This window comes from Canis lupus, chromosome 11 (assembly GCF_011100685.1).
Source record: "Canis lupus familiaris isolate Mischka breed German Shepherd chromosome 11, alternate assembly UU_Cfam_GSD_1.0, whole genome shotgun sequence".
NCBI classification, from domain to species: Eukaryota; Metazoa; Chordata; class Mammalia; order Carnivora; family Canidae; genus Canis; species Canis lupus.
The window spans coordinates 43,509,465-43,653,643 of NC_049232.1; the positions used below are offsets into that span (position 1 = coordinate 43,509,465).

Genomic DNA, 144,179 nt, shown 5'->3' on the forward strand with positions numbered 1-144,179 from the left:
TATACTTGTTCGTAAACAGAGGGGAGAAGGCGAAATAACCATCTTCCGGAGCTATTTTTAAAGAGCACCTTTACTCTGGCCACATGGACTAAAATGTCACCTAATTTCATTCCGTTTGAGGTAGTTTTTATAATGACACACAAAAAGTTTACAAATTCTAAGTCCCACAATATGAGTACAGGGTGATATTATATGAAGAATAATATAAAGGAGCTTTCTTTTTTCTTTTTTTTCTTCTTTCTTTCTTTTCTCCTTCCTTCCCTCTTATCCTCTCTTCCCTCCCCTCCTTTCTTTCTTCTTTATCTTTCCTTTTTCTTCTATTATCTATACATACAACTAACTAGTTTGATATATTTTTTATATATTTATTTAGGCATTTGTTACTTTTCAATTAGATATGGCCCTGAGAACATAGAAATATTGATTTTCTTAACCTGGTCCCTCAAAACTTCTTTGTATTCAAAAACACAAAACACAACTTATTTCTATTCAAACCTTGGTTATGCTGCTATATATATATTTTAATTTGAGCCAGTATAGAATTAAAATATTGGTTGGAGTGGGGCAGCTGGCTGGCTCAGTCAGAAGAGCATGCAACTCTTGATCTTGGGGTTATAAATTCGAGCCCCATGTTGGGTGCAGAGATTACTTAAAAATAAATTCTTAAAAAAATACTGGTTGGGGTGAATAAAATGATATCAACAAAAGCCTGATAGTAGAGTAGAAATAAATTACTCTTTATAATAGTGCTCCCATTTATTACATATTACAAATAATTTAGATCTTTATTTGAACAATTTAATTTTCTACTTTTTCCAAATAACTGAATGAATAGAAATCACCCTCTTTTTTCACTTTTACCATAAGATCTTTGAAGGTGGATCAAATGCCTCTTTTGAAAATATATACTCAAGGAGTCAAATACTATGGAAAGAATATTCAGTGTCCTTAGTATCTTACCTACTAATTGTTGACCAATTAACAAGGCACAGAAGAAAACTTTTAGAAAGTATTTTTATAAATATTACTGTGCATTCACTTATATTTGTTTCTTAACACAGATATTGTAGGCATTAAAAATAGGCTTAGAGCAATGAGAAGAAGTAGGGATATTATTAAAATTTATTGAGCACCAGGCATATTTTTAGAAGCTTTACCTATACAAATTTTCACAAACACTTTGGGGATTAATATTCCTATGCTATGGTTAAAGAAGGCTTTTACAGATGAAGAAATTCACCCCTTACTTAAAAAAAATGGTTAAGTCTTAAATATGAACCTAGATCTCCTTTGCTCCTAACATTGCTTTCTTTCTACACAGATGTAGTGGCTTTTGTGTATACATACACACACACACATTTTTTTTTTATTGGTGTTCAATTTACTAACATACAGAATAACCCCCAGTGCCCGTCACCCATTCACTCCCACCCCCCGCCCTCCTCCCCTTCCAACACCCCTAGTTCGTTTCCCAGAGTTAGCAGTCTTTACGTTCTGTCTCCCTTTCTGATATTTCCCACACATTTCTTCCCCCTTCCCTTATATTCCCTTTCACTATTATTTATATTCCCCAAATGAATGAGAACATATAATGTTTGTCCTTCTCCGACTGGCTTACTTCACTCAGCATAATACCCTCCAGTTCCATCCACGTTGAAGCAAATGGTGGGTATTTGTCATTTCTAATAGCTGAGTAATATTCCATTGTATACATAAACCACATCTTCTTTATCCATTCGTCTTTCGTTGGACACCGAGGCTCCTTCCACAGTTTGGCTATCGTGGCCTTTGCTGCTATAAACATCGGGGTGCAGGTGTCCCGGCGTTTCATTGCATTTGTCTCTTTGGGGTAAATCCCCAACAGTGCAATTGCTGGGTCGTAGGGCAGGTCTATTTTTAACTGTTTGAGGAACCTCCACACAGTTTTCCAGAGTGGCTGCACCAGTTCACATTCCCACCAACAGTGTAAGAGGGTTCCCTTTTCTCCGCATCCTCTCCAACATTGGTTGTTTCCTGCCTTGTTAATTTTCCCCATTCTCACTGGTGTGAGGTGGTATCTCATTGTGGTTTTGATTTGTATTTCCCTGATGGCAAGTGATGCAGAGCATTTTCTCATGTGCATGTTGGCCATGTCTATGTCTTCCTCTGTGAGATTTCTGTTCATGTCTTTTGCCCATTTCATGATTGGATTGTTTGTTTCTTTGGTGTTGAGTTTGATAAGTTCTTTCTAGATCTTGGAAACTAGCCCTTTATCTGATATGTCATTTGCAAATATCTTCTCCCATTCTGTAGGTTGTCTTTGAGTTTTGTTGACTGTATCCTTTGCTGTGCAAAAGCTTCTTATCTTGATGAAGTCCCAATAGTTCATTTTTGCTTTTGTTTCTTTTGCCTTCGTGGATGTATCTTGCAAGAAGTTACTATGGCCGAGTTCAAAAAGGGTGTTGCCTGTGTTCTTCTCTAGGATTTTGATGGAATCTTGTCTCACATTTAGATCTTTCATCCATTTTGAGTTTATCTTTGTGTATGGTGAAAGAGAGTGGTCTAGTTTCATTCTTCTGCATGTGGATGTCCAATTTTCCCAGCACCATTTATTGAAGAGACTGTCTTTCTTCCAATGGATAGTCTTTCCTCCTTTATCGAACACACATTTTTTTTAATGACTAACTTGTACTCTTCAGAAGAAAGGATAATTTAGTTATTTTTATAATTTCCTTTGCATATTTGAGGACGTACCTAGTGAAATCTAGAATATATATATATATATATATATATATATACACACACACACACATATATATATTTCCATCCATATAGTGATCATCTTCTACCAAGTATTATACCTTGTATGTTCTCAAATTCATCTATCAATTTTCCACTTGAAATTTACTTACCATATTTGAGAGAGAGCTGCACAAGCATGGTAGAGAACAGAGGGAGAAGTAGACTCCATTCTGAACTGGGAACCTAATGTGGGGCTCGATCCCAGGACCCCGAGATCGAGACCTGAACTGAAGGCAGATGTTTAACCATCTGAGCCACCCAGGCACCCTTTAAATAAAATTCTTTAAGAATTAAGTCATCTGATTTTCATATTCCAAATAATAAGCACATAAATGTTTTCTTTTAGTCTGGTGAGCCCAAATGTAATATATTAAGAAGAAAAAACATAAGTAACTTCTGAAAACATATGTACTTAAGTACATTTACGGATGTAATAAAGTAAATGAATACATCATAAACTCTTATTGTTTGGCTTTAATTTTTATCTATCCTGGCATGATTTTAGAAGGTTCTAGATAGGGGAAAAACACAAAAAATTGATACAAGTTGTAAGGCAAGTAGGAAAAGTAGCTTTATTTTTTTTTAAGATTTTATTTATTTATTTGAGAGTGAGTGAGAGAAGAGAGAGGAAGGGCAGAGGGAGAGGGTAAAGCAGACCCCCCACTGAGCAGGGAGCCCCATGTGGGACTTGACCCCAGGACTCCAAAGGCAGAAGATTAACTGCTAAATGGACTGAGCCATCCAGATGCCCTAGAAAAGTAGCTTTAATACATGAATTTCAAATCCAAATTTAGTTACAAAATTAATCTGAGTTTCTTTAGACTAAACTATCACTTTGTGACTAATTTTTTGGACTGGGTTGTTTTCTTATTGAGTTTTGAATAGTCTTTAGATACTCTACATATAAGCCTTTTATCAAATATGTAATGCAATTATTTTTACTGTGTTTGTGCCTTGTCTTTTCCTTCTTTTAATAGTGTCCTTGCCTGAGGTCTAGTTTATCATGTTTTAATGGAACATGGTTCAAGAGTCCTATTTTTTTAAAGATTTTATTTATTTTTTCACGAGAGACACAGAGAGAGAGAGAGAGAAAAAGAAAGAGAGAGAGAGAGGAGGCAGAGACATAGGCAGAGGGCAAAACAGGTTCCCTGTAAGAGCCCACCGTGGGACTTGATCCCAGACCCTGGGATCACGCCCTGAGTCAAAGGCAGATGCTCAACCGCTGAACCACCCAGGTGTCCCAGGAGTCCTATTTAAGAAGTCTTTGACAAGGGTCCCAAAGATTTTCTCCTATGTCCTCTTAAGAATAGTTTCAAAATTTCAGCTTTAAACTTTGGACTATAATCTAATTTGAGGTATTTTTTTTTCTGTATTTTGTGAGTTACAGATAAAAACTATTATTTTACAAAGTAGGCATCTGACTGTTTCAGTGGCATTTGCTGAAAAGATAAACATTTGAACCATTTGCACTTTACACTTTGGCAAAAATCAATTGACCATATACATACAAGTCTATTTCTAGACTCTATTATGTTCCATTGATTTGTTTGTCTGTCTTGATGCCAACCATGTTATTTTGACCTTTGTAGCTTGTCAGTTTAAGTCTTCTAACTTAGTTCTCTTTTCAAAGTTGTTTTGGCTCTTTTAGACCTTTTGCATTTCCATATACATTTTATGATAACCTTGTCAATTTCAACAAAAATTACTGGTATTTTGATATTGTGTTGAAGCTGTAGATCAATTTGGGGAAAATTGACAGGTAAACAATACTGCCTTCTGATTCAGGAATACATGATGTTATGTACATTTATTTGGATCTTTTAAAGATTTCTAAGTGATATTTAAAATTTTCAGATCTGGCAGATTTATTCCTGAATATTTTATATTTGCATATTATTGTAAATTGTATTTAAAAATAGCAGTTCTCACTGTTCATTGCTAGTAACAGAAGTATAATTAACATTTATCAATGTTTTTGTTTGTTTGTAGAGTCCATTAGAATTTCCATATAGACAATCATATTGTTTGTAAATAAAGACAGTTCTAATTCAATCTGAATGATTTTTATTTCTTTTTTCTTGCCTTGTTGCACTAGCTAGGATGTTCACTATGATGTTGCATAAGAGTGAGGACAGTGGGCATTCTTGCTTTTTTTTCCTGACCTTTAAGGGAAAACAATTCAATTTTCTCAAGTAAGTACATTGTGAGATCTTTTTATTTTCATAGTTTTCCCTTATCAGGTGGATTTATTTGCTTTCTCCTCTGTTTCCTGATTTTTTAAATCAGTTATGGATGTTGGAAAATATCAATTTTTTTCCTCCATCTATTGGAAAGATTATATGATTTTTCTCTTTTAGTTTAATGTGATGAATTAAAAGTTACATATTTTTTGGTGGTTTCTGTTTGCTAATTTTTATTTGGACTGTTTGCATTTTTATTCATAGATATTGATCTCTGATTTTCTTTCTTGTAATATCTTTGTGTGACTTTGTTATAGGATAAGTTTTATCTCATTGAGTGACTTGGGAATTTTTCATTCCCTTAAGTTTGCAGAAACAGTGTGAATGTAATTGATGTTATTTTTCCCTTAAAAGCTTGTTGGAATTCACTAGTGAAGCTGTATAGGCCTGAAATATTTTTTGTGTGTGAGGTTTTTAAGAACAAATTCAAAATTTTCAAATAGACATGGGATTATTCAATTGATCTATTTCTTCTTGAGTGAGCTCTGGTAGTTTTAGTAATTCAGTGCATTTCTTCATTTCCTCTATTCATGTTGAAATTATTAGTATCAAATTGTTGGTACTATTCTTTTAATATTACTTCCATATCTATAGCATCTCCAGTGATATTATCTCATTCATTACTGGTTTTTATATTTTATGTCTTTTTAATTTTCTAATTATTCCAGCTAAAGGTTTATTGATTTTTTGAAATTCTAAACAACCAGTTTTTGATATAATTTCTTTATTATTTTCCTATTTTATTGATTTTTCATTCTGATCTTTATCTTTTTTTCTTCTGGTTACTTTGGATTTAATTTGCTCTTTTTATGGTATATCTACATCTTGATCAACACTTGTTATTATCAGTTATTATGATTTGTTATCTTTTTGAGGATAGCAGCCATTGTGGATGTGAAGTGGTATCTTGAAGTTTTGATGTGCATTTCACTTAAGGCAAAAGATAGACTTTTATTATGCTTCTAATCTTTTCTCACAATATCTGTTAGTATGTTTGTCAGGATTCAAACCCTTCAAATGGCAATAAATACATTATTTTTTCTAACTGCCTCTATCACTTATAAGCATGATAATGCTTATGATAAAGCATTGCCATCAATGCTAATGATAAATTTGCCATGATAAAAAATTAAAATTGCCATCGATAATAGTCAACACTTCTTAAACACTTATTGAGGTATAGGCTTTTTAGAGATCTCACTCAGTGCTCACATAATCTCATGGATGAAGAAAACTATGTTAAATGAGCTTTAACAATGTGGAACAGAAGTTGTCAAACTACTGCTTATAGGCCAAATCCATCCCACTCTGCTTCTCAGTGTCTTCATGCTAAGAACATTTATTATATTTTAAAGTGTTACTTAAAGGAAACAAGAATATGAGACAGAGACTGATGGCTTAGAAGCTTAAAATATTTAATATATGGCCCTTTACAGAAAAAGTTTGCTAACTTATAATAACACACGTATGGTTCAAAATAAAGTTCACCAATACTGGAATATGAAGTTTACCACTCTCAGTGTATGCTTTACCCTTGAATCACACAAGGGTGGGAACACTGGTCCTCTTCACAGTGAAAAATCTCTGTGTAACTTGACTCCCCCCCAAATTAACTACTAATAACCTACTGTTACCAGAAGTCTTATCAATAACATAGTCAATTAACACATGTTTATATGTATTAGATACTGTATTATTATAATAAAGTAAGGTAGAGAAAAGAAAATGTTACTAAGAAAATAAGAGAAAATACTTAACAGTGCTATACTGTATTTATTAAAAAATTCAGTATTAGTGGACCCTCTCAGTTTAAACTTCTGTTGTTCAAGAGTCAATTTATAGACTAATGGTCTCCAGTTTATCTCACTTAGTAAAAGAGCAGGGGAAAAAAAAACAAACACAATAGTCTCTCTCTATATTTTTTAAAGTTAAATTGTGCTGGATAATATGTGCTTAATATAAATCCTATGACTCAATGTACAAGATAGAAGGAAATTTGAAGGGACACCGGGGTGGCTCAGCAGTTCAGCATTAACCTTTGGCTCAGGGCATGATCCCGGAGTCCCAGGATGAAGCACTGCAAGGGGCTCTCTGCATGGAGCCTGCTTCTCTTCCCTCTTCCTATGTCCCTGCCTCTCTCTCTGTCTCTCATGAATAAATACATAAAATCCTAAAAAAAAAAGAAAAAAGAAAAAAAGGAAATTTGAACACAATTCCTTGAACATACATGAGGAAAAAGAAAACTATAGTTGTATAAGATATGGATAGAATGTGAATATATTCTGGGGACTGGTGCATGCTTTTACTTCTCCATAGTACCTAAGGAGGCTGCATTTCTATAGATTAGATACACTCACCCAGAAAGATAAAGAAAAGTTACTAGGTAGTACATGATACAGGAAGACAGACTAGCGTACGATAAGATTTTATAGTAGAAAATAAAATCACCAATCTGAGGGTATGGATTATTTGAGTGCAATAGGAGAGTTGGATAAACTGTATAAACCCAGTCTGACATTATAAACCAAGGACCAACTCTAAATATTGACAAAGCAAGACTCACAAATCAAGGTACCCATTTTTTTTTGTTGTTGTAAGAGCCATTTTATATATCCTCTATGCCATCTAGAAATCTGAGTTAATTATCATGGTAGACATTCTCCTGTGATGATCAGGACTGGTACATATTTTATATTTATCCTTTTATCTATCCTTCCTATTTCCTCTGCCTTTCTTTAAAGAATCAACAGTTCTATCAAGTCCTCATTGATAAACACATAGTATCTTCATCTTTTTTTCTTTTTATTTGATGCTATTTTTTCTAAATAATGCTTACCAATTGGAACTCATATCCAAAAATATGAATTTTGAATTCTTAGTAACGTTATTTACTTTTTATGGAACAGCCATATTTTATGGAAATTACATGTGAAACTGAAATTATAGCCCATTTTAAAGAAGGCTTTAGTTGGTGCTATACCCTTTATCATGTGGCTTGAAATTTTATCATTTTAATTTCTTAAAACAAATTAAATCTATTACATTTTCATCAGAATGAAACAACCTTAAATATAAACAATTTAAAAAATCACAGTGTCTCTGATCAGGCTGAAACATGAATGCTTGCAAGAATCTCAGTATTCTACACTGTCTTTCACTGATGGCTATGCTAACACAATTATAATATTTTATATTTCAGAGTGGCAATGTAACCGATCCCAAAGGACACATTAAACCTTTTTATTCATATCCCTCTGTGCACTGCTAGGTCATATCAGTTCCTTTCTAGAATATCCTCTAATTTAATTTTTCTTTGAATAATTGTTTACTAGATCAAATCTATCTTTCTCCCCCCGCCCCCCCCAAATCCTTTTGACCTTTACAGAAGACTGGACTTAAAACTGAACATTATGCCAATGGAAATGATAAGATTTGTCCTAAGACTTCAGAAATTTGCTTTGAGATAGTGGTATATTAGCGGATATTCACAAGTTCTTTTCTTATACAAGTAATATTTTTAGTAAAATAATGTAATGTTCTTTAAGTATTATTTGTGAGATTTCTTTAAAAAGTACATTATTTTTGTTAATTCTGAGTACAGTTGTACAGTTTTTCTCTCTAGCTAGGAATTATATATTAACTTATTTTATCTTCTTTTGTTACCTTAGGCATTCTATAATTCCTGGGTTTAAATTTGAGATAAAATAGTGTGTAATGAAATAGACTAGTGTTCCTTTTTAAAGTATAGGGACAAAATTATATAGATAGTTGAATCAGGTACATTGTCATGTCTTCAATCACCCATTTCATCTTTGCATACTAAAATCATAAACACCCTTTGGTCATGTTGAAACTATAATATTACCAAAAAAATTGACTTTGGCTATCCAGTATTTTCTTTACTCTGTTATTTAAATTTCCTTTATAATTTGCTGCTTTCTTATGTCTTCAAATTTACTTCATTTACTTTTTAATAAGCTTTATATTTCTTCAAAAATGGTCTACATATTTTCTCTGAAACTGATTAACTCACTGATATTTATGTATTTGGTGTTTTTTAAAGATTTTATTTATTTATTCATGAGAAACACAGAGAGAGAGAGAGGCAGAGACACAGAGAAGCAGGCTCCATGCAGGGAGCCTGATGTAGGACTTGATCCCAGGACTCCAGGACCATGCCCTGGGCTGAAGGCAGGCACTAAACTGCTAAGCCATTCAGGGATCTCCCTTGTTTTGTTATTAAAATGCCTTCCCGACTCCTTGCTCATTAAAGTCTTATCTTCCCCCTAAAACCCACATTGTATCTGTTCTATGAAGTCAACAGTAATAATCTGACTTACCTATTTCCTAAACAAATTCTAACACATGTATTCTTAAAAGCCATTGATTTCAAGTTTTCATAAAACAAAACAAAATCTTCTGGCACTTACACTATTGTGTGCAACTCACTGTATTTGTCTTGGGGCTCTTCCACCTAGATGGAAGGTTCAAGGATGAGGAAAAAGATTTGTATCTGTTTATATCTCTATTGCCTGTCACATTGTGGATTCTGAATATACATTGTTGTATTTTAACATTGATCACTTATTTTTAGTTATAATTAATATTTGTGTAAGAATTAAATTACAGGGAAGTGAACATACGAAAAAACAGAAATGAAAGCATCCGAATTAATGATTGGGGCCAAAGGGAGAGTAGAGATTAAGCTGGCAGAAACAATGTGGGTACTAAGACCAGATATGTGAGTCACTTTACTTCTGTTTTGATTAAAGACTTTTTTGTACCACCCCACCTCAACAATCACATTTTCTTTCTTTTTTTTTTTTAATTTTTATTTATTTATGATAGTTACACAGAGAGAGAGAGAGAGAGAGGCGCAGAGACATAGGCAGAGGGAGAAGCAGGCTCCATGCACCGGGAGCCCGACGTGGGATTCGATCCTGGGTCTCCAGGATCGCGCCCTGAGCCAAAGGCAGGCGCCAAACCGCTGCGCCACCCAGGGATCCCAACAATCACATTTTCAATAGTATCTTTTGCTCAAGAGTTTCTACTGGTGCCCAGGGCTTTTGTCCTATTCTCAACAAAGTAGAGTGATCTCGTCTAACACAAGTCAGATCATTTCACCTCTGTCTTAAACTGGTTTTCCATTTTACTCAGAATAAAAGCAGAAGTACTTAGTATGAAGTATGTATGAGTCAGAGTATTTTAATTTTTTTTTTTTTTTTTTTTTTTTGATAGTCGCAGAGAGAGAGAGAGAGGCAGAGACACAGGCAGAGGGAGAAGCAGGCTCCATGCACTGGGAGCCCGATGTGGGATTCGATCCCGGGTCTCCAGGATCACGCCCTGGGCCAAAGGCAGGCGCCAAACCGCTGTGCCACCCAGGGATCCCTGAGTCAGAGTATTTTATAAGCAGTAACAAATAATTCAGAATATTAATGATTTGAACAACCAAAGTTCGTTTCTACTTTCTGCTGTGTTTTTCTTTTGGAGGTCTTGAGTTCTGCCTTTCACAAGCATCCAGAGACAAAGACTGTGGAACAGTCATCATCTCAAATATGCTTGTCACTGTGCTGAGTCACACATCATATTTTGATCGCAACTCTTTGACCATGACTTTTCTTAATCGTTGCCCTGAAGTATGGGGAACAAGACATAGAAATTTATTTGAAAGAGTACATGAGAAGGGCAAAATCACGATCCATTAAGGCCTTATATGGTAACCTCACTCTTATATTTGCATTACTATTCTAATCTGTCATTTTCCCTTTACTTGATTTTAATCCTGCCACAATAGCCTTCTTGCTGTTACCTGAACACCCCAGGCATGTTCTTATTGTTACCTTATCCTGAAATGCCTTCTCCCAAATATCTTCATGGTCAGCTCCCTCACTTTCCTCAGGTCTTCATTCAAATGCAGCTGTCTTAATGAGTACTTACCTTACCATGTCATCTAACAAAAATGCTTCCCCACCAAGCCATCAAGTTTTTCCCCTCCCTTTTTGGCCCTTATCCTTATATAATATATTGTCAATATCTCCATGAAAGTTAAATTTAATTAAGAACATGGATTTTAGTTTGTTTTGCTCTATATTTGTCTATAGGACATTGCCTAGCCATGATAAATACTTAATAAATATTTGTTGCATGCATTTTAAGTAAAAACTTATGAACAATTAAGCCTCTTACTGCAATTATAACTACAATAACATATTCAGGATTAGAATTATTTGTTAATAGCTACTACATAATGTCTATTATATACAAACATTTAACTAGGTGCTTTCTGATGTATTAGCCCATTTTGCTTCATAATAATCCTAGAAAGCAAACACAATTATCCCCCCTCTCCTTACAAATGTGTAAACAAGTGATAAGAATTAGTGTGCTTAAGGTCACACAGGAATAGAAATCTAAGATATCTCAACCCAGTAGTTTTCACTTAATCTTTGTTTTAATTAAAGAATTCTCACCAAATACCTAGGAGTCTAAGAAGGGCATTGCACTAGTAATGACAGAAGATAGGAAACTTAGTAACCAGGTGATTTTCAAGTCATGAAACTCATGCAAATAAATTAATGTTCATATTTCAATATCTTTGTATAAGATAGCAGTAGTCCTCAATCCTAAATGAACATTAGAATCCTAATGGAGAATGATGAAAGTCCATTCCCACTCCCAGAAATTTTGATTCAAACTCCCCGAGGTAATTCCAATTTGCAGCCAGTGTTGAGAACCATTGAGTTAAAGGATTAATTACTGAGCCACTGCTGCTGCTCCTGCTGGTGGTAGTGGTGGTGGTGCTGCTGTTGCTGAGGATTTATGGATACCAGTTGTCAAAATGAGGAGTGTCTACCCATGGATGAAACTAGGTTAGATTACATACACTTGCCCATTTGTTCCACTGACCAAAGAATACAATGATGTAAGCAATAGTGTATTAAAGTATTACACTTATTTTCTGACATCTTTCTCATCAATCTTCTGTGGCTGTCTTATGTTTTGATTTTGGTAAAAACTGACAAAGTTGTTGAAGAGAGAAGAATTATGTCAGCTACTCTTTAATTTCCTTTTTGTGTTGTCAGATTGTTATGGTTGACAGAAGCCCAAAAATTTGAATAAATCATTGTTTTATCTGAGATTATTTATATGTCTCTTTGCATACCTAGTTCTAATCCTTTAAGGAAGCCTAGTTTGAGGAATTGTTGTAAACATATTTTTGTTATTGAATTGGTGGAATTCTGTCCTCATTGGTGTAGATGCTAATTTTCAACTAATAATGAAATGATATCCCTCTTACTAAGGTACTAGAAAGGTTTTGTGTCTCCTTAGGATGGCCAAAATCATGAGAGGATAGTCATTCTCCAATTTTTCCCTTAATTAACAATTACAGGTTTTCAAATGAGTGTTTGGTTCCACCTGCGACAATCAGTTTAATCTTTGGTTATTATCTCAATTATGCTAAAATGAATTAGAATGTCCACTATAGCATCTAATTCTTGATTTTTCTCCTGGGGCATCTCCACAAAGTTGAGTTGCCTTAACTTTATTCAGACATTAAAATATTCATGATCCTGGTGGTGAAGAATGGCCCATTTTTTCAGTCCAGCTCATGAATTAATTCAATAGCTAGGCTTAGTAACCTAGAAGGTGTTGGCTTCTATTCCAGATAAATTATTGTGAGGAAAGAATACAAAAGATTTATTACAAATCATATGAATGATACAGCATCTTTATGGCATGCAGCTTGTAGTGTTAAAAAGCAGCAATTCTCTACCTCAGTTAATGCAATGTATATGCTACTCAGTGTTTCTAAGGTTTCAAAATGCCTGCAGAACTGTCCCCAAAGAGATTTACTCTAGGATTCACTTCTAGAATATATGAGAAGGGGGGTAATTTTCATTTCCCATTATTTATGAACTAGCCTTGGTTTATCATTCAAGTTCTCTAACTTTGTTGATGTGTCTCAAACTCCTCACACTTTGTGCCTCAAATGCATACCTCAAAACACTATCCATCACACACACCATGCTCCAGCAAAACAAAGAACTTTTTTGAAGAGCTTGCTTTATTTGAACTGTGTTCTCTTTCTGGTATTATCATTTCTTCCTCCAAATGTGCTCTAAAGATCTAGATAGCACAGGCTAGTTTAACAGTCTATAGGACATGTTAATTTTGGATTCACATCGATCTGTTAATTTTACTTTTTTTCTTTAGGTAGTGTGGCATGACTTCTTTTGCACCAAGGAGCTGTAAGCCTTATAAGGGCACAAGATTCTAGAAGAGGATAGCCAGTATTCTCACTCTAGATCAAAAGAGGGCTCGTTTTCTGGGTTTGAGATAGCCTGTAAATTTCTTCAGTCGGTTGTTATTAACAGAGTAAAATGTTGGTTTGGCCATGTCAGGGCAGCTCCAGTTATTTCTTTGTGGGAAGGTTTTAGGGTCTTAGATTGTTTTTTGTATTCCTTACCATGTGCTCCGACATGTACTTACTAATTGATCTCTTAAAAGATTGATGCAGAGCTCCCGACATCTATATGATTCTTCTAGGCCATGGGAAAAATGGACACATGACTAGTGAAGGTTTGCTTGAAGCCCATATCTCCATGATATACTTCATTTCTACATGAATATTTTCAAACCTCAGCATGGAAGAAGAGAAAGAGTTCCAAAGCATCTCTTGAAGTCATTTAGATTTTCCTACATCCAGATTTCCAAAATAGCATGAAAAATATTGGGGATGGAATGAGAAGACAGTTTAATTACTGGCTCTATTACACATTAAATGGGCAGTGTTGAGAAACTAAAAATCTTGAACTTCAAATTTCTTTATCTCTCTTTCTCTTTCAAGGCTGAGTTAAATAGATTTTTGTGAATGGTTGTTGGAAATCTAAAAAACCCAGTATAAATTTATGTTGAGCATTCGTCCCTTTGCCCCTGCAGGTTCATAATCTGCCTTTCTTCACTCTGCTTGGTGCCTGAGGAGCTGAGCCCCATGGACCTTGCTTCAGCAAGATTCCATTACCTTCTGTCTTTCAGCTGGCCATTGGGAAACTTGTCAGAGGTAGGAGAGAGGGAGGATGAAGAAGTCACGGTGTGTTTTCCCCTGACTCCCTCCTCATCCAGGCTGCAGTTTCTTATTGATTCAGTGTCTGCTGTTTTTCTTTACCAATATCTACAACTTTTTTGGAGTATTCGCTCTCCTGTACTCATAGGTACTGAGGGGCCCTAGTATCTCTTCCTTCTTGGCCCCTTCAGGCCCGGGAGTGGCATGGCTTTCTGCTATTGCTAGCCACAAGGCAATTCATAGTACTTTACTTAGCTTCCCCCTCCCTCGTATTTTCCAAAAGAGTCCCTTCAGTATACGCCCTTCCATTGTCTATTTTGAATGTGTCATGTTTCTTGCAATAATCTTAACTAGTAAAAATAACTGCATTTATTTTTGTTAATGTATGAATAATCAGATACTCTACACTCCAATATAAATCCACATATAGAAATTTATATTTTTCCTAAATTTTCTAAATAAACATACACACATAAAATCATTGCTAAATATATGGTTTTCCCTTTCCCAGAGCATATTTCCACTGTGAGTTTGAGGCCTACGTTAAATTTTAAGGCTACCTTATGAATTTATATTGAATTTTATTTAAACTTGTGATCTTATTTCTGCTAGTCTTGATTTTGAATTTTAACTACTGTTAGGTTAGCTTCAATGGTATCAAAAAATATGTAACTATTTGTATCAATAATATATTTGATCTACAGTTTTAATAAGTTTCTATATATATATAAATATATATATTTATGGAGAAATATCATATATATTTTGGATCATGAATATATCATGATCCAAAAAAGGTCTTTGGAAGTGATACTTCACTGTTTTCAAGAAATGCTTTTTCCATGAGAATGTGAGAAAGTTTAGGTCATTCTTCCTGAGAAAGTCTTGGCTATAAACGTTTGAGGATAGGATGCCTGGGTGGCTCAGTGATTGAGTGTCTGCCTCTGATGCAGGACATATCCCGGGTTCCTGGGATTGAGTCCTGCATCAGGCTGGCTCCCTGTGGGGAGCCTGCTTCTCCCTATGTCTCTGCCTTTCTCTCTGTGTCTCTCATGAATACATAAATGAAATCTTAAAAAAAAAGTTTGAAGACGTTTGTCCTTGAGGTTCACATGCAGTAAATTCTGTAATGGGTCCATCATGCCCATATACACCTCAGCTTACCAGCTCTGAATCCACTCTTGCCAGTCAAGTGTGGTGTTTGCAGACTTGCATTATTCAAGTAACACAGACCTTATATCGTTTTTTAATACTGAGGTATTTGCAAACATTACTGTAACCAGTGACTAGAGTTACATATTGTAGAAACAATGTTGTCACTCAGCTGAATACCACTGCTCTTAAAGCTCAGCCAATGGTCATTCAGGCACAGTGCAAGTAGAAGTCACTGTTTCAGGAAAATTTATGAGAGCATCAGAGTTTACTGGGTTCTATGAGCAAATTAAGTCTTTACTTCATCAGTCACATGTCAACTTCCTTAGCTCCATTCTGAGACAGTATAAAGACTAGCTTCTTCATTGCAATTTACCTCAATCCACAGTTATCTTATTGTTACCTTATTGTTCAAGGTGGAGACCTTGGAAAACAATAAAAGATAGAGGTCACGAGGTCACTCCAATACTTCTCTATGGCCAGGTTTTGACTCAGCTATACAGGGGACATGGCAATAAGATATGTATATATAATAGACATATATAACAATGTGTGTATATATATATGTAATTCCTCCCTGATATTTTCTCCCTATTTTTTTTTAATTTTTTTTTTTATTTATTTATGATAGTCACAGAGAGACAGAGAGAGGCAGAGATGCAGGCAGAGGGAGAAGCAGGCTCCATGCACCGGGAGCCCGACGTGGGATTTGATCCCGGGTCTCCAGGATCACGCCCTGGGCCAAAGGCAGGCGCCAAACCGCTGCGCCACCCAGGGATCCCATTTTCTCCCTATTTTATACCATATCACTCTGCATTTACTCACAATATTAAATGCACTTATATTACCCATGGGTCCTTGGGCTCTCTAAACAACAGAAAATGTTTAGAGGTCAAATGGGAGTATCAGGCAAGGCTTTTATTTATCCAGCAGAAGGGAGACAGTACAAAAGAAAGGGTCCTTCAGTCTTGCTTACCAAACAAAGGCCAGGGAAAGTTTTAAAGAGGCAAAGGTGGGAAAGGAGTCCTGTCTAAGCATATAGAGGTGGGGGAAGACTCAGAAAATTGGGTGCACAGGCACAGTGGACAGAATGTGCTTCGGGCATTGCAGGTCAATTAGCATGTTAAATCTCCACCCCTTGAGCTTGATTTTTAGTATTATAATGAGGGAAAGTGTAGGTGAAAGATTAGCACTGGGATCCTCCTTGGTGCAGACTTGCTTGGTTAGGTCTTTGTCAATCTTCCTAATAGAATCCTTCCTTTAGTAAGCATCCTGCTTCCACATTCTTGCAAAACCTGCTACTCAAGAGGTCAAGGGTTTCCATGGTCAGGGAACTCTGGGTTTCTAGGTCAGGGGAGTGGGGACCCAAGCCTGGTCCCTGCTCTGTCCAGCTTAATTGAGATAAAACCAGTCTTCTTGGAGAAGACTAATCTTTGGTTTTAAACTTATTATCTCAGTTATTGTCAAACACTAAAGTGAAGGTTCAAATGTGTGATGATATGTTTCTTACCTCTTGGTGTGGGATATATTTTTATTAAGATTAGCTGCATTAAATTACTTACCTGGAGAATAAAGAGAGGCAGCTCATATGTCTAAACTCTTGATAGATTTTAACTTCATGAGATTTATAATTAATGTCAGTGACATCAATGGTATTTGAAGTTCATTGAATCCTCAACTAGGTGATACTCATTATTTTCTTTTTGAGCACCTACTCAATATAAGCCTTTGTTGGTTTGATAGAGTTGCATTTGGTGTGATATTTTGAAAAGTGTAAGAGAAAGGTTGAATCCTTCCAAAATTGTGTTTGCATAACAATTCTCACACTTCCTGGTTAGCATTAGATTGAATAAATGTTATATTGACTTTAAATTTGTATTTAAAAATGAGAAGCTAGTAATATTTAAAATAGATAGCTGTGAACAGTTAGTCAACAAAAGTTTTAGTTTCCCCACTTCTATCCTCCTCTTTCACTTTTCCTTTATAGTGAGTTGGAAAGAGATTTTAGTTCCTACTAGCAGTATAGGGAAAAGGTAACTTCTTTCCTTTTTTTTTTCTCCTTTAAAAAAATGGTGGTCAAATGATGTATATATAACATAAAACTTACCATCTTAACCATTTTAAGCACACAATTGAGTAGTGTTAACTACATTCACATTGCTGTGCAACTCTTTTCATCTTGCAAAACTTAAAATCTATAATCATTAAATAACGCCACCCCGTCTGCCTCCTGCCGCCCCACCCCAAGATTTCCTTTTGTAGTGTTGATTTTAATGATTGCAGCAAATTTAGTAAAAATCAAAGGTTTATTCCAAATTACTGTGTTTCATTCACATGATTTATAATCACATTGACAGTGCACCTCCACTTTCCAGAACAATTTAAGAGATTTTACTTAAAGTTTATTTTTTTAACTGAACAATTTGATTATATATGTTATTGTATACCTATTATTATATATCTATTATACATTGAATATAAGGAAACTGACAAGTCAGAAAAGGAAATTATTTTTCTTAGGAGTTTCCTCAACCTTTGGTTTTAGAAAACATAGTGATTATGTCTGTAAACCATAGTAGCTAAGTACATAGGATCAGTGTTTAGGGTCTTTGCTACAGACAAGGCCATGTTTGATAATTGGAGACTTTGGGGCACTAAATCTTGCATTTTTGCCAGCTTTGTCCTGACTCCAGTCTTTGCTGAAAATATGAATTTTTTTACTTACATTTAAGGTAAACTTAAAGTAGTTTAATGCTTATTTCTAAAGTTCTAAATATATACCTAAATTTATTTCATGACTACCTTTGAATTCATTCCTAGCTTTTAATATATATGTGTTATAGGTTGAAAAAATAAGTAAATAAGTGACTTAGGAATATAGAGATAGCAATTCTTAAATATTATTTAAGTGCATTTTTAAATTTCAGAAACATTTGATTTGAGTAAGAAAGAACGTGCTTTATTTATTAGTCTATAATTTAGCTGTAAGGATTAAGCATGCTAATAAATGTAAAGCACTGAATGGGGCTTCTGGGTGGCTTAGTTGATTGAGCATTGGACTCTTGGTTTTGGCTCAGGTCGTGATCTCTGGATCATGAGACTGGGCGCTCTGCTCTCAGCAGGGAATCTGCTTGAGATCTTTCCCTCTGCCTCTCCTTCCCACTCACACACACTCTCTCTAAAATAAATAAATAAATCTTTTAAAAAATATGTAAATCAATGAAAGCAATGCCTGACACATAGAACATGCTAAAAATTGTTATATTGCCATTTTTGCTATTATTATCAATATTAACTGAGGGATTAAATTGAATGGACAAGTCTGATACTTACCAAAGTTTTAGCATTGGTACTCAAAGCTTAGAAGTACTTTTCTCCCCAGATACCTATTCTATAAAAATATGTGCCTAAAATCTATCTTACAGAAAGAAATGCTATGGACGACTAAGGTTCTTTAATTCTGCACATGCAAGGTATTTTCAAATCTAAAGCATTTTCTTTGCATAATCCTGAATTGTTGGACTTTCTTTTAGAATGCAGAAGCTGATCTATGAGCTTTTCAAATTTGAAAGATTTTAAAAAAAAAATATTCCTCCTAAAATAAAATTACTATCTATGTAGCTAAAATAGTAAATCTTCTTTGCTTTCTGTAGATGGTATTTTCTATATTCATAACTCAACTAGGAGTGCTAGCTAATTTTTTTAAGAAAGGAGGAAGCATTATGTTCCTTCTTATTACTGCAAAAGTGTATTTGAGTGTAAAAGGAAAGTTACAGAGAATATTTAAAATCATCCTATTCAGTTTGGTCTGCTATAACATAATTCTGTGGACTGGGTGGCTTTAAAAAACAATTTATTCGTCAGAGTTTTAAAGGCTGGGAAGTTCAAGATCAGCGCTTTAGCAGATGTGTCTGCTGGGAGTACTGCTCCTGGTTTGCAGTAGGGTATGTTCTTAGATCCTCAAAGAGAGATGATGAGCTCTACTCTCTTCCTCCTCTTATGAGGGCATTGATACTCTCATAGCATAGCACATAACATATAGTAACATCCATTGTAGGTTAAAGTTTCAACATAAGAATTTTGGGGAGGCACAAACATGCTGTTCATGTGTTCTTATGTATTGAGCTTTTGCATCTCTCAGGGCACTTTTTAGAATTTATTTTACAGTAAATGTAAACTTTTTTCACACTGTGTTAGTTTATTTAGCTAATTCCAGTTGAATCCTACCACCCCTTTTAGTGTCATTGCATTTCACTCCCTAGGAATCTCCCTGGCTCCCTATATTATGATCTTTTACATTTGGAGGGATCACTAGGATGATGGCTATTACCGGCCAGGCCTATGTGGGTGTAAAGTCTAGTGGCTCTTCCACTTCTCTGATACTTTTGTAGCCTGGGAAGGAAAGTTTAATTATTACAGTGAACATGCACCAAAAAGGGATTCTCCTCTTCTCTGTGGAGCAAAGAGTCTTGGGTTTCCGTAGCTAGCAGAATTTTAGACCGTCATGCATTTCCTAGTGTTGAGCATATTTCTATTTTAGCAAAGAGCCCAGATTTCTGGCAATCAGAAATCAGGAAGGCAGTTTCTTTAGAAGTAATTTCTCTTTGATCCAGCATGCAATGAACCTTCCCCTATAAGCTTTTGAGTGTAGCAGAATCACTTGAGCATTTGATAAAACACAGATTGCTGGACTTTACCAGCAGAGTTCTTGATTTAGGTAGGGATTGGGAATTTGTATTGCTAGCAAGGTCTCAAATGAAGCTAATGCAGCTGGTTCAGTGTTCTCACTTAAGAAATGCAATCCTAAGGCAAGAAGAAGAAAATAATTTGACTATAAAAAGACTGTGTGGTGAGACATATGCCATATAAGAAGAAAAAAAAAGAAAAATGAATATCTCAATACATTATCATACCAAATTGTTTTGTAGGAATATAGGGAACATATTCACAGGATTTAAAGCCAGACAAAGAATAATTTAAATTATGGCATTGACGTGCACTTGGACAGTTAGCTCACAGAATCTTGATTTTTTAAATCTATTTAATATGACTAATACCAGCTTCTTCGTATATTGGTTGGAAGCATGCAGTAAGATTAGTGAAGCACCTGGCATATTTAACAAATGCCAATTACCCTTCTCACTTATATAGGTCTTTCTGAGATATCAGGGTGGAAAATGGAAACAGCAGTTTTTTTTGTTTTGTTTTGTTTTTGTGTATTTTTATCATTTATTTATTTATTATTTATTTATTTATTTATTTATTTATTTATTTATTTATTTATTTTGAGTAAGACAAGCTTGAGTTCAAATTTATGCTCTATTACTGACTGGCAAATTGATATTGAGTGAATTACTTAACCTCGGAGCCTTAGGTTCCTCATCTCTAAAATGGTATTATGAGGATTAAATAAGAGACAGGTTTGGTAAAGGAGTCAGATTTATCTTGCCCAAGCAAGATACTCATCAACACTGTACTCTTCTCCTACCCCTAGCAGAGACAATGAATTTGTCAAAAACGTGTATTTCTTGCATAGAAGGAAACAAATCTGCTCTGGACTTATAGCTGTGATACTTGTCAACCAATTTGATGTTGGGGGATTTTCCTCAATCTGTAGTAGTTTTATGTAAAGTTTAGGTAAAAAGTCATATTCATTTAAAAGAATATTTTTCCCATGAATTTCCGATATTAATGACATTGACTGAAATTAAAGTCTACCTCTAGAAAAGGCAAGTAAATCAAATCTCACCCACCTCAGAAATTGGTGTTGATTTTCTTTGTTACTTGTTTGGAAAATTTGATTTAGAGTTTTTGAAAAAGAATGAAGAATTTTAGGTCTCCTCAAGCACTGGATAAATTTCTTTTATATAATTTATTATGTATTATTGTAGTAATATTTACATAATATAAAATTTAACCATCTTTAAAGGTACTATCAGTGTTATTAATTACATTTACCATGTTGTGCGAACATAACCACCTAAAACTTAATGTGATGGGAAAAGAAAGAATCTAAAACTTTATTTTTTAAGTTTTTAAAGAGATTTTATTTATTTATTTATTCATGAGAGACACAGGGGAGAGAAACAGAGACACGAAGTCTCGATCCCGGGACTCCAGGATCACGCCCTAGGCTGAAGGCAGACACTGAACTGCTGAGGCACCCAGGGATCCTGAATCTAAAACTTTTAGAATTTGATATTGGAGTAGGGTGCCTGGATAGCTGTCATTGAAACATTTGACTCTTGCTTTTGGCTCAGATCATGATCTCAGGGTCCCATGATTGAGCCCTGCATGGGGCTCCACTCTGGTGTGGAGCCTACTTACAATTCTCTCTCTCCTTCTCCCTCTTTTGGTCCCCACCTCTACATACTCTCTCTTGTGCTCCCCCCACCTCCCCGCCCTCCCCGAAAAGTTAATGTTGGAGAATATATTATTTTTGTCTCATGGCATCAGTGTTTTTTTTTTAATTTCTTTTAAAACAAAATGACTAGATATGAACTGTATAGGAAACATTGATAAGATTGATGATGTCTGCGCATACAAAAAAATCAGAAAAAAATTAAAAAGTAAGTTACAATCTCAAGAAAGTTATGGCAACTTACAGCTGATCAAGTTTTAGTATCCAGAGTATATGAAGACTTGTTTAAAACTGTTAGTAAAGGGGAAACATCACACCAAAATATTAGAAAAGTTATGAACAACAAGTCTATAGAATAGCAAATATAAATATTGAGTAAGCTTAGGAAGAAATGTTCAAACTTGTTAATCAGGCAAGTATAAATGAAAACCACAGCAGGGAATAGTTCATTGACAAAAATTAGAAAATAGAATGATACCAAATTTTGTCAAGGATGTAGAGAAGGGGAACTATTGTACAATGGTATAGAATCCAAAATCAGTAAAAATGTCTGAAAAAACTATTTTATTATGTAATAAATTTGGACATATATATACTTTAGATCCCTGTGATAGGAGGTGTCCTTGTTGGTAATAAAAACAATGCAAGCAACCCAACCACCTTTCAACAATCAACTGAATGGATAAATTATGATATATCATTACAAAAGACTATATACAATAAATACAGATCTCAAGACCATGAAGTTGAATGAAAATAGCAATAAGAAAATGGACAGTTCGATTCCATTTATAATAATATTCGAAAGAGAACCCATTGATATGTTGTGTATATGGTTAAAATTGACAGTCATAAAGAAAATCAAATGCATAATTACAACTGGAAATCAAGAGAGTAGTTATCTTCTGCTGGGATAAAGGGGGGAAACATCATTGAGGAGAAAAATCCACAGAGCTTGAAAGATATTGATAAAGTTCTAATTAGGGTATATGAGAATTCATTTGATTATCTAAACTTTGCAGGTATACATTTATTGTGTCTTTAAAATTTTTGGAGAATCTCATTTATGAAGTATAAAAGTGAAAACAGAAAAGATTTGAAAATATATACATGCCAGTGGGCTTTATTGTAGTAAAGAAATTAATTTTAAATTGTGTTTCTGGCATCTAACTAATATTTCTGTCTTGGGGCTGGAATATGAAAGATAGACTATCACATCTCGGCTTCCTCCCTCACCTTCCAACATCCTGCTCATCCTGATGGATTACCTGTAGCACCTCCCTTCTTGTGGAAACTGGAATAATCAGTTTATTTCCTTTGAATAGCAGTTCATCATTTTCATTGATTTTCTTTCAGCGGGTAAAATATTCTTTGATTTCTTATGTCGCTTCACTTTTCTCTTTAAACTATCCATCTCTTCTCCAGCCTCATAACCTCTGGGGGCTCCTGTTCTCCTTCTGCTTGTCTGACTGAGGTGGATTTCCTTCTGAAACTGCTGAGGCATTTTTTTTCTTCATCACCCCAACTACACGTGTGTATTCTACTTTATCAATATCTGCTGTAATTTTGATGTAGTTGAACCTCCCTTTCTTCCTTGTTCCAGTCTGTCATGGCAAGCAACATACACAAAAGATATATACAATAGGCAATTTTCTTGCTGGACTACTATGGGCAGGGACTTGGGCTTTGATAGTAAGTACTTATGCTGTTAGTGCCAGGAAGATTTAAGAGAGCATTATTCTGAGAACATCAAGCCCTGTATTGCACTTCTATTTCAGAGAGAATTGTTGGACAGAAACATGGAAACTTTACTGGCAAAAAATATCCTATTTCCCACCAACGAGGTTAAACGATCCCTGTGATTGCTAATAATCCACATGAGTAATATATATTATGACTTTCTTTTATGCCAGCCACTGTGCTGTGCTAATTATCCCATTTCATCAATGTAAGAGTTTTGATCTGATGATCGTAGGCAAAAGTCCAAATTGAAATTGAAGAAAAAAACAGAAAGGAAGAAAATTAAAGGGAGAAGAAAAGAGTAGAACAAGGGAAAGATTGTGAAAAGAGAGAAATGAGTCCCTTTCGGTATTTCTTATGTTATATGTAATTTATACAATCCAGTCTGGAAGTATAATTCTGAATTAGATAGAGTGGGAGGAACATTTGAATTCATTGTTCTCTCTAAGGATAATGTACTTCCACATGCCATGATTTTCTCATCTGCTCCAAGAAAGCTAAGAAATCAACATCACATAAAAAGGGTTACTGATGAATTTTTTATTTATTTTAATTACTTGTGTATTTTTACAGGTGAATTTTTAAATTGGATACTCAGATCAAAAAGCCTAGAACAAATACCCCAAATTTGTAATTTTCTTTTTTTAATAAAATAAATTTCTTCTTAATTGTCATTAAAAAAGTCAAGAAATGCATAAAAATATGAACCTGTAATTATACTATAAGTGATAATATAATATGCATAAAATATTGGTTTCTGCATTACACTGGGGTTCATAGTAATATGTCTAAATATTTTTATTTTACCAAATACTTAATATTTTACTAATTACTTAAGATGCTTATGTTATTTATTTATTATTGTTTTTTAAAGATTTTTATTTATTTATTCTTGAGAGACAGAGAGGCAGAGACAAAGACAGAGGGAGAAGCAGGCTCCATGAAGGACCCCGATGTGGGATTTGATCCTGTGTCTTTAGCATCGCACTCTGGGCCAAAGGCAGGCGCCAAACCAATGAGCCACCCAGGCATCCCTGCTTATGCTTTTTAAAGTAACGTAAATATTTATAGATACACATATATTATGTAGCTGTGTAATTTTTGCTGCATAATATAAACGTGGATATAACAAAACTTTAATTTTTTTCCTGAAGAATTCTAATCTATTGTCATGAACAATGCTGAAGTAAAATCTTGCATATATGGGATCCCTGGGTGGCGCAGCAGTTTGGCGCCTGCCTTTGGCCCAGGGCGCGATCCTGGAGACCCGGGATCGAATCCCACATCGGGCTCCCGGTGCATGGAGCCTGCTTCTCCCTCTGCCTGTGTCTCTGCCTCTCTCTCTCTCTCTCTCTCTGTGACTATCATAAATAAATAAAAATTAAAAAAATTAAAAAAAAATCTTGCATATATGATATCTGCACTCTTTTTCATAATTTTCTACATATATTTCTAAAAGAAGAATTGCTAGAATCAATGCTTATATACTTTCAATATATTTTTCTAAATGGCCTCCTAGAAATTTAGCATCAATTTAAGTGCTCCTTGACAGTTTCTGAATGGTTGTTTTCACATCCTTAACAATAGTGGATCATTTTAATCTTTTAACCTTGGTGATCTGATAAATACAATAGTAGCTATTTTGTATTTTAGCTAACTTACTCAAATGATATCAAAGTTTAACATTTGTCTCAAGTGGGATTCCTTGGAAATAGACTTGCATGCAGGAATCCTACTGGGGAGTGCCCACAGAAATAACTCTAAGATATTGGGTAGATCTAGATGGAGAGAGTTGAATTTCAAAGTGCTTGAAAGATGCAATTATGACTCCCCAGTCTGAAGAGGAACCAAGATTGCCTTTTTGAGTTTTCCTGAATGAGATATGCACTCATTCAAAATGTCTGTATATTCCCCCTTACTGAATGTGTATGAAACAAGTCAATGACTGTTGGTCCTTTTGGGAAAAGAATGTGGAGTCTCTATTATATACACTTGTTGAAGTGGTGGGGTTATTTTTTTCTGTGGACTGTCCTCTACTTCAATCAATGGGGTTCTGGCCCAGTTTCAAAATCTGTTCAAGGATTGTATTTGTTTTGGGATGACTGCCTTACTCTCCCAACTGCCTGTCCTAGGTTTCTTTTGATTTGAGTAGTACCTTACTTGATGCCCAACAGTCTTGCCCCTAAGAGCACTAAGTTCTCAAAGTTATCTTCATAGGTTTCTGAAGAGCAGGCTTATGGATATCGTTCAAAACTTGCTATTCATTTATGATATCTGGGCTCACCTTTCTTCTAAGAGCTCAGCAATACTACCCGTCCTATATTTCCTAGGTTTTATCATCCCCACTGTCACTGAGCCAAAATTTTCATATTCAAGTTCTTTCATGAATTTTCCTTAACTAAGTCCCTTAACCTCTTTAAATTATAGATTTCTCTTTTGCAAAATAAGAAAAAAATGAATTGTTTTCTTCCAACCTCACGCTCTTGTTTCCAAGGTAAAATGAATAAAAATGTGTGAATATATTTCATGAAACTGTAGTCCTAAGCAAGTGTAACATAGTATTTTTATTTCTCATTACAAAATCATGCAGTGCCTCAAAATACCCTGTTTTAAAACATTGGAAAATCACTGCATCTTCTACCATAGTTGAAACATTGCAAGGGTTAACTGTTAAAAACTCACATCCATAACAAGATTTTTCTTTTAGCCACAGTTATAGAATATAAACCTAAAAACACTACAGGCTGAAATACCTAAAATATGAGGTGGAATCAAAGAACAAGTTAGGACACAATTGGGTAAAAGAGATCGTTTGACTGAAAGAGCATTTCTGGGATACTAGAGATGGCTACTTACGGAATCATTCTGAGAGATAAGCATACTCCATATGTTATGTCCAGAGTGAAGTGTCCTCTTCTGTTTTGTGATTCAGAGGTCTAATGGAAGAAGCACCACACTCTTCCTCTGGCTCAACTATTGCATACATTCTCTGGAGTAGAATTTAACTTGGCAATTATGTTACTGCTGTTGAACTTTTGATTATTTTTAATGAGTATTTTCAGTATCGTAAGACTCAAATGATTAATATTCCATATATAACAACAAAAGTGTTTCACTGAAGCAAAGTTAAATTTTTGAAAATAAAACCTTCAATCTCAAGGTGCCTGGGTGGCTCAGTTGGTTATACATCCAACTCCTGATTTAGGCTTAGATCATGATTCTGGGTTTGTGAGATGGAACCCAACACTCAGCATAGAACCTGCTTGAGAGTCTCTCTCACTCTACCCTTACCCCTGTTTGCTTCTAGTTCTTTTTTTCAATAAGTAAAATCTTTCAAACAAACAACAAAACCCCTTCAATCTCATCATGATAAGCCTAAAAGAGCAGAGAGCTTTACAATAAGAATATTTTTTTAGGATGCTCAACAATATTTTTCTATCACAAATGTTTTTCTGCTTTTTATATTACTTCAAACAGGAAAATTAAAAAAAATACTGTATTATGGATCTATAAATATTCACATACATAAAGTGGATATATAAATACACACATACATAAAATTCTTTGGCAAATGTGGAGAAAATGGATTCACATACACTGTTGGTGGGAATGCAAATAGGTGCAGCCACTGTGGAAAACAGTATGGAGAGATTCATCAAAAAATTAAAGGTAGAATTACTGTATGTTTCAGTAATTCTGCTACTGAGTACTTTTTTTTTTTTTTTTTGCTACTGAGTACTTAACTGGAGAATATCTGAACACTAATTCAGGTGTTCATATGAACCTCTATATTTATTGCAGCATTACTTGTAATAGTCAACAAACTATGGAAGCGACCCAAGTGATGGATGAAAGGATAAAAAAATTATACACACACACACACACACACACACACACACACAAACACACTTGGGTTTATCCTGAGTGGTAACTCAGTCATGAAGAATGAAATCTTGCCATTTGCAACAACATGGATAGATCTAGAGAGTATGATGCTGAGGGAAACAAGTCAGAGAAAGACAAATACCATATGATTTCATTCATATGTGGAATTTAAGAAACAAAATAAACAAAGGGAACAAACAGATAAACCAAGCAACAAACTCTTAACTGTAGAGAAAAAGCTGATGGTTATCAGAGGGGAGATGTGTGGGAGGATGGGTGAAATGGTTGAGGAGAATTAAAGAGTATGCTTATCATGATGAGCACTGAGTTAAGTATAGAATTGTTGAATCACTATATTTTATACCTGAAACATATAAAACTATATGCTAACTCTTACTGAAATTGAAATTAAAAAATATATTTTTGAATATACAAATCAAAATTTTGCCACTTTTGTTGGTAATACTTTATTTTGGGGTTTTGTTATTATCTTTTTCCTTATTTTAGAAAATATTATGCTATATTAATAAACAAGTTTTATAGTTCACAGTTTTAACATTTTCTGCTAGAGACCTGGCTTCCAACTATAGAGAATAATTTGACCATTTTAATTTACTGAGATCGTTAAATTAATCTTTATATTGTCCAAGAGACAATGAAATATGAAGCTTTTTTGATTTCCTCAAAGCTATAACTATAGTTTCACTTGAGATGTCACTTTCTTGAGTTGAAATTTGTATTGTAGCCATTTAAAAATGAAATGTGTATTTGGAGTGGTGACAACAAATCTTTGTCACAGGTTTTTGAAAATAAGTGGTTTATCCCATATTATGTTCTTGATCTGGCTGTGTTAATGATTTATTTCAGAGTTATTGAGAATCTGGCAGGAAACATCAAAATAAATGAATGGAAAAGCTGTATTAACTAACCCATTCACACAATTAAAATTAGAGCATAATCACACAATTAAAATTAGAGCATATGGATGAATTCTTTTTCCAGTTTGCATACTTGTCAACTTTAGAAAAACTATGGAGAAAATTAAATATTAAAACTGGAGGTGTGACCCTTTTAACAGCTTGAAAATAAAATTAAAAAATTGGGGTCAAGCTATTGAAAATTTGAGACAAATGGAAATAGGAATTTTTATTAAAATATTAATATGTAGAAAATTCTAATTTCAGGAAGCAAAACATTAAGAACCTTATTTTACTAATTAGAAGGTATCTGAGTTTTTAAAATATACATACTTTTTGGCCATTCAAACATGTCATGCTTACAGGTCGCTAGGCTTATTTTTCCCCCTATTGTTTTGTATTGCAAATCTGCAATAAAATCAAAATTTTTTCTTATTTAAATCTCTGTAAGGGATACTTATTTAAACATAAAATATTAACAACATATTGTGGATTTATTACATAAGTATATCATATAATGAATGACAAGTTGAGCGTAAAATTTGGGAGAAGAGAAATATATATGTAGCTTAAAGATGGACAGTGTTTAGTAAAAAAACTACACCATAAAAATTAATAACAAAACAACTAGCAAGCAGTAAAAAAGAACTAATTACCTAACAAAACAGATACTATGTAATTATAAAAGAATCCAAACAAGAGAGAAAAGGGACTAATAAACAAATAGGACAAATAAAAAACATGAAGTAAGATAATAGAAACAAGCTAAAATATATCCATAATCACAGTAAATACAAAGTAAATTAAATTGAAATACAGATTTTTGTAATAGTGGATAAAAACCAAGACAATTTTATACTGACTATAAGAAATTAAATGAAGACTTGAATAGATTAATATTATATATGTATATAATTCTAAAACTCAGAACGTTTTGGAGCATAATGTAAAGTACATTTTGCAACAAAGAATATTAGTAAGGATAAAAAATCCATTCAAAAGTGACAGAAAGGGTTAACTCATCAATAGGACATAATAATAAGCATTTATTGACAATAATGGAGCTTTAAGTATATTAATCAAAAACAGATAAAATTTATTTTAATTTAAATTCAATTAATTAACATATAATATATTATTGGTTTCAGAGGTAGACATCAGTGATTCATCACTTATATAATACCCAGTGCCCATTACATCATGTGCTTCCTTAATGTCCATCACCCAGTTACCCCCTCCCCTACCTCCTTCCTACCAGCAACTCTCTCAGTTTTTTTCCTATGCTTAAGAGTCTCTTATGGAGGGTTCCTGGTTGGCTCAGTTCATTAGTGTCTTCTTTTAGCTAAGGTCATGATCCCAGAGTCCTGGGATTGAGTTCTGCATCAGACTCCCTGCTGAGCAGGACTCCTCTCCCTCTCCATGTGCTTCTCCCCCTGCTCATGCTCTCTCTCTCTCCCTTTCTCAAATAAATAAAAATCTTAAAAAAAAAATCTCTTATGGTTTGTCTCCCTCTCTGATTTTGTCTTGTTTTATTTTTTCCTCTCTTTCCCTATGATCCTTGTTTCTTAAATTCCACATATGAGTGAGGTCATATGATAATTGTCTTTCTCTTATTGACTTATTTTGCTTGGTATAACGTCTTCTAGTTCCATCTACATCATTACAAATGGCAAGATTTCATTTTTTTGATGGGTGAGTAGGATTCCATCATATATATACCACATCTTTATGCATTCATCTGTCAATGGACATTTGTGCTCTTTCCATAGGTTGGGCATTATGGACAATGCTGCTATAAACATTGGGGTGCAGGTGCCCCTCTGGATCACTACATTTGTCTCTTTGTGGTAAATACCCAGTAGTGCAATTGCTGGGTTGTAGGGTAGCTTTATTTTCAACTTTTTCAGGAACCTCCATACTTTTTCCTAGAGTGGCTGCACCAGCTTGCATTTTCAGCAATAGTGTATAAGGATTCCCTTTTCTCCACATCCTCACTGACATCCATTGTTTCTTAAATTGTTATTTTTAGCCATTCTGACTGGTGTGAAGTAGTATCTCATTGTGGTTTTGATTTGTATTTCCCTGATGCCAAGTGACATGGAGCATTTCTTCATGTGTCTGCTGGTCATGTGTATGGAGAAATGTCTGTTCATGTTTTCTGCCTGTTTTTTGATTGGATTATTTGTTCTTTGGGTGTTGAGTTTGATAAGTTCTTTATGGATTTTGGATACTAGCCCTTTATCTGATATGTCATTTGCAAATACCTTCTCGCATCCTGTCAGTTGTCTTTTGGTTTTCTTGACCATGCAAAAGCTTTTTATCTTAATGAAGTCCCAATAGTTCACTTTTTCCTTTGTTTCCTTTGTCCTTGGAGACATATCTATCAAGAAGTTGCTGTGACAGAGAACACCTGTGTTCTCTAGGATTTTGATGGATTCTTGTCTCCCATTTAGGTCTCTCATCTATTTGAGTCTATTCTTATGTATGGTGTGAGGAAATGGACCAGTTTCATTCTTCTGCATGTGGCTGTCCAATTTTCCCAACAACATTTGTTGAAGAGGCTGTCCTTTCTCCATTGGATATTCTTTCCTCATTTTTCGAAGATTAGTTGACCATAGAGTTGAGGGTCCATTTCTGGGTTCTCTGTTCTGTTTCATTGATCTATGTGGCTGTTTTTGTGCCAGTACCACACTGTCTTGATAATCAAGCTCTGTAATAGAAGTTGAAGTCCAGAATTGTGATGCCACCAGTTTGATTTTCTTTTCTAATCTTCTTGGGCTATTTGGGGTCTTTTCTGGTTCCATATAAATTTTAGGGTTATTTGATCTAACTCTGTGAAATAAGTTGATGGTATTTTGGTAGGGATTGAATTGAATGTATAGATTACTCTAGGTAGCATAGACATTTTAATGATATTTGTTCTTCCAAACCATGAGCATGGGACATTTTTCCATTTCTTTCTATCTTCCTCAGTTTCTTTCATGACTGTTATATAGTTTTCCACATATAGATCATTTTTCTCTTTGGTTAGGTTTATTTCTAGGTATCTAATCGTTTTGGGTGCGATTGTAAATGGGATTGACTCCTTAATTTCTCTTTCTTCTATCTAGTTGTTAGTGTATAGAAATAGAACTGATTTCTGTGCACTGATTTTATATCCTGCCACTTTGCTGAATTCCTGTATGAGTTCTAGCAATTTTCTGGCAGAGTCTTTTGGGTTTTCCATATAGAGTATCATGTCATCTGTGAAGAATGAGAGTTTGACTTTTACCAAAGAATGAATGGGTCATCCAGGAAATTAAAGAAGAATTTAAAAAATTAATGGAAACAAATGACAATGAAAACACAACTGTTCAAAACCTTTGGGATGCCCCAAAGGCAATCCTAAGAGGGAAGTGTATAACAATATAAGCCTTTCTCAAGAAACAAGAAAGGTCTCAAATATACAACCTACCCTATACCTAAAGGAGCTAAAGAAAGAACAACAAATAGGAGTAAACCCATCAGGAAAAGAGGAGCAATAAAGATTTAGAGCAGAAATCAGTAAAATAGAAACCAAAAGAACAGTAGAAATGACCAATAAAACTAAGAGCTGGTTCTTTGAAAGGATTAATATGATTGATAAACCCTTGGCCAGACTTATCAAAAAGAAAAGAGAAAGGACCCAAATAAATAAAGTCATGAGTGAAAGAGATCACAACCAACACCAAAGAAATACAAACAATTATAAGAACAATTATGAGCAACTATATGCCAACAAATCAGGCAATCTGGAAGAAATGCAGGCATTCCTAGAAATGTAATAACTACCAAAACTAAAGAAATAGAAAACCTGAATAGATCCATAGCCAGCAAGAAAATTGAAACAATAATAAAAAAATCTCCCAAAAAACAAGAGTCCAGGGCCAAATGGCTTCCCAGGATAATTCTACCTAGCATTTAAAGAAGAATTAACCTATTCTTCTGAAGGTGTTTCAGAACATAGAAATGGAAGGAAAACTTCCAAACACTTTCTATGAGGCTAACATTACCTTGATCCCAAAATCAAAGACCCCACAAAAAAGGAGGCTTATAGACGAATATACCTGATGAACATGAATACAAAAATTCTCACCAAAATACTAGCCATTAGGATCCAACAGTTCATTATTAGGATATTCACCTTGAACAAGTGGGATTTATTCCTGGGCTGCAATAGTGATTCAACATTTACAAATCAATCATTGTGACACTTTACATTAATAAAAGGAAGGACAAGAACCATATGATTCTCTCAGTAGATACAGTAAAAGAATTTCCAAAGTATAGCATCCTTTCTTCATGTAAACTCTTCACAGTATAGGAAAGAGGGAGCATACTGCAATATTATAAAAGCCAAATGCAGAAAGCCCACAGTGACTATCATTCTCAACAGGGAAAAGCAGAGCTTTTCCCCTAAGGTCAGGAACATGGCAGGGATGTCCACTATCACCACTGTTGTTCAACATAGTGCTAGAAGTCTTAGCCTCAGCAATTTTAATTATTTCCAAAAATAAATAAATGGCACTCAAATTGGTAAAGATAAACAGGTCAAGTTTCAAGGAAAAGTAGACAAATCTATGGTTTCAGCAGCACCTGGGAGATACAAGTGGGTTAAGCATCTGCTTTCAGTTCAGGTCATGATCCCAGAGTCCTGAGATCAAGCCCCACATTGGGCTCCTTGCTCAATGGGGAGCCTGCTTCTCCCACTCCCTCTTCCTGCTCTTCCCCCGGCTTATGCTCTCTCTCTTTCACTGTCAAATAAATAAATATTTTAAAAAATCAACAGTTTCAGCTGAAAAGTTTAACACTCTGCTCTCAATAATTGAGAAAATAATTAGAAAATCAGTAAGAGAATGGAAAATTTGAAATATACTACCAACTAACTTGATCTAATTGACATTTATAGAACATTCAACCAAATGTGACAGAACACATGTTCTTTTCAAGATCACGTGGAACAGTTGCCAAGATAGAATATATTCTGGAGTATTAAACAAGAATCAATAATCCCAAGAATTCAAGTTGTATGAAGTATTTTCTTTGACCACAATGGAATTAACATAGAAGTCAGTAAGAGAAAGATCACTAGGAAATTTTCCAAATATTTGGGAACACAACTTTAAATAATATATGGGTTAATGAAGCAAGTACTAGGGTGACATCAGGAATACAAAAGAAAGTTATTAAATAACTCCATCACTAAGGATCCACCACTGGGAATGAAAGAACTCTACCCCATTACCTACATTTTCTACTATTGCAGATTGTAATACTCAGGTATCAACAGAGTGCTGGTCTGCCTCCTTTTTCTGTGTCATCAGAACAAAAATCATTTGTGTTAAAATACCATGTAGTTTTGTAATTTATACTTCTGTAGTTTATGTTGGAGAAGAATACTTCAAAGTGTCCCTTCCTTAAGATTTCTGTATGAAGAATCACTTTCCAGTATTCCTGGGTATCCATTTTCCTGTTTTTATTTTTCCTGTATTTTTGTTTATTCATGATTCTGGAGTTACTTATGAATCAGCACAAAATTTGCAGTAGTTATTTTTGAGGGCTAAAGAACATTTTGCAATATTAAAAAGTCAATGTTACTTATTAATTTGGGTTATTATAGGGATGGAGGTGATGTGAAGGATATAATGCTAATTCTTCAGTTGCACAGAATAAAGGACTCATGCAATTACGAGATCTGAAAAAAACGCTGAATAAATAGCAAGCAATATGCAATGAATAAAGACAAGTGAATAATGGTATGGGATTTTAGCATGACTTTCTTACAGAAATAATATCATGTACTCAATATTCATCAAACATGTTTTTACATTCATGGTGCCACAGTAAAACATTTCAAATTTATAGATAGAATAGATATGATTTAATAATTTGACACATAAAAAATGGAAAGATTACTATCAAGTGGGACAATTCAAAAGAAATTTTCTAACATAATAGGGAACAAAGTATGAAAGAAATTATAAGTAAAATAGAAAGTAAATAATTCTTACTTTAACTGGATTGTACTAAAGACAAAAGTTTTTCAGCTACAGTGTGCCAGGGATTATAAACATGTTAAAAATTTTTTTACTACCCTTCTAATTAAATAACAAGAAGCAAGTCAAAATTAATGAATACTTAATTGTTTTATACTTATTTTTTGAAGTATAGTCTTAGACTAACATGAACACTAAAAAAAATTCAGTTTGAAGTATTAATTTGAAGCATTGTCAAGGACAAGTCTATGGAGATAACAAGGTTGGTAAAGAAAAAAGTGTGTAAGACACTTAGGCCACATGTAGAGCATTAATTGTTTACTAAGAGACATGGTGGTTTCAACTATGCTGGTTGCAATGACATCTTTTGGACAAGTGAAAAATAATACATATTTAGTGATCCCTAGGTCTTCTCAAATATGAACTCTTTTGATGAAGCACATAAAATTTGACCTTACAACTATTCTTGGGCACACTATGGGAATTCCAAATGAATACTGTCAAAACAATTAGATTTATATTAGACTTTATGAAATATACTAGAAGAAGTAAGAAAACAATGGTAAATTCTTTTAAAAAGGTAAATCATGTTTTTTGATAGAAAAACAGAATTTTTAATTTACATACTTAGTTGATATGAATTTTTGCTTATAACTAATGCTATTTGTAAAAACTTTCAATAGTAGTAAAAAAAATTGTTTCATTGTTTTACTTTTTAAAAGATTAAATGCTTACATTCCCGTAAGTTTTAAGGAAACATGTTAAATCAAAACTTTAATGAAATATAAAATAGGATATTTAATTTATGAGGAAATAATAAGAAGGAACAAAAAGCTTTGCATAATTAAGGAGTGAATATCCAGGAAAAAATACTAAAAATCTGTAATACTATTTCTATCCATTGTAGATTGCAGGTATAGTTTAAATTGAGAAGACCTTTTAAACAAATTGAGTGATATGTTATTTTCAGTTTTCTTTATATTCCAGCATTGAAAAATGGTGAAGAAAATTTAAGACATACTATTTGTACTAGATATTTCTTCAAGAGTTAGTAAAAACCATAATATCAGTGACTTTTTATTGATAACATTAAAATATTTTTAATATTTTCTGGAAATAATTTATATATGATTCTTCTATAATGTTTGGACTTTCTATGTAAAATCCTTGATTTATTTTGAAATTGCTTTAAATTGTTAATGTTTCAAATTGCCACTGACTCAGCATGGTAAATTTTCCTTAAATTGAAATTAAGAAATAATTTAATATTGACAATTATGCAAAAATTTTACCTAATTAGGCAAAAATAAATTATGTGAAAATCTTCATTATAATGTCAATATTAGTGATTTTACAAAAACGCAGGCACTTTATTAATAAATATACAAGACCTTATTATATTTCTCATACAAATATTACTGGCTCATCAGCAGATCTCCCAGATAAGAACAATGATAAATTTACTCTTGGATGTTTGGCCCACTTTGTCAAATAAGACTACACATTTACCCATAGTTTTTAGTTTTATAATTATGAAGGTTTATTTGTCAAGATAGGAGGAAAACATAGTCAACTGTTTTATCTTAAGTTATCCTAATTTATATTTATTTAGATCTGTTTTACATTATCCTAATTAATATCTTTGAATATTTATGTATAAAGTATGTAAGCTCCATTTATACTCTTGCCCTCTTGGGTCTTGCAAATAACAGGAACCAACTGCTCCCGGTGACCAAAGTTGGACTTTCACTATGCCTAAGAAAATAACAAAACAAATAATAAGCCTCAGATTTCAGGGCTGTTTTTACTGCCTATTCTAAGTAAAACAGGGACCAATAGTTGTTTTCTATTTTAACTAATTTCATTATTATCTTTATGAAATGAGTATGATTGTGAGACACATGATATATACCCTCAGAACTTCCTGGAAGCCCTGCTTCCACTTTAGAGTTTTTGGACACCTGTAAATCCCACACTGGCACCTGGCAACAACCAGACCCAGTCTGCAGTCTACCTTGTTTCTTTTTGCTGTGCATTGGGTCTCTGACATGATGAAGGATACCTAGGGATACCTATTCCAGCTTTGCATTTCTCTATGGAAAGGAAGACCTGGGAAAGAGCTCACTTAGGCTTCAGTTGGAGTTCTGGGCCATTGCCATGGGAGTTGGGGGCCCGGCAAATCCCAAGCAATAGCTGGAGAATATGGGCTCAAAGGAATAAACACTTTTCATACTGAGGACTCTGAGCTGTGGATAGAAGGAAGCACAGCTGGGGTGGTGAGGATCAGAGTTCCTCCAAAGCCCCACACTCAGATCCAAGTCCCCTTCTGCCTAGGTTTCATTGGTTCTGGTGCCAGGTACTGGGCTGGAAAAGGAAATGCGGAACTAAAATAGACATTTTCAGATGTCAAAGAACTTAGATTGTATTTTAATAGATGACAGTTACATAAGTACACATTATTTTTTGTTTTTCTTAGGTTATTGATTTGTGTCATTAATATTTTCTTTGAAATCATTCTCTGAATTAGAATTTTAGAAAAAATGTGGTTAAAAGAGTACCAGGTATGGTATACTCTTAGCTGCTCAAAGAGACTTAGTGCATAGAATTTCTTAGATCACAATAGGCTTTGAATGAAGATAGGTCTTGGAGTAATTAGTAATTATCAATTCTTGCATAAAAATATAAATTCAAATGGAAGAAAATCTGTTTTCTGTTTAATGAAAGACCTCAATGTTTTCCAGAAATATCCTGTCTTTTCCCTGGTTTGTTGCTTATCCCCCTCCATTCTTTTTGACGCATTTTTCCACCATCTCACACACATCACTTTTTGATTTTCCAGATCCAGCTACTTATTTACTTTCATAATTCTGCTAACTTGTGTTAAGATGTTCCTTTAGAGTTGTACATTTGCTTGGATATGCATTTATTCTTGTATTTAAAATTTTGAGGTAATAAGTTTTAGGGAAACCCAGCTGAGATATCCAGCCCACTCTGTGTGATATTTGCATTTTATTCCAGGCATATCTATAATAATCTCTTCAGAAAGTAGAATCTATACTCCCACATGAGCAGAGAGTGCTAAATTTTTAATAACTTCCTTAGGGTTTTCATTTTTACTATGATACTTTCAAAAGATTACAGTATAATTTAGGAATGAGAAAATGTTAGTGTTTTTACCAGGAAGTATTAAACTATCATTACATTCATTTGTCAGTCTTCCCTGACTTGATTTCCATATTTAAACATAGGTAAGCTTCTAAAACTACATGGTAGGCAAGATATCTAAAACTTGGTTACTTCATTTGTGTAATAAAGGATAATGATAGTATTGCTTATAATTTTGGGGTGAGGATTAAATGGAATTTTAGCTTCTGTCAGGTAGTTGAGTTCCTGGCTCAGATCAAGTATTCAGTATATTTTAGTTACTATTATTAGACAGTTGCTCTAAACATAGACAATGACCTTTATTGTACATTAGATTGTCTATTTGGAGGTTGATCACCAATTAGTATGCCAGATCCCCTTACAAATTGGTTGTTACCCAGAATTATGCCAATAAAGCAGTTAGTTAAGAGTGAAATTGACAAATAGTTCCACTGATAGATTGTTCAGTAATTAGCTATTTTTATGAATGAAAAATAAAGCCTAGTCATTTTAGGTCAATAACTTGGGCCCTACTATTCAATATATGAAGCAATTTTATGTGGGAAGTGAATGCTATAGAAAAATAAAGTATCTGACTTTAAAATATTACAACTCAAATATTGTTCACATTTTAAAAATATTTTTTGGTTCATTATTCTCATTCCTTTTTTTTTTTTTAATACCAATCTTATTTTTACACTATCTTATTCTTCTGGTGAATGATATTCCATCTGTTCCATTTTTAAGCCAGATCTTTCAGGCTCCATATGAGTTTCTTAATTTCAGTTTTGGTTTCTATGTGGCCTTAATTATTTCTTAGGTCATATTTTATTATTTCACTTATACAAGTATCTTAGAATTTTTAAAAATCTCATTTTTAGAAAGATTTTCTAAGGATTAGGAGATTCACAAAAATAATTTTTATTGTGAAAATTATCAATTATACACAAAAGTAAAGAGAATTGGATGATAACAATTGTCTTTTTGTCATTTTTTTCAAGAAATACATATTTTAAATGGTATACTGGTAATATAAATATAAATATATGATCAGATACATGAAATATAAACATAATAGTGCATCTATGGCTCAGAGGAAATATATTTTTTAAAATTCTCAGCGTATCTTTCTTATTTCTTTTAAGACCTCTGTAAAAATTAATGGACCAGTAATGAGCTGACGACTGAAGAAAAATAAAAAAAAATTAGTAATTGTCCTATGGTCTGTCTAGCTATGAATTATATAGTCATCTTTGCAAACTATTGAGCATATGATTTGTAGGAGTCTTGACTTAATGTCTAATTTTCAACCCACTTCCTTGAGCTTGTAAGGAAAAAAAAAGTTCAAGTGAAAAGGAAAAATAATCTCTCCATCTGTGTGTAGAAGCTATAAGAGTATAAAGAGTCATCAGTGGAGAAAATCTATTTTACTTTTACTGGATCATTAATGGTGTGTACCCACACTTAATATTTATACAAAATAGCATAGTTCTCACTCTTTTAATTATAAATGAGGTATAATTAATATACAATGTTATATTAATTTCTGTGTGCAATATTTTGTTCAGCATTTGTATACATTTTTGAGTGTTCCTCAATCTACATATACTCTTAATCCCCTTTATCTATTTCACTAATGCCCTCACCCATACTTCCTCTCTGGTAACCACCAGTTTGTTCTCTATATTTGAGTCTGTTTTGTTTTGTTTTCTTTGGTCCTTTTTTTGGCCTTTTTTTCCCCATTGTTTCTTAAATTCCACATAAGTAAAACCATTACTTTCTTTCAATTTCTAAATTGGCTCAGAAATAAAATATCTCTCGGATATAATTTTTACATATATTCTTATATAGTTATATTAAGTACAGGTCAAATCTGGCATAGTTCTTTCTGGTATCTTTCCAGTGACTATTTTGTTTTCAATACTGGGATCAAAGTTGATGTTTTTATTTGTTAATTTAGATCATTGGGGCTGACTTTTGCTAATTTTGGTCTGTCATAGCAGTAAATGACAGTATAATCTCCACAAGAAACCACATCTTTTCCCTCCTAGCATTTGTCTGGGACTAAAAGCTTTTAAGATGGGTCACATGATCTCTGGCAGTAATCTTGTTCTCTAGTGATAATAAACAGATAAATTCATTCACTTTCCTAAAGGAAGGGTGTTCATGTGAAAAGTCAGTGATCATCATCCCATAAATACCTTAAAGGAAATAGAACTTCAAACACTGAGTGACGTATATGGAATTCAAGAAATGAAACATGAACATAGAGGAACAAAAAAAGAGAGAGGGAGGCAAAAAGAGAGAGAGGGAAGCAAACCATAAAATTGATTCTTAACTATAGAGGACATCTGAGGGTTGCTGGAGGGGAGGTGGGCAGTGTTGGGGATTAAGGAGGGTACTTGTAATGAACACTGGGTGTTATATGTTAAGTGGTAAATCACTTAATTCTCCTGAAACAATTATACACTATATATTAACCAATTAGAATTTAAATAAACAATCTGAAATGAACTGACTAAATACCTTAAACAAAGAAATAAACAAAAAAAAAAACAGTGAGTGAAATGAAAATTCTTAAATATATATATATGGAGGCACTTGGGTGGCTTAGTATGTTGAACATCCTACTCAGTTTGGGCTCAGGTTGTGATCTCAGGGTCCTGGGCTCCAGCCCCCAGTCATGGCTCCATGCTGAGTGAGGATTCTGCTTAGAATCCTCTCTTCTCCTTCTTTCTCTGCCCCTCCCCCACTTCACTTATTCAAGTGTACTCTCTTTCTCTCCAAAATAAATAAATATATAATCTATCTTTATGTATATATAAAGCTTATATATAGTGATATATAAATAATTTTTATAAATTATAAAGTTTTCTCCCCCATAATTGGAAATATGACATGAATATCCATTCTCACCTCTCCTTTATTGGAAGTTTTAGGGCAATTAGGTAAGAAAATGTTTTTATTTAAAGACATATGTAATAGAAAGGGAAGAAATAAAACTATACCTGTTCACAGACAACAGTATCTATGTAGAAAAGCCTAACGCATCTAAAAAACAAAAAATGACCAAAAGTACCAAAGCTCTTAGAGCTAAGTAATGAATTTAACAAATTTAGAGGATACAAGTGAACACACAATCAAATTTCTATATCATAGCAACAAACAACTGAAAGAAACAATTAAATACAATACCATTTAGAATAGTGCCAACAAAAATGAAATATTTGAGTACAAATTTAATGAAATTTCAGGATCTCTCTGCTAAAGACTATAAAATGCTGATAAAATATGGAAGACCTTGGGATGCCTGTGTAACTCAGAGATTAAGTGTCTGCCTTGGGCTCAGGTCATAATCCTAGAGTCCCGGGATCAAGTCCCACATCAGGTTCCCTGCATGGAGCCTGCTTCTCCCTCTGCTTATGTCTCTGCCTCTCTCTCTGTGTCTCTCATGAATAAATAAAATCTTTAAAAAATATATGGAAGACTTAAAGAAATGGAAAGATGTATTTTCTCAGATTAGAAGACTCAACATAAAAATATTAATTCTTCCTAAATTGATGTAAAATTTAATTCAGCTTCAATAAAAACCCAACAGAGATTTTGTAAATATAGACAAATGGATTCTAAACGTTATACGGAAGTACAAATAAGTGAGTATAAATAAAACGATAAAGTTGGAGGGCTCATACTCTACAGTTTTAGAAGTTAATAGAAAGTAATGATAGAGTTTTGGTAAGGGTGCAGATATATAGATCAGTAGAAAAGAATAGAGTCCAGAACTACATTCATATTCAAATATGTCCATATGATCTTTGACAGAGTTGCAGAAGAAATCCCATTGGAAACAATGGGAGATAATGTTGAAATAATTGGTCATCCATATGTAATATAAAAAGGAAAGGGAAAGAAAAAGAAAAAAGGAAAAACAGAATCTGAACTTAAACATTGTATTTTATACAAAATTCTATTCAAGGGCACCGGGGTGGCTCAGTAGTTGAGCGTCTGCCTTTAGCTAGGGTTGTGATCTCAGGGTCCTGGGATCAAATCTCACATCAGGCTCCCTGCAGAGGAGCCTCTACCCTCTGCAGAGGGAGGGGCAGGCTCCCCGCAGGGAGCCTGATGCAGGACTCTGTGTCTCTTATGAATAAATAGATTTTAAAAATCTTAAAAAAATCTATTTAAAATGGATCACAGTTATAAAAGTAAAACATAAAACTATAAAACATTTAAAAGCACATAGAGGAGAAAATCTGGTGTTAGAGCTTTTAGGTATGACCTCAAAAGTATAATCCATAAAAGGAAAAAACATTGGATATCATCAAAATTAAAAGATTTTGCTCCATTAAAGATACTATTAAGGGAATGAAAAGACAAGTTACAGACTGGGGAACATATATGCAAATAAAAAATTTAGCAAAAGCCTTTAATTTCAGAATACTGAAACCTCTATGTCTCAACAATAAGAAAACATAAAAATGGGTAAAAACTTGGACACTTCACAAGAGAGTATATAAGGATGTCAAATAAGTACATGAAAAGGTAGCATCATTAACCATTAGAAAAAAAGCAAATTAAAACCAAATTAGATGCCACTATAAACCTTCTAGAATAACTAAAATTAAAAAATGCAGTACTAACGGTTAGATGAGAATATGGAACAAGATGTAACTCTTCTCTTTGCTGGTGTGAAAGCAACATGCTTTCAGTTACACAGCAGTTTCTACCCCAGCCAAGTGACCCAGCAATCCCATTCCTGTGTACCCAAGCGAAATTAAAACTGTTGATCACACTAAAACTTAGATATGATATAGGTAGTAGTATTTGGTCTTACAGGAAGATTTGCTCGACAGCTCTATATAAAATTGCCTAATAGGAACTTTCCAAAAATGGAATTCACCTTCAGCAGGTGAATGGATAAACTTTTACATCCATACAATAGATAGAAAGAAAAAAACTATTGTTGCACATGCAACAATATAAATGGATCTCAAGGTCTTTTCTCAGAGTGACAAATGCCAATCTCAAAAGTTTGCATATTTAATGCTTCCATTCTAGAAAAGACAAAATTATAGTGATCATAAACAATTGAATGATGCTGAGAATAGTGATTGGAGGAGGGTGTGACTATAAAAGAATAACAGGAGGAAGTTTTCTGGGGTGATGGAACAGTTTTGGATCTTGACATCAGTGATAGAAAGATGAGTATCTCCATATATTAAAATGCATATATAATTATACAAAAAAGGAAGAGTCTATTTTATTGAATGATTTTAAAGAAGTACACATAGGATGCCTGTGTGGCTCTGTGGTTGAGTGTCTGCCTTCAGCTCAGAGCATGATCCCAGAATCCCAGTGTCTCTGCCTCTCTCTCTGTTTCTCATCAATCAATAAATAAAACCTTAAAAAATAAAAATAAAAAAAGAAGTACACACATACTTTCTTGTACACATATATAATTATGGTTTACACAAGATCTAAAATGATGCTGAGTCTAAGTAAAGGAGACATCATAAAACTTGCAAAGGTTATCTTCAGTTAAAACAGAGGGTTGTTAAATTTTTTTAAACGAAGTGCTTAACAATCATTAAGATATTATAGGATACTAAATAATTGATTTAAAGGAAAACATTTGCTCCAGAAATTCTCTCCGATTTCAAAAAAAGATTATGAAGAGATGACCACGATAAGTAAAAAGATAAAATGGTGGAGACAACTGTATGTAAACTGACAACAGTGCAGATGGAAGTGAAATATTAAATGAAATAATAAACTACAATTTTCTAAACTGAGAAAGATTAAACTTATCAGATCAAAATGACAAAAAAGAAGATGCATATCTAATCTTAGACCTGTGACACTTCTGAATTTCAAGAACAATAAATTTTACAGTATATTCGGTGTTGGAGGAGTGAGTAGCTAATGTAGAAGAAAAAAAATCTGTTGTTACTTTTTACTTGTGATTTTGTTATGTAACAATAAAATGTATTCCATTATTTTGCTTAGTCTGAATGTCTAATTGTATCATGTAAGTATAGTCCATCTTTCTGCTCCCTGTGATTGGTTCTGGAAGGAGGACCTAACCTGGGCCAGAATCCTTCAGAGCACAGTCCCTGGGAACAAAAACTGATTTAGACTTGTTAAACTCAGAACAGAATAAGCTCAAAAAAAAAAAAAAAAAAAAAAAACAAAAAAAAAGAATAAGCTCAATACTTTTGATTTGAAAATACCTGGTGCTGTGGTGATATGAAACTCAAAATTTCTATTGCCTTCTTGCCATTGTGGTGTTAATAAGCTTGAGGCTGGGGCAGCCCCGGTGGCGCAGCGGTTTAGCGCCGCCTGCAGCCCAGGGCGTGATCCTGGAGACCCTGGATCGAGTCACACGTCGGGCTCCCTGCATGGAGCCTGCTTCTCCCTCTGCCTGTGTCTCTGCCTCTCCCTCCCTCCCTCCCTCTCTCTCACTCTCTCTCTCTCTCTCTCTGTGTCTCTATGAAGAAATAAATAAAATCTTAAAAAAAAAAAAAGCTTGAGGCTGAAGGTGACACAGATGAAACAAAATCATGAAAGAGATACTTTGACATATCTAACCCAGAATTCACCTCTGAAGCAAGACTGCTCTTTGACTCTTCAGTTCCATAAGTCAATGAATTTCTTCTTGTGTTTAAGGCAATCCAGGCTGGATTTTCTCTTAAGTGGAATAAAATGCATCTTGCAGGATCAAACATCTTAATTTTCATATTTGTGTTTCCTTTATTCCTTACAGTTAAAAAGAAGTCAATAATTCAAATAATTTTTACCTGTTTAATAATTTTCATATCCATAATTAAGATTGCATTTGTTCAAGTAAACATGATTCTATATTCTGTAACAAAAGTTAATATTATTTCTTTATATTCAACTTTAATATGTCATAATCATTTCTACTACTTTACTCTGTGTAGCAAATATATGCTCTAAACCTACATTAGACCATTTTTTATTCCTTTATGATATTTTGAAAATGAATTGGGGAACCTTGGCTGAAAATATTCATGCAAATGTTGGTCTTACATATACATGGATTCAATTTCCAGATGATTTATTGACTATGTATATTGTATGTCATAAGAAAATGAACCACTAAATCTTTTGATATTTCCTCACCATACTGGAGGTCTAATGTGAATCCTTCAAAAGATTTATTTAATGTCTAAAAGTTTTCCTCATTTTAACTTTTTCCTTACTTTATGAACCTATGGTTAAAAATCTATATACCTTCTTATGAGAATTTGCAATAAACTACTCAGTAAGTTAAAAATTATACATGAGAAGACAACTTTATATTATTTATAACAAAGTATTGCTTAAGACCAGTTCATAAATCCATTGCAAATTGGTGTGTTCATTAGTGAACAGATAAGCAACACTTTTAAACATTAATAGTGATTTTTAAAATAAGAGTAATACAATAGAGAGTAGATAGAAAATAGAAAGCAAATGTAGATTATTAGTTGAGTGTCTTCACTGACTAAAGCATTCTGATCAGTTATATGATAATCAATTAAGAATAATTGTTCAGAAAACTGTCAGGATGCTGAAATCAAGAGTAATTTACATGATCAGATTACCTTAATAGGTATAAAAGTGAATGTGTATATGATGTTTTTTTCTAATAATTAAATTAAATTTTAACAAGCCATCTGGGTCTGTTATTTGACATCATAAACTACATGCATACTTCACTGTCTTCACACAATAGACCACAATCAGTCAGAAGTCAAATACCATGCAGGATAAAAACAGTAGATTCACCATAAATGGTTGGTATAATATTGTAAAAATCCTGGTTGCTTATAGACAAATGATAAAATCATATATTCTAGAGTTAGAAAAAAATATGTTTTTGTTTTAATCCAGTTCTCTTCTTTTGGTTGAAGATTTGTCATCTGTAAGTAAGTCATAAAAATATTATAAAAATGATTAGAAGAATTGACTTTGCTAATTTAATCTTTAGATTCATGTTCATAACTTATTCTCATTAATCACTGTTTATTAAATTGAAATAAATGAAATGCCCATATAGATATTAATGACATTTATTGTAGAATTAATTTAAATACATTATTTCTATAAATGTTCAGAGCCTTAAATAAAGGGGCATGTTTGAGGGTGCCTGGTAGCCAGTAGAGCATGTGACTCTTGATCTTGGGGTTGTAAGTTCAAGTCTCATGTTGGGTGTAGAGATTACCTAAAAATAAAATCTTTTTTTTTTTAAGATTTTATTTATTTATTCATGAGAAACAGAGAGACAGAGAGACAGAGAGACAGAGAGAGAGAGAGAAAGAGAGGCAGTGACACAGGCAGAGGGAGAAGCAAGCTCCAGGCAGGGAGCCTGATGTGGGAGTCGATCCTGTCCCCAGGATCAGGCCCTGGGCTGAAGGCAGCACTAAACCACTGAGCCAGTGGGCTGCCCAAAAATAAAATCTTTAAAAATAAATAAATGAAGGGACATGTTTGTATTTCTAGAAAGAAGATTCAATAAAAATCTAAATTAAAATTTTATATTTTATAAATATAAATACATATAAAATATAAATATATGGTGATATATATTTTCTATAAATGATATTTGTAATTAAGCATAAAAATAATTTTATTGCCAGTATTCCTACCAATATAATTTATATTTTAGAGAATAAAGTTATTTTCTTTAGAGAATAACATATTTTTCTGATTAAAAATACATAGTATTGTGGATAATTTGGAAAACAAAGTGTAATAAAGAAAAATTAAAAATAAAGCCCATTTGTCCATTGACTGATGAATGGGTAAATAAATAAGATGAATGGCTAATAATATCAAAAATATAATGGAATATTGCTCAGCCATAAAAAATTAAATCCTGCCATTTGTAACAACCAGGATAGAGCAAGAGTATTATACTAAGGAAAATAAGTCAGAGAAAGACACAGAGTGTATGATTTCACTCACATGTGGAATATAAGAAACAAAACAAATGAGCAAAGGGAACAAAAAGAGGTAAACGAAGAAACAGACTCAACTATAAAGAACAAACTGATGGTTATGGGTGGGGGGAATGGGGGAAATAGGTGATGGGGGTTAAGGAATGCCCTTGTCCTGATGAGTACTTTGTGGTGTATAGAAGTGCTGAATCACTATACCATACACTTGAAACTAATATTACACTGCATGTTAGCAACTGGAATTTAAATAAAAACTTTTAAAAAATCACTGCTTCAACTAGCTACAGAAAATATCAGTTCAGATTTTAGTTGGTATTCTTAGAGTTTTTAAAAGTAGATTAATTTCTGAATTGATAGTACACCTTGTATGCTTAAAAATATAACCATCTGCCAAAAGAGTGGGTCCATTTCAAAACTATTTGACTTACATTAGAGTGGTTGAAATGACATTGGTGCAAACTTAGGGAAAACAGGAGCCATTTCTTTTAAAACTTTGAGTTAGAAGAATGATTATTTAAGAGGATATTTTATGTGTACATGTATGTTTCTGTATGTGTACATAACTTGGGGGATATACATTTCTATTTTAATTGTTCAATGGTACTAATGACTAAATTCACAAATATCAAAATCCATATGGCTGGACCATTTCCTTTGTGTTAGAGCCCAGACACTTGCATCTTAACTAGTCAGTTTCTGTGCTTTGCCAGCAAACTTGGAAGTTAACAAGATGGGTCCAAAGTAAACCATTTGGTTGATTGGCGGTACTAATGAGAGATTGAGAGTTCGTTTTATGCAATTGTGCATATTTGCAAATGTAGAACTACTCAAAGAGTTCAGCTTTCTGGGAGGAAATCTTTTGGAATAACGCAGTTGTTGATTTTGTGTATGGTAGGGTATTATTATTATTGCTGTAGCTATTTTTCATACTGCTTTTACAAAGTTAGTCTCTTAGAAATTTCATTTGACTAGTTGGAAGTGAAGAAGGAGGATTTTTCTGAAGAGTATTTTTCTTAAATAATAACCTAAAAACAGCAGTTAACCATTGCCGCAACAGGCTTGCAGAAACTATAAGGAATAGGAAGATGGGAGAATGGAGGGGGTTCAATGCAGTCTTTTGGGATTAAAGTAATGAATATTAATGCCAAATAATACATGTGGGACAGTAAAGGAAGCCAAGGATACAGCATAAAACTATAGAAAATGAATAGATGAGAGAAAATAGATAGTAAATTGCAACCATAAGAGACATGATTACAGGAAGGAAGGAATATCAAATAAGACTTGTTCAAAGCTGCTTTTCTCAGCAAGTTTCTCATTTAAAGGGTGAGAATGAGTTCGGTTTTCCACAGTCCATATCATACTAAAAACTTGAGGACTGTTTAATTCTAAGTATTGTTAAATATTATTGAAAAGTTATCATTTTAGGTTTTGAAGAAAAAGAAATTAACAGGCTCCAGGTGCATCCTTAAGAAATTGGTCAGTCTCAACTGATTCTAACTGCCCACTAGAGTCACTTGAGGGGATTTGAAATTCTAGTGCCTAAGCCATACTCCAGTCTATTTAAATAAGAACCTTCAGGTTATTATGTGGGCCCAGGCTTCAGTATTTTTTTAAGTTCTCCACAAGAAACCAACGTGCAATTACATTTGCAAATCAAGGTACTAAAGTGATATTTCTCAAAGTGTGGTTCTCAGGCTTGTTACATCAGAGTCACCCCAGAACTTAATAAATACATTCCTGAACGGAAATCTAAATGTCTTGAATTAGAATAACGGGTGGTGAGGAGCTGGAATCTGTATTTTTAAAAACAGATACTTTTAGTTCTAGGTATATTAATTTGGGCAAATGACTGAAATGAACTGGGTAAATTGGATAAACTTAATCTTCTTAAAGAAATATTTTTTTCTGAAGAAGATATTACAAAGATTTGTAATTATTATGATAAAATATCCCGTTTAAGTAGAACTATCTTTCTTAGAAATGTAAGTAACATGTATTTACATTATTAAGTTTCACGAAATCCCTCTACAGGGTGGTTTCAAGCACCAATTAGGCTCAGAGAAATAACTATTCTGAACAAAATTACAGAGTTAGATTGGAGTAATGGATAATGGAACCAAGATCTGAATTTGTTTCTCTTTAAAGATGAATCTTGTGCATTATCACATTAAGTGATTCTCCCTAGTTTCTCTCTCTGGTCACCATATCCTAACATCTTCTTTATTTCTTTCTCATTATCTATCTTTACTGTTATTTGGTGCAAACCACTCACCTTTGTCAGCAGTCCAGGGTCTCCCTTTCAGTCTTAAGTCTTGCTGTCTGTAACAATATCATCACCCATTTTATCTCTGGTAGCCACATGAGTGAGTTCAGAGTCAAGGCTAGAGAGGGACAGAGCTACAAAAGATCTCAGATATCCTATTTTCCCAACAATTAATTTTGCAGCCACTGAATTTACAGAAATTCAATTTCAATGACCTTATTTACTACTTCACTTACAATTGTGGTTAAAACTTAGGCCTCCTCATTATTTAAAATTCATTGTTTATTGTCTTTCCCATTCCCAAAACACACAATCAAGTCTTTTAATGTATAATCATACTTTTATGTTACTCTTTTATTACAAAAACAGCTAAAATAATAGGACAGGAAACAATATTGAGTGATACCCAGGGTTTTTCTTTTTCCTTTTTTTTTTTTTTTAAATTTCCATTCTTAAAATCTTTCTCATTTCTTCGAACTTAAGCAGTATTTTTATTGTGCCTTCTTATTCAGCAATCACCTTCCATTCTACTCATCCACAACTCTGATTCTGGCTTCTGTTGACTTTGTAAACTGCTTAAACTTCATGATTATTTATCCAGCATTTTTTCAACAAGCACTACTTTCTTTACTCCTTGACTTGCCACCATTCTTTTCTTTCATTAGCAGCCACTAGTATATGTAAACCCAACTGCCAGATTTCCTCAGTCCTGCATGAAAGCTCTCAGGCATGTCTGGAGTCAAATAACCTAACCTGATGAAATCTTTTCTCAGCTGGGTTGCTCCCAGACCTTCATTTTTGTTAATAATGTAACATCATTCTCCTTTGAAGTCAGTCTTACTATATAATTACCATATTCCTCCATTCTCTTTTCAAATTCCATCAATTCTTTCATTTCCAGGAAGTTTTCTAGATGATTCTAACCAATCCTAAACTACTTCTCTCCTTGTACTGTACTTTTTAAAAAATAATCTGGAGCCACTTCTTTTTTTTTTATTCTTTTGTATTCTTATCTCTTTAGTAGGGTGTAAATTCTCTCAAAGTAATGATCATTTCTCTTCATCCATAGTACTTCCACATACAAATCCATTTACTTTCATAGATGATATTTCAGAAAAAAATTGTTAAATGAATGACTGGGTTAAAGCTAGGGGCCGAGAACTCCAATGGTGCTAAAAAGACACCTGATCTTCACATTGACATTTGATTTACACATTCTGACATAATTGCCACGATTGACTAGCCAACATCCAACTCATTGCAAGCCAGTTAGAGAAAAACATTTGTATGGACACAAATTCCTAAATGGCAGTCTGAGGAGCTTCATGGGTCCTCTCCTCAAAATAACCATACTGGTGAAAATTATTACAATAGCAATTTAAAGTCTCTGAAAATTGTCTAAAGTCATATAGTAAATAAAAAAGACATTTATTCAAGGAAATTAAACAAATATTAAGAGCAATGAGAATCTATGGCTCTTGGAGCTAGGACCCACCTCCTAAGCACCTCCCATTCTCTCCTGCCTAACTCAGCATGATGGAAACTCACCTTGGTGTATGCAGCCAAGAACACAGGGTTCCCTCTATTCCCAATTCTAAGTTGAGGGCTATGGTATCTCCCTAAGAAAGGCAGACTTCTGACACTTCTTATATTTCCACAGTTCCATACTAGAGAGGCTCTCTTCCAGAGAGAAGCTGCTGAGAGATCTGAGGCTCTCTTCTTTTGCTTAGCTTTTACTTTTAGGGTGAAAGTTCTGTACCAGGGGTCACAAGTCAAAAACACTAAGGCCCCAGTCATCCACTCCCAAGCTCATTTGTAGGGAGGAGTTTCCAGTCTAAGAGTCTCATGCAATACTGTCTAAGCTAGCTGGGTGCCTAGGAGTTTCCAATCTAGAGAATCAAGTGGAGGGGACAGAAGGCTACTGCTCCCACCCAGTACCATGCTGATAGAGAAGAGAAGCAGACCACTCTTCCTGTCTCTAGTTCAAGAATGGTAGTAGTGACTTTAACAGAAGGCTGGAGACAGCTTTAAGAACAGAGCTATGAAGCTTTTCCCAATGGAACTGACATTATTTGGAACAGAGCGTGAGGAAGTTCAAGTTTAAGGGCTTCTTTGAAGAAAATGGAGATTTTGGTAGTAAGGAGTTAAGAAGACAGTTTCTCCTTGAGAGCAATAAGCTAACCTTTAGTTGAGTTAGAAGTTTACCAGAGGAAAACCAGAGGTAAATAAGGCTAGGAAGAACCCTCCTGCCATGAGAACAAACCTCTAAGAGTGGCCTCAAACAAATTCAATAAAGACACAAATTTAATAAGGTCCTTTGAGCAAGGACCATGGAGCAATTTATGCCCAGTGTATTGTCAAAAATAATAGAGTAATCAACTAGCAGTCAGTGGAGGCTAAGAGGTAGGTAGCAAACCAGACAAATCAGAAAAGGGTTAAAGGCAATAGTCAAAGAGACACTAAAACCAGTGTCATCATGAGGTGAATGTGCACATCTCTAAGAAATTGGAATGTTTCTAGAGTTCTTTTTTTTTTTTAATGTTTATTTATTTATGATAGTCACAGAGAGAGAAAGAGAGAGAGGCAGAGACACAGGCAGAGGGAGAAGCAGGCTCCATGCACCGGAAGCCCGATGTGGGATTCGATCCCTGGTCTCCAGGATCGCGCCCTGGGCCAAAGGCAGGCGCCAAACCCCTGCGCCACCCAGGGATCCCTGTTTCTAGAGTTCTTAAAAATGATTTTGACAGTTTTTGCCAGCTTGTTCACTGATTTATTAGAGGGACAGAGTTTTGGAACTTCATACTCCACCATTTTCCTGTCAGAGCCTATCAGTCAATTGATTTTTGACAAGGATGTCAAGACAGTTCAATGGGCAAAAGAATAGTCTTTTCAAAAACTGATACTTTAAAAATCATATACAAATAATAAACTATAAATTTTTTAGAGGAAAATATAGGAATAAATCTTAATGACCTTGGGTTAGGCAAAGATTTCTTAGAGATGACATCAAAAGTATAAGCAATCAAATAAATAAAATTGGTAAACTGAATATCAAAATTAAAAATCTTTCTGCTTCAAAGGGTATAGTAAAGAAAGTAAAAAGATGGGGCACCTGGGTGGCTTAATGGTTGAGTGCCTGCCTTTGGGTCAGGTTGTGATCCTGGGTTCCTGGGATCAAGTCCCATTTCAGGCTCCTCATAGGGCGCTTGCTTCTCCGTCTTCCTGTGTTTCTGCCTCTCTCTCTGTGTGTCTCTCATGAATAAATACATAAAATCTTAAAAAAAAAAAGGAAAACACAACCCACAGAATGCAGAAAGGATTTGCAAATTATATTTCTGATAAAGCATTTGTATCCAAAATGTATTGACGGCACTTCTTTTTTTAACAATAACCCAGTTATATAATGGACAGGTATTCTGAATAGATGTTTCTCCCCAGAAGATGTACAAATGTCCAGTAAGTCCATGAAAAAAAAGGATCAATATCATTAGTTACCAGAAAAATACAAACCCAAACCACAATGAGATACAACTTCACACAAAATAGTTATAGTAAAAAGGGTAATAACAAGTGTTGGCAAGAATATGAAGAAGTTGGAACCCTCATACATTTCTGATGGGCATGTGAAATGATGTAAACCCTTTGGGAAACAGTCCAGTTGTGCCTCAAAAAATGAAACACTGAGTTGCTTACGACACAGCAATCCCATGCCTAGGTATATATCCAAAAGAAATGAAAATGTACATCCACACAAAAACTCACACATGAATGTTCATTGAAGCATTACTCATGGTAACCAAAACAAATGCCCTCAGCACATCTGTAAGAGTTTTGAAAAAAATATTATCACTGACATCTTGGATTTCATGGACCTAAAAGGAGCAAATGAAATCTTTATTTCTCTTAAATCTTTATTTCTCTTTTTCTTATCTACATCTCTCATTCTCTCTCATTCTTTCTTCCTCAAAGTTCATTAAGAACTCCAAATATGTAGTTATTGAAGAATTATTGGAATTATTATTAAAGTGAAGTGATATAAGGAACTCTTATAAGGCAATCTATAAATAAAGACATGTTGGTAAATTCTTTATAGAGCAGTGCTGAGAAAACACAATGTATATCAGAGTAGGACGACACAGGCCGCTGCATGCTTCCTCTAAGATCTGTTAAGGTAGTAGTAGTAGTTGTTGTTTTTAAGCATGAAAGAAGCAATATGGATTCACCGTGAGAGAATATAATATATAGTGTTAGATGCATGAGGCAAGTCATAATATATGGCATTTTGCCAAGAATTTTCTGAAGGATCCTAAAGAAAGTGGCATGATTAGAATAGAATTGCTAAACTGGGGGTCCTAATGATAAATTTAACAGATTTTGAAAGGACATTTGAAGAGATTTGTTAAATATTGGATTTAAAAATATCAAAAGTACCAGGATTGATTTGATAGGCTTTGTATATGTATGTTTGGGAAATAATGCATATTTCTAGTGAGAAATAACATTGTGATTTTCAATTTATTGGGAATTTGTAAAAATCATATCATGTTAAGAAGTGTTTGTATTTAGCAGCAGTTTTTACTCTATGGAGAAGCAGCTTATGTGTGCTAGAGGGAGAATAAAGCTGGTGACATTAGCAAGTCTTTCAGACAGATATTTTTTGCCTCAACATCTGGTGGATAATAAAAATGATCCTGGTTTACAGTTCTTTACTACTGTATGTTTTTTAAATGTAAGATGAAAAAAGCCAATGTTAGGCAGTTGATGTAGGGAGAGTGTGTAACCATATCCACTGGAATTTCAATAAAAGAGTATGAGTTGGGATCCCTGGGTGGCTCAGCGGTTTAGCACCTGCCTTTGGCCCAGGGTGCGATCCTGGAGTCCCGGGATCGAGTCCCATGTCGGGCTTCCGACATGGAGCCTGTTTCTCCCTCCTCCTGTGTCTCTGCCTCTCTCTCTCTCTTTCTCTATGTCTATCATAAGTAAATAAATAAATAAATAAATAAATAAATAAATAAATAAATCTTTAAAAAAAGAGTATGAGTTGACATTGAAAGCATTCAACAATCAACATATGCATTTAGTCATGCTCTATTGACAAGATTTGATTTTAATGAGCAGATTTTTAGGTTTCTAGTCTGATTTACTTCTCCTACTGCTTAGTAGGTTTAGTGACCCTGGAATGATGGCTAGTTTTCTGTTTGCAGTAGAAACAGCCATAAGCTCTTAAGGCTTCAATGCAACTGCCTGTATAGCCTCTATGGCCCAGCTGCATTAGTTTACTGTGCATTTGTGCTCTTGCTGTAGAAATAGTCAGGTCCAGTCATTCTAATTGAATAGGCCAAGGGATAGTATGATGTCTCTAATCATAGAGATATTTGACCATGATCTGACCATTAAAAAAAAATTCAGACTAGTTGCTTCCCTGTAGAGCAGCATCTTCTATATGTCCAGTTTTGTATTCACATTTTTATTTAGAATGTTTGGAGGAAGAAATGTACCACTTTCCCCTGGTTTTGCTACTGCTCTCCCTCACTCCTGGTATTCTGATCCTACTCATAGTACTACTAATTGCCACTGCTGTAGTAATACTGTTTGATGTGGCACTGATGAATCCTGTCTCTGTTCCACCTTGGCCACAGAATCCTTAATGGTGCACCATCTACTTTACTGAGAGCCACAGCTCTTTCTGCTTCTGAAGAAAAGGAAGATGTTTCTTCCAACACTTTCTGTCATTCTAGACATTCTTACCTCTAAGTGAGTATACACTTTTAAGCAGCTTTCTCATCAGTCTCCCAAATTATATTCTTTTTAGTGGCTCCTTTTTTTTTTTTTTGAGAAAATTGCTCCTAGTTTCTCAGGACTTAAAATGGGAAGAGTTGGATTTAGTGGGAACTTGTAACAGGGATTGCTTTTTATAACAATATCAACCTTGAAATAGGTTTACTCTTCTTTGTGTCAGAGTACACTTCCTCTTTTCTAAGTGGCACCTTTTTCAACAGTTGAATTATGTTTTGAAATAGTGTTTTACTCACTAACTAAAGTTAAGAACTTTATTCTCACTTTCCAAGAAGTATGATATCCTCTACACTACCTCCTAAGGGATCAAGGTATCCTCATACAGTCTTCTGTTTTTTTATATCCCAAATGTTTATTTGGCATGCACTTTATGCCAGCCACTCTAGCAGACACACTCAAAACCACAGTCTGTGCTGCTTTGTGTGTGTGTGTGTGTGAGTGTGTGAATCAAATGATGCTGTTTTTATTCTTATTATATTATGCTTTTTAATCCTATTTTCTCTTTTCACTTGAGTGTAGTTGACACATACATTAGTTTCAGGTGTACAACTTAGTGATTTGATGAGTTTATATATTATGCTATGTGCACCGCCAAGTATAGTTACCATCTGACCCATTACATCACTATTGCAATATCATTCTGCTTTTATTCCTCTGACTTACTCATTCCCTAACTGGAGGCCTGTAGTTCCCTCGGCCCCTCAACCCATTATACTCAAGTCCCTACACCCCTTCCCTCTGGCAACCATTAACTTGTTCTGTGCATATATAGTTCTGATTCTGCTTTTGGTTTATTCATTTTTTAAGATTTCATTTATGAGTGGAATGATACAGTATTTGTGTTTGTCTTTCTTGGTCTGATTTATTTCACTTAACACAATATCCTCTAGGTACCTCCATGTTGTCTCAAATGGCACATTCTAATTTTTTATTGTTGTGTAATATTCCATTGTATCTATGCCAAATCTTCTTTATCCATTCACCTATTGATGGACACAGGTTGCTTCCATGTCTTGGCTATTATAAATAATGCTACAGTAAACATAGGGGTTTGAGTTTTCTCTGGGTAAATACCCAATAGTGGAATTATTAGATCATGTGGTGTTTCTATTTTTAAGTTTTTTAGGAAACTCCATATTTTTTTCCACAATGGCTATATCAATTTATATTTCCATGAACATTGCACAGAGTTCCCTTTTTTCCACATCCACTTGTTCTTTCTTATGTTTTTGATTTTAGCCATTCTGATAGATGTGAGACGATATCTCATTGTGGTTTTGATGTGCATTTCCCTGATGATGAGTGATGGTGAGCATTATTTCATGCATCTGTTGACTATTTGCATATTTTCTCTAGACAAATATCTACTGAGATCCTCTGCCCATTTTTTAGTCATGCAGTTTATTTTTTGGTGAGTCATTTAAGTTCTTCATATATTTTGGATGTTAACCCCTTACTGGATACATCATTTGCAAATATGTTCTCCTTTTCAGTAGGCTGCGTTTTTGTTTTCTCGATTTTCCTTTGATGTGCAAAGGCTTTTTATTTTGATACAGTGCCAATAGTTTATTTTTGATTTTGTTTCTCTTACCTGTGGAGATATAGCTGGAAAAAATGCTGCTGTGGCTGATATCAGAGAAATTATTGCCTCTTTTTTTTCTAGGATTTTTATAGTATTAGGTCTCATATTTAGGCCTTTAATCCATTTTGAGCTTATTTTTGTGTATGTTGAAAAAGTGGTCCAGTTTCATTCTTTTTCATGTAGCTGTGCAGGTCTAGCAACACCATTTATTGGAAAGATACTCTTTTCCCCATTTTATATTCTTGTTTCCTTTGTCATAAATTGACTATATAGATGTGGACTTATTTCTGGGACTGACTTCTCTTTCTATTCTGTTCCATTGATCTCTGTATCTGTTTTTGTGCCAGTACCATACTGTTTTGATTACTATAGCTTTGTAGTATATCTTGTTATTTGGGATAGTGATACCTCCAGTTTTGTTCCTTCTCAGGATTGTTTTGGTGATTTGGGGTCCTCTGCAATTCCATACACACAATCTATGGTTTTTTCTAGATCCTTATGGGGAATTTTGGCAAATTCCTTAGGCAGTTATTTAAATCAGACCCAATGTACTCTTTTTATTATAACTTTTAATTTTTATTTATTTATTTGTTTTTATTGAAGTTTGATTTGCCAACATATAGTATAACACCCAGTGCTCATCCCGTCAAGTGCCTTCCTCAGTGCCTGTCACCCAGTTACCTCAACGCCCTGCCCACCTCACCTTCCACAACCCTTTGTTTCCCAGAGTTAGGAGTCTCTCATGGTTTGTCTTCCTCTTTAATTTTTCACACTCAGTTCCCCTCCTTTTCCTTATAATCCCTTTCACTGATTATAGAGAAATGGGAAGAATGTTAGAGGGAGTAATGTGGAGATAGTTTTGGTGACAAATAAGGATATCATCTATAGAAGAAGAAGCCCCAAGCACGTTTGTAGGAGAGATCAATGTTGGTATAAAGTACATTTTTTTGTTATCTCAAAAATTTAATATCCTTCCTAAATTTATGAGAATTGCTACTTGAGGCTGTCAGGAAGAATTGTTGAGGACTTGAAAATGGGCAAAGGAGACAATAAGACATTATTGAATTCCTTGAAGGACTTTCTGTTGTCCAGTCTATTTTAAATTATTTGGGTGTTAGAAGGTGGGGTGTGGAAAACTGATCACACTGCACATAACTCCTGCCCATAGAAATTCAAAATGACTTTTGTCCAAGACAGAATGTTAATCCCTGCAAGTCAAATTCTCCTTTGAACCCGTCTTAACAGCTTATTAGTTCTCTTATTAAGGAGTTAAAAAATTTGACATGGTTTACTTTATATTTGTACAAGTCATGATTTTCCTTCTTCCAAAATCATAATTCACAAGGGCTGTGAATGAATTTTGATTCTCTTATTTTTTGAGTCTTTTGACTGATTTTAAACCATCATACTTCATACAAAAAGACTGTGATTACATTCATAGCAATGGACAACTATTTGAAAACTTAAAAAAAAAAAAATTCACTGGAAGTTTTTAATTTAAGAGTCTATTTTGTCGAGACACCTGGGTGGCTCAGTGGTTGAGTATCTGCCTTTGATTTAGCATGTGATCCTGGGGTCCTGGGATCAAATCTGGACTCAGATTTGATCTTCTCCCTCTGCCTATTTCTACCTCTCTCTGTGTCTTTCATGAATAAATAAATAAAATCTTTATAAAAAACCTCAAAAAATAAAAATAAAAATCTATTTTGTCCTTGAAACATTAAATGTTAGCTTGTTGTAAAACTTCCTCTAAATAGCAAAAGTACATACATCTAAAGGAGATTTTAAGTTAAGTCTGCAAACTTACTTAAAATTTTCAAAACATTTTTCTAGAATGATGGCTTTTCCATGCTGCACAACTGGTCATTTTTCAGAATGGTCTTTGAAAACATTAATAAATATTTTGATTTAATGAAATGTGATCAGTAAAGTGTTATTGTCCACTCTAATTAACTTACATGATGGTTATATTTAATGTCATTTTTTATTACAAAAGACACATCTTCATAACTTATAAAATACTAAAATCTTGAAAGAAGAGAATGAAAATTTCTCAACCAGAGATAGTAAACAAAGTAACCATTTTTAAAACATTGATTTTTTTTGGCTTCCATTGGATACACACACACACACACACACACACACACATACAGGTGTGTGTATATATATATATATATATATATATATATATAAAACTTACAGGTGTATATATATATATATATATAACTTATCTGACTTCATTTAGCTGTTTACATATTTTTCTATATGCAATTAAAAATTTGAAAATATTTTTATGATAGCATAATGTTCTAAATGTTAGATTTAATTATTCTTCCTTTGTTAAATATTTTGAATATTTTCAGAACCTTAAATTATGCCGTGATGAACATCTTAGCCTAATGATCATCGATGATTTTTCAGGATATATACTTGGACCTCCAAAGCAGAATTACCTTTTCAAAAACTGCTTATGTTTTTAAGGCTCTTTATATATATTTTCAAATTGTTTGAAGAGGGTGCACCAATTTACAATCCTAGCACAGAGTAGATGTCTCACAAGCAAAAGTCAGATTTTTAGGAATAAGTAGTGTTTTCTGCATACATGTAAACCCACATACATGCATCACATAAATATTTATCTTGGTGATCAGTAAGTTACTATTTAGAATAGAATTCTAATAAATATTCTTAAATTGCTTATATTATATAGGTTCTCTGACACTGTAGTATTTTTTAATATCTGGAAAAAATTGGAAGCAATGGAACAAATTGGCTAAAGCTAGGCTAGTATAAAACCAAATTTAGGAAATGGATATAACTGACACCACCTTTAAATAATTCTTAGTATCTTCTTAACTCATCTTAGGTAAACATTTCTAAGTTCTGGATAAAGCCTTGCCTTTCCTGTAAATGTCGCTTAATACATAAAAGGTTCTTGGACTTGGTCAGATTTAGGATGAAATATGCTATATATAATTCCTAAAGTGCTGGCTGTTTCATATCTACATGCCTAAATCATTTTATTATCCGCTTAATAGCAGAACAAATTAGTCATCCTCTCTGATTCTGGTGCACATTATGCTGAGACATGCCCACCCTAATATGCTTTCTGATAAAGTAAATGCTCACCCTGTCAGAGCACAAATCTTATTTGGGCTTCAGGAAAGTCAAGGGAGAGAGAGCTGAGTCTGCAGTAGGATTGCTTACTCCAGGAGAACTGAGATTTATTAGCCGACTTCATTAAATATATGGAAGACCCCAGCACTCAAGGTTAGAAAATTAGGATGCAAACATGAAACCTCTGTATGAAATGAAACAGGTAGCAAAAACAAGAAAGATGGATTTTTGCACTTTACACGAGTAAAGAAGGTGGGCTTATATTAAAGTAAATGCTCCAGCTTAGCTAAGTGAAATGGTATGCTTTTCAGTTACTTGCTTGGCTTAGTAATCTGTGACTGTAATATAAGTAACAACACTAATTAAATCTGAGAGATGTATGGTTGTTAATATGAAACGAAGTCTCAACCCCAATTGCATATTGCTATATTTGTATAACAATTTTTAAAAATTGCTTAGAGTATGTAGTTTAACAAGTAAAATTTAACATCTACAATGTTTCTTTGAAAAAGGACTAATCTACATAATGGTAGATAAATTTTAACTTGGAATAAAAAGATGCATGCTACATTTTATTGTAATGTTACTGAAATGGACATATTTAGAAATTGTGTTTTGATATTTTCCAAAGAGGCTTTCATTCAAGAAGTTAAATAATAGTAGGTAGGGGGTTAAAATGATGTTTATGTTTTCTTTTTTATTTCTCAGTTCTACTCCTTCATATTATTTATGGCCATGAGTCAATTTTTCATAATTGACTGTTTTTTGAAAAAAAAAAAAAAAACCTACCTATATTCAATCACCTAAAAATGCTCTCATTATCTGCCCCCTTCTTAGTCTCCTAATACTGTGGTTTGGGCATGTAAGAATAATTGTGTTGTAGCTGTAATATTAATTTGCTTTTGACTTGGAAAAATGTCTGGAATGGAGTTCAAAAACAGGGAACTAGAATCTAGAGAGAAAATATTAGCATTATAGGCTTTAATAGATGAAGTTCTAAAATAGGAAAAGTAAAGTAACTTTTCTGAGAAAGTATGGTATCACCAAATTGTTAACTCTGAATCTATATTCTTTCCAATATATATTTATATATTTTTCAAGTCAAGAAAACAGATGGGGAGATAGAGTTTATATTAGTGAATAGTTAGTAGAGAAGAGGTAAAAAAACAGATACCAAGTGATAGGACTGAAGAGAAAAAAAAATTCCACTGGGAGTAGGCATTGAGATATGAATTTATAGACACAGCTAAATTCATGTAAAATAGCAACTGATTGACTATATTCTTTACATCTCCCTTATATAGAGCTTGCTTTCTGTTACCTCTTCCTGATTCCTATCAGTTGTAATCTTAGAAGGGATACTGTCCTAGCTTCACATTCCTTTTTTAAGTAATACAAGATAATCATGTCATTGAAGCTATTATACATTTCTCATTAAATATGTAATTTAATTGGTGACTTAGATGATGTCAGTCATCATACTATATGCTTTACAAATACCATGTTTTAAAAAAACAAATACCATGTTTAATCCTTAGAATGAGTTCCCCTTTCAAGATAGATATTATTATCTCTATTTTTCAGTTGAGGAAACTGAAGCTCGGAGAGATTATGTGGCTTATGTCAAAGTCTCACACATTAAACCAGTAGCAATAAGATGTAAAAATACCCTCTCATTTCAAAAATGATCATTTACCTTGAATTGGTGTGTTTTATCAGGACTTAGTTGACATAGTCAATATGGTTAGCTATAGATTACTAAGTGTCTAATCCCCTGTGTTGTAATTTTTCCATGATGCAATAATGTGCATAAGATACTCTGCCCATCCCTGGCAATCTCATCTAGCTGTCACCTCAACTTTTACTCAGTTATTAACTTTCTGAGATCTTTTAACTCCACAAATTCCTTACACTGATATAATCTATTTTGAACATTATTAGGCTTGTGACTAAAAAAAGCAAGATGGAAGTTCAATGATTTTTTTTTTGATACATCAGCATATGTGTGGTTACAAAATAGCTGAGCCAAAATGTTAGTCATAAAATGTGGCATAAAGGCATCCCTGTCAAAATTCAGTGTTCACCTTAAATGTTGTTCAATAACTGGCTCTCCCTGATTATTTTAGTCATGACTTCAAGGTTGCCTTAGCCAATTGTCTTTTGTGGACTAAGCCTCCAGAATTGTCCGCATCAAGAATCAGTTGTTCTCACCACACAGACTTAGTCTTTGGCCAAGTGATTTCATTTTGGCTTTTGATGCCTGCTCTAAACTGTGTTTGCTCAGTCAGAAGCAGTCTATGAAGATATCCTAGAGTCTATCAGAATTTGTCCTCAAACCAGATAAAAACAGAAAATCTTTATATGCCAAGGAAAAAGGGTATTTCAAAGAAAAGTAGCCTGTGATTAAGGAATCTTGCAAAATAAAGGATATTCTTCAGATTTGTCTCTAATGTGTGATAAATCTTTTTTGTTTTTTTCCACTCAGGTAGAAGACTATTAATAAATCAGCCTTCATCTTGCCCCTGCTTATCTTTCAATGGAGTTATTTCATGAAAACAAAGTTTTGCTTCCCTCACATAGATGTTTTACTTTCTCCTTAGGAAGTCTGACAAATAATGTTCTAATAAGTTTGCTGAGCTTAACTGAGGACTGGGTCAGTGCCCTGTTATCATTAACTTTAATCATAGTTTAGAGAGTCTGCCCTAATCTAGAACCAATCCATTCCTTGTCCCCTCCCCTTTTTTTTTGAGATTCCTATCAAATACAGACTCCCACACATTGCTTTACTAGAAATGGGCTTCATTCTAAAATAAAACTGTCCCGAGGAAGTACAACTAACTGATGGTACACTTTTGGATTATCAAGAAATTTTGTTTCAGAAAATTAAACTATGTTCTCAAAATAATTGCTAGTGATTTGAAATGTGATTTTATGGCCATCTGATTGTTAGAAATGCTGCCACTCCTACATTCCTTGATCCTTTCCTCTTTCTATTCTTGCTGTTCTGAGTAGGAAGAGGTGTTACACCATATATAATAGATGCAGTGTCACTAATACAAAGGCAGAATTCTAGAGAAAGGTATGCAGACAATAACAAAGAAGTAGTTGGCATATAGGAGGATTGTGTCTCTAGCTTTATCCTACTCTATTCAAAAGAATAGTTTCTCATTGTGACCTTTTACTTACCAGTATTTATAAGTCCCTCTGGGACTTATATTGTTCATCAGTACACATGGAGATAATTTATATTTCATACGGTTGTTATATTACAAAGTATCTGACACATAATCTTTGCTTCATAAATGCTAGCAGTTACGGTCGTTGTCAACATGATAGCTCATATGTGTCTCTGAGTGACTATATTCTTGCTTATCAATTTTGCTTCTAAGAAAATGATGTATGCTGGAATTAAAATGGGTAAGATGTACGTAGGATATGAATGATCCTTTCTCTATTAACTTTTACTGAATCAAATTTAAAAAGCTACTGAAGATGAGAGGCAAAGCTTGCATACCCTAGAACAGGTTATATGTCGTATGACAGAGGCCCAGAGGTTAAAAGCAGACCAGTGACCTCTTCCTTTATCTTTGGGAGAGTTGAGATCTATGGAACAAGTAAGTGTTTTGCTTGGTTAAGGATGTCACAATAGCTTTTTTAAGGTGGGGCTTAAAATTAGTAGGTCATGGAATATTAGAGCTGAAAGAGCCTCGGTGATCACCTCACCAATGTCTGAATTTTATAGATGAAAGAACTGAGGCCAGAATCATACAATGATTTGTTCAGGGTCATTCAACTGGTCAGTGACAGAGATAAAAAAAGAATTCTGGTAGCCTCATAGCCAGCATATATATGAAAGTTTTATATCTACAGACCTCACAAACAGAGTTTCAATAAGAAGCAGCTGGAGGCATGAGTGTATTTTATTGTATTCTGCAAGAAAAATGAATCTGCAGATAGTTTTATACCAAGAGAACAATATTCCACCCAAATTAGGTTCAAGGGCTGTCAACAATAAAATAATTCTATCAGCTATTTAAAGTACAATTATTACTGTGAAGTACTTGGTAGTCCAAGGATGTCTTTATATCAAACCAGAACATCTGGACACTTCAATCAACCGGATGTATTTACATTTTATAGACATAGCCCAAATGATGTAGCAAATTTAGATGTTTTTTTAACCACAGGATTAAGTGCTCTAAATGTCTGAAACAAGCTGAGTTATAACATAGAGAGTACTCAGTTAATATTGGATTTGCTTATCGTTACCCTAATCTATTATGTTTTAACTCTCAGAGGCCAAACTTATTTCCCTCATTTGGAAGTTTGCTACTTTGGGGAGTAAGCGAAATGGGATATATAGATGTAATCTTTATATTGTGTCAGTAAAGATAAATTATTTAAATTTGTCAGAGAAGCATAACTTGATATTGTTCTACTAATACTGTGGTTGGTTTAGGATGTCTTTCTGGAGAAATAGCCCTATAGTCATCTTTCAAAAAATGAAGCCCAGAAATTCCTTCCCCCATCTTGTCTTCATGAAATTGAGATTTAATTTATTCAGTAAATATTTGTTATGCCTGAGCTATTTACTGGATAGCATGCTAGTTGCTGGGTATATAAAGCAGTGAGTAGGTTAATGGCCCTTAGCTTGAGAGATCTTGGCATTTGAAGTAGAATATATCTCTTTCCTGTGTGGGGGCCTGTATCTAAGGACTCATTGATGCAGTGATACAACTTCATGGGCACCACCTTTCCTTAATTTGAACTATGTCCAAAGGGTCTTTTCAGCTTCAGAACTCTTACTGGAATCAGCTGAAGCCTTTACTGCATCTTCATGGCAATTCTCCTTTTCCCCTGATCCTGCATCTTTCACTCCTTCCCAGATGTTTTAAGTAAGGGCCTTCCCTGATAAAATTTGTCTATGCATATCTCAATTTCAGAATCTGTTTCCTAGGAAACCTGGCCTAAAACATCTTTTTGGAAAGGTATTAGCATTATCAAAATTTGATCACACAGGCAGCTACATCTAATTCTAATGATCCTAAATGAATATTAAAGCTAATTGATAAACAACAGTGTAAGATAAAATTCTGCATTGTCTGTCTGGCAATTATGTGTGATTTGATGTTTGACAGCTAACAGTATCATCTTCATGGGAGCAATGCAGTCAGTAAGTGCTATCCAATGGTAAAAATCTATTGAAAAAATAATAAAATGAAATTATTAGTAGTCTTAAAATGTTGGGATAATCTCAAATTTATTGGAAATGTGACTGGGAAGACTTTTTTGTATCTTTAAAAAAAGAGATGATTATTGGAATGAGAAATTCAAAACAAAAGTTTTCTGAAGAATCCTCCCTTTCTTAATATCCCTTAGAAAATTCCAGTCTAAAAAAAAAAAAAAAAAAAAAAAAAAAAGAAAATTCCAGTCTACATGAATTTGCTTAGTATTTCACTATAGACTAGAGACTTAAAAATTGACATCAAGTGCTTTAAAAATGCAATAGAAAAAGTAGAGTAAAATCAATAATAGTGTGAGGAATGACTTGAACAGCTTGTATTTTCACAGTGGTCATCAAAAAGTAATTTTATATCCAATAATTTGTATCGATTGTTTGTGAAACTGTAATGCATTATGCCATAAGCCTGGTTGTGCAGTTATAAATATATGTACCATTTTGTTGGTCTTGTTTTCTTTTTTTTTTTTTTCTTATTGAGTTTCATTTTCTCTAAAACGAATCTTATTTTGTAGTGTTTCTATGTGGAGGCAGGATTCAGAACCATGACTGTTAATTCCAAATAACTTCAGCCACACAATGGGCACTCTCTTTTTGGAGTAGTGAAAAATAAGGGCTAATATGTGAAATATTATACTATTCAAGAGAAAGTACTTTTGGAATAATTCATAGTGTGATTATCTACTACTGTGACTTTTCCTTGGGCCCAAATAAGAATATTTCATTAAAAGCCTGATTGTGCCATTTAAAAGCCAAAAAGATGAATACCCTAGAATATATTCAGCATAAAACTTCCCAACATATCTAGAATTTCTATCCTGGATGGAGAAGATATTACCTCATCAAACTTTGTATTGCCCTTGGCTTCAATACAATGGGCTTAGCCAAAGTAGGAATCCTTTTCTCTTTTGTTTTTTCAGTCAGCACTCTCTGGAAAGGGAATGTTACAATGAAGAAGGTTAATTGATTTACTTATTAAGGTACCAAGAGAAGACATAACTGAAGAAAAACACATTTTTTTCTTTATAATCCTCACATAGACTTGAATTGGGATTAGAAATCCTGGTTTTAGGAATGCTCTTGTTGATTCTGGATATTTGTATCAATTTGAAGGGAGAAGCTACAAAGGTATAAAGTACTGTGAATAATAATAATAATAATAATAATAAATAATAATAATAATAATAATAAATAATGGAAGAAGCAGGGTAGAGGAGGTGGGAGAACAGAACAAGAGGGGAAATTGCATCAAGTATAAAAGAAAGGACCCAATAGCCTGTGAGAACTTTTAATTAGTTTGCTACAGGATGTGTGAGAAAAAGTCCTCTTTCTTTTTCAATTGAGCACATTTTCAATACCGTTATGAGATGAAAGTGGATTCTTTCTAGGGAACAAGAAAAGGAGCTGAGTTCTGATTTACAGAAGGAAGGAAGCTTTTGAAAGCAGAGAAGTTAAGTCTACAGCTTCTAAAAGCTTAATCCGATATGGCTTTTAACTACAGCTCTGGCATTTGCTGTTTGAGTGACCTTGAACAGCTTCCTTAACTTCTTTGAACCTAGTTTTCCTTATCTAAAAATAAAGACTATCAATACCTACTTCAAGGTGGTTGTCAGGATTTAATGAAATATGTTGTTAGGATTCATTCATTTGTTCAAGAAATATGTGCCTAGAATTGTTCCTAGTTACATAATAGTGTCCTAGTTATATAATAGCACACAGAAGTTTCCTGATCTTAACAAGAAAGTTAAAAATCAGCCAACAAATACATAAATAAGATAATTACAGATTAAAATAATAATGATCTGAAAAGTATTAGATAAAAGATAATATGATAAAGGGTCATTGCTTTAGGCAAGAAGTTTATTTTATTTTATTATTTATTTATTTATTTATTTTAATATTTAGATGGTTTGATCAAATGAGTCTTTTCTGAGATGAGATTTGGTTAAAAGTGACTAACTAGTAGAAGCCAACCACGAATAAGCTGGAGGAAAGTATTGAAGATAGAGTAAACTACCACTGCAAAGGCCCTAAAATGTAAATGAACTGGATGTGGAGGAACAAAATGGTGAAAGCAAGTTGTGAGAGGCAGAATGTGGACGGAGATGAATCTTTTAGCCAGCACACAGTAACAGTGGCCATTACAATCTTATGCTATTCATTAAAGTTCTAAGACTGTTTCTATTACGGTTGTATTGGAGAATTGATCTAATGTTGGCAGGATATTATTGTATCTAGTAGTGAGTGGTTTATGAATAAATTGCTAAACTAGCAGACACTATATCAAGTTTGATTCACAAATTTACTACTGAATTCTTACATGAACTTGTGAAAGGTATGTAATCTCAGCTTCAATATCGATGGTTCCCTACCTTTTACCTCTAGGATTCTTATAAGGCTACTCTAGAATTCAAATTATAAATATTGTAACTAGTAAGTTCCACATAGTAGATGTAAGGTATATCATATATCTTAATCATGGCTTGTGGGTTGTGACTATCAGTGTAAACATTTGTAAGTTTCTAATTAATTTGAATTGTTTATAAAATTAAGACTAATTTGTCATTTTACGACAATTGTTTAATTTGTAATGTGTGATTTCCACTTTCCAAAAGAATGTGTTTTATTTCATTTTGTTTTTCAAAACAGTTTTGATGCAACAATCTCTAGTGTGGTAGAATTGATATCACTATGTAAATGTCACTATAGAACACAAAACTAATGAAAATGGAGAGAAATATCAGACAATACTAGTTTGTTTTGAAATATTCACATGGTGTCAAGAACTGTGAGATCTTCCCCTTTGTTATAAACTGAATGGTGTCCCTCCTCCCCAACCCATTCATATGTTGAAGCCCTATCCTCCAGTGTGACCATATTTGCAAACAGGGATTATAAGGAGGTAATGAAAGCTAAATGAGGTCATAAGGCTAGGGTGTTAATTCAATAGGACCGAGGTTTCTATAAAAAAAAGGAAGAGACACCAAAAGTGCAATAAACAGAGAAAAGGCCATGTAAAGACATATCAGGAAGGTAGCCATCTGCAAGCCAAGGAGAGAAACTTCACTGGAAACCAATCCTGTTGGTATCTTGAACTTAGACTTCTGGGTTCCAGAACTGTGAGAAAATACATTTATGTTGTTTAAGCTACCAAGTTTGGTCATTTTGTATGGTAGAGTGAGAGATAAATGTACCCTACTTCCAAGCTAACAAGTTAGCCCACCACACATTGTTTCATGGATGTTGGCAAGGGCCCCAAGATTTTTTGATCAGGGTCAAAGACCTCTATGACTCACAATAGTAGCAGTGGAGAAGGTACCAGCATACTATCCTGTGCTAGTTCTCTAAGTCTCATTTCCTAAAGGATGAGACAAAGAGGACTGACTGATATCTGCCCCATGCATGAGTTACATTGTACAGCAGAAGAAACTTGAGAGAAAGAAAAAAAATGAGGGCAAGCATGCCTTCCCTTGCTCTGAAGGCTATAATTAAACCTGACCTCTCTGCTGAAGGGAGGCACTATTTCTATCTTCCAAGACTATTCACTGCTACACAAACTAACTTCCTTCCTTCCTTCCTTCCTTCCTTCCTTCCTTCCTTCCTTCCTTCCTTCCTTCCTTCTTTTCCTTCCCCTTCCCCTTCCCCTTTCCCTTTCCCTTCCCCTTTCCCTTTCCCTTTCCCTTCTCTTTCCCTTTCCTCTTCCCCTCCTCCTCCCCTCTCCCTCCTCCTCCCCTCCTCCTTTCCTTCCCCACCCCTCCTCCTCCCCTTTGTCCTCCCCTCCCCTCCCCTTCCCTTCTCTTCCCTTCCTCTCCCTTCCCCTCAAACCTCCTTCAAAAGATAGTCTGAAACAAAGAAAATCAAGGTCTTAATTTGCAAGATGTTCAAAAATGTGAGAGTCTAATGAAGACTTGTGTCTCAACACAGGGCTGCTCTTGCAAAGGAAAACAATGTCTTAGGAGAATTATGTTCAAAGAGAAACTTCATTGAAGAATCTCACACTTCTTATATGAAAGATAACCAATAGCTTCCATCTCAAAAATCTGGTACAATTTTATATTTTATTGAATGAATTAGTTTTTTTTTTCTTAATTAAAATGCTCCTTCTCAAGTACAGTAACTGTGGGTAACACAATCAATTAGTTGGGTGAACATTATTGATAAATTTAACTTCAATCTCTGGTCAGATAAGTAAGTAGAGAGAGGGCAGTAATTAAGAAATGGATCTTCTGACTAGTGTAAGTTTACAGCTTTGAAGATAGATCCCTGATATATTTTTTTTACTTCTGTTAGATAAAATTGTTTCTGACCATTTTCTGCAATTTCAAGGGGTCAAATTCATAAGACATCTTTCCTATTTCCACCTCTCTGCATAGTTTTTCCAGAAATAGATTAAATATATTGATTCAGCCCTTCTCCTGGGCATGTTCCATACTTGTCTCATACACGTGGACTCCTTTAAAGCAAATAATGCACCTTCTCTTGTATTTGTTTCACAAATGCTGCTGATCGAAAGCCAAAACTATCACGTAAAATGATTTTAAAAATCCTAAATGAATTGGGAATAAGCTTTAAGGTCAGATCTGACAGAGGTCTAAGATACTTCACTGCACTATTATTCCAAGTCGCTTAGTGAGCTCTATTATTGTGATAATTTTCTATGACTTTATAGGAGATCCTGCTTTCACGAAAGCTCTGGGACACAGTTTTAACTTTGGAAATAACATTTGTTCCCTTCTGAAGTATGCCACCATTTGATTTGTGATGCATGTTCATTAATGTCACCATTAAAGAGGAGTTAGAGTGGGCTTTATCATTCAATATCCTCAAACCACTATTGCCTTGATTTGAGCAACAAACCTATTAGCATCAAGCTTCACATTTAATTGTAAAGCACAAAATAGCAAGAACAGAGAAGAAAAGCCACTTGTAAGTACACTTTGGCATGTTACCTCCAACTTGTCTTTGTAACTTAAACCCCTTCCCTGCTGCCACCACTTCCACTGACAGTTAACAATACATCATTTTCAGATCAACACCTTAGCTCTCATGAAATTCATTATTAAGGTTCAGAGTAAAACTTAATTCATGCTATTATTGTCCACTGATTCTTTGAATGTTCTTAATCTATCAATGTAAAACATTTCTGAGTACTGTAAAGCCTTAAACTCCTCTGGCATTTCTATTGCTTTCTCTAAGAAGGATCTTAATATTTATGGAGTGTTTTTTTTTAATACTACTTGTGCCATTTCAATTAATCAGTCTAGTAATCAGATATCTTAAAGCAACTTGTATCATCTGAACAGTTTAAATATCAAACAGATAAAGGCCAACTTCAACCAAAAGAAGAACTTCCTTTAGAGTCATTAATACCCTACCACTTCAAAAGAACATGCATTAAGGAAATAATTCTTAGTAATTAATATAAAATGATGGTTATATTTAGGGCCAGCTACATGGGTATGCAAGCGGTGCAATCACAGTGCCCTATGCCTAGAAGGGACTCATGCTTGGTTGAATAGTTGGCTGTTACTATCTTGAAATTTGTAATTTTTGAATAAAAGGCCCCATGTTTTCATTCTATACTGGAACTGACAAATTATGTAGCTAGCTCCTGGTTATATTTTATGATGTATTTATGATTTTATTTTCATTTTAATTTATCTGCCAAGTAGCCAGCATGCACCAGCTCACACAGCTTACTTACCTCAGGTACAGAGGTGTGAAATTTTTTGTTTGTTTTTGATGTGGATGATAAAGACATTCTTTCATTTTCTCCAAGTTTATATTCAAACATATATATAGAGAGAACTGACTTGATATTTGGATGAGGAAATTTTTTAAAACAAGTATTTCTTTAATGATAGAAAAAATAGATAATGCTGAACTGTATGTCTGTAGTAAAGATAGGATTTATGTAGTTCTTATAAAGAAGAACTGTAAAATACAAAAAAGAAAAAGCCAGAATAAATAAGTGTATAATCTAAATTGCTTTAAAATGCATTGCCACACTTTGATGCAAAATCATATAAATGAAAAAAATCAATATAGAAGTCAAAATATTCAGGAAATGCAGATAAAAACCAGACCAGGGAAGTGACCTTAAAATGCAATATGAGATTCTGATTAGGCATGCAGCTAATGTCTGTATAGCACTGGTATCTCTCTCTCTCTCTCTCTCTCTCTCTCTCTCTCTCTTAATTCTGAAGTTGGAATACTCTAGTAAGCAATGGCTTCCATAGTAGGCCTGCAAGCATTCTGCTCTTCTCCAGGTAAGGGATGGTTTCTGAACTACCAAACCTCCTATCACAACGTTTCATGTTTCTTTATATTGCCTCTGTATCTCTAAATTAGCTCAACCCATCGCTTTAGCATTGTCACACTCAGCATCCACAGCAAAATCAGAATGAAAGGAACTAAAGTAAAGAGTTAGAGATGATTAAACTTTAACGTTCACTGCTTAATTCTCATTAGTCCTGTCCTGAATTCATTAAGGTGTCCACACATGGGCCAATACTTGTTTATGTAATGGTTAAGATATTCTCCTGTTTGAAGATTCAGGAATGGATCAAGAAAAGCCCCAAGGCCTTTTCCAGGCCTACTGTCGTATTTGCTATTGAATTCATAAAATGGTGCCCTTCAGGGTAAAATCACCTCCTAGCAGAGAGAGAAGATGAAACATTTATTTAAAATGTATAAGATGGCACAACGTCAGGTAGCAGCATACATTAAAATATATGGAATTTTTAGATCTGTCAGGGGGTACTCTGTTCTCTTTTAAGTGTCATAGCGTATAAGAAAGAAGATTGCAAAGATTATACAATCCTCAGACATTTAGGGCTTTAATGAACAAACATCTTTATTTGCATTGGATAAAAATTAGACAGTATTAAAAGTATCTTTACCACTAGTTTGCATGCACACTTTAAAGCAGAATTTGCTTACACCTCATTTTATCAACACTATAAACATTTGGGAGATGTGTTAATTGGACATCTTCATTAAAGAATGAAGTCCTTTTGAGTAATTGAGGGCATTATGCACATAATGTTTATGGCAAGAATTTAAAATCCTTTTATTATAAAATGTTAAATTCTTAAATAATAAACGGGTAGCAATGTGCAGCGCAATGTGTAAAGAATCTTTGCCACTAGCCATTTATTTAAGCTTTTGAGGTCTCACCCTCCCAGTCTGTAAAATTACAGGTTAGTCAAGAGCCATGTTCATCTGAGCTGTTATATTAATCCATCTTATAAGACCTGCAGAAAGGTTTAATTTTTCCTTATCTGTCTTTGAGGTTCACAATTTCATTGCTTTACTAATTCATTCATTTGTGTATTTATCCAACAAGTTTTGCCTGACTACTGCTAAGCACTGTCCTCTGTTCTGGAGACTCAGTGATAAGGGAGGGTGGGGCGGGAGGAGGTGGGGTAGGTGGCCCTCATTCAGCTTACAGCATCTCGAGTGAGGTGGACAATAATAAAAGAATGACAGAAGTAAACATGACCTTGAAACTATGGTGAATACTATCATGAGGCATATTATCTAGTCAAGAACAAGGAAAGTCCCCTGGAGGTTCTCCTAACAGAGCTGAGAGCTAGGAGTCAGTTAATGATAGGAGGATGCTAGAGTAAGGACTGGAATAGAGAAGAACAAAATCTTGGTTGATAATGATATGATGTAATAAAAGACAAATCTGTTATTTCAAAAATAAAATCTTGAGATCTTGCCCTAAACAGTTTATGGAAATATTTCAATGTGTCTAAAAGTTAAGAAGTTGCTCTTGTCACTTTTGTTTCTTTTCCTTGAATAATTATTTTTTAAAGCATATTGAAGGGTTGATACCCACTGAAATACCATTTGTTTTAGTACTAGTCAAGGAAGAACTAATGCTCCTATTTTACATCGATGATTACGTTATCAGCTTATTGTGACATTTTCCATGGTGCTGGTATTTGCTGCAAAGGTAAAAAGAGAAGTTGAGCGATTGGCTTTCTTGTTTCTAGGCCTAATAGAGCAGGCTTATACCTGATGTGGTCAACTCTTTAAATAGTCAGAGATACATTAATTGGAATCTTTCTTAAAGAATGAGGTTCCTGGGTAATTGAAGGCATATGTGTATGCAGTGTTTATCATGTGAGTCAATAAATGCTTTCATAGTAAATCCTCACTTTCTAATAGCACCACACAGAGAGAGAGAGCTTGTGATGAATTTGCTCATCTCTTTTTCATTTAGGAGCTGATCTAATGATTTAGAGTCACTGTTCTGTCCTTATAAAAGTTAACTGCCTTATATTCTTAAAGAAGTTTTAGCAATAGCAGATTTCCAGTTTCACTATTCAAATTCAGAGTTGAATAGTCATCATAATACTTAATTAACTTCAATGAAAAATGAGTACACAGGAAACTTTTCTTTATGAAAATTAGGACCACATAGCAATCTTTATGTATTTTCTTTTTTAAAAAAGCTTATATAACAAACTCTGAGAGACTCTGATTATGTAAGGAGATAATGATGGTGCAATAATGCATTTCCCAGAATGATGGCTAGTGATATCTGTAAATGGCCTTCAGTAGAAGAAAGAAAACACATTGCTCCAATCAATACACAGATAGTCCGTAATGTAAAGATTAGGATCAGAATATTTAAAAATTTAATACTTTGCTACTCCATATAGCACTTTGGAAGTCAATATCTTCGGAAACTTGGTCCATTTCCCTTCTTTGAGAGCATTATATATTTAAGGTTTTTAAATTATTTATCTAGTCCATGTGATTAAAAATGAAAAAAGTTAGCCCATCCATTATCTTCTGCAGCTGCTGTCTGGATATTAGTCTGCACTGCCTACCCCCCACCCTTAAATCCTTGATTTTTTTTTTCTTTTTACGCTGTAAAGAAAACTCAATAGATACATTAAGAGAACAAAAGAAAATCTGATCTACTTGCTAACTGGGAGCAGGTTGCTGTTTAAGCAATGAGCAAGTGTAGCTGTGTATGAACAATACACTCAAATATTTTTACTGAACTGTATTACTTTCAGATCTGATAGTCAAATGTATGGTGTAGTTAGATGGCAAGAAAGTATATTATGTCTCTTTTCCTAGCCAACTGTATTTGGAGGCTTTATATATCTTTAAAAAGTTTATTCTCAAAGTTACTTCAAAGTCAACTCTTTGAGAATGACAACATGTTTTTTTAATTATGAAATTCTTTTAGTCCTTTCTCCCCTTCCTCTCATGAAGGTAAGGCTCATATTAGTCATGAGGACCCATGGGTGACTCAGTAGATTTAGTATCTGACTCTTGATTTTGGCTCAGGTCCTGATGTCAGTGTCATGGGATCTAGCAGACCAAGTTTCCCCATGTGGCAGGGAGCCTGCTTCCCCTCTCTCTCCCTCTGCCCACCCCACAACTCATACACACACACACACACATACACACACACACACACCCTCTCTCTCTCTCTCTGGAATAAAGAAATCTTAAAAATAAAAATAGTCACTGAATTCAATGTAATTTCTCATACCAGTTTAATTTTATGGTTATTAATTTTCTTGCTTATATAGGTTTTATTTTTTTAATGTGTGCCCTTTAGAGTTTACTGAGATCAGAATTGTTGGTTTTCCAAACATGTTATTCAGTTTGGATTACAAAATATGATTTTTATTATTTCCTTTGAGACTTTCTACTATATTATGAGTGAAATGAGTTTTCTCTACTATCTTAACACATCTTTTTTTACTGTACACATAGAACATTTTTGTTCTCATTTTAACATAGAAATATTTAAAATAGCTAAAGAATATTGGAAAATATGATATATCTAAAATACTAAAGGAAACTAGCAATATTCAAAGATGGGAAAGAGAGGGAAATGTTTTATATTCCTCTATGTAAACTGAAAGACTTTGGAAAGAAATTCCTTAGATTATTCCATAGAAATTTTCCTTTTGTTCCATGGAGATCCTATCATGCCACTTGGCTCTCAGGGAACATTGATTAATATAGCTTCAATGCATTGGTGACAATGGAGAGCAATTCTTTCCTCAGTTTAAGATGCAAGCTCTGAGAATAACATGTTTTCTTCTGCTTTATCTGAAGCAGAATAAGCAAGATATTAGGAAGAGGATCCATGCTAAGATTCTGGGTGTTTCCTTCGGTTATGAACAGAGTACTAAAGAAACGACAAGGAGTTATGTGTTTTACTTCTTTGGAGCATTATGTTCAAATATGTATATTTTATCGAGCTGAGTTTTTGGCACAATATGAACTGAGAGCATTCTAATGATGTCAGGACAATAGGGAGAATCTTCAGAGGATTTTATTATTTTATCCTAAATCTCATTCTGTTATAAATGAATAGTTAATCTTCTGTTGTTCTTGAGATCAGATTTTGGCTGAGACTAGAGGGATAAATGTGGTGCTTCCAATATTACCATTTTATGACTTATAAAATGGTGGAATATATAGTGAGAACAGAAATTTATATTCTGCAGTCCTACTTCGCAGTTGTGTAATCCTCCAGTTGCTCTCATACTTTTTTGAAATGGGTTCGTAAATGGATCTTTCCACTGCAATAGCAGGTTATGTTGAGGATGGCATTTTTGAAGGATAAAATGAAGAATTAGAAATATGTGAATGAATATATAGTGGTATGATAGCATTACATACACTCTTTCTATACAGTGAACATGGCAATTGTAGGTAAAAAGCTTTTATATTTAGAAAGATGTAGATATAAGCTTACAATTTATTAAGAGTAGAACAAATAGACAACCTGAATACATCACCTTTGGTCCTATTCAGTTTTACTTCTTTTTGCCTGGCTAGATTTTTCTAGAGCTGTTCTGGTATGTCTCACACTATTCTTGTCCAATCTGATTTGCGTTAGAGCATTTCAATCTTGTACGTGGGTCATAATTATTATTTATTAAATACCATTATTCAGAGCAAATTAAGCATTCAGCATCTATATCTTAGCATTAATGCGACCCAGTTATCTCCAGGACCCACCTGCCTCTATATACAATAAGGTCACAGTATTAATATTGAAAGTTTGATGGCTTCTTCAATGTACAGTAGATTGTCACCTTTCAAATTCTTCCCAAGTCATTAATAATAATAAGGGCTAGTATTTATCAAGTTATTTTGGTATGTTCATGACACTGTGCTAAATGCTTCATGTATTCTTTCAAATTCAATTTCTCAAATCTAAGATGTGTCATTATCCTCTCTTTGGGAATAAGCAAAGGCATAGAGAATTTAAGTAACCGGCTTAAATTTCATAAAAATCTGGTAAATGAGATCACAGATTTTGAACTCAGTTCTTTATAACCCAGAGGAGCCTTTCAAACTCTTAGTATGCTATTTCCTGGAATTATTTCACATTTACTTTCAAATAGTCCTTTCAAGTTCCTCATCATGCTCTTCTTTTTTATGTCTATTTTTAAAGTATCACTTGCAGCTAGATGGTAAGAGCTACCTTGCTGCTCTTTATCGGTGTCCTCCATGAGAAGCCTGACTTACTCACCATTTTGGTAACATAGAGCTCCAGGACTCTTGTATTGCCCTAAGACACCAGGATCCTTTATTTCCTCTTTAATTCAGTAGCTTTTTTAGTTGCTTTCTAATTTGAGTATTTTCTATTTGCCTGCCAGCTTATTCTGTGTTCCTGTGATCAGCCTTTTGTTCTGCTCTCATCACTGGAGGGCTATTTTATTAGTTGAAGACTTTTGTTAGAGTATTAAAGTATAATTTTCAAAATGTTAAAAACATGACTCTCATAACAATATAAAATGAACATGTCAATTTTTATTTAACTCTAATGAAAGAACTAGTAAGATATTAAACCATGTTTGAAGAAGAATTTGAGGAATTGGGATTTTTTTTTATAGTTTGTCAGTTAAAGAAATGCAGAAATAAATTTTCTAATTAGTACATGAGTAGTTAATGGTAAATGTCTACTAGATGAGAAACAGTAACCTTTTGATTACTTTTCCTCCTGACCAGAAATCATTTGAATTTCTATTGTTGAAGAATCATTTGCAGTACTCTTAGACAGGAATCATATGCATGAATATCAGTTTTTAAAAAATTAATCTCTAATATTACATAATTATAAAAGATCTTAATAATTAGTACATTTGTTGTTAAAGCTATACACCCTAAAAAATCAGATAACTCTTGAGAAGTGTGAGATACTCCCAACACTATATTGAAAATATTCTCAATAACCTCTTTGCCTGTTTCTCCAAGTTTTAGATAAATTTTCATGGCAAGTTTAATTGGCAGAGTAAAATATGGCTCAAAAATGCATCTTCTATGTGTAGAAACATGGATGTCATGACAAATTTAAAAATCTAACAAGCACTTTCCTGTCTAATGCAGGTCAGGCTTGCTTTTTCTTTTTTTTTTTTTTTTTTTCTGCTTTGCCATTTTATACTTACTGGCCTGTAGTCTACAGTGGTGCTCTTGTATGAAACGTAAACTAAGTTAACTGAGATAAGAACATTTCTCCACTATTCAGGGTAACAGAAGACCTTTATGGAAGCACATGACAAATAGAAAATAGCTGAACTGAATTTTGAGTCCTTTATTTTAGTGTGTGTTGTTGTTGTTGTTATTGTTGTGGTTTTGACATAGGCTCTGAAAAACTAAAAGGACCCAACTTTGGGGAAAAGTAAGAGCCTAATGATCCTCAACATCAAACCTATTGAAGAATTATATTCAGAATAAGGATAGTAAGTTGAGACTCTGAAGATGAATGAACAACTCTTTTGATTAGAATGTATATTGAACCAAAGAAAAGGTCATTTTTTATTTAATTCAAACTGGCTAGTCAGGACTTGTATACACATTTTTCTCAATCAAAATGTCTTACTCTTGTTTCTTGGTAACACAATAGGAGCTCAAAAATATTTGTTGAATTTTATGCTGAGAAAAGCCAAAGAACTAATACGAAATACCATTCCTTATTTTCAATGAAAGCTTTATCAATTATATTGTTCAGAATTATATTTGGTTTTGCTGTTTTTTCCCCCATTCTTCCCCCCTTTCCTCTAGCTGCCACCATATTAGAGTATAATACCCTTAGGATTTTTTAGAATTTCATAAATTCTAAGGTATGAGAAAATCAAATTTAACAATGAGAAAAGTACACAATAGTTAAATATTATGGATTTGTGAAATGCATATTTATGTATGATAGGATAAATTCAAAGTATTTATCATGTATAAATTGTAGAAAAAAAATTCCCATCTTTATAGGTATATGCTATACAATGTCAGTATTGGAAATAATCAAGATTTCTATCTTCATTGATGCTAACACACTTTTTTTCTGGTAAAACCTTTTTTTTCTAGTAAAAGATTCACTTATTTTGCTTTCATTCTACACATATAAATTATCATGGATTTAACTTGAAATGTGTATTTAGATATTTTTCCTTTAAATCATCTTTTAAGGCATGAAGAAGGGACTAGGAAACTTGAGTGTTATCAACTTTAAGTGAGCCATCCAACTTAATTTCTCTCCAGTAGCATGCATACTACTATATGGTCATTTGACTTAGCCAATGATATGTAACATTTTTTTTCTTTCTCATCTCTTGAAGGATCTTGTCATCCTAATAGAGTCTACTAAATATTTTAATTAAAAAAAGAAAAGTTATGTATGATAGGATTTTAATATTCCTAGGTGTCGCAGAATAAGAGTAAGATAGCGACAGCTTTCTCTTGCTAGTCAGTGGTTGAGAATATTAACAGAATGTGACATGTGAAGAAATGGTGAAGAGATAATAAATATAACACTATGCTGGACAGGACTATGGAGGAACAAGCAAGAGGACAGAGTATAGGAAAGTGACAATTGCTATCAGACATTCTAATATGATAAACCCTAAATTTCTATAAAAGAACAAGAACAACCAAAAAACACCATAACATTGTCTAGAATTCATAAAGAATAAGAGTCCTCATGTTGAGAAGTGATACATATTTAAGAGCTACCCTATTTTTGAAATGGTTTTTCATATTTCCTTAAACAGGTTTTCATACATGTGATACACGTATGATTTTGATTTTTGTGGCTTATATTCTAGAGGTGGTCAAACAGGGAACAGTGAAGAATTTAAACAAATTTTTAAAATATTTGGATCCCTTTAATATTGCTGTATTATAAACTTCTGAACAGAAAATGTAGAAGTTATGATTATTCTCACACACACACACACACACACATTTGACCACCCCCTTCTCACTCCCCCAAGCACATTGAGCATCTTCCTGATGACTTTTTTTGATAAAAACAATTTATGAAATATTTGATGTGAAAGATTAATTATAGCTATAATTTAAACTTTGGCAAATGATTATGAACAGAACATGTATTAATAGTAAAAACTAATAAAACAATATTAAGCTGAAAGTTTAACACACACCCAGTAGCTGCTCCACCTACAGTTCAAGTGTCAAGAGCATAGCACACTGGAGGCAATTACATTTTCAGAATGAAAGGAGTTATAATTCCCGATCCCTGTGCTCATTCATTTCAAGGCTTGCTCAATTGCAAAATGTAACCAGAGATTTAATAACTAGTGTTATCCTGGAAGGATGCTTTAGGAATAAATTTAGATTAATATATATATAATATATATAATTAATATATATATATATATATATATATATATATATATATATCACATCCTCTACATAACTGGCAAATTTCTCTCTCTTGATGAGGAGCAGACTGACAGAGAGCTTACTCACCTTTCTGTACTCTACAGGACTTGCACATTTCCAGCATAGCTCTTTCAGCCATCATCTAAAATAGCTCTTCTCCAAACCAACTTTTGTTTTTTCTTACAAGCTGTTTCAGAGTTACCTGAATGTCAGGGGTTTAATAAATGTATATGTAGAAAACCCAGTAACAGGTGAACAAGACATGGGGGACTCAGAATCTGATTTCAGATGATGAAAATGAAAAATAATATTTAATTTGAAAATATGTGGATGTTCCCATAGTTCATTATGAAGGGATGGAACAAAAGATGTATTTTGAGTTTAGTGTAAGTTCTTTAAGGTACTATTTGTATCAGTAAAATTATATAAGTAGCACTGGATTTGATTTCAGGCTCAAGATCATCATTACCTCCTTCTTCCCTCCCATCCCTTGCTTTTCCCCATCCTCTCTCCCCTACCCTCTTCTTCCTCTTTCTCCTCCTTTTGCTCCTCCTTCTCTTCCCCTCCTCCTCTTCCTTCCTCTTTTCCCCTCCTCTTCTTCCTTCTCCTCTTTGCTCTTCTCTTCCTTCTTTTTCCCCTCTTCCCCCTTCACTTCCTCTTCATCTTCCCCCTCCTTCCCATGCCTTTCTTCCTCCTTCACCAACATGTGTCTTAAAGGCTCTCTTACTTACTCTTCCTTTCTCCCCTTTTGTCTCTATAGTTCTTTCCCTGTTAAATCACCTGCACTTCTAATCCTATCTGATTTCTTCTCTGAGGACCTGAAAACAGAGATATTCTGGTTTCCAACCTATATGGCAAAAGCCTGACAGCCCATACTGTAAGAGGTGTGCTGGCAGTGTTACAGATATCCATTTTATTCCTATCTTTTCATTTCATCTTACAACCACCCTTACCATCACTGTCAGTCCTGCCTGTTTCTCTAAATGTGGACTTCTTTCGTTCAGCTCTTCAGAAAGTAAAATCTGCAGTTTTCTACAGGAGTGGGGAAAGGATGATAGCCTTACTGCTTGAGCCATGGAGGAGACCAAGAGTCTAAGAGTGTCTAATTCAGAGATTCTACTGACAGTCCTACTCCAGATACTGGCTTATATACTGAACTTCAGCTTGCTTCTTACTGCTTATCTCCATTCCCATTCTGTCACCTCCTTTTAGCTCATAAACAATGCAAACACAGAGGTGTATGTGTGCACACATTCACAAACACACATACACAGAGACAGGCTTCAGCCTACTTATTGTAATAAAACTATTGCCACCAACCCACCCACTTTCTCTGAAAATTCAATTTGTTTCATTTTTCTTTTAGTCATCTAGTCATTTGTTCAACAAACATTTACTTATCACCCACTGAACTAAGATTTGAGCTCAGAGCTGAGGATACACATAAGCAAACCTAGAACCAATCTGCCTTCCCCATGGTGTTTATAATCTGAATGGATAGACAGATGGTTATTGAATAAATGTAAAATCACAATGGTTGACATGTTTTACAAGTTGTAGATGCAGAGGTTTATGGCCTTTTGAGACTATATAACATGAAATTTAACTAGGGAAGTCAGGGAAATAGTGAATGAGTTGGTATGTAGAGGAAGAGTAGAGTTAGAATATGTCAGAAAGGGGCAGCCTGGGTGGCTCAGCAGTTTAGCACTGCCTTTGGCCCAGGGCCTGATCCTAGAGACCTGGGATCCAGTCCCACATCGGGCTCCCTGCATGGAGCCTGCTTCTCCCTCTGCCTGCGTCTCTGCGTCTCTCTCTCTCTGTCTCTCATGAATAAGTAAATAAAATCTTTAAAAAAATAGAATATGTCAGAAAGGAAAAAGCAGATACCAAAGGTGGGTAGCAGTGGTCTACTGATTATAGTTCTAAGGAAGACATAAAACGTGAGGAAGAGGATAGAGTTAAATGGGGGGGGGGGGCACCTACCATACTACCATGTCAGTTGTAGCATTTTTATGATGACTGCTATTGAAAATATGGGTGTTGAAGGAATCCAGATCATCTTCATATCACTCTTATGGAGAAGTTTCATGGGAAAGATTATTGGAATCTATAATTCTATCTTTCATTTCAACATTATTTGTCCTTAGACCACATCCAAGATTCTGCTAGTTTTGAACATGGGTTCTTTTGTAGGTTCTTTTATATAAAGTCAACTTGGTAAGTTCTATCTTAGATTTGGGGAGTTATTTAAAATTTTATATATAGGTGGTCTCAAAATGGAGGAAAACCATGGCTGGGTGGCTCCCAGCCTGATTCTGGCTGTCACTACAGCTGTCATCACAGTGAGGAGGAAGGCCATGATCTAAAGAACCAGAGCCCATGAGAAGACAGTTTATTTGTGGTTTGGGCTTTGAAACTGCAGATGACAGTTTAAGAAAACATTTTGAAAAGTGAGGCACAGTTACAGATTGTGTGATGATGAGAGACTCCCAAACAAAGCGTGCCAGGTGTTTTGGTTTTGTGACTTACTCTTGTATGGAAGAGGTGAATGCAGCAATGTGTGCTCAACCACACAACCAAAGGTTGATGCATGTTTAATGGAACCAAATAAAGCTGTTTCTAGAGATGATTCTGTAAGCCTGGCACTATCAAACATTGAAGAAAACAATTTTGGTGGTATTAAAGAAGATACAGAGGAATATAATTTGAGAGACAAGTTTGAAAAGTATGGCAAGATTAAGACCATAGAAGTAATAGAAGACAAGCAGAGTGGAAAAAAGAGAGGATTTACTTTTGTAACTTTTCTTGATCATGATACATTGATAAGATTGTTATTCAGAAATGCCAACTATTAATAGGTATAATTGTGAAGCGAAATAGGACCTTTCTAAATAAGAAATGAGGTCTGCTGGATTACAAAGAGGTTGAGGGGGTGGATCTGACAACTTTATGAGTCGTGTTGGTAACTTTGGTGGAAAAGGAGGCTATGGTGGTGGAGGTGGTGGTGGCAGAAGTAGTTATGGGCAAGTTATGGGTTTGGATATAATGGATTTGGTGGTGATGGTGGCAATGATGGTGGTGGTCCTAGTTAAAGCAATAGAGGAAGCTATTGTGATGGTGGACCAGGGTATGGACACCCAGGAGGCAGACATGGTGTTGGTGGTGGTGGAGGATATTATGATTACAATGAAGGAGGAATTTTGGAGGTAACAAAGGTGGTGGTGGGAACTATAATGGTTTTGGGAATTAGAGTGGACAACAGCAATCAAATTATGGATCCATGAAGCAGGCCAGTTTGGGTAGAAGAGGCTCAGGCAGTCCCTAGGTATTAGTTATGGATCTGGTCGTAGAAGTGGTGGATATGGTAGCAGAAATTTCTAAAAAAAACCCTCAGAAGCAAAGGGCTATAGAACTTAGCAGGAAAAAGAGTGAGGAGTTGTCAGGAAAGCTACAGGTTACTTTTGAGACAGTTGTCCCAAATATATTGGAGAAACTTTAGAAATCTGCCATGATCCTTTCTGAGGAAAGTTACAGCTTAAATAGGCAACCTTCTTGCTCAGGACTGTCGTAGCCATAGCTTGCAAAATGGGCAGCTATTGATTAAAGCAGTGTAGTATCAATTAGATGTACATTCTTGAGGTCCTTTGTCTCTTGTCTCTTTTTCTTTTTCTTTTCATTAGGTCCAGTATATTGCCCTGTAAATTGTGGTAGTGGTACCAGGAATCAAAAAAAAAAAAATAAAATAAGGAATTTTTAACTTTTCAAGATATAAAAATAAAATACAATTTTATAGAAAGGATATTTGGCATAATAAGAAGTCTTGGTACTTAAAGAAATGCTTGTCATCTTAAATAATTGAAACGTGTAAAAGAGTCTATTGATTATAGAGCTCAGAAACAGAACTACTGAAGTGAGTACAGTTTACTCCCAGAATAAACAAGAATAAAACAAACAAACAGGAACACCTTGCCATTGACTTGAAGATTCTTAAAATAGAATTGACTGGCTCAGAATAAATTTCCTATAATGGAAATATCAGGATAAACAATCATTCCATGGGGTATATTTTATGCATTTTGTGTGTGGTCTTGAAGGAGGAAATATTAATACAGTAGATGAAAGTTCACCTAGATAAACTCAAAGATTATTTACTTTTTTGATTCTGTGAATCTAACTTATTTTGGTGCTCTAGTTCAATTCTTGACCACTTAAAAATCCTCACCTTGCTTTGCTAGCAGCCTAGGCAGTTCTTTTGCCTACGGCTTAAGATCTGAATGAACTGGATGTTGTTCCTTTTTTTTTTAATGCAAAATATGTTTTTGATTTGTAAATGAACTCAGAGGCACAGCAATGGACATAGAAATTATTATTTTTTAAATAAAATAAAAATAGAGCTGACAGCAAAAGAACTTTCACAGCAGTTATTATTATGTGTTATTATTAGCAGCAGCATGTGGTGACATTTTAGGCTCCAAATCCACAGAAATATATCCTAGATCATGTATATTCCAGATGCTAGGGGGAAAAAAAAAAACAGAAATGCTGCTGTCTGGCTTCACATGAGAGAATTTTTAAAAAATGAAGTAAGAGCTCTGATAGTTTTGTACTAGGTGGTAGAGGCTGATTTATCTCTATCCCCAGGGGCTGAAAGTTTAACCCTGGGACCTTTCTACAAATGTAGATACCTGCCACCAAGAACACCACTCAGAATATGCTGAGGAATGTATTTGACTCTTTAAGCTCTATGAAATCTGTCATATCATTAGTGACTTAATGGAAGAATATATCATAGTTATGGATTTACTCAGCATGGACCCCCTAAAACACAGCTTTAAGTACAATAAAAACTTAATGTGGTGTGGCCTCATCCCCAACCAGATGAGGCTCCTCTATTCCTAAAAATAATATTCTAGAATTTCTTGACAAAATTTTCTGCTTTTCGTACTTAAATTTCCCTTAGCAGAAATTGGACATTGACATTCTATATGTGAAATCAAGGTGGTGTAGTATAGTCACTAGAAATGTGGATTTAGAATCAAATTCTGCTGCATTTTGAGTCTATATAATTTTTATTCCCCCTAGTTGAGTGATTTGGGAAGTTTCTTTATCTCTTTAAAGTATGCTTTCTTCATCTGAAAAATGTATAGTGGTAGCCCCTACCTCATAGAGGTGTTGTAAGGATTTAATAATGTAATGTCAAATCAAGCACTTAGATATATGTCTGGCAATGTCACATAGCAGGCAAATCAAACAAACAAAATGTACACTACACTGGACACTAAATCATCGGAGGAGCTCATGCTGTGGGTCAGATACATCTACCTGATATCGAACTCTAGTTTCAACTGTAATTTTGTTACTAAGGCATGTTCTTAGCATAATAGCTGACCCAGAGCACATCAGCATATCATCTATTTATGTTTATTTTAAAAAATGTTAAACCAATTAGTGCTATCCAAGATGGATTATGACATCTTTAAAAGAAATTGAAAAAAAGGAAATTAGTTATATCAGATGAAAATTTTGTTTGTCACAGAAATTCCCCAAACAGTGACTTAAACAATTAGTATCTTTACTTTTTGTCACAGAATGAAGATTTGAATGTAGGATGTTGAGGGGTAGTAAACTGGCTTAGGATATAATCAGTGCTTAGGATCCTTCTGTTATCCCATCAACCATCCTTAGCATGTAGTTGTGCCCCTTTCTGGTCATAGGTGGCTGCTCTATCTTCTTGGTCAGGTGCCAGGCAAGAAGTAGGGAAGGGCAAAGGAAAAGCTGTGTATACCTTGTCTCGCATCCATGTAAATCCTACAAGACAATTTGCTTTCACCTCTCATTGGCATGAGTGATGAACACGTCAAAGCCATGTCCATCACCCCCTATTTATTTGGTGTCTGAGAACAGACTTTTAGTGAAAACAATGTCACCACTATTAAATTAGATTCTAATTGCTGATATGGATGGTATAAAAGAGGCAAGTGGACATTGGGAAGGTAATTTGGTAATCTTAGACAAGGTAAGTAAAAATAAATTTGCTGCTAAAATGCCCCCTTTCACACACATTGTCACGTTTAATCCTCAAAACAAATCTAAACAAAACAAATCTTCTAGAAGCTATAACTTATAGCCTTATTTTCAAATATGATCATGAACTTTAGTATGTTCCAACACTGGGAATAGAATCCACATGTGTTTGGCTTCAAGACCTGTGATCTTTGCACTGCACCACACTGTCTCCCTTGCAATGCTATCGCTGATCTGGTGGCTGATCATTAAATCCCTAGGCTTGGTCCTCATCATTTTAGACTTCTTAGATTTGGTAGATAAATGGTTAACTGTAGTTCTGTTGCTGAATTTAAATAAAGCTACGTGTACATCATAAAAGGTGATTATGTCATGGGGCAGGATTATCCAGTGAACAAAGCAGTTACCTCAGATGTGGGAAGCCTAGGGTCTTACACTTTGTTCTATCTTGGTGACAATGCCAGTTAACATCTCTAGTCCTGAAATGTCCTCATTTGTGAAACGGAAAAGGTGATCTGACTCTCATATTTGACCCCATTCTTGGAAGGATAAGATTAGACAATAAATGTGAAAGTACTTTTTGGAAGTGTAAGTGCTTGCTATACAAATACAAGGAATTATTATTATCGATCTAGTAGCCCAAAGTGGCAATCTACTTGATACTCTATCAGAGACTTAATTGAGCAGTTTCAGTGCAACCATTGAAGCTGACAGCAGCTGAAGACTGATTCTACAATTTGACAAAGTGCAGGATCCAGATGAATGCATTCTTTCTTCTCTGGCGCATGCCTGTAAGAATGGATTATCAGCAGCCTCTAGAAAAGAACAATATATAAAATTAGTCTCAAAAATGAAATGAAATAATAACTTTGTTGCAGTTGTTACTCATTGAAGATTATTTGTGTAAAGAGTGTTTGGGCATAGTTTTTTCTTTATGTTTCATCTAAATAAAAACATCATTTTATTTATTATGTCAATAATTATTTATTAAACAACTACTGTATCTCAGACACTATACTTGTATCTGAGAACACAGCAGAAATAAGAAAAATACTGTTCCTACCTTTATGGATTTTCTAATCTATCATAGAAGAATAATATTAAACAGTTAATTAAACATGTCATGTTTCATTAGATAACTCAGTGTGTCAAAAATCTTCACAAAATGGTGTAAGAACATGAAAAAAAGAAAAGCACAGTGGAAACACTCTATTGGATGGTATATATGCACATCTGCACACACATACATACATGGGACTTTACACAGTTTTGAGGAGTGTGCCCTAAGAATTCTTAATTTATAAATACATAAAATCAACTTTAGCACATTCAATTTTACCCCTAAGTTCAGGAAAGTATTCATGAAAACTTTGAACAATTCCAAAACGTAATGATTTTATAAAAACCATATTGAATAAACTCAAACAGTTATAATGAAATCATCTCTGTAGTACATTGTATCTCGTTAACATTAGGCAGAATAGTGATATCTACAGATCTGAAAGTCTGATATGTATAAAGGCATATATCAAACTCAGGTTCTGTATGGACAGTAAACATAAAATCAGTCTATCAGAGAGAAACAGGAGCCTTCTAGCCATCTTGAGGTCAGTTCCCTTTGAGTTGAACTCTTGCTTTGTCTGGTAATTATTCTGCAAAATATTGCAGCTCTGAAGGCAAAGTTTCTGAATCATTTTCATAAAATGAAGATGCCTCTCTTATTTGACAACAATAAACATCACTAAAAATTCTCAAATAAATTTTGTTTCCAATTGTTAGTATAGTAACCACATGTAATCTGTCATTTAAATGTCTATTCATATACATATTATGCATGTGTTTTTCTTTCTTTCTTAGCAGAGACCAAAAATTATGTTACTTATTCTATCTTGACATTTTAATATAGAGAAGTTTAATTTCAAGATATTATGCTATAAAATACAGGGAAGCATGGATACGTTAACAAAGAGAAAACCTGATAATGATTCCCAGAGAGGATGGCCTCTGCTCAATGACTAACTTAAAGTCAAGAGTGTGAGTTTCTGACTTAATGTTTAAGGTTTGGTTCTACAAATGGTGTTGAGACCTTCATGCTGACTCCAGATGCTGACCATACTTATTATGAATGAAAACTGTTATGTTATTTATGTATAGTATGTTTGGAATAAAAACAAATGTAATGTTCTGTATGAAAACTCTATTGTATGAAATAATTTTTGATTCATTGTTTATTTAGCTGAAAATTTTATGAAATGGTATGAAACAAGCTTCATAAAACCCATGGCCAAATCTGGCTCACTGATAATCTTTGTAAATTAAGTTTTAAGGAAATACAGCCATGTTAATTTTTAATGGCTTCTTTTATGCTATAACAGCAGTTTTAGTAATTGTGACAAAGATTATCTGTTCCACAAAGCTGAAAATATTTGCTCTTTGTCCCTTTACAGAAAAGTTTCCTTTACTCATGAAATAAGGTACATACCTTGAGCCCAGTGAAACAAGTAAGTCATATCACTGTTTTTGATCTCTAATAGATAAAGCATGTTACCATGGAGTCATACAGTACCATATTTGATGCAGGCCCTACTGTTTATAATTTGTGAGATATGAAGTTACATGATAGCTATGAGTTTCTGTTCCTCCTGGAAAATTGACTAATGGTACCTATCTCACAGAGATGTTTTAAGGCTTATATAAAACCATGAATGCACAGTGCTTGGCATATGCAATAACATAATTCTTCACATTATTATGAGATATAAAGGAAATGAATCTCTTTGGGGTATTGAGTAAATGAGATATGAAATGGAGCTCATATTTAAGGTCGGAATTCAGGTGATTGTCTAGGTGGGTCATCAAAATTTAGCATGGGTGGAGAGAAATAGAGCTGCAGGACCACTGAAATTATGATTTAGCCTCAGATTCTTAGATAAGGGCTGACCTTGGCCTACAGATCTTTTTCACCTAATCTATGTATTTATACTTTCTTCAGTTCAATTAATAAGTGGAGAAGCATCTTTTTTTTTCTATTTCATTATCAAATTAGAAGTGGAAAAATCTATAATTTCTTGATAAAGTAGAAGCATATATATTCTTTTTAAAAGCTGCATCACAAATGATCAGTGTTTGGAGTAGTGGGTGTATGAGGAATATTCACTCTTCTTGGGGTACATAATCAATCTGATAGTGTTTGCTCTATTACCAACAAGTATAAAAACATTCAAAATTGATTTAGCTGTGGTCTCAGTATTCACTTTAAAAAATGGATAAATAAGAGCAAAGTCCAGCTTATGGTATCTAAATATTACTTCCCTCCCCCCACTTATATGTCCATATTGCATGGTGGGTTTGGCCACTTTTATACACAACAATTCCTATTTTTCTCAAATAAAAGAAAGCTGCAGGTTTCCCTGAGATGTTCCCTCATTTAAATAATCTTGGAGAGGTTTCTTCATGGTAAACCAGGACTTCTAGAATAAGCAGTGATAGTTATCAATTTTCTTCCTTATCCAGTTATAGTATTAAAGTTATAGAGGATATCTATATAATTACACTGTCTGTGATACCAAAAATATGTCTTTAGATGATGATTAATTCCATGACTTGCTCTTTGGACATCACCATTTGACACTGAAATCAATAGCATAGCAATCCTTATGAGTCATGCTAAGTTTCCATTGGCTGGTTCTGTAACAGGGAAACATTTGTTTTGTAATAATATTGCCAAAAATAGGTTAACAACCATTGGTTACTTCATAGTATTTATTATATATTATTAATTTATATAACCTCTGACAAATGTATATTTGAAGAGATTAAGATGAATATGGATGCTGATTTTTTGTTGTTGTTGTTCACAGTTTGTTTTCACTATCTCTTATTTTTCTAGACTCAAGGACACCTAGAACATTCTCATAACCTCTTAATGATCCTGAGTACCAGATGCCTATTGCTAATCAACATGATCACTGTTGCCTTTGCCATTTATAAATAGGGAGTTTGATGAATATGCAGGGCCATTTGCACTGAGCTTTGAATCTGCTTCAGTCTTTACATGATGTAAAGAAGCATCTGCTTGCCTTAGTCACCCAAACAAATTCCAAAAATGAAAGGTGAAAATATCCTAAAGCTGTTGGATTTCACTTTTTAAAAATTTGCCACTGTTGCCTTTCAAGGAGATTTAATAACAATTGCTTGTGAGGGAACTTATAGGAGAAAACCAAAGACAATGATAAAAAAATTATATAAAGATATTTGTTCATCTGAAAATAACTTGTTTTTTTTTTTTATTCCAAAGAAAAGCAAATGATTTCTTGTACCTGGTTTATGCATAGCTATTTACTTAACTAACTTCTCGAGGAAAATTTCTGCATCCTTAATTGTATAGGCCATAATGTCTTTTAACTGGGATGATTAAAACAAAGAATACCCCAGACTGGTTTTTTTTTCATACATATATATTCTAACCCTCTCTTTCAAATAAATAGCCAACTCTCTTGTTTTGCATCTCTCTCTCTCTCCTACCCGACATTGTCTTCTCCCTTCCCCCCTCCCTTTCTTCCTTTCTTCTCCAAAGCAGTTCTTCAAACTATATATTGTTTTTTTATGAGCAATATGAAGACACATACTTAAAAGAGGGCTGATGTGCTGAACCTCAATCATTGCCTTTAAATACTGCCAGAACTATTGTAAGAGGGATGAAACTTGGGAAATACAAACTGTACTGAATAAAACTAGGTTACTATAAGAAAAATTCTGACTTGATATGCAATTGATTCTTCTATGTCAGTAGTAATTAATTTTAGAATAAATTGTTTTAGTGATAAATTGAGCTTTCAGTGATTGGAAATGTTATAGCATAAATGCACGATCGCTTAGAAGGCATTTTGTTGAAATTAAGAATATATCTGAGTGTCTTTTGGGGTCCCTTTCAGCTTTGAGGTTTTATGATAACTATAGTATATATTCTCATGCACACATGCACTTACAAATGGAATGTGTATGTGAAGTAGGGTGACTATGGATACCCATGATTTACTCAGTTTTGTGAAATGTTCTGATGTTGGACTATTTAATGATTACCTTCTTAGAACCAAATGATGAGGCTTACTTTGCACCAATCTCCACTGGAAAAAAAAAGTCACTGCTATTCTGAGTTTATTTTATTTTATTTTTATTTTTTGGAAAGAAGTTAATTACAAGAAGAAGAAACAAAGAGAAGTGGCTGTAGGGGCAAATATCTCCATCTTTCATTATTGCTTGGAGAATTGAGTCTAGATTCTGAAGTTTCAATAAGACTTGAATAGTTCTCAGTGTAGTGTCAAGCTACCCCTGGAAGACATATAGAAATATAATTTACAGTATAAATGCATGTAAAAGGGATGTCTATCTGAAGATGGGAATATAGATCAAATTATCTTCCCTGAGGAAATAATGTCTAAACTGGTATTTAAGTGATTTAAAGTTGGTATGTACCAAGGGGATTTTAGGAGGAAAGGATAATCATGAATAAATGGAGGCTATAGTCCCCTCGACTCCCACCATGGGTAAAGTAATAATATGTAAGACTGGAAAAATAAACGAGTCAGATAGTAAGTAGTTAGAATATGTAAACTATGTTAAAGGGTTTGGGAAGAAAGAAATAGGGAGCCTTTTAGTATTTCAAGTAGAGCAGTGAAATAATCAGATAGAAATTATGAAAGCTTTTTAAGGTTGATTTTTAGAGACTGGATTAGAATAGGATGAAACTGGAAATAGGAAGATCACTTAGAAAGTTGTGTTAGGGGGATCCCTGGGTGGCGCAGCGGTTTAGCGCCTGCCTTTGGCCCAGGGCGCGATCCTGGAGACCCGGGATCAAATCCCACGTCGGGCTCCCGGTGCATGGAGCCTGTTTCTCCCTCTGCCTGTGTCTCTGCCTCTCTCTCTCTCTGTATGACTATCATAAATAAATTTAAAAAAAAAAAAAAGAAAGTTGTGTTAGTAATCTGTGCAGGCAATATAAGACCTCTTTGTCACCTATTTCCAATCATGTTCATTCCAAATTCCTGAACATCAAGCCTAACTTTAGCCACCAGCTGTAAATCAATGAAGATCTGTGCCTTTGGTCATCTTTCTTTTCAGGTAAAAATGAAAAATCAGGTCCTCTGCTTAAAGTTCTATCCTTTGGGAGCATTTCCTTTCTCCATTGTCCTCCTGGGTCAGCCAAGACTGAGACTTTTGTGCTGCTGCTGTGTGGGGTTCTCTCAACTTCACCCATAATGTTTCACCCATAAAACAGAGCCCAAAATATTTCTCTCTTAGTCAACTGGACATAAGGCACTCCCCATGAGCCATAGATGGAGTTTGAGAGGCAGTTTAGCAGAGATATGTGCAATGCAATCTGATTGATTGACTTCTGCAGTTTACTTGTGCCTTCAGGGCTAATTTGATCTCTTACATACCAATTTACTTGATGTTGGAGTGACCTTTTGCATTTACAGTTTGCGGTGACGGAATGTTTAGACAGCACTCTTCCAGCCTCAATCCTTACCCAGCTCTAAAGCCACATCCACATTTTTATGTATTTGTTACAGCAGCGGGTGGCATGTCCACTTCTCAGTGCAGTGTATTGTCTTAGTCATCTAAAGCTGCTTTAACAATACCCATACACAACATGGCTTAAACAATAGGCATTTATTTCTCACAGTTATAGAGGCTAGGCAATCCAATATCATTTTGATTTGCAGATTTAGATCCTGGTAAAGAGACTCTTTCCTGGTTTGCAGACTGCTACATTCTCTGTGTCTTCACCAGGGAGAGAGAGGAAGCTCTAATGTTCTTATTCTTCTTTTAAGACCACTAATCCTATTATGGGAGCTCTACCTTCATGGATCTCATCTGAACCTAATTACCTCCAAAAGACCCTACTTCCTGATAGTATCACATTGGGGGTTAAGGTTTCAATATGAATTTGGGAGAGAGGCACACAAGCATTAGATCCATAACAATATATAACTATTTTAACTATTAGATTTTATCTAAAGGAAATGTGGACCTATTTTACCACTTCAAGCCTGATAGTGAAATACTCAGATTTGCATTTTAAAAGGCAAATGCAAACCTTACTTTTTTGTGGAATAGATTAAAATGGGCAAAACTGGAGAGAGGAATACCTATTAGTGCTTGGGATAGTAATTCAAGTAATAAGTGCAGTTGACGTAAACAGATTAATGGCTGTAAAGAGAAAAATTGTACCAATTATAGAAACGTTCAAGAGGTCAACCCAACAGCACTTTGCTGTAGTTTCTGGCTTAAGAAATTGGGAGCTAGAATTATCTTCTATTGAAATTTGGGTTGCGGGGTGGGATCTGTGTTTTCCCCATAAAGGAAATTTCTATGTTCTTTTCGGCTCACATTGTAGGTTCTTTCAGGGTGTCTGCATGGAGATGGGAAGTATATTGTTAAATATTTAGTTTTGAGAATATAGAGAAAAAATAATTCATCACTCAATTTTTATAATATCCATGTTTGAAACACAGAAATCAGTAACAGGTTTTTAAATTTATTGTATACTGTATTGCTTATATAAGCTTTAACTTGAATTTTATTAAAATAACACTAAAGAAGGAGACTATTTAATATTTATTAGCTTCAGTTTCCTTAATTGTCATCATTTCATAAGTGAAGGAAAACTGAGGCTAATAGATACAGTACAGCCTACCAAAATCTAACAGAATGTAATTGAGACAGAACTTAAACTCATTTCTCCATATTGCCATTTCAAGGTCCTAGCAGAAGTACCTTGTGTTTTAGGACCTCAGGTTCATCATATATCAAAAGGATGTAGGCTATCCCTTCCAGTTCAAGAGCCTATAAATTTATGTCTAGAAAACCATTGTTTCTGTATAGCCTAAACTTCCATAAAACCAAGATAGCAATATTTATAGGCCATTTAGCTTCACCTATAAGCCCAGCCTAGGACAAATTTGATCTTTCTTTCTTTCTTTCTTTCTTTCTTTCTTTCTTTCTTTCTTTCTTTCTTTCGTGGGGGAGCAGTTTGAAAGAGAGATGATCAGTTTTTCTTCATTGTCAGTTAAGTATCACACTTTTTTAAAGAAAGTAAAGGCCACTGTAAAATTAGGATAATATCTTCTCATTTTACTTTCCACAGGAAACAGCATTCTGCACTTAAAAATGAGAGTCTGAAAAAGAATGAGAGTCTGAACACTTTTTTGTTTGGTATAATTTATTAGATCTTCAAAGTACTTTCATCCAGAACAATGAATTTGACTTACTAAATATAGAGGATAAACTGATGGTTACCAGAATGGAGATGGGTAGGTGGATGGGCTTAAGGGATTAAGTAGTGCACTTGTGATGAGCACTGGGTATTGTGTGGAAGTGTTGAATTACTATATTGTAAACCTGAAACTAATATTACACTGAATGTTAAAAAAAGTTTTGTAAAAAGTTTTTTTTAAACTTAAAACCTTTCAAGTTTTAAGAAAACTTGAAAAAAGTAAGGAAAATACAAAATAATAAAATTCAAACATTCTCTGGATAGTTTATATAAAGAGTTTGAACTTTTAAAAAAGATCTTATATCTTCCTTGAAAAGGTGAGCATTTATGTATACATATTATATTTAGAAACACAAATGCCAAGTCTTATTAAGGAATATTTTTTGGCAGTCTAATGATTGTCAACTCCCCTAGGAAATCAAGCCTTATATAATGTGAAGAAACAAATTGAGCTGAAAATCAAGATTCTAAAAACAAAATAACCATCAACATATATGTTTTGGTCTTTTGGTGTCCACTCTCATTCCCAAAAGATGCTTTAGCAGTATCTAATATTCCTAAAATGTAATAATTTTATGCCCAATTTAGGATGAATCTGCTTGCATGATCTTATTTTGAACGGCTTGCTGATTTTGACTGGTCTGTGCTTTGGCTCAGTAGTCAATGGGGGTAGAATGTATATTTAGCTCTATTAAATGAAGGAGCAGATTATCACAACACAGCTTGGTGTTTGCACTAATGGGAATCTTCCCAGTCAAATCAGTGGAAGTGATTTTATAAAATATTTATCTTTTGGAGACAGGGCCTTAAGAAATTTATTGCCTCTTTGTGTAGATATTTTCCTACCAGTCTCAAAGAGGCAGTGTTAAACATAATTCTGGAAATGGACCTGAAATTACTACACTCTTTTTGAAAAATAGACAGTTTATTCCATTTGTTTATTATTTCCAAGTGACCTCAAGTTGAAAATGTAAGCTGAATCTAAATTAGTATTGGATTATTTATGGAATATCAGTCAATAGGTCCAGTAATGTTCTGGACTATTTGTGTTAGATGACGTGGTGGCCAATAGTATCTCTATACAAATCAAACTAAGGTAATTCACTTGAGAAGACTAGAACATTTTGGAAAATTTATTAGAGCATTTGGTGCTCTTTTTAAAATGATTTTATTTATTTATTCATATGAGAGAGACAGACAGACAGACAGACAGGCAGGCAGGCAGGCAGAGGGAGAAGCAAGCTCCATGCAGGGAGCCTGATGTGGGACTGGATCCTGGATCGAGGGTCTCCAGGATCACGCCCTGGGCTGAAGGCAGCGCTAAACCGCTGAGCCACCCGGGCTGCCCATCATTTGGTGCTTTTAAAGAGACGGTAGAAATGGAATGAAATGAACAAGGTGTTATCATGGGTTCAATTTTATCTCCATAGAGGTGAGGTTACCTAATGTAAAAGACTCACAAACTCCCAACTTAATCTTTACACTTTATAAAAAGAGAACTTAAAATAGGGCTTTATTCTTAGAGATAAGTAAAAAAAAAATGTGAGCAGTAATAATAAAGATTTAAAAATCTTCTAAAAAAGAAAACATTCCCAAATGCTGATCTAGTTCTAGTTCTGAGAATATATATATCATATATATGTGTGTGTATATATATATATATATATATCATTAAAATAGAACTAAAAATATGAAAGGATAGCTAAAAAAATGAGATGAACTCTATGTGGAATAAAGTATAAAGCATTTAATTTAATGTCTAACTCTTTTAAAAAGGTCCGCAGAGGAATAAACTGAAATAAAACTGAAAATACCAGGAGGACAATAAGAGAATGCAAAACAACTATGCAGAGACTTGGCAGGATAGAAAATGAAGAACTCGTAACTATACACAGTGGACTTCATCATTCGCTGGCCCTCAGATTGCTTTTGACACTCTTGTGGAATACCAAACATAAAGCCAGGCAGAGGTAGCACTTTCAGTGGATACTATCAGAAAAATCCTACAATGGGAAATTCTTCCAGGTGGTTCACAGAAAAAGATTCAATAATTTGATCAGATAAGGAAGTACAGAAATATTTAGTAATAGATTTTTTTTAATGAGAATAGCTCCTAAGCAAACACATGTCCATTGCCTTTACTGGGGCAGAATATCCTAGATAAGTTAAAATCCCTCATAATTTCTAAAAGTGCAGGTAATATGGCAAAAATGAAACCATCTCAAAATCAGTAAATGCCACTTTCTGATAAAAATACACTGTGATAAAGACTAAGACATAATTGAAATACAAAGTCTCATCATCGTAGCTCTTTCCATGAAAATCTGTTTGAATGAGGGAGTAAAACTTTTGAGTAAAATGCAGCTTTTTGCCTAAATTGTGAATTGTCTTTTCAAATATTTCTTCAACAGAACTCAGAGATTGGGTTGAAATCTCAAATTGAAGGGTTTTCTCTTTCATATCACGTGTATGATAAAGTAATGGGCTATAGTAACAAGCTAAATTATAGAAAAGTCATGTAATTTAATGTAATATCTCTCTGTATTAAAGTGATACTCATGCTGTACTTTTTATATTAGCTCTAGCACGTTGGTGAGAAATGAAATACTTCATGCTATAAAAATATTTGCAACTATTCCTTTGGTTTAAAGTCACTAAAAACATTTATATTCATTGTTCTGACTGGGCATGTATATAATTTTATACTGAAGAACTGTCATAGGATTAATCACAGTTTGAGGAAGATTCAAAATTATTATGTAAAATAAAAGAACTCTGAGTCTAATTATTAGACCAGTATCAGACCCGAATAGAGGTCAAGAAGACTGAAGCCTCTTAGTTTTGGTTGGGAAGAAGGAAAACTTGTGCTGACATTTGGAGGTCAACAACAAGTGTGATCAAAGGAAAGATATATGGAGGTCAGATTCACTGATTAGAAATTAGTCAATCATTACCTTAGAGGAGAGTTTCTGTAGAGGTTTAATAAAATGTTATTTCTTCTACTGTATAACAGGCTCAGCTAATACATAGTTTAATCTCCTCGTACCTATTTCTACCTTTTAAACATGGAGCTATGGGAGTTTAGAGAAATGTTTAAGGTGGAAGATCTATAATGATCACGTTTGGCTACATTCTCTAAAATGATGGGGAAGAAATCTTTGTAAAATGATGGGGAAGAAATATTTGTATTTCATTTGGATTAACAAATAAATGACTTGATTGGAAAGTTATACCACTGGGCTACTGAATCCATTTCACAGTTCTAGTAGTTCTTTTTTTTAAAAAGATTATTTTATCTTATTTTATTCATGATAGAGAGAGAGAGAGGCAGAGACACAGGCAGAGGGAGAAGAAGGCTCCATGCAGGGAGCCCGACATGGGACTCGATCCCTGGACTCCAGGATCGCACCCTGGGCCAAAGGCAGGCACTAAACCACTGAGCCACCCAAGGATCCCCCAGTTCTAGTAGTTTTTGGTGGAGTCTTTGGGTTTTCTATATATGGTATCATGTCATGTGCAAATAATGAAAGTTTTACTTCTTCTTTACTAATTTGGATGCCTTTTATTTCGTTTTGTTGTCTGATTGCTATGGCTAGGACTTCCAATACTATGTTGAATAAAAGTGGTGAGAGTGGACATCTATATCTTGTTCCTGATCTTTGTGTAAGAGCTCTCAGTTTTTCTTCATTGCATATGATGTGCGTTGTGGGTTTTTCATATAAGGCCTTTATTTTGTTGAAGTATGTTTTCCCTAGATCTACTTGGTGAAGTTTTTCATAATGAATGGATGTTGTATTTTGTCAAATGCTTTTTCTGCATATATCAAAATGATCATTTTCCCCTTTCTTTTATTGATGTGATGATCACATTGATTGATTTGCAAATATTGAATCACCCTTGCATCCTGGGAATAAATATCCCTTGACAATGGTACATTTTTTTAAATGTATTGTTGGATTCAGTTTGCTAGTACCTTGTTGAGGATATTTAAATCTATGTTCACCTGAGGTATTGGCTTGTAATTCAGTGTGTGTGTGTGTGGTGTCTATCTGGTTTTGGTGTCGACGTACTACTTGCCTCATAGAATGAATTTGGAAGTTTTCCTTCTTTTATTTTTTGGAATAGTTTGAGAGAATAGATACTCTTTTTTAAATGTTTGATAGAAATCACCTGTGAAGCTGTTTGATCCTGGACTTTTGATTTTTTGAATGCTTTTTGATTTTATTATTATTGGATCAGTTTCATTGCTGGTAATAAGTCTGTTCAAATTTTATATATTTTCCTGCTTCAGTTTTGGTAGGTTATATATTTCTAGGAATTTATCCATTTCTTCTAGGTTGTCCATACTGTAAGCATATAACTTTTCTTTTTTTAAAGATTTTATTTATTTATTTATGAGAGACAGAGAGAGAGAGAGAGAGGCAGAGACATAGGCAGAGGGATAAGCAAGCTCCATGCAGGGAGCCCGATGTGGGACTGGATCCCTGAGCTGAAGGCAGACGCTTAAACCACTGATCCACCCTAGGCATCCCAGCATATTATTTTTCTTAATATTCTCTTACAATTATTTGTATTTATGTGGTGTTGGTTGTTATTTCTCCTCTTTGACCTTGGTTTTACTTAGTTGGGTCCTCTCTCATTGAGTTTTCTTAAAGTTTGTTTTTTACAGTGGTTTTTCAAGACATTCTATTGAGATAAATAGCCTCCATAGAAGTTCAACTAACTGTTTCTACTGTGGACCTAATATAAATGCTTTTAAATTTAAATTTCTATGTGTACATGTTTTTGTGTGTGTTTAAAAATGTTAGGAGGGTTGTTACCTGAAAACTTTAGTTGGGAGTCTCTATGAAAGTATTTAAATAAATTAATTAAATACCTTCTGTATTTGAGCTGAAGTATTCAGCTGTATCATGGCCTAATACTCTTCAGTAGGGAGGAGGGGCGAGATGGCGGAAGAGTAGGGTCCCCAAATCACCTGCCCCCCAAAATTACCTAGAAAACCTTCAAATCATCCTGAAAATCTACGAATTCGGCCTGAGATTTAAAGAGAGAACACCTGGAATGCTCCAGCGAGAAGAGTTCGCGCTTCTACCAAGGTAGGAAGACGGGGGAAAAAGAAATAAAGACACAAAAGGCCTCCAAGGGGGAGGGGCCCCGCGAGGAGCCGGGCTGAGGCCGGGGCGAGTGTCCCCAGGTCAGGAGAGCCCCGTCCCGGAGACGCAGGAGCTGCACCGACCTTCCCGGGGGAAAGGGGCTCGCAGGGAGTTGGAGGAGCAGGACCGAGGAGGGCGGGGATGCCCTCGGGCTCCCGGGGACACTAACAGCACCTGCGCCCCGGAGAGTGCGCCGAGCTCCCTAAGGGCTGCAGCGCGCACGGCGGGACCCGGAGCAGCTCGGAGGGGCTCGGGGGCGGCTCCGCGGAGGGGGCTGCGGGGCGGGAGCGCGAATCCAACAGCACAGGCCCAGGAGCACAGGGCGCCGGAACACAGCCCAGGACAGGCAGAGGCCGGGAGGGCCCAGGACAGCGAGGACGCTCCTGCCCCAGCTGAGCAGATCAGCGGCCCCGCCCCGGAGCCTCCAGGCCCTGCAGACCGAGAGCTCTGGAGTTCCTGCCGGAGCTGAATCCAGGTTTCCAGAGCTGGCCCCGCCACTGGGGCTGTTCCTCCTGGGGCCTCACGGGGTAAACAACCCCCACTGAGCCCTGCACCAGGCAGGGGCACAGCAGCTCCCCCAAGTGCTAACACCTGAGAATCAGCACAACAGGCCCCTCCCCCAGAAGACCAGCTGGACGGACAAGTTCCAGGGGAAGTCAAGGGACTTAAAGTACACAGAATCAGAAGATACTCCCACGTGGGTTTTTTTTTTTTTTTTTTCTGATTGCTTCCCCCACCCTTTTTTTCACCTTTCTTTCTTTTTCTTCTCTTTTTTCCTTTTTTTCTTCCTTTTTTCTTTTTTCTATTTCTCTTTTCTTTCCTTCTCTCTCTCTCTTTTTCTCCTTTTCCCAATACAACTTGTTTTTGGCCACTCTGCACTGAGCAGAATGACTAGAAGGAAAACTTCACCTCAAAAGAAAGAATCAGAAACAGTCCTCTCTCCCACAGAGTTACAAAATCTGGATTACAATTCAATGTCAGAAAGCCAATTCAGAAGCACTATTACACAGCTACTGGTGGCTCTAGAAAAAAGCATAAAGGACTCAAGAGACTTCATGACTGCAGAATTTAGATCCAATCAGGCAGAAATTAAAAATCAATTGAATGAGATGCAATCCAAACTAGAAGTCCTAATGACGAGGGTTAACGAGGTGGAAGAACGAGTGAGTGACATAGAAGACAAGTTGATGGCAAAGAGGGAAACTGAGGAAAAAAAGAGACAATTAAAAGTCCATGAAGACAGATTAAAGGAAATAAATGACAGCCTGAGGAAGAAAAACCTACGTTTAATTGGGGTTCCCGAGGGTGCCGAAAGGGACAGAGGGCCAGAATATGTATTTGAACAAATCCTAGCTGAAAATTTTCCTAATCTGGGAAGGGAAACAGGCAGTCCTAGCCTCAGATCCAGGAAATAGAGAGATCCCCTCCCTAAAATCAATAAAAACCATCCAACACCTCGACATTTAATAGTGAAGCTTGCAAATTCCAAAGATAAAGAGAAGATCCTTAAAGCAGCAAGAGACAAGAAATCCCTGACTTTTATGGGGAGGAGTATTAGGGTAACAGCAAACCTCTCCACAGAGACCTGGCAGGCCAGAAAGGGCTGGCAGGATATATTCAGGGTCCTAAATGAGAAGAACATGCAACCAAGAATACTTTATCCAGCAAGGCTCTCATTCAAAATGGAAGGAGATATAAAGAGCTTCCAGGACAGGCAGCAACTGAAAGAATATGTGACCTCCAAACCAGCTCTGCAAGAAATTTTAAGGGGGACTCTTAAAATTCCCCTTTAAGAAGAAGTTCAGTGGAACAATCCACAAAAACAAGGACTGAATAGATATCATGATGACACTAAACTCATATCTGTCAATACTAACTCTGAACGTGAACGGGCTTAATGACCCCATCAAAAGGCACAGGGTTTCAGACTGGATAAAAAAGCAGGACCATCTATTTGCTGTCTACAAGAGACTCATTTTAGACAGAAGGACACATACAGCCTGAAAATAAAAGGTTGGAGAACCACTTACCATTCGAATGGTCCTCAAAGGAAAGCAGGAGTAGCCATCCTTATATCAGATAAACTAAAATTTACGCCGAAGACTGTAGTGAGAGATGAAGAGGGAAACTATCTCATACTTAAAGGATCTATCCAACAAGAGGATTTAACAATCCTCAATATATATGCCCCGAATGTGGGAGCTGCCAAATATTTAAACCAATTAATAACCAAAGTGAAGAAATACTTAGATAATAATACACTTATACTTGGTGACTTCAATCTAGCTCTTTCTATACTCGATAGGTCTTCTAAGCACAACATCTCCAAAGAAACGAGAGCTTTAAATGATACACTGGACCAGATGGATTTCACAGATATCTACAGAACTTTACATCCAAACTCAACTGCACATGGAACTTTCTCCAGAATAGACCACATATTGGGTCACAAATCAGGTCTGAACCGATACCAAAAGATTGGGATCGTCCCCTGCATATTCTCAGACCATAATGCCTTGAAACTAGAACTAAATCACAACAAGAAGTTTGGAAGGACCTCAAATACGTGGAGGTTAAGGACCATCCTGCTAAAAGATGAAAGGGTCAACCAGGAAATTAAGGAAGAATTAAAAAGATTCATGGAAACTAATGAGAATGAAGATACAACCATTCAAAATCTTTGGGATGCAGCAAAAGCAGTCCTGAGGGGGAAATACATCGCAATACAAGCATCCATTCAAAAACTGGAAAGAACTCAAATACAAAAGCTCACCTTACACATAAAGGAGCTAGAGAAAAAACAGCAGATGGGCCCTATGCCCAGCAGAAGAAGAGAGTTAATTAAAATTCGAGCAGAACTCAACAAAATTGAGACCAGAAGAACTGTGGAACAGATCAACAGAACCAGGAGTTGGTTCTTTGAAAGAATTAATAAGATAGATAAACCATTAGCCAGCCTTATTAAAAAGAAGAGAGAGAAGACTCAAATTAATAAAATCATGAATGAGAAAGGAGAGATCACTACCAACACCAAGGAAATACAAATGATTTTAAAAACATATTATGAACAGCTATACGCCAATAAATTAGGCAATCTAGAAGAAATGGATGCATTCCTGGAAAGCCACAAACTACCAAAACTGGGACAGGAAGAAATAGAAAACCTGAACAGGCCAATAACCAGGGAGGAAATTGAAGCAGTCATCAAAAAGCTTCCAAGACACAAGAGACCAGGGCCAGATGGCTGCCCAGGGGAATTCTATCAAACGTTTAAAGAAGAAATCATACCTATTCTCCTAAAGCTGTTTGGAAAGATAGAAAGAGATGGAGTACTTCCAAATTCGTTCTATGAGGCCAGCATCACCTTAATTCCAAAACCAGACAAAGACCCCACCAAAAAGGAGAATTACAGACCAATATCCCTGATGAACATGGATGCAAAAATTCTCAACAAGATACTGGCCAATAGGATCCAACAGTACATTATGAAAATTATTCACCATGACCAAGTAGGATTTATCCCTGGGACACAAGGCTGGTTCAACACTCGTAAAACAATCAATGTGATTCATCATATCAGCAAGAGAAAAACCAAGAACCATATGATCCTCTCATTAGATGCAGAGAAAGCATTTGACAGAATACAGCATCCATTCCTGATCAAAACTCTTCAGAGTGTAGGGATAGAGGGAACTTTCCTCGACATCTTAAAAGCCATCTACGAAAAACCCACATCAAGTATCATTCTCAAGGGGGAAGCACTGGGAGCCTTTCCCCTAAGATCAGGAACAAGACAGGGATGTCCACTCTCACCACTGCTATTCAACATAGTACTGGAAGTCCTAGCCTCAGCAATCAGACAACAAAAAGACATTAAAGGCATTCAAATTGGCAAAGAAGAAGTCAAACTCTCCCTCTTCACCGATGACATGATACTCTACATAGAAAACCCAAAAGCCTCCACCCCAAGATTGCTAGAACTCATACAGCAATTTGTTAGCGTGGCAGGATACAAAATCAATGCCCAGAAATCAGTGGCATTTCTATACACTAACAATGAGGCTGAAGAAAGAGAAATTAAGGAGTCAATCCCATTTACAATTGCACCCAAAAGCATAAGATACCTAGGAATAAACCTAACCAAAGAGGTAAAGGATCTATACCCTAAAAACTATAGAACACTTCTGAAAGAAATTGAGGAAGACACAAAGAGATGGAAAAATGTTCCATGCTCATGGATTGGCAGAATTAATATTGTGAAAATGTCAATATTACCCAGGGCAATTTACACGTTTAATGCAATCCCTATCAAAATACCATGGACTTTCTTCAGAGAGTTAGAACAAATTATTTTAAGATTTGTGTGGAATCAGAGAAGACCCCGAATAGCCAGGGGAATTTTAAAAAAGAAAACCATATCTGGGGGCATCACAATCCCAGATTTCAGGTTGTGCTACAAAGCTGTGGTCATCAAGACAGTGTGGTACTGGCACAAAAACAGACACATAGATCAGTGGAACAGAATAGAGAACCCAGAAGTGTACCCTGAACTTTATGGTCAACTAATATTCGATAAAGGAAGAAAGACTATCCATTGGAAGAAAGACAGTCTCTTCAATAAATGGTGCTGGGAAAATTGGACATCCACATGCAGAAGAATGAAACTAGACCACTCTCTTTCACCATACACAAAGATAAACTCAAAATGGATGAAAGATCTAAATGTGAGACAAGATTCCATTAAAATCCTAGAGGAGAACACAGGCAACACCCTTTTTGAACTTGGCCATGGTAACTTCTTGCAAGATACATCCAGGAAGGCAAAAGAAACAAAAGCAAAAATGAACTATTGGGATTTCATCAAGATAAGAAGCTTTTGCACAGCAAAGGAAACAGTCAACAAAACTCAAAGACAACCTACAGAATGGGAGAAGATATTTGCAAATGACATATCAGATAAAGGGCTAGTTTCCAAGATCTATAAAGAACTTATTAAACTCAACAGCAAAGAAACAAACAATCCAATCATGAAATGGGCAAAAGACATGAACAGAAATCTCACAGAGGAAGACATAGACATGGCCAACATGCACATGAGAAAATGCTCCGCATCACTTGCCATCAGGGAAATACAAATCAAAACCACAATGAGATACCACCTCACACCAGTGAGAATGGGGAAAATTAGCAAGGCAGGAAACCACAAATGTTGGAGAGGATGTGGAGAAAAGGGAACCCTCTTACACTGTTGGTGGGAATGTGAACTGGTGCAGCCACTCTGGAAAACTGTGTGGAGGTTCCTCAAAGAGTTAAAAATAGACCTGCCCTACGACCCAGCAATTGCACTGCTGGGGATTTACCCCAAAGATACAGATGCAATGAAACGCCGGGACACCTGCACCCCAATGTTTCTAGCAGCAATGGCCACAATAGCCAAACTGTGGAAAGAGCCTCGGTGTCCATCGAAAGATGAATGGATAAAGAAGATGTGGTTTATGTATACAATGGAATATTACTCAGCTATTAGAAACGACAAATACCCACCATTTGCTTCAAACGTGGATGGACCTGGAGGGTATTATGCTGAGTGAAGTAAGTCAATAGGAGAAGGACAAACAGTATATGGTCTCATTCATTTGGGGAATATAAATAATAGTGAAAGGGAATAGAAGGGAAGGGAGAAGAAATTTGTGGGAAATGTCAGAAAGGGAGACAGAACGTAAAGACTCCTAACTCTGGGAAACGAACTAGGGGTGGTGGAAGGGGAGGAGGGTGGGGGGTGGGGGTGAGTGGGTGACGGGCACTGAGGGGGACACTTGACGGGATGAGCACTGGGTGTTATTCTGTTTATTGGTAAATTTGAACACCAATAAAAATTAATTTATTAAAAAAAATACTCTTCAGTAAACAAGCATGGAAAAAAAAAAAAAAAAAAAAGATCTCTTCTAATATCACCTCTTCCAAAGGCTGTGAAATACTTGACCTGACAACTAGGTTTGGATTCTTATGCTATGTTCATGGTCTATTCATTATTCTATGGCACTTTCTACTAATCACTTATTATGGTGCAAGGTGAGCACAGTTAACCTTTCTAAAGAACTCTGATCCAATATTGAATTACTTTCATGAAGATTCTTGGAGTACAGGATCAGGCTGGCTCAATGACACAAAACCTGGCATAGTCATTGTAAAAATAGTCACGATTTTTAATCAGATAAATTGATTACGACCAAGTTAGGTAGGCAAAAAAGGCAGTTAGGGTCTGAGGAATATACTACAGATAATAAATTTTTGTCTGAATTGGGGCTTAGAGCTCAATAAGTTGGTGAAAACAGAGGGCTTGGGAAGGGCATTGAGGAACTTCAATAATAGAAAGCAGAACCTACCAAACAGGTTATTAAGATTGGGTTCAAACATAAGGGAAGAAGGTAGAAATTCAGTTACCAGAAATTAAGTAAAGGTAGAGCTTTAGTCATAGGAACATGGGAGAAAAACATTTTGCCTTCAGATCTAGAACTTCTATTTTCTGTGGGATAATCAGAAAACAATGTTGATTCCAAATCTCCCTTGCATTGAGGTAAAGGTTCTTGAATCCCTCCTGACAAATGGGTTCCACATTCTGGGTAGTGCTTAGCCCAAAGGTAAGAGTCCAGCACTCTAATTCAAGGAAATGAGGGATTTGGGAACTGGGTGTCTGGCAGATTTCGAGAGCTCTGAATGATTATTGGGTAAAATTCTTTTAATTCACAAAGACAAAGTTGTATAATTCCTTTCTGGTATTGTTTTGATAGTTAATAAATTCTATTAAGTTATGGCAAAACTGAAAAATTAATGACAGAAACACTTATATTTTTACTATATCTAGTTTCTGATAGTTTTCCAGATAACCATCCACATGTTAATTGTGCTGCGCCTTTTTTTTTTAAAGATAGAGGTAGAGTTCCTAATTTGAAAAATTATGACAAGAATGGAAATAGGTACACTAGAACTATTATGCATCATATATGTAGTTTTTAAAAATTTTTAAAAAGATTTTATTTATTTATTAATGAGACGCACAGAGAGAGAAAGAGAGGCAGAGACACAACACAGGCAGGGAGAGAAGCAGGCTCCATGCAGGGAGCCTGAAGGACTCCATCCCGGGTCTCCAGGATCAGGCCCTGGGCTGAAGGTGGCACTAAACCACTAAGCCACCTGGGCTGCCCTGTATGTAGTTTTTAATAATGATAAAAATCCTAATCAAATCAATATATGACTTGGTTACTATTATTTCTTGAAGGAGCAGAAAATGGAAGACAACCATGGTATTAGGAATTATTTTAAATGCCTCCTGGCTGTGCAATCTGAAAGAAAAAATAAGTAAGTAGATAAATAAAATTTACTTCAGATCTAGTCACAAATCATTTTAACATCAACTTCTTAAATTGATAAGTATATTTATGTACTGAAACTGAAACTTTTTACTGCAGGTACATCCATTGGTGTTTCACAGGTCATTATTTTAACACTATGAAATACTTCTCTTAACAAAAGCATGAAAAAAATCCACACATAAATTAGCCATTTGGAAGCTTATAGCATGCAGATTAATATAAAGGCATCCTGCTTTGACTTACAACCTCTTTGAGCATAATGGATGTAACTCTTCAGCACAATGAAACAGGACACACAAAGACCAACTCTAATTGAGATTAGGCATGATCATTGGCAGACTGGGTAAGAACTAATTCATTCATAAATTTTGAAGCCAACATGATATACATTTATACATTTATACATTATACATTTTAATGTCTTTTAGAAAATAATGTCTATTTTTAATTATATCCAACTGCAATTGCCTTCTGACATGGAAAGGTTGAGTAGGCATTTGGATATATAAATCTAGAGTTTATTTTTTTTAAAGATTTTATTTACTTATTGATCAGAGACACACACACACAGAGGCAGAGACACAAGCAGGCTCCACTCAGGGAGCCTGGGACTCCAGGACCATGCCGTGGGCCAAAGGCAGGTGCTAAACTGCTGAGCCACCCAGGGATCCCTAAATCTAGAATTTAAAGAAGAGGGCTAGAATACAAGTAAATGTGAGGGTTATCAGGATTTAGAGAATATTTAAAGACCTTGGATGGGTTGGAATCTTCTGTGAAATTAAAATAATGTAAATAAAAGTTAGAAGATATTAGAAAATGAAATCCTGAGACATTCAATTAATTTAGAATTTAGGAAAGTACAAAGTAACCAGCAAAATAACCACAAAAGGGAAATTCAAGGAGGTAAGATGACAATCAACTGAGAAAAACTGTCCCCAAATCAAGAAAAAAATAAAGTTTAATAAATACCCCCAATAAATGTGAAGATTAAAAGTTGATATTTTGAGGAGTGATTTTGGTTGGAGTGGTAATAAATTCTAATTGAAGTGGGTTCAAAACGGGGTGGACAAGAGGACATGAGGAGACATGGAGTGGGACAACTATATTCAAACGCATAACTACAAAGAATAGAGAGGTGGGGTAGATTTGTGGGGTCATGAAAAGCTGTATTTCTTAGAGAAGAGATTGCTTACAGTATGTTTGTCATTCAAAGCCTTTTTATATATGAACCAAATACGTTGAACTAAATTAAGACTAAGAAAAGTGTTCAGCCAGGAATATTATGTGTGTTCCTTTCTTTGAAGTAAAAAAAAAAAAAAAAAAATGATGATGACTTGATCTCCCTAGGAAAAGAAAACACTACAATCCTTGTAGGTTGCTGTTTAATTGTGAATGTTTTCAAAGGAAGTTTTATTACTGCAGCAAAAGTGATGATTTGGGAGTTAGGCAGATCCCAGTCAAATCTATATGCTATTTTGATGTATGTTGTAATTTTAGTTTAGATGTTTGAATTATTTCTATACAATGCTGATTACAACTGTAGACATAGAATCAGTTTGCAACCTGTGAGGTGGTGGTAATTGATGGGTGTTTCCTTTCATGGTTGATGTTTAGGCTTGATGAAATACCATTTTAATAAGTTTTAAGCTTTAAAACTGTTCATTTTTAAAAAAATCCAAGTGCCTGATAAACACTCAGCAAATTTTAATTATTATTGTGATAAGAGCTATCACTTTCAACCATGCAGATGAACTCACACTAGCCAAGATACTTTTAGAAGCTGCTTGCTGTCACAGAACCTGTAATCTGTGAACCAATGAACTTACTTGGAATTTGCTTCTTGGTAAGTCAAAAATAGAAGCACCAGGTGGAGTTGTCACTAAAAGCAAACTTTATTTGTAGCAAATAGGAGATCATGGGAGATAACTTTCAAAACCATGACTACTCGAGCAAGAGTGATGGGTTCCTTTTATATAGGGTTAGGATGAATGTTTAGATAAACGAGTTTTGTTTTGTTTTAGGTAGAGGCAGGCATAAGGTGGCCCATGCACCTTAAGGAAGCATGCTTGTGCATACACTCACTTATGTTAGTAAGTGAGGCTTGTGCTCCTCCTTGGGTGTAGATTGTAGTATTATAATGAGGTAAAGCTAGCTGTCAGTCCCTCCATCTGTGCAGACATGAGTCAAGAGTTAAATTCAAACTGGTCTGGTTCATCTACACAAGCCAGAACTCTTTGGGCTGTTGTCATTGAATGAGTTTCCATCACAGATGCTCGGCTGTGCTCCTTGGGTCTTTGTCCTGAGATAAGAGATAACCTGGAAAGAAGACCTTAAGGAAAATTGTGGGACAAAGATCTGTGGGTACAAGCATGTGGGTACAAGTAGGAAAGGTGAGGTCTTGGAGTCGAGAGCTGGGGTCAAACCCAGTCTAAGGATCTTTGAGAAATTTACTATGATAGGGAAATAACCTTAAAGATAATATTTTATGACCGTATTGATATTCAGGGTGTGCAAGAGAGAACAGTTCTCCTTTAGACATTCTATTTTAGGGAAATAGTAGACATTAGTCTGTTTTTAGCCTTCCAGCATAAACATTTACTTCTTGTGTTTGGGGAATTTTTTGCAGTTTGAGTCTTGAGATGGTGGAATTCTGTCTCCACCCATGAAAATTGTTTAAGGTCAGATATCTGTTCTTTTTGGGTGTTTCAAAGAAAAATTGTACCAGACAGGTTAAACAAGCAAGGATGATTTTATTCAAGACTATGAAAGGAGAGAGATTAAACTTAAGTTTCTTGAAGTGAAAGTTGGGGATGTTTTTAAATGCTGGGATGAGCTAGTGGAAAAGTACTGGAGAATGTTACAGGGAAGGTGGGCCAATTAGCAAACATAATTATACCATTTGTGTCTGCTAATTGGCACTTATCTCATCAAAATTAAACTTCTACCTTTCCAGAGACTAAGAGATAGGGGTGCTATCTTCTTTAATGATTACATTTCAAAGGGATGGCTCTCAGGTCCTTGAAAAAGACATTTCTGAGTTGTGGAACTGGCAAGAGGCTGAGAAAAGATTTACGTCTCAAAGGGACAGAGGAATTTACAATTGCAAGTTTTCTAAAGTAAGTGCTCTAAGAAAAAAGATGTCAGGGGACTATAATGAGGAAGAAACCTATCGAAAGTTTTAGTCATGCTGAGGGGGATGTTAAGGCATCTTGGTCAGAAGACAGATGATTAAGGCTTGGTCAATTGGATGCTCCTCTGGGACCTTTCGGATTTACCAGTTAGTATCCAGAGTGCAGTGCTCACTGGGAATAGTGGAGGTGATGTTGGAGTTTAGATTCCAGCCAACCATTAGAAAATGATGTCTAAAGTGGTATCCCTCCAAACATCATTCCCATAACCAGACTCTCCCTGTGATTGTATTCATAGTTTCTTAGATTATCTTGGTTCCTGTCTGAATTATCATTCTGGTTTACCAGCTTATATTTGATTTACTGAACTCTCCAATATTCGGATAAAAATAGTCTTTCTGCTTAGTTAACTAGAATTTATTTTTTCTTTTGTTTGCAGTGAAGCACAGTGACTGCTCTTTAGTGTTTTTCTGTATAAATTTTGCACATTTTCATGCTGGATGACATTTCTTTTATGCCACTAGGAAGAGTTTTATTTACTCCTCTTTGGCATTCCATTGTCACTATCATCACTACAAATTCATTCTTATATTGCTTGGAAAAGTAACAACACTTCCATGTACCATAGCTTGTCCTCAAAAGAATATCCTATGCCAGAATAAAAGATGAAAACTAATTAAAACTCTAAATGTGACTAAAACAACTGGGAACACTACATTCAGCATAACCAAAGATGTATAAGATCTGCCAAAAATGTGAATTTATTTTTTTATTGATTCATGTGTACATATAAAAATAAGAATATAAAATATACTCATTTAGTATGTCATCTTATTCCTTTATGAAGCTGTTTATTATAGATTATTATAATATTTTCCAATATTGTATTTTTCTCCTTCTTTCCTCTTCCTGTCTTTGCTTTGAAACAAATATTTCTTCAACACAATTGATGTTACCGGTATAATGTGAGATGCTCTGAGGAATATTTGAAATGTATAAAATTAATCCTTTAACTTTGAACAGCTAAAAATTTAATGAGCCAATAGTGAAGAGTGTTGTGTCATCATTACAACAATGGAAGCTTATAGGAACATAGGGGATCTACCCACTAGTGTAAAATAAGGAAGATTCAACTGCTTGTATATACGGGTCAATATGGTATAGTAAAAAGAGCTTAGTCTAAAAGAATCATTTTGTATTATCTTTATGAAGTGAATTAATCTCATTGGGACAGTTGGAAAATAGGGATAATAATAATATGTGTACAACCTCTCAATAGTGAAAGCCTGTGTACATGTAGATCAATATTAATTTCAATTAATTATGATATGCATATGAATAAGTTCGGAACTGGCCTACATAGTCAACAAATATTATATTGCTATTACCGTTAGGATTGTTCCCTTGTTTTATAGCTTGATAATGTTATACAATAACATCATCTTTCTGAGGAATTCTTCACTCATACAACATGTCAAAAGAACAACATTTTAAGTCTATGGTCTCCAAACTTGTCAATACCTGTTCCTCCTCTCTCTCTTGAACTTCAGTAAAAGGTACCTGCCTTCTTCCAGTTGCTATTGTCAAAACCCTTGCCATTATCATTTACTCTTTTTTTTTTTTTAAAGATTTTATTTATTTATTCATGAGAATGCACAGAGAGGAGAGAGAGAGGCAGAGACGCAGGCAGAGGGAGAAGCAGGCTCCATGCACCGGGAGCCCAACGTGGGACTTGATCCCGGGTCTCCAGGATGGCGCCCTGGGCCAAAGGCAGGCGCCAAACCGCTGCGCCACCCAGGGATCCCTATCATTTACTCTTCTTTCACTCATACATCATATCCCATTCCTCAGGCTATGTCTTTAAAATATGAGACAAATCTGCACACTTTTCACCACTATGACAGTTAACTTCACAGTTTATCCACCCATTGTGTCTCTTTGTTGAATACTGCAATAGCTTTTTATTTTATTTATTTTTATTTTTTATTTTTATTTATTTTTTATTTATTTATGATAGTCACAGAGAGAGAGAGAGAGAGGCAGAGACACAGGCAGAGGGAGAAGCAGGCTCCATGCACCGGGAGCCCGATGTGGGATTCGATCCCGGGTCTCCGGGATCGCGCCCTGGGCCAAAGGCAGGCGCCAAACCGCTGCGCCACCCAGGGATCCCTGCAATAGCTTTTTAGTGGCCTTCCTGCTTCCATATTCAGTGCTCAGCACAGATGACATAGTAATTCTGCAAAATGTAAAGCTGATCATGTCATTTCCTCCTTAAGATCCTCTTCTGGGTTTCTATCAACCCACAAGGGTGATGTCTTTGCTCTTGCTTTCCCTTTATCTCTTTTATTAGTTATCTCTTTCACTGGACTTTGGCTTTTACTTTAGAAAGCCAAAAATATTCCTACCTCAATGACTTTGGAGTTGCTATTCCCTCTGTCTGAAAAACTCTTATCTAGGATATGTAGAGGGCTTGCTTGCCATTTTCTTTGTGTCTATCTTCAAAAACTCCCTCTTCCAAGAATTCTTCATTGACCATCTCATCCACATCACAAGCTCTGTTCCTATCATTCGTCCTGCTTTATTTTTTTCCTGTAATATTTATATCTACCTGACATTATCTGTTTTGTATTTGTTACAAGCTCCATGAAAACACAGATTTTGTCTCATTCACTGCTTTATTGTCAGAGACCAAACCAGTGCATAATGAATGACATTCAATACATTTTTGTCAAAAGAATAAGTGAATGAATGAGTCAGTTTAAAACATGATGTCTTTTGATTATTTCTCTAGAGATCAAATTTTATGAATTTGTCTTCTATAAGCTTGCTCAGGTAGGAGGATGGATGCTTCATACCTAAAAAAATGAAAGGATTAAGGCAAGATTGCTTTCAATTTTTATTAATCAAAGAAATATAAAAATGAAGACAGTAAAGTCTTAGAAAGTACCTTATTATTTTTGATTACCATGAACCCAACAGTATTATTATATCAAGTTGATTAAACTGTAACTGAAAAAAAAATTTGGTATTTTAGTCTAGGCAACTCTAATTTGGATAAAAGTATGTTTTGTTTGAAGCTTTGAAAAATGAAGCAAATTTCTTCAAAAAACCAGTGTACTTTAGTGGACCCTTACCAGTGTGCTTCCTTAGGTTAGACCTCCATTTTAAGGGCTATGGTCATGGAGATAGTACCGTTACATTAATATTTTGAACTGATGGAGAAATACATTTTACATATATGCCTACAGATGTTGCCTGACCATGTTTCTAAAAATGTCAAGTAAAAGGATAATTTAGCAAAGTTGAAGAGCTATGCTTTTGAATTCAGACCTTAACAGACCGATTCTGCCATTTAAGGTATATAAACTATGGCAAGTTATTGCACCTATCTTTTTAGCTGTCAGACGAGGATAATAGTACATAAGAATTGAATAAAAACGTAAGTGAATAAATGAAAGAATTGAAGTACTTAGGACCGTGTCTGTAATATAAATTTATAAATGGTTGTAGTGATAATAAGATTATGATGTTTACACTGGGATTGCTACCTTGGATTCTTATGTCTTTCAATGCTTATGGGTCTAGAAGTCCTCCCCGTCACCAGCAGATGTCATAAAATCCAGAAAAAACATAAGGAATTCTTCCATAATTGAAAAAAATGCATTCTCATATTTTTGCCTATTGTGTTTCTGGTAGTAACATGTACCTGCTAGACCTGATTAGTCATCTAGTTTCAGGATTCTGCTTTCTATCTGAGCTCTATTTACTTCTTTTATCCTTAATCTTCTTTTGTGTCTGTTGTGAGGTAATTTTATTTGACTTTGCTAAATGTCTCTTTCTGGTCTATGCTTTCTTTCCCCCATTCCTGCTTCTATATGGATATAAACAAAAATCAAGAAAAAAAGTAAAGATATTATTAATATTTTAATTTATTCTGTTTCAAGGGATTTCTTTTGTCTATTTGTATTTTTGCTCATTCTCTATTTGTGTATGTTAAGGATGAGAAAAGAAGAGAAAAAAAACATTTTTTTTTTCTTTTAATGGGAAGGAATTGTGATCCCGGAGGTCATCTAGGAGTTATCATTAGAATGACTAAAGTTCATGGTCTACATCTCTATTCCATCTTTTAGTGAAGGGTTTTCACTTTATCATTTATTTTCACAAAGACACAAGAATATTAGTATTTGGGTAAAATACATGCAACCTGAATGACTTATTTTTCAATTCTATGAGGACTAGAATAAGATATAATTTGGAGCAGGGAAGACATGGTATTTCTCTGTATGTTCCCTTAATTTTTTTTAAAGATTTTATTTATTTATTCATAGAGACACACAGAGAGAGAGAGGGGGGCAGAGACACAGGCAGGGGGAGAAGCAGGCTCCAAGCAGGGAGCCCGATGTGGGACACGATCCCGGGTCTCCAGGATTACACCCCAGGCCACAGGCGGCACCAAACTGCTGTGCCACCGGAGCTGCCCTGTATGTTCCCTTAATTAATGTCAGTGGTTATGTTTAATAATCAAATGCCTAGGATATAGTAAATGCTAAAGATATTTGTTTACTGAAACTAAAATAGTTACTTTCTAACTCTGGGTAACTAAATGACTGATGTTCAATTCAAAATAAATTAGAAGGAATGAATAAGGTACAATTCTTATTTTACTCATTGTTATTTACTTCTTAACTTCAAATGGACACATATTTAGTAAGGGGAATAGGCCTTTAATTTGGCATGGATTGCAATTTATAGGGCACTGGCAAATTTCTCAATTCAGTAATAGTCATGATTGTCACTGAAACTGTTCATTACATGTGTACATGCATACATTTATGTTCATATATATCTCTGCAGACATAGTCATATATATTGTGGTACACATTAATATAACATTTTTATGAATTTAAAAGGTAAATGAATACATATAAAGACATGCAAACAAGCCTATTCTCTATTGAAGACAGACTGATTTTGAGCTACCTACCACATGTGCCAGAATTTTTTCAGCTGGTTTTATACTGTTCCCCAACAATTGTAATGTGATTCATTTAACATATTCTAGCACATAAAAGAGGATCTGGCACTTAGAAGGTAACCATTAACAGGCTGTTGAATAAAGAAATTACTTCTCTCAGCAAACTATACATGGAATATTTACACAAATATGTTCATGTTGAAGGTTTTTTTTAAACACTCTATTGAGGTATGATTGACGTACAAAATGCTGTACACACTTCATGTATAAAACTTGAAGAGTTTGGAGATAAGAATATGCTTGTGAAACCATCACCACAATCTATTTTAAAGTTTATTTTAAATATTCCACATTGAATGTAATTATTGGCATAGCCTTGAATGCAATTGTTGGTGTCACAATTAATGGAAAATGGTGCAATGTCTTTTCTGGGGAACATTTTATAGGTAGATATATTTATATAATTCTTCTAGAAATTGATTTAGGGACTAAACCATTTGGTGTTTACTAGTAATGAAATAAATATGGGGAGATTTTACTCATATCTGTAATGTGGAGCCAATGCTAAAGACTGTATTTCTCTTAATATATTTATACTTGTCATCGTTCTTAAAATCAGAGAGAGGGTATCATTTTTCATATTTTAACCACGTCCTAGCTCCCTCCAAGATAATGTTTATGTACATTATTTATATAGAAAAGTCAAAGGGCAAAAAAAAAGTCAAAGGGCAAGGATGATAAGATGAATTGACTTGAAATCAGTATTTATCTATTTATTATTATCTGAGAAAAACTTCAAAAATTTTCCTCTCCTCCTACACCTGCAGCTTCTGGTTAACTTAAACCAATTTCAACTCTAAAATGTCAAAAGAAATGTGTATCTCATATTTCTAATGTTAAATTTGATGAGCATGATCAGATAGCCAAATAAATTAATAGATAAATAATAAAATTTTACTGAGGTTATAATTATTCCATATGAAATTTGAAAGTGGTTTCTCAAATAAAATACAAAGGTAATTGTAACTTTTATTGCCTTGAAAGACTTGGCTAAAATAAAAGCTTCATGGGAAAATTGCTACTACTGATCATTAAATGTAACAATGAATAGAGATTGCAAGAGTGAGTCACTGGAGAGATGTCTAAACAAGGTTGTGCAGACTTGAATAGGTGACCTATATCAGTCCCCTTTTTTCTAGCTCTATCAAAAAATATTGACTACTGCGATGCTTGAGTGGTTCAGTGATTGAGTGCCTGCCTTTGGTTTAGGTCGTAATCCCAGAGTTCTGGGTTCAAGTCCCACATCAGGCTCCCCTCAAGGAGCCTACTTCTCCCTCTGCCTATGTCTCTGCCTCTCTCTGTGTCTTTCATGAATAAGTAGATGAAATCTTTAAAAAAATATTGACTATTAACTTTTCTAGTACATTTCTAGACTGGGATCCTGGATTTCCAGAGTTACTTTGGAACCAAATGGATAGGGAATTGTGATACCTATTAAATTCAGAAAACATACTTTTTATGTGAGTTTATTAAGGGAGTTCATACTTAGGGTTTAAACTATCCTAGTGTCAAAGGACTTACCTATTTTCTTACATTTTGTGTAAGTGGAGCTGTTCCTGTGATACTCTTAAGAGTATCTTAGTATTCTTAGTGACCACTGAAGAATTAGAGGAAAGAGGAACCCATGATGAGACTCACTCATCAGTGGTTGTAGGTTCCACTTTCAAAGTGTTGACCTTAAAATAGCAGATCAGGTGCAGATGACTGAGGCAACCCCTGATGTTAATAGAGTTTAAATTCAGTGTAGGCTCTTGGTTGATTCTGTGAAAGACAAATTGACCCCAGTAATTAAGGAGATGCTTTTATTCAAGCTATTATGCTAGAGATAGCATTCATTCATGAGGGACATGTCAAAGAAGAAAGAGAAAACCTAGAGTTTTATGAGGCAGATAAATAAGGAAGTCCTTAGAAAGGTTGAACAAAGAATCTCCATTAGAAAGATGGGAGTAGGGATGCTTATTTTGGGACTTGCCAGAGAAGATTGGTATATTTTGGTTAGCTCTTTCCTGGAAAAACAAAATATGTGTAGAAGTAAGGGTAGATTTCTTAACAACCTTTGCTACTTTCTGGGATCTCAGAGCTTAAGTATAGTTCAACATTGTCAGTTGCTTTTGAATTACATCAGAAAAGAAGAGATTTAGATTTAGAGGGGGATATGTGGTTTTCCTCATTTTTTTTCCTTTAAAATTATTTTTATTTTACAGTTTTATATTGGTTTTAGGAATGCAATATAGTGATTCAACACTTCAAAACAACAGCTGGTGTTCATCACATGTGACTCCTTAATCCCCATCAACCTATTTAACCCAACCTGCCACCCACCTCCCCTCTTAGTCATCAATCTGTTCTCTATATAATTAAGAGTCTTTTCTTTCTCTCTCTCTCTCTCACTTTCCCTTTGCTCATTTATTTTCTTTCTTAAATTCCGCATCTGAGTGAAATTATAGGGTATTTCTCTTTGTCTTATTTTGCTTAGCATTATACTCTCTAGCTCTATCCACGTCCTTGCAAATGGCAAGATTTCATTCATTTTTATGGCTGAGTAATATTCTATTGTATACATATGCCACATTTTCTTTGTCCATTCATCTATCGATGGACACTTGTGCTGCTTCTGTATCTTGGCTATTGTGAATAATGTTGCAGTAAACAGAAGTGCATGTACCCTTTGAAATAGTGTTTTTGTATTCTTTGGGGAATACCCAATAGTGCAACTGCTGGATTGTAGGGTAGCTCTATTTTTACCTTCTTGAGGAAACTCCATATTGCTTTCCAGAGCGGCTGGAGCCACTTTTTTTTTTTTGAAAAAGAAATCTGTTTTATTCCTCTGAACAGAGCAGGATGTGAAGGTGGCTATCTCTTGACTCCATACATCTCTGACACAGAAGTGCCCCCTCAAATATGCCCAGTTACTCGCCCCACTTCAGTCTTGGAGAACTGACAGTTATTGGGTGGGATGAAAGGCTTAAGTCTCAGGAAGGTTTTTTTGAGACATTTTTGTGGGAAGTTTTGGGTCAAGGGGAAATATTAGACCCAAGAGTGGGTGTTCCATCCTCCATCTTCCTAGGGAAATCGAAATCCCAAAGGTTTTCTGAAAAAAAGTCACCTCTCTCAGCGACCTAGGGAGGGAAAGAGCCCAGATCTACTGCCTGGATGTAAGGCTAAGGCAGAGAGAAGGACTGCATTACCAATAGGGCAAAGGGTTCCCTTTCTCCATATCCTCACCAACACCTGTTGTTTCTTGTGTTGTTGATTTTAGCCATTCTGGCAGGCATGAAGTGATAATTCATTGTAGTATTGATTTGCATTTCCTGATGTTAAGTGATGATAAACATCTTTTCATGTATCTGCTGGCTATCTGGATGTCTTCTTTGGAGAAATGTTTGTCCATATCTTCTAACCATTTTTTACTGAACTATTTATTTTTTGGATGTTGAGTTTTTTCAGTTCTTTATGTATTTTGGATACAAACACTTTAATGGATATGTCATTTGCAGATATCTTTTTCCATTTGGTAGGTTGCCTTTTAATTTTGTTGATTGTTTCCTTCTATGTGCAGAAGACTTATATTTTGATAATACTTTTATTGACTCTTTTTTTCCTTTATCTTGAGCATAAGGTGAAAGGAAATATACTTGAGGACATTGTATTTCTGTGTTGGGATAAGTGTTCAATTTGATAATAGCAGATCATAGTTCTTATTTTTCTAATTTGTAGATTTAGATATTGGTTGGTTTGGTCTGTGGGCTATATTTTTATTGAGGATTAGCTGTCCAGCCTTCCTCATGATTGTCTATAAAATACCAAATTATCTGCCACTCCTTTAATACATTCTTTTGTTCCGTGGGCTATATTTTTATTGAGGATTAGCTGTTCAGCCTTCCTCATGATTCCCTTGTTTGTCTATAAAATCCCAAATTATCTACCACTCCTTTAATACATTCTTTTTTAATGAACATTTTCCTTATTGTAGGATCCTGAATAAAATTATCTTCTTAATTTTCTGGGACATTTTGTCTCTCACAGAATCAATCAAGAATCTATAATGAGCTTGGATTTTATTAATAGCAGTTAGGCATATTTTGTTGTGGGAGCCAAAGGGGTGATTTCTTTGATAGTGTGATTTGAAGTATCAATTAAATAATATACCGTTATGACCAATTTTTTTTGCATCTTCCAGTGCACTTTAATCAAAATTCCGTCATCAGAAGAGTTCTTGTAGCATATGTTAGGATGGGCATGTCAACTTGGTCCTATAAATGGAATTTCCACAGATTTGCCCTTCAAACATGCATGAAAAATACAATATATAATACTTAGCTTTATAAATTTCCCCACTTTGTCACTTTGTCCTTAAAATAAATTACTATCTCTGTCCAGTAAGTTAAGCAGTCTGGAATCACTAAGCAAATATCAGCCAAATGACTTCCTTTTCCTGAAAAAGTTCTGGGGGAAATGTTATGACCAATTTTTAAAGAATTTGGGAGCAATGTTATAGAAAATCTCCTCAAAAGTTTAGTCATTTGGTAGAAGCTAGGCACTGCAGAAAACAGTGAATGTGACTAAATGAAAGCGACTGAGACAGTCCTAATATTACAAGTTTTTCCCATTAGGGTGTATAGTCTGGTTATGCTCTGGTTAACCAAATGTTTGATTAGGAAATTCAACATCTATATTAAAGAGAACGGGATCCCTGGGTGGCGCAGCGGTTTGGCGCCTGCCTTTGGCCCAGGGCGCGATCCTGGAGACCCAGGATCGAATCCCACATCAGGCTCCCGGTGCATGGAGCCTGCTTCTCCCTCTGCCTACGTCTCTGCCTCTCTCTCTCTCTCTGTGACTATCATAAATAAATAAAAATTAAAAAAAAAATTTAAAGAGAACAGTATAGGGAAAAATTAACTTCTGATGGGAAAGTATTATACAAGGAAATGTTAATTCTTTGCTCTTTCTTTCTGACCATTCTTAGTGGAGAAATGACTAATTTAGCCAGCTAAAAAACCCCAAACAACGATCAGTACAATTTACCTGTAAGAAGCATTAACGCGCATGCAAAGTCTAAAAAGTTAACTTGGCTTTTTTTCTCAAATAAACAGACCCAGTATCTACTTTACAGGCCAGTCTAGGTACCTGTTCTTTTTCTTGAACCTGTTCTTTCATTTTACTCTTCCTTTCACACAGATTTCTAGGCTGTGGAAGGCACTAAGGTTAAGATTTGGGCAGGAAATGGGAGTGAAAGTAGATATATTGATGAGGTGACAGGTGAGGAGACCATTTAGGTTACAGCCTGAAGTTGCAGACTTCAGTCATACTTTTCTGAGTTAATCTGGTGTTTTTATATTCTAGAACTGCCATAACAAAGTCTCACAACATAAATTTATTCTGGCAGTTCTGGAGACTCCAAGTCTAAAAACAAGGTATATGCAGGCCCATCCTTCTAAAGGCTCTAGGAAAGGGTCTTTCCTTGCGTCTTCCTAACTTTCTAACATCTGGTGGCTCCCAGAGATTCTGTTGTTCCTTGACTATAGCTTCACTACTCATTTGCCTACCTTTGTTGTTTCATGGTTTTCTTTACTGTGTCTTCACATATGTGTCTTTTCATTGAATTTTTAAAAAATATTTTATTTATTTATTCATGAGAGACGGAGAGGCAGAGACATAGGCAGAGGGAGAAGCAGGGCTCCTCAAGGGGAGCCTGATGTAGGACTTGATCTCTGGACTGCAGGACCACACCTTGACCCAAAGGCACACACTCAACTGCTGAGCCACCCAGGCACCCCCTGTCATTGGATTTGAGGCCCACTCTAATCCAGCATAACTTCATCTTAAGTAATTACATTTCAAATTATATTTGCAAAATCTGCAATTTCCAAATAAGGCCGCATCATGAGGTTTCAGGGAGCCATGAATTTTAGGGGGATGCTATTCAATATAGTATGCTGGCTAGTAATCATTGCTTTGCTTTTTTCACCACTTTCTCCTATGCATATATCTTGTTCAGAAGCCTCATTATCAAGGGATACTTCCAGGTGCATTGATTTTGGGGGCATTTCTGAAATTCCTTGCTCTTGATATGCCTACAAACAGCCTATTATGATTTTGTGGTATAAATACCTCAAGAAGAGTTTTAGGCATTCTACAGTAAGTGGACTTTGGAGGGTATAGGTGAATGAAGAAGAGAGATGGGTGGGTCACTAGTAAAGACTGCTACAGGAATCATCTTTTAAATTCAATTTTTCTGAATGACTTGATAATACATTTTTAAAAGTAGATGTGTTCCCTCCCATTTAGCTTAGAAAAAGGAATAATATTTATGTGAATATTATGTTTTTATAATTTGAATAGTCAATTGACTATTATAATTAAAATCACAGAGAAGAACGAAATTTAAGCTATTCTAAAGGTGGTATTATCATTTTTTAGTGGACTTAACACTTTTTCCCCATTATCAAATGACATTTAAAATAAAGATGTCTTAAAACAATATACCTCATGGGATCCCTGGGTGGCGCAGCAGTTTGGCGCCTGCCTTTGGCCCAGGGCTTGATCCTGGAGACTCGGGATCGAATCCCACATCAGGCTCCCGGTACATGGAGCTTGCTTCTCCCTCTGCCTATGTCTCTGCGCCCCCCCCCTCTCTCTGTGTGACTATCATAAATAAATAAAAATTAAAAGAAAAAAAAAACAAGATACCTCACTTAGTAACATTGTTTTTCACTTAATGAAGAATATATATCTTACAGTACAGCTGGAAGTAGTATACCTCAGAACTACAAAATACTCTGAGTTTTTTATTAAAATGTTAATGTATTCCAAGTATGTATATATTCAAATCACTTAAAGAACTGGATTCTTATAGCACCTTGTATTTCTCTGACACATTCTTTCCAATAGTAGTTTTTATTGTGGTTTCCATCTTTGTGATTTTACAAAAAATTATTAAAGTTATTATTGAATCCACTTTAATGATATTGAAAATTACACAGTCCCTTTTATCATGTATGTTGTCTTTGTACACCCCAAATTCCTTTCTGATAATAATCATTTGTATATACAAATGCAAAAAGTCATGATAGCAGAATAGATAGATAATATTTGCCAATGTAAGAGTATATAAATCCTCATGATATTCATCATTAGCTACATTTTAATCTCCACCATGTCCTATTTTCTTGCCTTTTTTCTTATATTTGAATCCATTTTTATTTTATGCTATGGTTTTTTTTTTAATTTTTATTTATTTATGATAGTCACACAGAGAAAGAGAGAGAGAGGGGCAGAGACACAGGCAGAGGGAGAAGCAGTCTCCATGCACCGGGAGCCCGATGTGGGATTCGATCCTGCGTCTCCAGGATCGCGCCCTGGGCCAAAGGCAGGCGCTAAACCGCTGCGCCACCCAGGGATCCCGCTATGGTTATATTTTATACATATTCCTTTTAGCTACTTGAAATTATTTTAGAAACCAAGACAGTGTTGGGGCGTTGGTAGGTTCAGTTTTTTAAGCTTCTGCCTTCAGCTCAGATCATGATCCCAGGGTCCTGGGATGAGCCCCATATTGCATCAGGCTTCCTGCCCAGTGGGGACTGCTTCTCCCTCTGCCTCTGCCACTCTCCCTACTTGTGTTTTCTCTCTTGCTCACTTTCTCTCAAATAAATAAAATATTTAAATAAAAAAAGAAACAAGATAGTGTTTCAAAATAAGGTATATGTGCTTATATATACAATGAAAGAGAGTAACTGTATATGCTTAACAAAAAATATGCAAAACAAGCCAAAAAAGATAAAGAATAGCTGCTTGGAAGTTGTTGTCTGGGTATGAAATGAAATTCTGAAAACAAACTTATTCTTGCTATGTGTTGATTTTTCTACTTATTTTATGAAGGTGCTAATTTGGGTATCTACATTGATTTAGAAATCCTAGGACATATGTATATGTAGTCACTTCTGAAGTCTCCAGGTACTAACAAATTAATAAAAACTTGATGACTTAACACATATATATGTGTTACCTCACATTTCAGAAGACTAGAGGTCTGAAATTAAGGTACTGGTAAGCTTGGTTTCTTCTCAAGTCCCTGAGGGAAGAGCCATTCCATACCTCTCTTCTACTCTCTGGTGGTTTTAGCAATTCTTGATAGTCTGTGACTTGTAAATGCATCATTCCAATCTCTACCTCTGTGTTCACATGATTTTCCTTCTTTTTCTCCATGTCTGTGTTTCAAATAAGGACACCAGTCATTAGACTTAGAGTTTACTCTAAATCCAAGTTGATTTCATCTCTAGATCTTTAACTTACGTCTATAGATACTGTTATTACAAATAAGGTGATATTCTGAGATTTTGCATGGGCATATCTTTTGGAAGTCAATATTCATTTCACTCCATTAGAGTTTTCATCATGTGAGAAACTGGTCCAAAATAAACACATCTGCCTTTTAATAACCTGCAGATATATTGAGAAGAGGGAATTGTTAAATGTTTTAGAACCTCAAAATTCAATTACTTATTTGATAAATGTTGAGTATGAGGCAAAGATAGATAACTCTACTGAATGTTTGACTTCTGCTATGTTCTTAGCCCTTTTTAAGGACAAGGGTTTAATCACATCTCTTAATGAGGTGTATTCTTGTTATGCATATCCTTGACATTTGGTATTACATGACCCAACTCTCAATTCTCCTATCCACTTTATAAACTGGCTAAGGATCATATGTAGTCAGAGAGAAAGTGCTAATGAGACTTTTGCATTTTACAATGTAAATTAGGAAGTATAGACAAAACAGTCACATAGTCGAACAATGGGAGTTGAAGTTCAAAGGATGCTTTGAGACAGGATAATGAAATAAAGTAAAAGTCATATCTCATTATGAACTTGTAAAAATAATGAGGAAACAGTAAGTGGATCACATAGAGATTACACATAGAGTGGGGAACCCAGCTGTTGTGAGATAGAAAAAAGACAACCAGATTCACTATTCAGAGAATTTGCTCTTGGTGTTCCTTCCACTAGGAATGCTTTTTCTCAGATATCATCATAGTCTATCCCCTCAATTCCTTCAAGCTTATGCTTAAATGCCGCATTTTCATATAGCCTGTCCTTAATCATATATTAAATAAGCACCCACTGGCATTACCACAGCCATCAATGGACTGCTTTCCTCCTTTCTCAGATTTATTTTTCTATATAGTACTTATCACAACACACACACACACACACACACTCTTGTTATATCTCTACCCACTAAATATAAATTACTTAAAGGTAAAGGCTTTGTTTAGTATTCTCTACTATGAATTCAAAGGCCTAGAAGAATGTCTAGAATATAACAGGCTTAATAAAATGTTGTTAAAGAAAAAAAGTGAATGAATTAAATAGAATCTGTGAGATTCTTGAGTCATGTTAGTACATAAATGGAAATTTTGAGAACTCTGGTGGGTCCCTAGACCCAGTCTTAATGTTCCTAAGGTAGTTTTATACAATAGACCCTCTTAGAATTCCATGAGACCTATTTTTTTTTATAATACCCATTCTATTGGACCCAGTATGAGTAAATCCTATTATTTATAAGCAAGGCCATATGAGTTAAGTAAAATACAGTTTCTTATTGACAAAATTGGGGGTAGAAACTAGATTCTATATGTAGTTGTTTAAGTGAAATACATTAAGAAAATATTCTGCAAACATAAACACAGAATGAATTTCACAGCCAAATACAATTCATTGGTAGGATTATCCATTGGCTTGGGATATCTGTCTTTTATCTGATATTTTTAAGCAGATACTCAAAAGTTGATAACATTTGTAGTAAATAAGAAATGTGTGCCTTTGCAATAACATTTGTAATTCTCCAGTTCAGCAACAAGTTAAGTATATTTTTCTATTTGAATTGTCAGTGGAACAAGAGTATACCCAATGTAGAATTGATCTGTGATTTTGATGAAAATCAGAGTTTACATTGCTATTTTCATAGGTATTATCAAAGGGATTTTTGTCATGAACATATTTTAGTTATTCAAGGGCAGTTGTTAAACAAAGTTTCTTTCTTTCTGTTTTTTTTGAAAACACTGTAATTCTTTTTATAACCTTCTTAAATTAAAGCATACCTTCCCTAAAATGACATTGTATTGGGTGGATTTTCCTTTGAGAGGACCAAAACCTATTAAAGTGAGATATGAATGGAATTTTCTGCCCTAAACAGGATTATGAATACATTTCTGCCTCCACTGCAGAAAGGTTCTTATTCAAATTAGGTAGGGTTCCTTTCTTTAACCCTGAGATCTCAAATGTATTCACATGCATTAAATACATCAAGAATATGTTTATAAACATTACATACCAATTTACAAAGTGCATTTTATTTTCAATTTGTAGATTGGGACATATGCTTTATTCTAGGAGACATGTATTTTTTTCCTCAAAGAACGTAATTAAAAACCAAGATATCTTAATGTCAAATTCTTTTTGTGCCATTATAAAAGACATCTATATGAGGTTATCTGAAACATTAGCTGCTTTCTTCCAGTCTCCATTTCTTACAAACTCTATGTTTAATTAGGTTCCAATTAAGGCAATGAATATATAGCAAGGTGACATAAGAAAGATAATTTATTAAATATAAATATGGCTTAATATGTCTTTGCCTTTACTTCTTTACTAATTTTTTTCAGTATGCCTCCTTTTCAGATCTGGAGATAATATACACAAAGCCTAAATATCAATCTTTCAAAATGCCAATCATTTGGTAATAGCTGTTTGTACAATTATTCATTAGAATACAAATTTGCAAATTTATAGCAAACAATAATCACTTGTAAGCTTAAATAAGACATCTTCCTTAGTGATAAATTCAATTTAATAAAATACTGCCTGCTTGGATCCTACCTTAATAAAATGTAACATTAGCTAATATCTAACATTTCATACTTCAGAAATAGCAGTACAAAATTTCTTACTGAGAGGAATAAAAACCGATTGCTGTATCTAAAAAGAACTTATTTGAAAAAAATTATTGTATTTGACAATAAACCAATGATCATAACTACCATTTAATAGCTGTTACCCAGTTATAGATAGAAGTTCAAACCTGGTTTTTCCTCAGGGACAAATACATTAATTAACCAAATCTCAGTCTTTACATGTAAAAAATATATAGACATATGGTGAAAGTATCTATTATTAGTCTTCACTTATCTCTACTGGGATATTTTTTCTTCTGAGAGAACTTCAAATTGCTAACTTTGATTTTAAGGATTTGGTCTTCTCATTGATACCTTTCAGATAAAATCAAATTAGTGAGCGTGCCTACCTGTATTATTCATTGTCTCCTTCACAAGGGAAGGGTACTTTTTCTGAAATATTTGCATTTTTGTAATTCACCAAAGTTCTATTTTATTAAAATTTTTCTAATTATAAAACGTGATTTTAATAAGCTTTTTAAAAATGATACACTTTCATAATGATATGGCACTCTAGGACTTTTTAGAAACTCAAGTCAAATATTTTTAGAAGAGATGTTATATTATATGACAAATGGTGGCATTTGACCTTTCATGATTTTCATGTGAGATGGTCTAATACCCTTTGGAACCCATCTATTTCTTTTGTAACCTCCTTGCTATTACTACATTTCTGCTCAAATATCCTTCAATGATTGTTTCCTATAATTTATTGTCCAAGAAGATGTAATGAGTCTTGGTGTTCTTGTGCCACATAAAAATTATGTGATTTAATGATAAAAACAAAGCCGTGAGGTCAGAAAAATCTGAGTTCAAATTCAGATCCACCATTTACTAATAATACAATCCTGAGCAAGAATATTTAACCTTCTAAAATTTGCTTTCTTATCTTTAAAGTAGAAATAATAATAACCCATCAGTCTATTGTGAGCATTAACTAAGATAATATACTACCATGTCCAACTCAAGCATTCTGTGAAGTTTTGTATATTGGTCAGTACTCTCCAGAGAAACAGCACCAATAGGATGGAGATATATATGTGTGTGTGTGTGTGTGTGTGTGTGTGTGTGTATAGGAAGTAGATATATACAAAATAAAAATAAAAAATCTACCTATCTATATATACTACATACACATTTAATTGCAGTAACTGCCTCATGCTATAATGAAAGCTGTGAAGTTCCATGATTTTTTTTTTATCTGCAAGCTGGAAAACTAGGAAGGCCAGGAGTATAATTCAATCCTAGGGCCTAACAGCCAAGAGAGTTGATGGTGTAAATCCCAGTCATAGTCCAAAGACCTGAAAATAGTGGGCAGGGAATGTGATGTTGTAAGTTCTGGTCTGAGTCTGAGAACCAGGAGCACTCATGTCTAAGGGCAAAGGTACATGAGATATAGAAGATATATATTCTGGCTCAAGAAAAGAAAGGGTAAATTTGCCCATTCTTCACCTTTTTTTTTTTTTCCATTTCACACCTTCAAGGGATTGGATGATCCCCAATTTCATTGGTGAAAGAGATATTTTTTACTCAATTTACCAATTTAAATGCTAATCCCTTCCAGCAACACCCTTGCAGATACCCAGAAATAATGTTTTATCAGTTTCTGGGCATCCTTTAACCCTATTTAGTTAGCTGACAAATAAAATTAACCATCATATTTGGTTCTTTCTCTTTTTCCACATTTGTCTTGTGTCGTAGGTCTCGATATTTGCCTGTATAGTTTTATGTTTCCTGTAGTTTATAATAAAACCCTTAGGATATTTCCCAAAGATGTGTTTATTCAGTGTCAAATATGTTTGAATATGTTCATGAATATTTCAAGGAAAGATAAAAATCTTACTTGAACATAAGAAAGATGACCAAAGAAAAGTTAGCAGGAATAAAAGAGTTATACATAACTCAGGTGTTATAAACTAATAATAAAATTAGCCTGAACTCTGATAACTGAGGTAAAATGATCCAACTGTAAAAATAGAAAGAGTAAAGCCAGAATAAGATAAGAGGTGTTAGGATAGCTTATAGAAGGAATCAAGGAAGAATATAGGAAAGTCAGATTTGTAAATGAAGCCAAGAAAAAGACTAGTAACAAGATAAAAGCAAATGATGAAAATGGGTGCATTTTGATGGGAGTTTGATAAAGAGCCTCATGGCTTTTAGGACTCCTTTTCCAAACCAAAGTGATTGTCCCTTCTGTTATTATGAGTTCATCTGACTTCTTTAAGGAGCCTTTGAAAGAAAAGAAAGTGATGAAAGGAAGCTGTTCATGTGAAAAGTACTCACCACAGCTTTTAAGTCCTGGACAAGAGCAAAATAAGCTGGAATTTTTGCTGACTGCACTGTGTATTACTTAGCTCAGGCTATCATAGCCCCATCAGTATATTGAAATTAGGTTTATCCTTAATTTTCCTTCCTAAAATTAAAAGGGATTTGGAAAGGGATCTGTGATACCATTGCATAGACAGCAATGTAGATAAGTGTTTCTGACATCTTGTATTTCTGCATCTTATATTTCTGCATACCTGTTAGCTTTGTGCTTTAACATAATCTCAGTGGTGAAATTAAAGTGAGTGCTAAGTATACTATCTATAAGACAAAATTGTATAGCTCAACCTTTATAATATGAAACAATGTTACACATTAAAGAAAACTATAAGATGTAATTCTCAACTTTTGGGGGATAAAGCTTTGATCCTCATTTTGAAATGCAGACAAGGTCATTAGAACTGCATGATATAACTGTATTTTCAGTGAAAGCACTAGTAAAATAAAGCTTATGATTCTTCTGATCACAGAATTAGTTTTCTATTGGTTAATCTGAGCCTTTCATTTAACTATTGATAACATAAGAGTCTATCCATTCGAACAGGATGATCGGCATATATTTCATATGCTATGATTGATTGGTTTATTGTATCCAGAACATTATTATCTCTAAGTGACTTATAGTGAATCAAAATATTGCCATAGAGGGGTGTATACATGTGCTTTTCTAATCACTCATTGATTGATTTTTCCTTTGCCTTTCCATGTTTTTATAAGATTTTTCTATTTAAAATGAGATATAATGGATGTGAAAACATGCAAATTATAAAGGACTTTACAGATGCATGCCATTATTGTTATTTTCTCCTACGAATTTTCTATTATTTGATTTAAAATATATCATAGGGGCTTCTGGGTGGTGCAGCTGATTAAGCATCTGACTCTTGGTTTCTTCTCCGGTCATGGTCTCAGGGTTGTGAGATCTAGCCCAGCCTTGGTCTCTGCACTCAGCATGGAGTCTGCTTAGAGTTTTTCTCTCCCTCTCTTTCTGCTCCCTCACATCCCTGCTCTCACTCTCTCTTTCTCTATCAAATAAATAAATCTTTATAGTATAGGCATTTGGTAGGCTATGATTCTATTACTCACCATTTCATTTTTCCACATTTTATTCGTTATGTTATGCCTATCACAAATCCTTTCTTTTATCTTCCCTGACTTTCTGTTACTACCAGGAGTCCAAAAAAGAAATGTTCAGAAAATAAGAAGGAAGCAACTAGTGAAATATTATGGGTTATGGTATGTGAGGCTAAGATGTATTGCAAAAAAAAAAAATATCACAAATTCCCTACATTCTTGCATTCACATCTTATTGGGATGTAATATTGTCACTCCCATCAAGATACAGAATCTTTTTCTCCATCCCTTGAATCTCAAGTTGACTGTTAATAGTTGTATTAGTAGGATATACACATGTTGGCATTTACTCTCTTAAGCACTGACTGAACCCTAAGACAGCGAGGTAAAGAAGCTTAGACTAATTTATTGGAGAATGAAAGACCTTGTAGAGACAAGCTACCTCGTTGAACCTTCTACCAACCAGCCTGACAGCTTCCAAAAATGTAAGTAAGACCTTCTCAGACCATTCCATGCCCTCAAAGTTGACTGAACACAGAAAATGTGCTGAGTCAACCTAAAGAATTATTAGAAATTATAAATGCTATTGTTTAATGTTTTAAGATGATTCATTGTACAGAAAAAGTTTACTAATACAGAGAGTAGTATATATCTTCTGAAGGGATGAGTTGACACTTTAAGAGTTAATCACTTTATTCAGTTTCTGACATCTTATTTTTTTTTAAGATTTTATTTATTTATTTATTCATAGACACAGAGAGAGAGAGAGGCAGAGACACAGGCAGAGGGAGAAGCAGGCTCCATGCAGGGAGCCCGACGTGGGACTCGATCCCGATCTCCAGGATCACACCCCAGGCTGCAGGCGGCGCCAAACCGCTGCGCCACAGGGGCTGCCCCTTATTTTTTAATAAAGGAGAGAAAGGAAGAGTTTGAGAGTAGTAAGACAAAAATATGCTTCTTATACTCTCTTTAAATGATGTTTGGTGAAAAGGAACTCTAAAGAGTCTCTGTTCCATAGGAATTGACAAGAAAAAAAAAAGAAAAAAAAAAAAGAAAAAAAGAAAAAAAAAAAGGAATTGACAAGAAGCATCTTATAAATCATAAAAAAGTATATTAGACCAATGAGGAAGAAGGAATCAGGACTGTTGAAATGATCTGTAGAATAAATGTTTTGTTCTGTGTTTATCTTCCTGAATAAGAGAATAACTTTTTATATCTAACATATGTAAATTAATCTTTCTATAGAAGAGAAGTGGAAAAAAATAAAAAATAAAAAAAAGAGAAGTGGAAAAACTTGGGGATGCATATTTATGCTCTAGCTCAGTTTCAAAGTTGACAGATATTAATTCAGGAGGAAAAAAGTCGGTAATTTTTGGAGGGACTAGTCAAAATGAATAACAAGAATTTGTTGAAAAAATAGTGTAGTATTGTTGAAAGAACAGATAAATAGATCATGGGAACAGATAGAGTCCAGAAATAGGCCCACATAAATATAGTCAACTGATCTTTTTTAAGGGAACAAAGGCAATACAGTGGAGACTATATACAGTTCTGTTAGTTAATATTTTTCCCCAGGTGTTGGAAGCCTAACTTTCCTAGCCACAAAAGAGAATTTATTGCTTTATATAACTGAGAAATCTATGGATGTAGCTGGGTTTAGGAATGGCTGGATCAGGGACTCCAAATATTCAATAATTCTCTCATTTCTCAGTTCAGCTTTATTCTCTTTTACCTATGTCCTTCAAAAATTCATAAAACATAATACTTACTCCTGGAAATCTAATATAAGTGAATTTCCAACTAAAATTCTGAAAATGAGTTTGGAAATCCTGGTCTATGTCATATGCATTCTCTAGGAGTAGATTCAGCAGCTATGCTAAGTAACATGGACTAAAAGACAGGAAGGGGAATTGCCCAAAGGACAATCAAAGATAGAAGAATGGATATTATACATCCAAATACAAATATTGATTACAGGCATTCTAAAATAGGTTGGAATATATTTAGAGGTAAAGATAACAATATAAAACATGACAATCAGAAATCCAAATCTGTCATAACCACTTTCCCTCAGAGGAGGTCAAATGAACTTTTATTATCACTATGGTACTTAGGCATCAATAATAATATTAAATCCAGTGAACAGAAATTAACCCCTAGGAGAACTCCTTTTACCTAAGATAGATCTTTCTTAGCTCCGATATCTCACTCTAATTTTCTTAACTCATGCTTTAACGGGTTTAAAAAAATGAGTCTAGCCTACAGAGCATGCTAGCCAGCAATAAGTAAAAGGCAAAAGATTTATATGATCTGAAGAGAAACCATAGTATAGCCAGCAACAAGTAAAAGAGATCACAAGAACCCTTGGATTCTTGCCTTGGAGGCAAGCATGCTTGCCTCCAGTAATTGGAGAATGTTTCCAATTACTAGAGGCAAAGAATTCCAGATATTTTGAAATCAAGGAAGAGGGCACATTTTCCAGTTTGTTTCACTTTACTAGTTGAATAGAAAGGGGAGAGAGAGAGAGGGAGAGGAAGATGCTTGTATATATGAGACACGTCTTTTTATTTTATTGTTTATATTTGGGCACAATACAAAGGAAGTATCAGTCTCTGGGATTATAGCTCAATGGCATAGGCTCAGATTTGGCCAAACACAAGGGCACTCTTTATTTTTCAGTAAGATTAAGTGTGGAGTATAGTTCAGAATATAAGTTCTTTTCCTAAAACCAAAAACATCAATTTTAGAATTTTATTTTAAATTATATTCTATACCTTTATGATTTTGCAGTTTTAATGATTTTACCTAAAAACTTTTTAATGTAAAGCTTTCATTTCCATCAATAGAAGAGTTGTTTTCTATGGTATTCAGTACAGTAGCTCTCAGCCACAAATGGCTATTTAATTACAAATTTATTAAAATTAATTAACACTTAGAACTCCATTCCTGAGCCATCCTGTCCACATTTAGGGTGCTCAGACACTGCATGTGAGCAGTTGTGAACATATTTGATATATTTTCGTGCAAAAAATAAATTTTCATAATTTCAGAGTTTCTCTTGGACAGCAATGGACTAAATAACATGAAAACTCTCAATATATGCACCCAGATATACAGGATAAATAAAACCAAGCTGAAAGAAAATCTACATGTGCCATACACATAAAAACATCTGAAAACGAAAATAGTAAGAATGTTTAATATGTAAATGAGTTGTTATAGGATGAAATAAGTGTGGAGATCTCCAGTCTAAGTAATGGCTTTGGTTTTTAAGTCCCTTGCAGGTATAATAGAGGTTTAGTCTAGCACACAAGGAGTGCTAAAATGGAAAACTTGAATTATAGCTAGGACACTAAAAGAGCTAAATTTCAGAGTAGAATGGATTGAAAATTTACACCAATTAGAAAACACTATGGAAGTTTGTCTTCTTGACTGGATTGTATGTGAGAAAATGTCTTTTCTGAGAATTTATAAATGTAGTCCTTTTCACAAGTATTTTTGCAAATTTGAATTTACATCATTTGCATACTTTGTAAACCTCTAATGGAGAAATAAAGGTGGGAATTGATGGTGAGTTTATGATATTTCGTGGGAATTTGGCAGACACAAAGAGAAAAACTAATCTGAAAGTACAAAAACGTCAACCTAGAACACGTAGAATTCTCACGGATGAAAGGTGAGCTCCCATCTGAAATCACAAAAAAATACAGCAAGGATCAGCTATTAGCGAGTCAATAGATATAGCACACAGATATATCATATGAAGAAGTTTAGATAATAGCATCATTTTAGTCTATTATATAGTTAAGGTTGAATTGGATAGTTACATAAAAGAAGAAAGTCAAACCATAATGGTCTCCTTTAACATCAGGAACAACAGCATTGTGTACTCTTGGTACTTCTATGCAACATTGTACAGAAGTTTTTGGTAAGGACAATTAGGCAAAAATATGAAATAAAAGACATTAAGTTTTGATAAGTAAAGCTGTCTTCATAAACTGATGATATGATAAGGTATTTTGAAAATCCTTAAAGAGTGTACCAATAATTATTAGAACTAATGAGTAAGCAAGGTGGCAGGATACAAAATCATTACCAAAATCAGTTGTTTCTATACATTAGCAACGAACAATTCAAAAGTGAAATTAGAAAAACAATTCCATTTATAATAGAGTCAAAAATAGACTAAAAAATTTAGAAATAAACTAACAAAGGAATTTACAGACATGTACTCTGAAAACTAAAAACATTATTGAAAGAAATGAAGGAAATACTAGATAATGGAATGATACTCCATATTCATAGATTCAAAGAATATTTGAAGTTTTGAATATTTAAATTTGTTGTTAAAAGGACAATACTCCCCAAATTTGTATGCAGAATTAATGCACTTGTACACATGAAAGAAGGAATTTGGACCTCTACCTTACATATAGGAAAATTAACTCAAATTGATCAACAACTTAAACATAAGAGCTATAACTGTAAATCTTAGAAAAAAACATAGGAATAAATCTTCATTTAGCAATTAATTCTAAGATATGACCACAAAGCACTATTAACAAAAGAAAAATAGATATATTGGACTTGATCAAAATTTAAAACATTGGTACACCAAAGAGCAACATATAGAAGGTGGAAAAAGAATGGAGAATGAGAGAAATATTTATAAATTCTATATATATATTTATAATTCTATATCCGATAAGGGACCAGTGCTCAGATGTAAATAACTGCAACTCAGCAATGAAAAGACAAATCAGCAAAAATTTGGGCAAACGATTTGCATAGGTACATGCACATGAAAGATGATCAACATCCTTAAGTTACTAAGAGAATGCAATAAAAACTACAGTGAAATAGAATGAATGTTAATAAAGATGATAATAACAAGCATGGATAAGGATGTGGAGACACTGTAACCTTCATTTTTTACCAGTGGATATGAAAAATGGTGTAACTCCTTTGGCACACAGTTTGGTACTTCCTCAAAATGTTAAATATACAGTTATCATGTGACCCAGCAATTCCATCCCTAGGTATATATACAAAAGAAATGAAAACATTGTCAACTCAAAAATTTGCAAATGAATGCTCCTACTAACATTTTTCATAATATCCAAAAAATAGAAACAACTCAAATGTCCATCAATATAAATGGATAAACAAATTGTGATATCTACAATGGTATATTATTGGACAATACAAGTTAATGAAGTAATGACACTATAACTTGGATGGATCTTGAAAACATGATATGCAAGAGATGCTGATTATAAAAGATCACATATTCTGTGATTCGGATTATTTAAAATGTCTAGAATAGGAAAATCTATAGAGACAGAAAATAGATTAGTGGTTGCTGGAGGTTAGAGGAATTGGGAAGATATTGCTAATGAGTACAGGGTTTCTGTTTGGTAAAATATTCTAAACAGTGCTGATGGCTGCACAACTATGAATATACTGAAAAGCGCTTTATGTTTCAAAAGGTGAATTTTAAGGTATGTGAATTATATCTCAATAAAGCTGTTTATATATTGGAATAAGATTTGGTAAAAAGAAAATCCAGTTTAAAAAAGCAAAAACAACTTGTTTAAAAAAGGAGAGTGAGGGAACCTGGGTGGCTTAGTGGTTGAGCATCTGCCTTTGTCTCAGGTTGTGATCCTGGGGTCCTGGGATGGAGTCCAGCATCAGGCTCCCTGTGGGGAGCCTGCTTCTCCCTCTATGTCTCTGCCTCTCTCTCTGTCTCTCATAATGAGTAAATAAAAAAAATCTTAAAATAAAGAGTAATTGAAATAAAAACTGAGTAAGTATGCTAAGCCACACGTTATCTCTGAAGCAAGAACCATTATCTCTGAAAATCAACTTGAGAAAAGTTCCCCAGAATGAAGTGAAATATATACATATAAAAATGTGGGGTGCCTGGATGGTTCAGTCGCTTAAGCATCTGCCTTCAGCTCAAGTTATAATCCCAGGGTCCTGAGATCGAATTCTGCATTGAGATCCCTGCTCAATGGGGAGTCTCCTTCTCTCTCTCCCTCTACCTCTCCCCCTTCTCCCCCTTTTCATGCTCTCTTTCTCTCACACACTCTCTCTCTCTCAAATAAATAAATAAATAATCTTTAAAAATTTTTTAAAAATGTGTACATGTATGTACATACAGGTATATAAACACAAAATATATAAATATATGGAAGAGTGTCTAAGACACAAAAAATTGAGAATTGTCTAATTTAAGACAAGTGAGAAGTTCTAACATAATGTTAAACAAGATTTTCAATGGATAATATTTCGATTTGGGGAGAGGCAATATTTGAAATTTGTGGCTGAGATTTTTTAATAATAAGAGAAATACATGAATATTCACATTGAAGAAGCAAAATAAGATGTGAATTGGATTGGTAACAATAGATACACACTGAGACATAATAGTGAAACTGAGCAGAGGGGGTCTAGGGAAAATAAACAATGAAATGAGTTATTACCTGAAAGGGTAAATGACTTCTCAATGGCAACAATGGAGGCTAGAAGGATTCAGAATAGTAGCTTCAAAGGGATGATGAAAAATAATTGTCAACTTACATATCTATATTCAGTAAAATTACCTTTTACCAGACTCACATTTAAAAGAACAAGAAAACCCTAGAAGAAAATAGGGTGATACACAAAGCAATTGGTAGACACGTGGATAATACAAAAAAGGATTTGATTATATTAAGTAATAATAACTATAACAAAGACTAATTTGAGGACTTTAACAATAAATGAAAAATTACAGGTTGACAATTCCATTTGAAATGAGGGTGCCATTGAAATTCAAGCTCTAATGTTCTTGTATAAGAAGGATAGGTAAAGAGAGAAAGGTTTGGTGTCAGAAACATACACATCAGTATCCTTGATCTATCACAAAGTAACTTATTTTTGCTTTCATGCCTACTGTAGATTCTAAAACTGGGAGGGAGTCAATAGGTTTAATGAGTGTGGACTTGAATTTACTTTTGTACAATTTACATTTGTATTTCAGTAACATTTCAATCTGCTAAAGAAGAAAAGAAAACAAGAACAACAACAAAGAGACTTTGTTGAATTGATTTTCATTACCAGGGTCCCTCAAGCAGAGCTAGTCCCCACAAGGATTGCTTTGAGTTTTATTGTTTGGGCAGTTGAGTACCCTAGAAAATCCAAATTGTGGCCAAGAAAGGGAATTAAGGTCATAGCTGAAATGATAGGACTTAGCATGAAGGTTTTGGCAGTGTTGATAAAAAGAATATAAGATAAAATACTCAATGGATTGGACCTCATTAGCATGAAGGCTGTAATATGGATAGGAACCAACAATCCAGGAAGAGTGTGTTAGAATCCCATTTTCAGTAGTGCTGACCCTATAGTACAAGAACTATCCATAGGGTTTGAGGAACACAGAGAGCCAAATCTCTGTATCTCTGAGGGGTTATGACATGCCTCATCATCTGCTTCCAATCATTTTTTTCCAAGTAATTAGACCCAATTGTTGCCCAAATGTAAACTAATTATTTTCCCACCCTTCCTCCATTAACCCCTGGAACTTCTCACCTTCACACAAGAAAGGTTTCCACTTATAACATTTTCTCAAGTCTAGAACTGAATAAAAGTTTTCACTGTGCACCATTGAAAGGTTTTCATTTGGTGCAGTTCTGCTGATTACACTAAACTCCTACCAGAACTTCTTGATCCTGTGAAATTCATCTCTGATATGATTTTTAAAACTCCAGTCCTCAGAATACACTATGTCTAGCCCCTCTTAGTGATTTTGGGGACAATTGCCCCCCAGGGTGCAATGTACTTCTCCAGGAATCCTTCCTGATTCCTGCTAAATATCTGGGTTTAATTTTTCAGCATAGAGAGGGAAGTTTGAGGACTGAGGAGAATTGACTATGGATGAATGGCGTCAGCATAAACTGGCTATTTTAAAATAGTACATAAGTAGCACAGGAACTTTTTTCATTAGTGTAAATATTATGTGTCTCTGTTGAAGAGCAGACAATTGCTGAAGGATATTAAGGGCTGTTAATCTGATAGCCAGACTGCTAAAACTTCATTAATTGTGGGATTGTTAAATAAACATACTTTTCTTCCAAGTTTTATTCATTTTTCGGATGGTTCCAAATCCATTATTTTTCATAATGAACAGTCATACAATTCCAGGCCAACATGAAGTTTTTCAAAAGGTACTCAGGAAATATTATTGGAGATTAGAATCTAGTATGAATTTAAGAGAGAGCTTCCTGGAAATGATGTCCAAGATGAGAAGGCAAGTTGAAAATTGGTTGTAATTGTTCAGTATAAGAAAGAAACAAAGGAAATTTCAAGCATGTCTAAAAGTAAATATATAAGCGAAGGAGGAACACTTGGGTGATTCAGTGGGTTATGCATCTGCCTTTGGCTCAGGTCTGGATCCCAGGATCCTGGGATGTGTCCTCTGTTGGCCTCCTTGTTCAGCGGGGATCCTGTTTCTCCCTCTGTCTCCCATTCCCTTGCTTGTGTTTGCTCTGTCTCTGACAAATAAATAAAATATTAAGAGAGAGAGAGAGAGAGATACATAAAAGTAAAGGAACAGGAGAGATGAGATAGTATTGAAAGTAGTTAAAAAGGCAGGCAGGTAGGATAAAAGATTTGTTTACCTGTAGCCAGATAAAGAGAAAAGAAAGCAAAAATGTAAAGATTTTCTTGTGTTTTGTTTTTTTGCCAAGTTACTTGCACTGCTGGCTTTAAAATTAGAATCTAACCAATTCCTTTTACTAAATTGATAGAAGTAGTTGTTTGGGATCTATATTTGCAAAATCCAAATCTTGTGGACAGTTATGGTTCTGCTGCAGTTGAACTTGGGCTAATTAAAACCAATAGCTGCCAGCAAATTCATTAATCCTGATCTGTTTATAGATCCATTGTGAGGAATGATCATTTATTATCTTAAGACCCTGTGCCTTCTGATAAGTATTATTATGTAAAAATATGGACAGAGAGTGCCCATTGGCAAGAACTGCTAATCTTCTCAATTCACACTTGGAGTACTTGTAAAACCCAAGCACATTATCCCTCATTGAGAGGCAGGAATGACAAGTTGGTTTAAACCAAGGAGACCTCTGTATAAATTAACAGATGTTTTAGTTGAAAATAGAAGTTGTCAACATGACCTTAATTAATGAATTTGCTAATAGTTGTTCCCAGAATGAGGTAATATGCCAAGTTCTAACCCAAATATTGAGGAATAAAATGGAGGCTTTAAAGTTAGACTCAAATTGAAATCCCAGTTTAGACCACATGATTTTCATGATCTTCAGTAAGTCATCAAGTTACTCAGGTGTGAGAATCATATTCCCACACAGGGTGCATTTAACTAGTACTTGGCATCTAGTGGTGCTCAATGAAAATATGCTTTATGTCAAGTACATTCTCTTTAATTGAGGGATGTGTGTGTTCAACACAAGTGTATACATGTGTGCTTGAATTTATGAATAGAGTGATAGGAGTATTATTTATTGACTTTTTGGCTAAATCTCATATGTGTTGATTATGAGGTAGTCCTGGCCATGCTATCTAACTACTACCAGAAAAAAAGGACTTTAAACTAACTCTCATATTGAAATCATCATGTGGGGTACATATCGCAGTTTCTAAATGAATTATATCTAATAGGCTCATCCAATGAGATTTCTCATTTAGTTATCTTGGTGTATAGGTTTTATCACTTGCTTATTATAACAGGCATCCTAGGAGTTCCACTGCTATGCTTTATTGAGACTTCTGTAGATCAAGTGGACTTTTGTTATCACCTACTTAGCAAAAAAATCACAGGCCAAATTACAATATGGGTCAAACTTTGAGGCCTTTATTATTATTGTTAATGGTACTATTATCGCCAAATTTATGAAGAAAATATCAAACCTGATAGATACTTTCTCCTCTCACATGACTTTGCCTTTTCCTTAAATTATACAGGAAGATTTCAGTCCGAGGCCCTAGTTTTGTTCCAACTCTTTCTTAGGAAGTATTATCTCATTCATATCTGCTCTCAGCATCTTTTTGAGAATCATTACCTTCAAGTTAGCTACAGTCTTATTACTTACTTAGGTCAATGAAATATGTGAGATGTATTATGTCAAGGGAGCAGCACTTAAGAGGCAATATATGAATTACCACATTCCTTTCTTCCTGCCATGGTGAGCGTCCAAATTGCAGAGTTTAACACACTATGCGTGCATGCCTGATATGTAGTATGGGTAAGAATTAATGATTATTGTTTTCAGCTATTAAAATGTATAGATTCTTTGTTACTGCATTATAACCTGATCTATTCCTGAAACATGAGTAATTGATTGAAGATTTTGCTAACCATCAGTTTTGTGATAACATGCCTTGGTTATATTGGAGCATGAGGAAACTATGCACAGATACATATCCTTTTTATACCAGGAAAGACATGCTTCTTTTGCAGTATGTTCTGTTATGATGCCATTGACCTGAACCAAGTACATTTATACCTTTGTAAGCAGAGACTCCATGAAATTCATCATGCTAAAGGTGTGTTCCAATAACTAACAGGAACATCCCCAACATAACACTTTTGTAAAAGGAAATTATATTTGTTTTATTACATGCCTACTTGGAATGAAAGCCTAATGGCTGAAGAATTTATTGTTTTGCTCACTTTTTTAAAAGACTTTTTTTTACTTATTTGAGAAAAACAGAGCATGAGCAAGCAGGGGTAGAGGGGAGAGGCAGACAGAATGTCGTACAGATTCCTCACTGAGCAGTGAGCCCAATGTGAAGAGCTTGATCTCAAGACCCTGAGATCACAACCTGAGCTTAAATCAAGAGTTGGGACATTTAACTGACTGAGGCACCCAGGTGCCCCTGTTTTGCTCACTTCTTTTTACTTTTTTTTCATTTGTTTACTGGGCAAAGAACTTTATTAACCTTGTTTAAAACTTTGTTCCCAAACTTCTTCAGCTTAATTAGCTACAGGGGATGAATTGTGTATAAGCAAAAACTGAAAAAAACTGCAGTGTCCAGGGGCTTGGGCTTAAAAACATTAGAGATCTAGATTTTATCAGATCCATGCAGAAAATTTATAAAAGTAGTCATAATAATAAATAGCAGCTCCCAGTAACTTCCTCAAGTTTTATCTTCTTCAGAAATGGACTCAGTTCAGGTTGCTTCCTTCTTGGAAGCTTCATCAAAATTCTCCACAAATCTGAAACTTCATTATTATGCTCCTCTCTGGGATTAAGCCATGCTTCCCGTCACCCCACCCCACCCTTTATTTTAAGATTTAAAAACTTTATTTATTTTAATTTTTCCCCAACTTTTATTTAAATTCCAGTAAGTGGTGCTTTTCCATCCACAGGTTGTTTGGACAGAGCTTCAACCGGTCTACTTAAACTAGTCAGACTGCACCAAGTTGATTTGAGATACTGGATAGCATTTCTGTCAGCTGCTTTGTCTCAGTGTGGTGGTGGGAAAGGAACTGCTCATTAAAAGAGGATATTCATAGAATGGCTACAGCAAATGCTAAAACACTTCAGCTCACCTTAAAGAAGTTAGGGGTAAATAATACTTCTGGTATTGAAGAGGTGAATATGTTCAGAAACCAAGGAACAGTGATCAACTTTAACAGCCCTAAAGATCAAGCATCCAAGGCAGCAAACACTTTCACCACTCCAGGCCACACTGTATTGCTCACTTTTTAAATACCTACCACCTAGTAGGTTGCCTCACACAGAAACTTATTAATATTTATTAATTCAAGAGTGTCATTTTTCACTGTAAGTTATTGTTCATTGTTTGACAGTGCCCTATGACGGCCTCTAGGAGGAACTTTTCTGGACTAAGTACCATGATTTTTACTAATTCTTCTAAAAACCTGACATAATTTTTGACACATTTTGATTCATAGAATCTGTCTTTTCTCTTCTTGACTAATAGAAATTCGATCCAGTTGAGATTCTCTTCTAATAATTGATGTACATATTATGCGGTTTATCATAAAACAATGTATATTCCTTAATTTGAACATTTTTCTCTTTGCTTAATTTTTCCTACCTAATTTGATTTTGTTTTATCATATTACTTTTATATATTTTAAATACACACCACATATATATCTATATTTATGTACACAAAACCATATTTTGACACTTTTCTTAATATATTATCTCTTTTTATAATGGCCAGCTTTTCTTTTACTGTACTTTGAAGCTTTACTCAAATATTTTAAAATGTACAAAAACCTATGCACTCTAATTGTGAGAGTGTTAGGGTTGTTAGACCATATCATCTAGCTATAAGGCTTTAAGTAGCAAGGGCAATTTAGTCTTAGTGAAATTGCTCACTGCTTCAAGGCACCTAATTAGAAATTAAAATACCTAGTTTTTTTTTTAATTCCTCTCCAGCTCTATCTCAGCATATTTTAATCTGAACTATATTTCTCTGTTAAATATGATTACTGAGCAATGACAGAACTCATGGTCATTCATTGCTCATTCATTACCAGTTTTCATTTATAGTTGAAATGAATACTTTCCTCAATTATATTTTTTAATCAATCCCAATCCTTTCTTTTTTATATAAGAGATATTAAGGCTTGAGAAAATTTCTGCAGAGTAATAAAACCTGTTAGATTAGATTAATATACATGGGCTGCTCAACTATTATTAATTTAGACAGACTTTCATTTTTCCTTTTTTTGATTACACAGGACATTGATTTATGGTACATGAAATAACCAAATTGCACTTTTGAAATTTAAAATTCTAGAGTTCCTCTTACATTATTGGCCTTGAACTCAGCTATTTTGTCCTTTAAATTACAAAATATATGTCCTTTTTAATTGAAAGGTACATACTGCCTAGTGCAGCAAGTATATTAGCTAAATGTTTGTCTGAGATTAATAGGTCATTTTTAATGTCATTAATGTGCTATCGAGTCACAGTAGAGCATAGCATATCATAAAACCTTTCATAATTTCTTTATTAGACTCATTGTGGTGTACTTACAATGCCTAGAATACCAATTTTTTAACTTGGTTTGTTGCTTATGTCTTTTGAGATTTTGTTCCAAGTCCAGAAAGAAAACATATTGATGATGCCTAAATGTGAACACTGATAAGAGTATAGGCTCTAGTTTATATCGCCCTGGTGGAGTGTGAGCCCTCTGCATATTTAAGATGCAGAGGTTATTAGGGAGAACCCATTTGATGAAAGTGTCTGAATTGGGAGAACACATGGCGAAATGGCAGGACAATGCCAGATAAACTATTTACTTTTTTTCCCCAAGTAAACATGGATATTATGAAGCCTGAGGGTCTTTTGGGTTTAGTCAGTTAGGATAGCATTTTTTACCTCCTTTCTCCTCATTTGATGAAAAAAGAAAGAAAAAAAAAAAAGAAAGGTAAATCTCTTTTAGAATATGTTGGACTGATAGTCCATCAGAGGTCACACATGTGGGCTCCTATAACCTTGCCAGGTCAATGCTCAAATTCCTTAGCTGGCATATGCAAAATACATGGCAGTGACATGTCCAAATTCATGTAACCGATACTATTGAATACCTTTTTTGTACAGCCATTTTCTAGGCACTGTGATAGTATAAAGAACTATAGTGGTACAGTCTCTATTTTTATGAAATCTGCATTTCAGTGGGTTGGAAAAGGGATAGAAGGTTGTGAGCAATATATTAATTACATAATTAAATAAATAAAATTTGGAAAAGGGCTACAAAGGAAAAGTATATGATGTTATAATAACTAACAAATGCCCTAATTCTGGAGGGCAGCAGAGACTTCTTGAGTCAGGTGTAAAGCATAGATAGGATGAAGACAAAAAGTCCTGAGTCAGAAAAGAGTCTGATAAGTTCCAAGAACTACTGTGAGTGATTCTCCATTAGAAAGCAAGAGAGTGAAAAGCACCAAGAGTTACTCTTGATAGGCTGAGCCCAGACCCTGCAAGATTTTAGATGTTGATTTTATCTTAATGCTACTGAAATCCAACATCTGTGGAGGTATTAGGACCCACTCAACATGATGAGTAGCAGGTCTAGCATAAAGGGATGTGAGTTCCTATTCTTTCAGCTTTAATGTAGAGATTACAAATATTCTGAGACTTTTGTAGGAATGGTAGATTATTTGAGTCAAAATCATCCAAGGTACAGTCTCTTTAAGAGACTTTTAATCTACCATTAGAGTTGACCCTTATCAGCATCAACATCAGTTTGAGTTTGATATATAAAAATCCAGCATTGGAGCAATATATACAAACTAGGGAAAATGCTTTGGAAATATTAACAGCATGAAGTGTCCTAAGTTGCAAGTTTCCTCTATTTCTTTGTAGCATCCATAAAGCAGTCTAGCTTGTAAAACTTCCCTTGGCTTTTCAGTGTCTTGCTATTGCTCTAATGTGGAAGAGCATAATGGTCACAAGTATAAAAGGCTCTTTTACATTAAATTATACAGAATAAATTTCCCTGCTCAAAAGCTGATAGCAGCTGATTTCTTCAATTTAGTTGCAGAAGATTCTAACATTAAATCTGAAGCTACCACAGAGTGATCTAACTTTGAAGATTACAGTGATGATAATGGGGCTTCTAGTGAACTAAATGAATGTTTATGGCTTTCTCTTTTCTGCGTTCATTGTTGTTGCTGCTGCTACTCCTGCTGATGCTGGTTTTGGTGTGTGGCTTTCTCAGTAGTGTTGGCTTTCAGAACAGAAATAGAATAAATGTACATGCAAATCAATAAAATTCCACAAAGCCTTGAATTTCTATAGGATTGACAGTGATATTTAATAGACTACTTGCTTTTTGTCCCCAAGTTTTAGTTTTGCTACCAAGCATAAACCTCCTTTTAAAACTTCCTTGAATTCGAAATGATACTAGTCATGGGTACGTAGATTCTTCTCTTGTTTGGCTTTCAGGCTTCCTTTACAAAGCCTGTCCCTTAACTTGTAGTGCACAATATTGTGGTATTTACTTTTATTGACTTTACTGCAACTTAGTACATGAATTTCTGCAAACATTTCTTATTGTTTCTCTAAACAACAAGAGGTAAATAACAGATATTCACAGCATTTTATTATACTTGAAATGCCAGTAAATTTGCTAAGCATTCATATGTGTTATTTAATTCATTCTTTTTTTCCTTTTTAAATTATTTTTAAATTTTAATTCCAGTGTAGTTAAAATAGAGTTATATTAGTTTCAGGTGTACATTATAGCGATTCAACAGTTTCATATATTCCTCATTGCTCATCAAGATTAAGTCTACTCTTAATCCCCTTCACCTATTTCACCCACCCCTCCACCCACTCACTAATTAATTAATTTGATGGAACTTTAATATCCTCATTTTATAGATGAGAAGACTGAAAATTTAAGAACCTAAACGTCTTGCCTAGGGTCACATGGGTAATTAAGATAAGTGCTCATTCACATTCTGAGTTCAGCTCAGAAAGGAACAAAACAAACTTTTTCTTCTGAAAGAAGAAAGCGAGTGAATCCAGATTACTCTGAAGGAATAGAAAGCAGGTGTTGCTGGGATTAAGGCAGTAAGGCAGAGGGAAAATGGGAAGCTCTGTTCAGATTAGAGTTTTAAGATTTTGAACTTGAAAAGTCTGTTTTGTTCTTTTCAGGTCCACTTCAAGCCAAGTTTGTCAAGTACAAATACACTTAAAAGTCGATTTCAAGTCCATTTTGGTCTTGAAAGCTGGTGGCTGAAGAGGAGATAGGGTGAAGCTTATTTTCATATAATTGTAGGAGAAGCTTTGTAACTAGGACATTGTGAAAGTTCAAAAGCATGTCTTAATTCCAGAATGATGGCTTAAAATAAGAAGTATAACTATTCCCACTTACCAGTTTACTCTTAGAAAG

General features: G+C 34.7%; 1 long non-coding RNA gene across 1 annotated transcript; it reads left to right on the forward strand.

The window, feature by feature from the left end:
* The first annotated feature begins 13,961 nt into the window (after nt 1–13,961).
* LOC111098069 lies at nt 13,962–89,689 on the forward strand. Its single transcript, XR_005366412.1, has 3 exons — nt 13,962–14,082; nt 87,409–87,462; nt 88,851–89,689. It is a non-coding gene; the product is annotated as an uncharacterized LOC111098069 (long non-coding RNA).
* Nucleotides 89,690–144,179: the final 54,490 nt, after the last annotated feature.